Source organism: Microtus oregoni, unplaced genomic scaffold (assembly GCF_018167655.1).
Source record: "Microtus oregoni isolate MIOR12 unplaced genomic scaffold, Mior012 000073F_001, whole genome shotgun sequence".
NCBI lineage: Eukaryota > Metazoa > Chordata > Mammalia > Rodentia > Cricetidae > Microtus > Microtus oregoni.
This window is the reverse complement of record NW_024543981.1, coordinates 1,339,190-1,483,368: the sequence shown is the minus strand read 5'-3', so window position 1 is coordinate 1,483,368 and position 144,179 is coordinate 1,339,190. Positions and strand designations below refer to the sequence as shown.

At 36.4% G+C, this 144,179-nt stretch overlaps 2 protein-coding genes and 1 non-coding gene across 5 annotated transcripts in view; all 3 read left to right on the top strand.

The window, feature by feature from the left end:
• The window catches only part of LOC121441060 (melanoma antigen preferentially expressed in tumors-like), a 3,097-nt gene extending 2,657 nt beyond the window's left edge, over nucleotides 1–440 (top strand). The window contains exon 3 of the mRNA XM_041642192.1: nucleotides 1–440. This exon is cut by the window's left edge and continues 74 nt beyond it. Coding sequence (XP_041498126.1) covers nucleotides 1–440 — 440 coding nt within the window.
• A 46,041-nt stretch (nucleotides 441–46,481) lies between these two features.
• Nucleotides 46,482–138,377, top strand: LOC121441074 (leucine-rich repeat and calponin homology domain-containing protein 2). Of its 3 annotated transcripts, none has more exons than XM_041642212.1 (21): nucleotides 46,482–46,857; nucleotides 75,125–75,269; nucleotides 77,889–78,015; nucleotides 86,372–86,477; nucleotides 86,557–86,693; nucleotides 94,789–94,922; nucleotides 98,281–98,368; nucleotides 98,669–98,780; nucleotides 98,970–99,067; nucleotides 99,165–99,223; nucleotides 102,806–102,913; nucleotides 109,935–110,000; nucleotides 114,504–114,552; nucleotides 114,637–114,753; nucleotides 118,343–118,387; nucleotides 126,916–126,966; nucleotides 129,801–129,858; nucleotides 130,609–130,721; nucleotides 130,895–131,032; nucleotides 131,188–131,265; nucleotides 138,139–138,377. In XM_041642212.1, exons 1-21 carry the CDS (start codon nucleotides 46,482–46,484, stop codon nucleotides 138,256–138,258), a joined length of 2,325 nt encoding a protein of 774 aa, XP_041498146.1. In that variant the 3' UTR covers nucleotides 138,259–138,377. The 3 variants fall into 3 exon arrangements, with proteins under 3 accessions (XP_041498146.1, XP_041498145.1, XP_041498147.1); XM_041642211.1 differs by lacking the exon at nucleotides 126,916–126,966 and adding an exon at nucleotides 108,220–108,297; XM_041642213.1 differs by lacking the exon at nucleotides 126,916–126,966.
• Nucleotides 127,316–127,444, top strand: LOC121441082. Its single transcript, XR_005973427.1, has one exon. It is a non-coding gene; the product is annotated as a small nucleolar RNA SNORA35 (small nucleolar RNA).
• Nucleotides 138,378–144,179: the final 5,802 nt, after the last annotated feature.

The following is a 144,179-nucleotide window of genomic DNA, read 5'->3' as shown; positions in this document are numbered from 1 at the left end:
CTGAGTGCCCTCAAGCCAACCATTTAAAACTGCTGAATATCAGCAGTAATCCGATGTACTGGGAAGATTGTGAGCCCGTTCATAACCTCTTGCATAGAATCTCTGGCACCTTGCAGCATCTGGCAGTTACTCAGTGTGTTTTAACAGATTCTATGGTTGCTGGTGTCATCCCAGCACTAAGTCACTGTTCCCAACTCCAAGAGCTGAACCTCTCCGCAAATCCTGTTAGTATGCCCATGCTCATGAGACTCCTTGAGAACTTAACACCCTTGATGGAGCTTAAATACGTGATATATCCTATCCCTGTGCATTGCTATGGGAGATGGCCCATCCAAGAGAGTTTAGATCAGCAGAAAACGGCTTATGTGCAGGCACAATTGAAACGAATGCTACGAGAAGCAGGGAGGATCGACATGATTTGGTTTACTTATCCTAGATAAATTTATGATCCAACACAGCTTCTCCTGGATACATATCCATTAATTATAAAATGTTTTTAAAATAAATTACAATTCTAAAAGTTTCACCTTGATACATTCTCTTTATGTATTAAATGTTTTTTTTTCTTGATCTGGTAGAGTAAATATATAAGGTTCTTATGTTGTAGCAAAGTACAGGTAAAATTATAGGAATATGACTGATAGCTATAGCAAATATCTTGCAAGAGGATGGAAGGCTTGTAGAGAATCTGTGTGACTCTTGACTATTGTTTTTGATAATGCTTCATCTTACCTACTTTTAACATGTGGACCTGCTTGTCGGGATTTCTGTCCTGCCTGGTTCCCACAGCCATTCAGCCCCAAAGAAATCACACAGAGAGTCTGCATTACTTATAAACTGATTGGTCCATTAGCTCAGGCTTCTTATTAGCTCTTGTAGCTTATATTAACCCATTATTCTTATCTATGTTAGCCCCATGGTGCAGTACCTTTTTCAGTGGGGTATATCCCATCCTGCTTCTTCTGTGATCTGGGAAGGACTGGGGGGAATGGGCTTTCTCCTTCCTAGAAGTCTTCTGTTTTCATTGCCACACATCTACTTTTTGTCTCGTTGACCCACCTATACTTCCTGCCTGACCAATCAGCATTTATTTAAAACATGATTGACAGAATACAGACAATTCTCTTGCACAATTTCCCCCTCTTATTTTTTAAACAAAGGAAAATATCCATAGTCCATTTTTTGGGAGTGTGGATATAGTATTCTGGGCTACTTCTGGCTGGTTGGGGGCCCTGATAGTCTTATGGGGACCTAAAGAAAATTTAGAGTTATGATCAAGTCCTGACTGGAGTATCCTGTGAGCCTTGATCATCTCAGACAGCATCTTGAATCTGTTTTGGATGTAGAACGCAGACATCTGGGCCATCTGTTCCTACTGGAGATTTCTCAGGTGGTCTTCCTCGATCAAACCTTATTTTTCCTAACTCAGTATGAATCTATAGTCCCTCATTTCCTGTGGAAACAAAAGCAAAATCTCTTCTCCTAAGTAACATACCTTTTGACATCAGTTTTGATGTCAAAATATTTTCAAAATACCTATTTTGGATTAATTTAGCAGCAATCATAAGCAAATATCTTTTAGCAGCAGTTGCTCTTTCCTCGGCATTCAAACAATTCAAAGAGAGCATAATAACATACAGTATCAAGATTCTCTGTACTTTTCATCTTTACGTGGATTTATTTTATCCTCTATTTCTTTATTATTTTACTTTTAACTTTTGGCTTTTTGAGACAGTTTCTCTGTGTATCTTTGTCATGGAACTCCCTCTGTAAACCAGGATACCCTTAAACTCACAAAGTTCCACCTGTCTCTGCCTCCCCAGTGCTGGGATTAAAGATGTGTGCTACCACACCTTGAACTCACAGAGACTTGTCTGCCTCTGTCCCCCAGGTCTTAAATATTTGTTTACATTTAAAAGGGGATATGATATAGATATGAATAATTTGCATTGGTATGGATTTTGCTTTATTGATATAAATTTGAGGTCAATCTTGTTATATATATATATATATATATATATATATATATATATATATATATATATATATTTCTGACCTTCATTAAGGTAGTTCATTTAAAATTGTAATGTATAATTAGGAAATATAGGTTGTTAATGGATAATCATAGATAATAGTCAAACTTGTAGTCATGTTAGCTAGATTTATTTCAGTTAGATAGGCATTCTTCATATCTTTCAAAGATTACAGAATATGGCAATTAAAATGTTTTAATAACTTATGGCTTTTCATGACAATGAGACATGTTTGTTGCTGGCAGTTCCAATCTACTGAAAAAGGAAGATGGGCATCAAAGAGGCTCCTTACGGAGTTGGTTAGCCATTTGGGCAAGAAACTGCTCTTGCCTGGATTGATGCATAAACTAGACATGAAGAACCTGCAGAGAGATGACTGCTGAACTTGACTAAAGGTGAGATGATCCTTTGGGGTTCCTGTTTCATGAAAGAGTCTGTGAGACATTCTGCAGGACACAGAAAAAAAGTGACTTAATTGTCTTTAAAAGTTCCTGCTTCATGGAAAAGTCTGCTGGATACTATGGGCCTGTAGGCTGAATGTGGAAGCCCCAATGGTACAAAAAAACTTTGGGTGACTGTCCAGGCAGCTAGATGTCTATCATTTCTTGAGTTTTGGAAGTTGCTTACAATGCATTTCCTGTTTAATTAGGAAATATTATATCCTTCTGGAATCGTTGATGGAGTTCAAGAATAGATAGATAGTTATAGTTTTCCTTTGTTATGATAAAAGATAAAATAGATATAAATATTGTAACTGTAATCCTTGCTTGATAACTCTTTTGTTATATGAAATTTACTATGTTAAATTTAAAGCCTTCCTTTTTGTTTAAACAGAAAAAGGGGAAATGGTGTAGGAGGTCTTTCAGTAGTTGTGTTGCTTTCATTGGTTAATCTACAAAGAAACTGCTTGGCCTGATAGGACAGAACTTAGATAGGCAGAGAAGACAGAAGTGTATTCTGGGAGGAAGAAAGCAGCAGATAGAGTCAAGCAGCCATGAAGCTGCCAGGTCAGATATATGTAATCTTTCCTGGTAAGCCACGACCTCACAGTGACATACAGATTATTAGAAATGGGTTGAATCAAGATGTGAGAATTAGCCAATAAGAGGCTAGAGCTTATGGGCCATACCGTAATTTAATTAATACAATGTCTGCCTGGTTATTTCGGGGGTTAAGCTAGACATGCAGCAGAATACAGCCCACTCCACCTACTATGCCTACTGAAGTTTTAGTTAGAAGATGTGGAAAGTCTACATCATGAAATCTTCACTAAGATGTACCTGTGAGTACTTCACACCAGTCACAATATTCTAACGTTCCATGAATATGTTTTTGGAGGGCAGGTATTTGTTGAAACAAATGCTTTTATCCCTCAACTTGTATTAAGCTTCTCTATTCAAGGCTGCCTTCTGTCTCTTAAAGGAAACCATCCAAATTTAACAGTGAGAAAAAGAATCTACACTATTACCTCTTGAGTGGTTAAGCTTTTCTTCATTTCAAACTCTTTCACCAAAGTTTGGATTGGGATATTATTGTAGTCAACAAAATAAACAGACAAATAAAACAAGGTTTCTGCCACTCAGAGGCTGAATATTTCTGTGGCGTATCTGAGTCTCCACAGTTTATTAGTGCATAGAAGGAAGTTGTTTTACCCTCTTGGACCATATTTTATTTTCCTTGTACTTGGTACATGTTCTGTTCAAGGTAAAGTGGACTCTATGACGTTCAGTCTCTTCTCAGCAGAGTTCATGGGTTCCATGAAACCATCTTGGAGGCTTTCTCTCACATCTGTTTGATGTTTGCCTTCTGCCATTGTGCAAAATGTCTAACATAATAGACTAAGGTAAAAAATAATTTTATTTCCCTGCTTTAGAAGTTTCACCATGGTTGTTTAATTGCACTACTTTGGAACTTTTACAAGGCAGAACACGATAAAGAGCTTGTAACAGGAAGGATCCTTTCAATTCATGAAGCATGGAACCAAAGAGAGCAGGATCCTGAGTCCCTATACAGCCTTCAGTAGTGGGACTATACTGTTCTGCATCCTTGAGCTAACCTACTCTAAAGGTTTTCCTTCTGCCCTGAAGCCAATGTTGTACTAGCCTATTCAAAATTTCAACCACCTGCCACAAGCCATCAGCTTGGGTCTACCTTTAATTGTATTAGCTTAGGAAGATATTTAGGACATATGCATCATTCTTCCTTAATTATATACATGATTCTGTTTGAATATTCTGGTGCATCTTTTCTACTAAAATTGCCACAATTGCTATAACATTTTATAGCAAATATATACATGAAGTCCTTTATATGTCACACCAAAATATGATGACCATACAGAGAAAAGCACGTTTGTTCAAGATACACTGCAAAAGAGACATATAGAAACAATTAACTAGTAATGTACTCATGTTCTTAATGTATCAATGTGGGCAAACACCATGTTACAAGGTTGTGTCAAAAGTGTATAAAATTTAATTTGTTCCTGTCATATGCTGAAATGTGAACATCAATGCATTTTAATTAATTACTAAGTAAATAAAACAAAATTAAACACTTATGCCACTTTTTTAAAAATCCAAATGCTATTTTAAAGATCTAGTAAGAAAATAACAACAACAATAATGTGTCTATATTGTTTCAATTATAAATAATAATATACTGGAATTCAGATCAACCAAGTAAAAATACTGTTAAAAGTTGCAGAATATTTTTCATAGTTCTCACATTTGAGATGATATTGAACTTCATTTCAGTGATATAAATCATGAGAATTCCTCTATAAAAGTAAATTTTATATGATTACATGATATGGGAGTGTCATATACCAATCTGTTGATTTCATTGGTTAAGCAATAAAGAAACTGCTTGGCCCTCATAGGTTAAAGCATAGGTGGGAGGAGTAAACAGAACAGAAGGCTGGGAGAAAGAAGCTGAGTCAAGAGAGTCGCCATGATTCTCCCACTCCAGGCAGACGCAGGTTAAGATCATTCCTGGTAAGCCAGCTCGTGGGCTACAGCAGATTATTAGAAATGGGCTAGTCCAGGTGCGAGAGCTAGCCTAGAAGAGGCTAGATAGAAATGGGCCAAGCGGTGTTTAAAAGAATACAGTTTCCGTGTAATCATTTTGGGGCATAAGCTAGAGCTAGCCATGTGGGCGGCTGCGTGTCGGGGGACGCAGCCCCGCTGCTCCTATTTCAACAATTACATTTATATGATAAAAGATTATCAAAGTCAGGAAGATATCAGTAAAAACAATATGCACAATTTGGTATATTACTTCTATTTTTAACTCACATATATGTGATTTTATAAATAACATTGTTAAAAACATATAAAACATCTATGTTAAGGATTATTTATTCAAATTTGAAAGAAACAAAGCAAAACAGAATTCAATTCTGTTTGAATCAAGTATGGAAACACATGACTTTAGTCCCAGTACCTGATACTCAGAGGCAGATATCTGTGAGTTCAATGTCAGGCTGGTATACATAGTGCCAGCCATGGCAATATATTAAGACCTTGTCTCAAAAAAATTAAATAGAAATGCAAATATCTGAATAACTCCTAAATCTATGCTTTAATAAAGTTTTAAATTTATTTATTAAGTTATTAAGAACTATTTTTTTCTCATTTTACATAACAATCCCAGTTCCCACTCACTCCCCTCCTCTTCCTTTGCTTTCTAGCTACCACACAACCATGCACCATCCACATCGCAGAGAAGGTAAGGTTTTCCATTGGAAGTCACCAAAGTCTGGCAGGACAAAGACCCTCCACACTATATCTATGCTGAGCAAGGTATCCCTCCAAAGAGAATGGGTTCCAAAGAGCCAGTACACAATCAATATTGATAAATTTTGGTCTCACTGCCAGTGGTCCCAACAGTCTGCCCCAACCATACAACTGGCACCCACATTCAGAGGGCCTAGTTTGGTCCTATGCTGGTTACCTTGCTGTCAGAATGGGGTCAGTGAGTTCCCATTAGCTTAGGTAAGCTGTTTCAGTGGGTATCCCCATCATAGACTTGACCACTTTGAACATATTATCACATGTCCCTCCTCTAGGTTATCTTTTATCCTAACTAAGGAAAACTGTATCTGTAACTATCTATTCTTCAACCCTGTCAAAGACATCAGAAGGATATAATATTACCTAAGTAAGCAGGAAATGCATTGTAAGCAACTTCCAAAACTCTTGATTGACAAGACATCTTGCTGCCTGGACAGTCACCCGTAGTTCTTTGGTAACATTGGACTATCGATCTTCAGTCTACAGGCCCATAGTATCTGACAAACTTTTCAATAAATGAGGAAATTTCAAAGACAATTCTGCCTATATTGGCAGTTTTTCAGTTGCTTTCTCCTGTGTCCTGCAGAATGTCCGGCGGACTTTTTCATGACGCAGGAATGCTTAAGGAATGTCTTGCCTTCCTTGGGCAACTTCAGCAGTCATTTTTCTGTGGTCCCTGCATGTCCACTTCATACAACATACCATTAACTATCCAAGAAAGAATAGTTTCTTGCCCAAAAGGCTAAAAATCACCCATAAGGAGCCAATTTGTTGACCATCTTCCTCTTGAAGAAAATTGGCGCTGCCAGGAACAAATGTGTCTCATTTCACTTATAGGTATCTAACTGAAATCTGAAATATATCATTACGTATCTAGAAAACCTAACTAATATGATGACAATCTTGACTATTACAAAAGATTATCTATTAACTTATATTTCTTTATTATACATTATACATTACATTTTGAAATGAGCTACCCAAACCTTAATCAAGAACAGAATGTACATATAATAAAAATGATTTTTTTGTTTGTATCAATAGACCAAGATCTATACCAAGGCAAAGTATTCATCTCTATAATATATCCTTCTTTAAATGTAAACAAACATTTATAAAGAATATTTGGGAATTTGGACACAGTTCTCTATAAACTGTCTTCTAGAGCTTTTTGTGGGGCAAAGAAATTTAATGGGTTTACAGAGACCTTTCAGGGAATTTGTCACACCTATCCACATTAGTCCCAAAGCAATCCACAGGTTTTCATCATCTGTGGATACAAATGCAGAATCTCTTTTCCAAAGCAACACATCCTTAGACCCAAATTTTGAAGTCAAGATACCTTTAAGGAATATATTTTGGTTTCACTTAACAGACTGTACAATGAAATGTCTCTTTGTATTTGGCTCATTCATACTTAAAGAATTAAAAGAATACTCAATAATATACATATTCCTGACCCTCTCTGTGTTTTCTATCTTTATCTGGCTTATTTTTCTGTACTCCTTTCATCTATGACTGTCTGTACTCTGTTTCTTTAAAGACTATCTTTTCTATGTTCTTTTTCTGCTCTCTCTCTAGCCTATATACATTTTTTAAACACACTGTGACCTGTTCAGTGGTTTATTTCTCTGTGAGTCTGTCTTTATTGCACATCTGTCATTATTTTCAGACCAAGAGCACTTTTATTAAAATGATAAGTGGGTATGTCTATTACCAAATAAGTGGCACTGATTGTTGGCTTTGCCAAGTCCAATGTGGACGAGGCATGTTTGCTGCCTCTGAGAGACATGTACATTGCCCTGGCTCCAGGGTAACAGCAGGTCTGTATCACCATTAAGCAATGTGTAACAAGCTGCTCACACACCATTTAAGTACTCAGCCTCCTGAAAGAGTCAGAGTTCATGCTGCCATCAAAAACCAGGAAGCCACCATTTCTTATGCTTAGTCAGTAAGACTTGGATTTAAAAAAATAAAGTCTTGGCACCCCTGATTGTCCCCAGAAAGCAGAGCCTATCTGAAATAAAATGATGTTACCAAGAATCTGTGTTTGTCTCCTGTTTTTTGTGAGGCTGGAAGCCTTTTTCTTAAAGCTTTCTTAGACTATGTTTGGAAATTATTGCCCCATTCTGGCATGCCATTTTATAGGCAGAAGCTGCTTGCTCAATTTCCTTGATACTCAGACCCTAAATAACCCCAAAAAAGATGTTAATTAAATGACTGCTTGGCCAGTAACTTAAGCAAGTTAGCACTTACATCTTAAATTAACCTATTTCGATTAATCTTGGTGTTGCAGCATAACTGTGGCATACAGGGCAAAGTTCCTGTGGCTGTAATTTCTGGTGGCTACATGGCTTCTCTTTGACCCCACCTACTCTGACCTGCTCTATCTGCTTGGAATTCCCACCTTGTGCTTCTCTACACTGCAACATGCCCAAAGCAGCTTCTTTGTTAGCCAGTGGTATTCACAGAATATATAATGAAACACCACATCATCCCTGATTGAGTTCCTCTTCTGGGTTCCTTCAATGATGGTCTCCATTGATGAAGCATAAGCCAACTAAATCCTTTCTTTCTGGATGGTGTAAGTCACAAGTAATCCCACAAAGTTTGGAATTATGATTAATAAAATGGCTATTTATTTAAAGGGAAAAAACTTACAGATCACCGTCCCAGACAACAGCTGTCTGCACTATCAGGAAAGGAATCTAATAGCTGCAAGTGAAAGGAGAAGCTACTGCTGCTTTTTAAAACAAAAGAGACCATGCCCAAGTGGGCTGGTTACTTAAAGGCTATTTGGCTGAAGGAGGAGAAGTAGCTCCCACAGCACCTTCCCCTTTTGCTTAAGTAAGAGAGTTCCAAACCCAATACAAAACGATATACACTAGGAACAGATATCAAGCCTAAGATTAGAATTACAATCAGCATAAACAATATTATATGCTAAATGTTTTAATAAACTTTCTATCCGAAGGAGTCTAAGTCTTGTTTTGGAGATGGCTTGGCTAGATCATAAGAGGACGGTAACTATGACTCTCTAATCTTCAACCCCATCGAAGGCCTAAGAAGGGAGATAATATTACTTTAGTCAGGAAATACAATCAATTTTTACAATCAATAACTATAAGAGGCCATCCTTTTAGTAATTGAGAAGGCAAAGGAACTCCAGATTATAGAGGACTCATAGGTTGAATTTCCTTGTTGACAGCTCTTAGATCTGTCACAATTCTCCATTTATCAGATTTCTTTTTTACAACAAACACAGGAGAATTTCAAGGACTGGTTGATTCTTCAATATGGTGAGCATATAGATGCTCTTGTACCAGCTGTTTCAAAGTCTGTAACTTATCTTCAGCTGGAGGCCACTGCTTAACACATATTGGTTTCTCAATTAACCATTTTAAAGGTAGGGCTGTTGGTATCACTAAATGCTTGCTAATTTCCATATGTTCTTGTACAACCTGAATGGCTGGTGACCTTTTCCCATAATATCTCATTATACCCTTCCCAGAATTATGGGTTCCGAGTCCTACAGGAATGTTAATTTTGGTATCCCTTTGCTGTAGTAGGTCATGGCCTCATAAATTTATTGCAATATTGGAAATATATGATGGCCTTAGTCTTCCTATTTTCCCTTCAGGAACTATGAATTCAACCCATCTCATGCTCTGTTTTACATGAGATAAGGTTCCAATTCCCAGGAACTGAACATCTACCTCTTAAAGAGGCCAATTCAGATGCCAAGATTCTGGAGTAATGATACTAACATCCACACCTGTGTCTAATAAGCCTTTAATAAAAATGCCATTATACAGACTCTTAGCTTTGGTCTTTGATTGTTAATAGAAGTCTGCCAAAATATACTGGATTTTTTGACTCATCCTCCACATTTAACCCATCATTTAGACCAGTATTGCTTTTTACAGCAGGCATTGGATTTTTTTATTTCCTTGGTGAGACACGTTCTCCACTGGAACTGGGAGTGATAGGGCCACTTTTGGCTTGGGTGTCTGTGAGAGGTCCCTCAAGGGGTTTCCCAATGGTTTCAGGTTGCCTCATCTGTCTGTTGTTGACCTGCATTCATTGGTCCCATGTCAGCCTTTACTAGACCTCCTACATATACATGAAGGCCCAGGTCTCCTATTTTTGTCATTCCCAGAGGAGATATTATTCCTAGAAATTCCTTGCCTGCCATCACTTTTCAAATGTCCTACTTTACCAAATTAAATCATTTGGTAGTTTGATGTCTCCTCATTGCTTTGGAAATTGCTTCGCCTCCCCAAGATTCATCATTATAGACAAATGTCTCAATATAGATCGTATGCAGAATCCATTCATCAATAGATGCTGATCTAGACCTTAAAGGCCCAATTATCTTTTTATATTAAAAGTTTGCAACTTCAAAAGCCAGAGATTCAAGAATTATTTGTCTAGCTTCTGGGTCTGTAACTCCTATTTGCAGAGCCTTAATTAATCTTTGTAAAAAGTCAGTAAAGTTTTCTCTCTGTCCCTGCCTAACCCTGGTATATAATTCTATCCTTTTTCTTAGTTCTTGTATCCCATCCCAAACATTTGAGGCTGCTTTGTGGCATAGGGACAATACTTTTTTGTTGTAAAGAGCTTGGACCTGTGGATCAGCATGTGCTCCTATGCCAAGAATTTGATCTTGGGAAACCTCCACACCTTTTGCTCTTTCTTGACATTCCATATGTTTGGATTCTTCTAGGAAATAAATTCCAAACATCAAGGAAGTTCCATTATCCAATACTGTAGACACTAACTGAGAAAAATCATGGGGATAGCTCTGACATTAGCAGCCCAAGTCCTTATCATTTCCTTAACAAATACAGAGTGCAGGCCATAATTAACAACAGCTTGCTCAATTTCTTTTAGATCATTCATTCCTATTGGCGTCCATCTACCTTTTTCAGCTCCCTTTGAGCCTTTAGAAGCTGATGCTTTGTCAGAGTAAATTACAGGGTATGATGCTAAAACCCTGGGTAAACCAGTTCTGATAGCCAATGGTGATCATTATATCCTGTCCTTCTGCCTTCTTACTCTGTTCACCAGCTCCAATAATTTCCTCAATCATTTCAAATATTTTTATCATTGTCTCTCTTAAAGCCAGAATCTCCTGACCTGCATATGTTTCTAGAGATTTTACTAAGGTATCAATTTTTTGGTGCCCATTCTGCACTTATGATTCTAAGGTTTTAATACTTCCCTTCAAAGATAACATGTACTTTTTGAACTTTTCTTGGCTATCTATAGATTGCCATTCTGGAGGTACATTCTGTCTGTTACCTTATCAAAATTTTGTGATAACTTCTGAACATCAAATTCAACAATATGAACCCTTTCAGGTAACTTCCTAGTATCCTTGGATATGGAGTCAATTTTTCCTATCATAGTGTCCACTTGTTCAAATAACCTCTGATTTTCAATAATTTTAATCCTTTCAACTAGCCATTCATTATTATTCTATAAAGATCGTATCATTCTTAGGAGTGTCATATTCTTCCTTAATGATAGAATATGCAGAAGAAAACTGAAACCTAGTAATCAGTAATTTGAGGTATGCCCATAGTTATATAAACCTCACATGATATAATCCATTGTATTAGTAAAGAAAGCAGTAAAGTTCTAATAGAAATGAAAACTGCCATATTACCTATTATCCAGCAGGTGCCACTGTTGCAAAGTCATGACAAGAGCCAATGTAAAGGTGACAGAAACGGGATCCAGTTTCAATGTCAGCCTTAGTATTTGTTAAAAACTGGGCAATATGAGTTGCTCAACAAAGTAAATATAATTAAATCAATTCCATACATGGAACCAGAAACATAAAATCCAGGTGTAGAGAACAGCAATCCAGAAGCCTCATATGCCTCCACGTGACAAAGAGTCATGTTGCAGCTTTCAGCAAACACTTGGGCTCTGACTTGCACTGCCTAAGCTCTGTGCTGCAAGGGGGATTTAAAAACTGCTCAGAAAAGAGCAGACCAGGCAGGCAGAGACTCTCTGGGCCCGTGGAGCCAGGGAGGCTTGGAGTTTAAACCACATGGGGAAGCAAATAATAAGGTGCATGGAGACATGAAGCCAATCTGAGGCATGTAAAGAAAAAATATAAAGATTGCAGCAAGAAAAGCCACTGCACAATATTCTATATTGAGCTGCTCGCTCCATGCATAGGCTATGGCTGAGGGAGGGTTTGTGCCAATCCAAGCTAGCAGCAGACAGCTGAGTGGGGTGTGTGTGTGTTCTAAAACCAAATGTTGGGAGACAGATGAAGGTGTAAGTCACATATAATCCCACATCAGTTTAAAGTTATGATTAATAAAATGGTTTATTTAAAGGGGAAAAAAACTTACAGATCACCGTCCCAGACAACAGCCCTCTGCACAATCAGGAAAGGAATCTAGTAGCCAGAAGCAAAGCTGGAAGCAAGAGAGTGAGCACATGGCTATGACTGCTTTTTCAAACAAAAGATACCACACCCGATTGGGCTGGTTCCTTAAAGGCTATTCGCTGAAATAGTGGGAGTAGCTCCCACAGCAACTTCTTAACTTGCATTTTGGTCATTATATTTTGTTGCAGTAATACAAACACTACGTACAGAAAGGTATTCTTTAGTCTACCAAAAGAGAAATGCAAACACCAACCCTACCAAAAAATTTGACCTACATTCTGTCCTGCCTGCAAGCTATTTTAAGGGTTGTGATTGTACAGAACTAGAAGGAGTGCCAACAGGTAACTGATTCACCTAAGGACCAGTCCAAGAGATGGAATCCCTGCCTGACACTGCTTGAGTGACCACGAACCAGATTCTGGATATCTCAAGGACACAGGTTAAAAACAAATTGCACTCATCTTAAAAAGGAAAGAAATGTAGTGATGAAATGACTCCTCATGATATGCTGCTATCCTCCTACATCAGGGACTGACTTATTCGATCATCCTCAGAAAAGATCTTTTTTGCCACAAATGGGTATGTATTAACAGAGAGGGTGTCAGAGAGAATTTTCAAAACACACAGTTATAAGGGGGATGTCTCTATTATATCCCTCTCTTCAGAACACAGGGAACCCAGTGAAAGAGGAGAAAAAAAAGAGTGTAAGAACGAGCAGGGTTGGAGGACATCCAAAGAACAAGGCCCTCTAAATCAATTAAACAAGGCTTATATGAACTTCTAGAGACAGAAGCAGCAAGTACAAGGCTGCCTCTGGCCTGCAATAGGTCCTCGGTTTATACAGTATAGCATTTAGAATTATATTTTGATGAAACTCCTGAGTGTGTGAATGAGAGGGTCCCTGACTATTGTGCCTGCTGGTGGTGCTCTTTGTCTTCTGTTGGGTTGCCTGGTCCAGTGTCAATGTGATGATTTTTGTTCTTTTCTTATTATAGATTATTTTTTTCATATTTATTTGTTAATTCTTCGACATATATTCTTTTCAATAAGAGACAGAAATGGAGTGGAGCCCAAGGGGAGAGAAGTTGGAGGAAGAACTGGGAGAAATAAAGGGAGGGGAAATTTTGGTTATGATGTTTTATATTAGGAAAGAATCGATTTTAAACTTTGAAAGAAAAAATATTAGTTATTTTCTTAGGAAGAGGGGTTCCCAGGGCACCATAGTTTATCCCTGACCTAGTTGGCTTTCATGGACTCTGGGTGAGAGTAATCACATATAAATTAAGAGTTCACATTTAATGGGTAGCTGTAATAATAAGGATGATACAATGTGTACCTGGTAATAAGAGTTTATATAATCCTTTAAGAAAGATTTACAACACAGCATTGGGACTGGTTAGATAAGTAAGTGGTAATGGCAGCTATGCCAGATACCAGAAAATGAAAGGATCTCCCATGCTCTTGGACTGGTAGCATCAACATAGTAAAAATGGCAATTCTACCAAAGTCAATATATAGTTTCAATGCAATCCCCCTCAAAATCCCACCAAAATTCTTCACAGACCTTAAGAGAACAACAATCAACTTTATATGGAAAAACAAAAGGCCTAGTATAGCCAAAACAATACTGTACAATAAAGGAACTTTGTAGTGAGAGCAGCAGGCTGTGATCCTGCCCAGATCCCAGCTAGCTTACCCCCGAAATAATAACACAGAAGCCGTATTCATTTAAACACTGCCTGTCCCATTAGTTCTAGCCTATTATTGGCTAACTCTTACATCTTGAATAACCCATATCTAGTAATATGTTTGCCACCACGAGGTTGTGGCTTACCAGCATGAGTCTAGCCAGCGTCTGTCTCAGGAAGGGGAATCGTGGCATCTGCCTCATTGCCTTCTTACCAGCATTCTGTTTTGTCAACCCTAAAATGGCTCCCTTAATGTAGATATCTTCTTCCCTGTTCCTATATCTGCCCTTCCTCCATCTTCACCCTCCCACTCCCCCAAGCTCTCTCCAAGTAGCACAGACAACAAGAGCAACAATGAATAAATGGGACCACCTGAAACTGAGAAGCTCTGTAAAGCAAAGGACACTGTCATTAAGACAAAAAGGCAACCTACTGAATGGGAGAAGATCTTCACCCAATCCACATCAGACAAAGGTCTGATCTCCAAAATATATAAAATAACTCAAGAAACTAGACGCTAAAATTCTGAATAACCCAATTTAAAAATGTTGTACTGAGGTGAACAGAGAATTCTCAACAGAAGACTTTCAAATGGCCAAAAGATACTTAAGGTCATGTTCAACTTCCTTAGCAGTCAGGGAAATGCAAATCAAAACAACTTTGAGATACCATCTTACATCTGTCAGAATGGCTAAAATCAAAACCACCAATGATAACTTTTGCTGGAGACAATGTGGAGTAAGGGGAACACTAATCCCTTGCTGGTGGGAATGCAAACTGGTGCAACCACTTTGGAAATCAGTGTGGCATTTTCTCAGAATATTGGGTGTCAAGCGACCACAGGATCCAGCAATTCCACTCTTTGAAATATACCCAAGGGATGCCCAATCATACTACAAAACCAATTGTTCAGTTATGTTCATAGCAGCATTATTTGTAATAGTCAGAACCTCGAAACTACCTAAATGCCCCTCAGTGGAAGAATGGATAAAGAATGTGTGGCAATAGACACTTTAGAGTTCTACTCAGCGGTAATAAACAATGACATCCTGAATTTTGCATGCAAATGGATCGAAATAGAAAACAGTATCCTGAGTGAGATAACTGAGACCTAAAAAGATGAATATGTTCTCACTCATAAGTTAATTCTAGCCATAAACAAAGGACATTGAACCTATAGTTCATGATCCTAGAGAAGCTAAATAATACGGTGAAGCCAAAGAAAAAGATACATAGATTCTCCTGGAAATTGGAAGCAGACAAAATCACCACTCAAAAATTGGGATCATGGCGTTGAAGGTGGGGTGGAGGAAAGGAGAGAGAGGGAAAGAAAAGAAAAAAAAGGGGAGGTTTGGGAAGAGCTTGGGGTAGTGGGATGGTTGTGATGGAGGAAGGGTGGATATTGAAGCAGGGAAGAAGCTATCTTAATTAAGGGAGCCATTTTAGGGTTGGCAAGAGGCTTGGATCTAGAGGGGTTCCCAGGTGTCCACAGGGATGTCCTTGAACAGTAGAGGAGAGAGTGCCTGAACTGGCCTTGTCCCATAGTCACACTGATGACTACCTGGCATATCACCATAGAACCTTCATCTGGCGATAGATGGAGATAGAGACAGATACCCACATTGGAGCACTGGACTGAGCTCCCAAGGTCCTGTTGAAGAGCAGAAGGAGGGAGAATATGAGCAAGGAAGTCTGGACTGAGAGGGGATGATCCACCCACTGAGACGGCATACCTGATCTAATGATAGCTCAACAAAGCCAGCTGGACTGGTACTGAAAAAGCATGTGATCAAACTGGACTCTCTGAATGTGGTTGACAATGGGGGCTGACTGAGAAGCCAATGATAACGGCACTGAGATTTGTCTCTACTGCATGTACTAGCTTTTGGGGATCCTAGTCTGTTTGGATGCACAACTTCCTTGGCCTGGATGGAGGGGTAAGGCCTTGGATTTCCCACAGGGCAGGGCACCATGACTGCTCTTTGGACTGGAGAGGGAGAGGGAGGGGAAGTGGGGAAGGGGAGGGACAAGGGAGAATGGGAGGAGGCAAGAATTTTTAATAAATAAATAAATAAACAAACAGAAAGCAAACAATAAAAAGCAAAACAAAGAATTATAGATCAATAGTCATCTTTGTTTGTCATACTTATATTTAAATTAATCAGGTTCTTTCGATACATAGAGATTGTATTCTGCATAGATAGGTAATCTTCACCTACTTCAAAGAGCTGTAGAATAAGGCATTTAAATAATTTAGGGTTCTGTTGAAGTGAGACACAATTGCTCCTGGCAGCATTGATCTATTCCTGAGAGAATGTTGAGCACTGAAGACACTTCACATGTAGCTTGTTTTGTCTTGGCAAACCTGGGCTTTGGGCAAGGAACTGCCTATGTATTGACCACTAACAAAATGCACGATGTTCTTACAGGACAAACAGTATACAAAGAGAAAAACTGTCAAATCTTGACAAAACAGGCTAAGATGGTTTTGAAAACTTTCTTGCCTCTGAAAATGGTCTGTCAGTCACTCTAGGCTTTAGCCAAAGTTGGTTGCTCTGACATTGAAAATGAGACTTTGAATGATTGTCCAGGTAGTCAGTTGTCTCTGTCATTTGTTGTATAGTTTGGAAGTTGTTTGATTACACTTCCTTACCCTTCTTGGATCTTGGATGGGGTTGAAGACTAGACAGTTGTAGTTACTTTCTTCTCATGACCTGGCGAAGTTATTTATTATACAAGACTTAAACTCATTAGGATAGGATAATTATTGCAACATTTATCACATGTTTCCTGCTTTATATATTTGTTCTTATTGTATATAATTTTGTATTAGGCTTATACCTCTCTTATTTAAACAAAAGTGGAAGGTGATGTAGGAATTCCTATCACCAATAGCCTTTAAGTTAACTGCCCACTTGGGCATGGCCTCTTATACTATTTGTGCTAATGTAAAGTGCACGTCCTGCCTCTTTTTCTGCTGAGGGATTTTGTTGCTGTTCCCTGTTCTAGCAGAGAATTGTGATCTGTGAGTCTACCCCTAAATAAATAACCCTCTATTATTCCCAATTCTGAGCTAGTGTGTGATTACTTTTAAGTATCCCTCTTCATAAGTACTTCCTAAAAAGTGACATTCATCTTTTTCATGAAGTGAGTATGAACAGTTTCTGGAAAATTGCACTGTGTTTATACCTTCTGATACACAGCTGGCCAATTGTTCTCAGTTTGCAGCTTGGCATACATAACAACTAGACCTCATTTCTTCAAGACAGATTCTGTTGTAGCTGTGAAGAAAAAAATCACACAGCTCAATGTGGAGAGTGAGAAGGAAGCTAAAAATACTTTACTGTAACACATTTTAAGTTTCTAGGTTACCTTCCTTATTTGTGGGAAATATTACAATTACCTACTGAACTCCAAATTCTGTTTCATTAATCAATTAATGAATTAAATTAATCTAGTTGGAAGAGAATGTAAATCATTACAGTAAATTCATTTTTGGACTTTTTAAAAAAACTGTTGACAACAGCATCAAACACCAACATACCTTTTCGTCTTCTATAAAGATACTTCAGGAGGGTGATATTTTGTTGAACATGATAGTATAAGAAAGCACCACATGTTCCTATGTCAAAAAATCTTAAATTTTGGTGTATACTTTAATCCGACAAAGAAAAATAATATTCTTTAGGATAATTGTATTTAATAAAAACTTGAGCAAAAGTAATTTAGTACAGTCTAAATTTAATCAAAAAATCTATTTGGTTAAGCATTTTATTCCTTGAGGATTGGGAAATAATATTATTTATCCTCAAATTCCCATGAAACACAGCATTTAAACAATTCCATTTGTGTTAAACTAAAGAGAAAATTGTGAATAGTAAATATAATGTTTAGTTCCATCATATGTTTCTATTGTGATAGCAAATAGCCTGTGTCTAGTGGGCTGAAAATAAGCTCACATTCAGTTAGAGAGCAACAGCTGTCATTACTGTGGCCACTCCATTATCTGTATTAAATGCTGTATTTCTCAATAAACAGATATTCAAGTAAATTCATTTTATGAATATATGCACTCTAAACTTAAGACCTTTCTGCAAAAATCCTCTCTGTGTGATTTTCCTTGGGACTTAGTGAATGCAGGAATGGGGCAGGACAGAAATCCCAACAACCAGGCCCTCATGTTACAAAATGGTGGAAAAATATAATGCATAGTGGTAAACAGGAAGAATAATCTAAAAAGTGTTAGTTCCATAATATGTAGTAAATCCTTTAATTATACACGCACGTATACACATACAGCACATATATACACATATATGGAAGAGAGATTTCATATATATATGAAAAGAGAGAAACAGAGACAGAGATAGAGACAGAGACGGAAAATACTAAATACCATGTTATGTTTCTGAGCAGAAGCATCATCCCATGTGTCTCATTCACTCAGTCATTACATACTGAGTCAGGTTCTAGGTCATGTGGGTACTGTGATGACTAAAGAATGCAAAAATCTGTCCTCCTGAACTTTTCATTGTAGGCAGAAGAGACAAATTAGAAACAAAATACATAGTATATTAGTGATAAGTACTGTGTAGAAAAATAGCAATGAAGGGAGAAAAGAAGATGTGTGTTATAGAGAGGTGGTATAATTAAATAGGATGATCAGAAAAGGCCTTGATAAGGAGTCACATTTGACAAATACTGAAGGAGATCAGGACATCAACTGTGGAGAAATCTGGTAGAAAATATTACCAAGGGGGCATATAACCACTGCTGTGTGATGCTATTCCTGAGATGTGAATACGTGTCTAGTCACTCAGAAGGGAACCAAAAACAGGTGAAAGGAAGACCAACTCCAATGTCCAACTTAGTGACGCAATGAATTTTACTGGAATTCCTTGCAGGAATATTTGTGAGAATTACTCTTAGAAGCACAAATGACTCCAAGACAGACACTTCACCAAAAGCTATCCCAGCATGGATGGAGGCTCACTGCATGGCTTTCAGGTAGCTCACCATGTTAGGGGGTGCCTTTTTCATGGACCATAATGGGTCTGAGTGTGTTCTAGGCAACCAAGTTTGTCACAGAGTTTCTATAAGCTGTCCTTAGAACTTGTATATATTTGGTAAGTGAGGGGCCTAGTGAATTTGATCAGTTTCAAGGACTCTATGAATCTCTGGATTTGTTACTTCCTGAGATTAGGATTTTTCCATCAGAATGTAATCAATGTTCTACCTCCCTTTAGAATACTGTATGTTTTAATGAGTGCCCCTCATTGTAAGTTTCTTTTTTTATATCAGAGGAAACTGACATATAACAACCACATGCAATCCTTGAGATTGGGAGAATAGTCGGTATGCTAGAAGAATTAAGTGGCCCAAGTCAAGTTAGAGAGACAAAAAGAGGGGTATGAGGTCAGAGTTTTAAGTTGGAAAAGAAATATGTAGGGATTTTCATAAGGTTTAGAACATTTAAAAAATGTTATTTATTTGATTATTTAATTGTTGTGTAGAAAATGTGTGTGTGTGGCATAGCATGCCTGTAGAGGTTAGAGGATAACCTGTGGCAATCAGTTCTCTGTTTCCAACATGTGGGTCTTTCGGGATCAAACTGAAATTGTCAAGCTTAATGGCAGTATCATTACATGCTAAATCATCATGCCAGCCCCATCACGAAGGACAGAGAAGTGACATGATTTAACTTCTTTTATCCAATTAGACAGACATTTTTCTGACAAAGGATCTCACTACATTGCCCAGGCTGGAATGGACCCCTGATCTCAAGGCATGCATCTGCCTCAGTTACCTATGTAGTTGAGGATACAGATGTGTGGTAGCACACTTGGCTTAGACTTTTGTTGTATTTTATTATTTAATTTAGTTTTATCATGCTAAGGGGAGAATCTAGGCCTTTGTGCATACCAGGAAAATTTTTATCACTGAGCTACACACCCAGCCTATGTCTTAAGTGAATTATTCTGACAAAATTATTAAGAACAAAATGTAGCAGGCAAGAGTGGACATACAATGTTGGTCAATTATGCACCATTTTAATAATGCATGCAAGTGATAATGATAATTTGAAAACAATGAGAAGTGGTTTGATGTAGAATATTTTGATGAATCACAATAGTATATAGAACTTCACAAAAATACATCTAAATCATCAAATGTGTTTTATTTCTATCTATATCTTTTTAATTGTGTGTATATGTCTGCTATGTATTGCATGCATGTGATTGCAGGGGTTCTACAAGGTCAGAAGGGGACACCAGATTCCCTGGAGCTGAGTCACAGGTGAATTTAAGTTGCTCAATGAGTTAGTCCTGGGAGACAGACTTGGGTCCTTTGCAAGAAAATCACACACTCTTAACTGCCCAACCATGTCTCTAACTCATCCTGCTATAATTCTAAGGTTATTCTTTAGGGATTAGAATGGTTGTTCTTTAAGGATTAGAAACATTTTAAAAAGTGCTTCTTCCCTGCTCCCATATCCACCCTTCCTCCATCCCAACCATCCCATTCCCCCAAGCTCTACCCATCCTCTCCTTCTCACTTTTCTCTCCCCATCTACACTTACCCCCACCCCACCCCCACCCCCAAGTTCCCAGTTTTTGCCTGGCAATCTTGTCTACTTCCAATATCCAGGAGGATAAATATATGTTTGTCTTTGGGTCCACCTTCTTATTTAGCTTCTCTAGGATCAAGAGTTATAGGCTCAATGTCCTTTATTTATGGCTAGAATCCACTTATGAGTGAGTACATACCATATTCATCTTTTTGGGTCTGGGTTACCTCACTCAGGATACTGTTTTCTATTTCCATCCATTTGCATGCAAATTTCAAGGTATCATTGTTTTTTTATTTTTATTTTTTTATTGAGAAAAAAAATTTCCGCCTCCTCCCAGCCTCCCACTCCTCCCCCCTCCCCCCACTCCTCTCCCAGTCCCCCCTCCTCTCCCCCTCCCCCCCACTCCTCTCCCCCTCCCTCTCAAGTCTGAAGAGCAGTCAGGGTTCTCTGCCCTGTGGAAAGTCCAAAGTCCTCCCACCTCTGTCCTGGTCTAGGAAGGTGAACATCCAAACTGGCTAGGCTCCCACAAAGCCAGAACATGTAGTAGGATCAAAACCCAACAGAAGAAGTTCAAATGGCCAAAAGACACTTAAGGTCATGCTCAACCTCCTTTGCGATCAGGGAAATGCAAATCAAAACAACTTTGAGATATCATCTTATACTTGTCAGATTGGCTAAAATCAAAAACACCAATGATAGCCTCTGCTGGAGAGGTTGTGGAGGAAGGGGTTCCCTCATCCATTGCTGGTGGGAATGCAAATTTGTGCAACCACTTTGGAAAGCAGTGTTTCGGTTTCTCAGGAAATTCGGGACCAACCTACCCCTGGACCCAGCAATACTACTCTTGGGAATATACCCAAGTGATGCCCGATCATATGACAAGGGCATTTGTTCAACTTTGTTAATAGCAGCATTATTTGTAATAGCCAGAACCTGTAAACAAACTAGATGTCCTTCAATGGAAGAATGGATGAAGAAAGTATGGAATATATACGCATTAGAGTACTACTCAGCGGTAAAAAACAATGACTTCTCAAATTTTGCATGCAAATGGATGGAAATAGAAAATACTATCTTGAGTGAGGTAACCCAGACCCAAAAAGATGAACATGGGATGTACTCACTCATAATTGGTTTCTAGCCATAAATAAAGGTCAGTGAGTCTATAATTTGATATCCTAAAGAAGCTAAATAAGAAGGTGAACCCAAAGAAAAACATATAGCTATCCTCCTGGGTAGGGAAAGTAGACAAGATTGCCAGGCAAAAAATTGGGATCTTAAGGGTGGGGTGGGAGGGGGGTAAGGGGAGATGGGTAGAGAAAAGTGAGAAGGGTAGGATGGGGAGAACTTGGGGCAACGGGATGATTGGGATAAAGGAAGGTTGGATAGGGGAGCAGGGAAGCACATATCTTAATTAAGGGAGCCATCTTAGGGTTGGGAAGAGACTTGGACCTAGAGGGCTTTCCAGGTGCCCAAGGCGAGGTCCCCAGTTAGTTCCTGGGGCAGCTGAAGATAGGGAACCTGAAATGATCCTATCCTATAGCCATACTGATGAATATTTTGCATATCACCATAGAACCTTCATCTGGTGATGGATGGAGATAGAGACAGAGACCCACACTGGAGCACTGGACTGAGCTCCCAAAGTCCCAATGAGTAACAGAAGGAGGGAGAAGATAAGCAAGGAAGTCAGGACCAAGAGGGGTGCACCCACCGACGAAGACAGTGGGGCTGATCTATTGGGAGCTCACCAAGGCCAGCTGGACTGTGACTGAAAAAGCAGGGGATAAAACCAGACTCTCTGAATATGGCAGACAATGAGGGCTGCTGAGAAGCCAAGGACGATATCATTGTTTTTTACCACTGAGTAGTACTCTAATGCGTATATATTCCACATTTTCTTTATCCATTCTTCCATTGAGGGGCATCTAGGTTGTTTCCAGGTTCTGGCTATTACAAGTAGTGCTGCTATGAACATAGTCGAACAATTACTTTTGTAGTATGATAGGGCATCTTTTGGGTATATTCCCAAGAGTGGTATTGCTGGCTCCAGTAGTAGGTTGGAGCCATTTTAGGGTTGGCAAGAGACTTGACTCTAGAGGGGTTCCCAGGTGTCCAAGGAGATGTCCCCAGCTAGTTCCTTGGGCACCTGAGGGGAGGGAGCCTGAAATGGCCCTATCCTATAGCCATACTGATGAATATCTTGCATATCACCATAGAACCTTCATCTGGCGATGGATGTAGATAGAGACAGAGACCCACATTGGAGCACTGGACTGAGCTCCCAAGGTCCAAATGAGGAGCAGAAGGAGAGAGAACATGAGTAAGGAATTAAGGACTGCGAGGTGTGCACCCACCCATTGACAAGGTGGGGCTGATCTAATGGGAGCTCACCAAGACCAGCTGAACTGGGACTGATGGAGTATATGATCAAACTGGACTCTCTGAACGTGGCAGACAATGAGGTCTGACTGAGAGGCCAAGGACAATGCACTGGATTTTCATCCTACTGCATGTACTGGCTTTGTGGGAGGCTAGTCTGTTTGTATCCTCACCTTTCTAGACCTGGATGGACGGGGGAGGACCTTGGACTTCCCACAGGGCAGGGAAACCTGACTGCTCTTTGGACTGAAGAGGAAGGGGGAGGGGAGAGGGGAGAGGAAGAGAAATGGGAGGAGAGGAGGAGGTGGAAATATTTAATAATAATAATAAAAATAAAAAGTGCTTCTAAGTGGTTCACACTTAAAATTTATCAAAGTATGAATAATTGATGGAGGAAGGTCATTGGTTAAATAAAAAGAAACTGCTTAGCCCTCATTGGTTAGAAGATAGGTGGGAGGAGTAAACAGAACAGAACGCTGGGAGGAAGAGGAAGTGAGCTCAGACTCCACAGCTCTCCTCTCGGGAGCAGACGCCTCAGAGAGATGCCATGCTCTGCTCTCCCGGGCAAACGCACGAGATGAAGCAAGCCGCCAGGTTAGACATGCTGAATCTTTCCCGGTAAGACCGGTGCTCACAGATTATTAGAGATGAGTTGATCGGGATGTGAGAATTAGCCTGTAAGGGCTAGAGCTAAAGGGCCAAGCACTGTTTAAATGAATACAGTTTGTGTGCTGTTATTTCGGAGCATAAGCTAGCCATGTGGGCAGCCGGGGTGCTGGGGACGCATCCCCGCTGCCCATATTACTACAAATAATGTTGCTTATTATAGTCAGAACATGGAAACAACCTAGATGCCCCTCAACCAAAGAATAGATAAAGAAATATTTTACACAATGGAGTATTACTCAGTGGTAAAAATCAATAACAGAATAAAATTTGTAATCAAATAAACAGAACTAGAAAAAAATCATTCAGAGTGGGGTAACACAGATCCAGAAAGACAAACATGGTATGTACTAACTTGCATGTGGATATTAGATGTAAAGCAAAGGATAAACAGACTGCAATCCACAGTCTTAAAGAAGCTAGGTAACAAGGAGGACATTAAAAGTGATGCATGAATCTCTCTGGAAAGAGGAAATAGATGAGATCTCCTAGGTAAACTGGGGACTGTGTGGGGGTATGGGGAGGAGATGCGGGATGGGAACATGAGGGAAGGATGATCGAATTGGGGGCAAGACAGAGGGGGAGCATATGAAAGAGAAAGGGAATGAAAAAAGAAGGGAAAGGGAACTGGAATTAATATATAAAATAAGATTGTTTTAAAAGTAAAAATTAATAGATAAAGAAAGAAATCATAATAGAGAGGATCATTAGGGGTTAGTGAGAAATCTGGTCCCAGGAAAACTCTCAGGGACCCACAAGAATGACTCCAACAATAGTGGAGAAAGGTGCCTGAACTGGTCTTCCCCTGTAATCTAATTGGTGATTATCATAATTTTCATCATAGAGCCTTCTTCCAGTAACAGATGGAAGCAGATGCAGAGATTCACAGCCAAGCACTGGGCTGAACTCCAGGAGGTCAGTTGAAGAGAGGGAAGAGGGATTATATGACAAAGAGGCATCAAGATCATAATGGAGAAACCCGCAGAGACAGTTGACCTGTGCTACTGGGTTCACAGGCTCTGGACTGACAGCTATGGAGCCTGTATGGAGCTGACCTTGGCCTCTACATCTTGGTGGCAGTTGTGTAACTTGGTCTGTTTATGGAGCCCCTATCAGTGGAACCAGGGCCTGTCCCTAACACATGAGCTGCCTCTTTGGAACCTTTTACCTGCGGAGGAATGTCATGCCCAGCCTTTATGCAAGGGGGAGGAGCTTGATCCTGCCTCAACTTGTTGTGCCATGCTTTGTTGACTTCTGTGGGAGGCCTTACCCCTTGTGAACAAAGGAGGAGGAGTGGGTGGGGGTGGGGTAGAAGGGAGGTAGAGGGAGAGAATGGGAGGAGAGAAGGGTGGGAAAACTGTGATTGGTATGTAAAATAATTTAAATTAATTAATAAATAATTAAAAACCAAACTAATTTGTTATTTAAGAGAAACATAGTGAATCCATCCATATAAAGGCTTAAAAATGTGTCTACTCTCTAATTCTATCATTCTCTGTCATTATGCATATCAAAGAGTTTTCTAAAGCAGAATATGTCTTTTTTGCATAAAATCCTCTTGATTTTGCGATAATTTTTGTCAAGCAGAAAGTCTCTCTCTCTTTTTTTTTTTATGAGAGAGACTCTCACTGTTGACATCTGTGTGAGATTGGCAATGAATTCAAGGTTCTCCTGCTTCAGGCTCTTGAGTATTTGGTATTATAGGCTTACACAGCACTGTGATACCAGTCTAGGAACATTTTTGAGAATGGAATTATGGGAGTCTATAATTGGTGTTAGAGTGGCACTTTAATATATTTATATTTTATGTAAAATGGCAAGCAAAGAGCTTGACTGGCCACTTATACTGAAACTTATGGGAAGTTAGTCACAAAATGCACAGAGTGTATTCATCAGTCAATTTGGTATCAATGCTCACAGTGAAAAATATTACTGGAAGGAAAAACATCTCCTTTACTATAGAGACAGGAAAATGAACTGCATGATCTTAATGGACTGGTGCAATTTAACTATAATTAGTTGCATCCACTGCCTCTGATGGAATCCTTTCTCTTGCATGTCAGTGAAGTAAATGGGCAAATTGTTACTCTCAGTCCCTTTTAAATAGCTCTTAATTAGTCATCAAAACATTTTTTTTCATTTTGATTCCCTATAACTTATGTTGATTATAGAGCATTGTTATAGTTAAGTTTGATACATTCATTTTAAAACAGTGTTTCTGACCAAAGAAATCCATAGTGCAGTGACAGCGTACTTGGGAATCATGCCTACATTGACTCTTTTCCTGGGAATATTTGGCCAGTGGATTATTTTTCTTTGTCTTGTGTTTCCTTTTGTACAGAGTCTCATGTATCTCAGTCTGGCCTCCAGCTTGCTTTAATGCTTGCTGAGGATGATCTTGTATTTCAGACCACCCTACCTCTACCTTCTGGTGCAGGTTCCATGCAAGCTAGGCAAGTACTCTATCGATGGCGCTGTTATACACTCCCAGCCCTTCATTTGCGTTTGGTTCTTTTTATTTTCAAGTTCAGACTGTGATATTTTCTGAGCCCATTTAAACCATTGTGAAGATGTATTTTGAAGCTATGGTTCTGTTGACTGAGTAGCGTTTACATGGAGACATCTATGCTTTCCAAAATATATGTAAAATTCATTTGAAACCACTAAAGGATTACGAATTTCACATTCTCAGTTTGAGTTAAATGCATTCTGAATTTCTGCCAGGTCTCAGCCATGCGAAGGTATATTCAAAAGCAGTTCCTCTGGGATTAGTCTCATCTCACTGACTTCACTTACTAATTATCAAATGTGTAAGGGCCAGTTGATTTTAGGCAACCAATTAGGCCTTTCCATGCATTTAACCCATTTCTCAAATTGTTAATAGAAAATCTGCCAAAGAGGGATCATAAACAGAAACCAAGATAGATTTCTTTGGTTTCAAGACACAAAATTAAATCTTGTCCTACCTCAGTCTAGCCATTTTCCTAATGCTGAAAGGATAACCAAAAAAAGTTAGCAAATTCATGTGAAAAATACAGCAATCCTGTTACTCAAAGATATTAGGAAATCATTCTCTCTTTTCTTTACTCATATTTTTATGATTACAATATGGGAAATATTATTATGTTTATTAGCATTTTGCAAATGATTCTATGTACATTATTTTATTCCATAATTACTTTGTAGTACCTGAAAAATTATATAGCTGTATATTAACTAATTTTGGCTATCTTATATGTATAAAAGTTCTCTGACAATATGTTGCTAAACTGTAAATTGGTTTAAATTTGTTTTGCAGTTCAGAAACATAGCATTGACTAAATACTGTGGCTCGTCTCCCATTATGTTTTAATGCACCAACCTTTTTTTTTTTTTTTTTTTTTTTTTTTTTGGTTTTTCGAGACAGGGTTTCTCTGTGGCTTTGGAGCCTGTCCTGGAACTAGCTCTTGTAGACCAGGCTGGCCTCGAACTCACAGAGATCCGCCTGCCTCTGCCTCCCGAGTGCTGGGATTAAAGGCGTGCGCCACCACCGCCCTGCTTGCACCAACCTTTTAATGGTGAATCTCCTAACCATTCTATGGGGGTTATCATGGACACTAAGAGGCACTCTACAGCTAAATCAGGTGGAGAAAAAAAATATCCCTCTTTTCATATATGTCAGGTATCTGCAGACTTTCAGAACTGGTTCCATCACTAAATACATGGCATTTAGCTTTAATTTATCAGAGATTTTTCTGACTGCATTTCAGCTACAGGTTTTTGTTTTGTTCTCTTCTGTACTCGACTGCATTTCATCTCTGTTAAAGACCTTACAGGGCAGACATGACAATTTCCTAGATGTTAGTTAGCTTTGGCGGTAAAGCCTGTATTGGACTGATTGACCTAGCAGTTAAGGAGAGCTTTGAGTAGACTATCTCTCCCTCAGCAAGATCCATTAAGTCTAGAGGAAAAAGATTTATTTGTGTCTACACCCTTCCATTTGGTAAGTATAATCTTGCTTGTGTTTTCCTTGCATTTTGTGGTTGTAGTTACACATATGTAAAACCAGTTTTTTGGGGGCATCTTCATTTGCAGGGATTTATTGTATTCCTGTTGATAGACTTTTGAGGGCTGTTTTTCTATGGGAGATTTAATGTACTCGGGGGATATGATTATGTGTTTACTATAACATATATTTTTGATCATTTAAATATTTTAATTAGCCGGGCAGTGGTGGCGCACACCTTTAATCCCAGCACTCGGGAGGGAGAGGCAGGTGGATCTCTGTGAGTTCGAGACCAGCCTGGTCTACAAGAGCTAGTTCCAGGACAGGCTCCAAAACCACAGAGAAACCCTGTCTAGAAAAACCACAAAAAAATAAAATAATAATAAATATTTTAATTAAAGGGTATTGTGAGTCCAGTTTTAAGAAGAGGGCAAAATTAGGGCTAGTGCTTTATTATTGTACAATAATTTCATAATTTCCTGTGTTTCTCAAACACCTATGTAAATTTGTCTTCATGTGTTGCAATTTTGCATATTTAATAGAGATACAGTTGCTCTATGGCATTGACTAATCAACATAGTATAAAAATGGAAAAACTTAAAATGCATCTTTTCCTAATTCTAGTCATATATATTGTTACCTTGGAGGAAATTAAAAATTTTGTCACTAGAAGGCTTAACAAATTTGAACCTGTTTTACACAATATTCCCTATGTCTTTTTATAGTTTATCATTAAATATCCATAACCAGCTACATGTTGTATGATGTTATCCTTTTCTTACTATATTAATTACCTTTATTCAAGCCACTTATTCATAATTCCACCGACATTGGTGAGACTATTATTTGTTTTCATCTCTAGAGCAAATGCCGAACAGGTACATTAGGAAAATAGGTACACAGCTGGTAAACAGACTGATTCTCTGCCTCGGGGCTTGTGAAACAGTTAACCAAATCCATCATTCCCTCGCTCATTTCCTTCCACGTGAATTAGAAAATTGTCTGCCTTTGCCTTCAAGTGCTTGAATGTCTCTGGTGTTGAAAGATGAAACCAACTTACTCTTCATCCGTTTTCACATTAGTTAACAAGTCTTCTTTTACTGCATTATTGAGCATAAATTCTTTTTAAATAGTTGAATTGGAAATTTTCTAACTGACAAGAGTTTCAAGTGTGTGGAGTATAATATATTTTTCATATATGCACATATGGAGCATATTTTCATATATGCATATTTTTGGAATGCCTGCAACAGGTTAATCATAGTATCTATTACCTCATTCTTACATTTGTTGTGAGATCACTTTAAAACCGCAAAACTTTGGTTTGCCTTTTATGTTTAACTTTAATGACATAATATTCAAAGACTATTGTATTTGCTAGTATACTGAATTGCATTTTCAACATTCAATTTCAGTATAATTTTGAAATTTTATCAATGGCTTTTCTGGGTATTCCTCCTCTGCATCCCCTCCCACATTTGGGAGTTCACTATTATTTTTCCATGATAAATCTCTATTTATTCCTCTAAAATGGCATTTCTATTATTATTACTATTACTATTATTATTATCATTTGTTTTTGATAGAACATAATGTTATAGAAACACAAGTAGTGTTCAAACTATTTTCAAGCACCGAGTCAAGGAATGATTTCTTTATGTAAAGGAGAAAGCCAGCCAGGGCCGGCAGTGTCCATTCAGGACTGTAAACTAGAAAACTATTCATATTTGGTGATAAGGTGATATTTGTGAACCAAAAGCTATAAAGTGCCATGATGATCAGGATGGCTGCTGTTTGGGGGCCTTTGTTGTTTTCCGGGCATTATATATATGGGGAGTGAGCAGGATTCCAATGCACTGCTGGAAGTTGGAGCAAATGACTGTTCTACACACTAGGGAAATTACAAAAAAAAATATTTTTCTTAATATAGGATCCTTCACTACATAAAAAGCTTTTGTTAGTTTAATAAGTTTGAAAGCCAGTTTTGATTCTGGCCTCTCATTGTGGCATGCAATCTATTACTAAGCCCTAAGCCCGACTGATGCTAGCTATTCAATACTTTCCATATGACTTACTTCTCCCAATCTTTAATCCTTTCATGCATAGATTTTAGAATTTGAAAATTTGATCATTATATTTTCTTTCTTATAAAACTTCAATGACAGGCAGACATGGTGGTGCATGCATGCCATACTAGCACATTGAAGGTTTAGGCAGAAGGATCAGAGTTTAATATTGGCCTTTGTACATAATAATTTGGAGGTTGACCTAGAGTAAATGAAACTCTGTCTGAAAAGAAATCCAACAAAACACCCCCAAAACATTTAGTGGGACAAAATGTGGAGACATACACATGTAATGCCAGTACATGGAAGGCTAAGGCAGGAAGATATTGAGTTCCAGAGCAGCCTAAATAATTTCCTCTCTTCTCTCTTCTCTCTCTCTCTCTCTCTCTCTCTCTCTCTCTCTCTCTCACACACACACACACACACACACACACACACACACAAATAAATAAACAAACCCAAACCACTTATCAATGTCTAGACATTTCCCTTGATATCAAGTCCATAGTCTTTATTTTGGTCTCTGTGGCTAAGAGAGATTTTTTTATACACTTTTCACCATTTTGGCATCATTTTGTGCCTCCAAGCACTTTTGTTCTGGCCACTTATTTATTAATATTATTTTATGACTTATTTATTTATTTATTTAGAGACAGGATTTCTCTGTGAAACAATTCTGGCTGTCCTGGAGCTCACTCTGTAGACCATGTTGGCCAGGAACTCACCAAGATCCACCTGCCTCAGCCTCCCAAGTGCTGAGATTTAAGGCATGTGCCACCACTGCCTGGCTTTCTTCCGGCTATTTATTTTGAGTTTCCCTCATTTATACGAATAAGTGTGCTTGTCTAAAGCCTTTGCTCAAGCACATCTTTCTTTTTGTCTTGCTGGCACTAGCTAATTCTTTAGTTCTCTGTGTAGATAATTCCTTTCTCAAGAGCTTTTTCTGACTCCAAGTCTAGTTAGGTTAGCCCCTCTCTGTATACATTTTCTCAACAGTTCCTAGCATTCTACAGTTGTACTGAGTCCATTTCCTTCACTACAGTGTGAATCCTCTGATGACAAGAACACTGTTTCTGTCTGCTGGTCATCGCTTCTTGCTCACTCATCAGAGTTCAGCACACTATAGTTGCTTACAAATACGTGCTCATTAAAGGAAAGATTGAAGAAACAAGGATCAAAGTTTTGCAAGTTATGGAAGGATTTATCAATCTAAATCTAGGAAATAAATTAGTCAGATATGTATGCTAGGAAGACTTCAGGAAGCCAGTTGGATAAACCTCCCAGATTATGTTAGAATCCCTATCCTAACCCTCCCATAAAGCCCTCTATGTTCTCTTTATGGAAACTCTCACGGTGCATTTTAAAGACCTTTTGGATGCCTCAGTATAAATACTTTTTAATTTTGGTACTATAGTTAATTTTTGGCTCTTGTGTTTGTTGAATCTATGTTAACTACTGGAATTTATCTAAAGCTGATTATATATATATATATATATATATATATAGTTATATCCAGTAGTTAACATATATATATATATATATATATATATATATATATGAAAGAGAGAGAGAATGTGTGTGTGTGTGTGTGTAGATTTCTCCCTTAAATTTGAACCAGTTACTGTTATAACTTTCATCTTCTCTTTAACTTCTCTTTCATCCAAGCTTGGCCATCTTGAGCAAAAACTAATGTTTATCCTTTTCTGTAAAAGTGTACTCCCAAACTGGAAGGGTATTGTCAAATACTCCCTAAACAATGAGTTCTGAAGTTTTAATATGCAACAGAAGTTTTAAAGAAATATGTTCATTCAGAGTTCTGTTCTCATCCCCCAAGACTCTGTTTCCATAGTTGCAGGGTTGATTAAGTGGATCAGAAATATTAGCAGGAACTCCAGAGAATTTTGATGCAGTAATTCATAGACTGCTTGTTAGAAGAAATGCCAGGCAAAAATAGTTTTATGTCACTCAATTAAGAGTGGCTATAAAATCTGATTCTCAGAGTATGCAGCTGTCTGTGTTTAGAGTAGTCTTTGAAATGGAGTGCAATATCCAGGGTTTTGTTGTTCCTGTAGCTTATATCATTTAGCCTTATTTATGTTCCACTGAAATTTTACACAATTGTTTCTCCAGGTTTTAGGAGACATCAAACATTAACTCTCTCTCTCTCTCTTTCTCTCTCTCTCTCTCTCTCTCTCTCTCTCTCTCTCTCTCTCTCTCTCTCTCTCTGTGTGTGTGTGTGTGTGTGTGTGTGTATTTGACATTCAGGATTTAACCCAAGACTTCAGACAGCTGTAACACCAAACCTTGTGATTTTGTTGTTAAGTAAAACCTGATAGAGCAAGAATAAATGATGGGAAAGTCATGACCCCAAGCTTACAGATAAGCAAGCAAGAACAAATGGGGATAAAATAATACTCTGTGAAGGCATATCATCAAAAGTAGTGACAATGTGTTCCAGACCTACCATGCAACCTTTTCAATATCTAATTTTCCTTGTCTCACAACCAAAGACAGTTTCCCCACTATTATTCCTTTGTGAGAAATGCTGCTCACTGTCACCTATTGAACTCCCTGAAGTAGAAAAATGATCTGTTTCATCCCTTATTAGGAAGTTGAAAGAACTGTTGTCTGTCCCCTTAACTCACAATAACAATTTACATTCTGTAACCAGCCTTTCCTACTTCAGCTTCTGGAATCCTGACATCCTACTTTGAAAATGTTTTTGTTCTTCAACAGATGATTGAGGGTAATCTCAACTCTGAAAATAGTTACTAGTACAATTCTTCCACATGCATACAATTTGACTAAGTCTGGCAAGATGTATTTAAGCTCATAAAAGTGTCACTGAGGGTTATGAATTGGCTTTACATGCCTCAGTACAGCCATTGTACAGATTAGCAGTTTCTATTATGACATCCGGACTCTGACCTTGACTACAAACATCAGGAAAAATTTATGAAACAGAAAATGTTTCTTAGATTTTGCCGTAGGGAAGAAAAGAATGAAATTAATTTGCTCATAGAATGGGAGTATGATTCTATGAGGAGTCGGGGGTGGAGGATAGAGCAGTTACACTGAGTGAAAGTTCAGTTGATGAAATTAGTTCTTAGTATCTTTAGATGGAATTGCCAGTCAGAGTCAAGGTTGTAAATAAAACTTTGAAGCATAGCAGCTTTATATTCAATTAAAGGATGGGGAGATAGTCTCAGCTACGATGTGGACATGGGATAGTTTAGAATGTGGTACTGAGAAGAAAGAGATCATACTTTAGTGCCCTGCAGTATTAAATGAGTTTACTTCTTATACGTACATGTGTGTTACTTAAACGTGGTCTTTATAAGCAAAATCTAGAAGGAAGCATCCCTCTGAAGCCTAAATAACAGTCACCATTACATTTGTTTTAACAAATTTGTATTTTTCTCGGTATCCTATATGTACCAGAACATAAAACTAAATTTTGTGTTGTCTCTGCCTTTCATATTTCCCACTGAAGTGAGAACAAACAAGACAAAAAGTAGGTGTGTGGTGGTACTTACTATAAACCTAGCACTTTGGAGGAAAAAAATCAATAGAATTACAAACTTATGGGCATTGATACTACACAGGGTGACCATGTCTCAACAAAACTAAAAGGGATAGTGTTAGAGATGAGCACAGAGTATTTTTAAGAACTCCCTGAATTTGAGGGGAGCCAACTGAAGAGAATTTCATGAAAGGCTTTTTTGGAGGGGTAATGACATATAACTTAAACCCTGAAGGACCCTAATGGGAAGAATACAGGGAGGTCAGTTGGACTGAGATAATAGTAGGCCTTGTAATTAGTGTGCTATGGAGTTGCATGGAAGGAGGTACAAAGCAGATGTGCAGGAGATGAGAATCGAGAAATAGGCCTCAGCCGTATAGTGGGAGGCCCATATATCTTTCTAAAGTGTCCAGACGTTTGAAGCAGTATGAGAGAGAATAAGCCCCCACTTGTGGTATGTCACTTGGCAGTAGCATGCAGAATGGAAGCAGGTACTACCAAAGAAGGGGGACTAGTTAAACGCTATTTAATAACTCAGGAGAGAGATGGAAATGTTCTCAACAAAGGTAGTAGAAGGAAGATGGCAGCACAGGATATAGTTGAGAATGCAGAGGAACTCAATTCTTTTTGTCATTATTTTTGCATTGCTTTAACTCAAAGTTTATTTTCCCAGGAACTTTAAATGGTTGATAAGATAGCATCTGAAATAGGGAAATGAAAATCACTTGAAATGGTTGTATGTGCCCCTAATCCTACCTCTTCGGAGGCTAAAGAAAGAAACTTACTATAAGAGTGAAGTCAGATTGGGCTTCATAGTGAATTTTAGGCAAGACTGGGTACACTGTGAGTTTATTTTTTTAAAACATACACAGTGGAATTTTATTCAGTCATAACGAGCAAGGAAATTTGAAGAAAAATGGATGGGTCTAGAAATGCCAATATTACATGAGGTAAACCAGACTCAGAAGGACAGTACTTCAGGCTCTCACTCATACATCCTAGTATGTGTGTGAGAGAGACAGACAAGAGGGAAAGAAAGAATATACATTTGTATGTGTGCTAGATATCATTCCAGATGTTATGCTTATATTAACTAATTTAGATCTTCCCAATACTCCTCTAAGAAGTAACATTATTTATGTGTTTATTTGTTTGTTTATGTGAGTATATGTGTGCATGCATGTCTCTGTGTGTGTTACATTAGTGGTGTGTGTGTGTGTGTGTGTGTGTGTGTGTGTGTGTGTGCGCGCGCGCGCGCGCATGCGAGCAAAGCCCAGGAGAGATCATGAGATGTCTTCTTTTGTCACAAACAGATTATTCCTTGGAGGCCAAGCCTCTCCCTGAACCTGTAGTTCTTGTTTATTTTTTTTTCCTGGTTGCTTCACCAAAGAAAACAAATGATTCTTAGCAAAGTTATGGTAAGAAGTATCTGAGCCATGTGACATATTATATACTACATATGGTTTTGATATCAGTAAAGTAGATATAACAATTAAGATGTGTGTCTATAGAATGCTATTGTGAAGCAAGTATGAATATTTTAAATAAAATTAATGATAAGACAAAACTTCATATCACTGGGAAAACATGAAAGAAAATATACAAAATATTACAGGCAAGTACTTGCCTTTGATTGTAGTTGAGAAAAGATTGTAGTGAAGTCATCAAAAGAAAAGAACCTTTATTTCTCAACAGTTAACTGTTGCTAGGTGTGAAGAGGCCATGCGTCCTCAGTCTGCTCTTAGCATCTACAGGTAGTTAATGGTTCCTGAAGGAGAGAGACATTTTCTACAGAGGTGTATTCAGTGTTAAGTTTACCCATGTTCTTTTTAATATTAATATTAATATATATATATATATATATATATGTGTGTGTGTGTGTGTGTGTGTGTGTGTGTGTGTGTGTGTGTAAACCACATATCATGTTGCAAGTTGCCATCACATTATTTGGGCATAGCTTAGAAAGAGTTAGATGAAGAACTAAGGGAACCTGAATGGAGAAAAAACAGTGATATAGATAGGTTATGCTAGGAGTTCCAGTGTTTAGAGATTGGGTTTCAGAGTCAGCTATGCTTCTAGCCAAACTTTCCCATTGCCATTTCCCAGCTGAGACCTTAAACATGTTCCCTAACTTAGCTGAATGCTAGGTTTTTTGACTTTTAAAACCGTCTTAACAATAATGACCTCCTTATATGTCTTTTATAAAATTATAAGAGATAATTTATCTTTCTATGTAACCTATTTTGAGCAAGTAAAGTATGATAATGATAGCAATGCTAGATGTTCTCACAGATATTCTTAAACTAACTTGAATATTCCTTGTGATATCACCCATATTTTACAGATAAGGAAATACAGGCACGGGCAAGATAGATAACTTGGTCACGGCCACATAGTTACTAAATGGTAGAAGAATAAAGCAAAGTGGCCTAAGTTGGCAGGGTACTGAGGAATTCCTAAGAAAACAGTAACTTGAACAAAGGTTATGGTAGTAGAGGAGTTTGTATAGATCATTTATTTACATCACCAGTTTCACAAACGAATGACAAGACTATCACTTTTGATGAGTAGTCAGAATCAGCTATTGACAGAAAATAACTTCTTTGTAACTTTGTGTACATGTCACTGGATAATCTTTTTAGCATCAAGTAATAGATTTAAGTTGACAACTCCATTAAGGGACATGTAAGATAAACAGAAGATAAGTGGATGTGTGAGTGGAGACTTTTGTTGGCCTGAAAACGTGGCTCAACAGCAAAGTCCGTGTAAAACCCTAGGTTTAAGCTAAGCATGCATGCAATGTGGGTAGGGGGTGTCTAGTGATACACTTAGTACTTAATTCTGAAATACTAATAATTCTTAACTATCTATTCCATTATTTAGCCAGCATCAGTTCTTCATAGAGTCTAAACAAAATAACCACAGCAGAGAGGGAATTCTGAAAGCCTTTTGTTTTCTACATTAATTATACCTATGAGAGTCTGGTAGTGTAAAACATGAGGTCATCACAACCCATCCATATTCCCTTGGTTTGTGGATTCATGCCATGATTGTAGACAAGGTACTAAAGCTTAAATGAATGTCCTTGTGATGTTTATCTTTGTCCAACCTATGGTGTATTTGAGGGTTGAGATTTCCTACTGACTCAGCAAAACAAACACTTCTAGAGTATTACAAAACACTGGCTTCCAAACATTCCTGCTTAAGAGACAGACCTTTGACACTTCCTTCTGATATCCTATTAATAGGCTTACTTGTGTCATCGTAAATTCCATGATTAGAAAACAGAAGACTTGGAGCTATAAGAGAAACTGTATTTTAAGGTCCTGTGGCCATTTAGGTTTAAAACATTTAAGTTTACTTACTCCATCTTTAAAAGAATTTTAAGCACACGCTGCTCGGGAGGCTGAGACAGAAAAATTATAGTTTCACAGTGGGACTGGGTGACTTAGTCCAGGTCTAAAAATGAAAAGTTAAAAGAGTTAGGAATATAACTTACTTTAGAGTGTGAATCTAGTATACATAAGGCCTTGGGTTCAATCTTTGGCAGCATTACACACACACATACACACACACACACCACAGACACACACACACACACACCACACAGAGAGATGCACACACAAACACGCACACACACATACACACACATACTCAAAGATTATTATAATTCTTCAAAAGAAACAGCAACAAAATAAAGGCACTTCTAATTAGGGTACATTGCTAACATGGATACCTTGGTCATGTTTCCATTGAGATCCACATCTTTATTTGTTTGATGAAGTTAAACTACAAACTATAAACTTTTTTTGTTTTGTTTTGTTTTTTCGAGACAGGGTTTCTCTGTGGCTTTGGAGCCTGTCCTGGAACTAGCTCTCTAGACCAGGCTGGTCTCGAACTCACAGAGATCCGCCTACCTCTGCCTCCCGAGTGCTGGGATTAAAGGCGTGCGCCTATTTTGGTATTTAAGATGTTTCTAAAATATAGATTCTTTTTTTAATGATTTTATTGAGCTATGCATTTTTCTTTGCTCTCCCCTTTCTCTCCCCTCCCCTAAACCCTCTCCCATGATCCCCATGCTCCCAATATACTCAGATCTTGTCTTTTTCTACTTTGCCTGTAGATTAGATCCTCTCTAATGTCTCTCTTAGGATCCTCATTGTTGCCTAGGTTCTCTGGACTGTGAACTGTAGGCTGGTTTTTCTTTCTTTATGTCTAAAAGCCACTTATGAGTGAGTACATATGATATTTGTCTTTCTGGTCTGGCTTACCTCACTCAATATGATATTTTTTAGATCCATCCATTTGCCTGCAAATTTCAAGATATCATTATTTTTTCTGCTGTGTCGTACTCCATTGTGTAAATGTACCACATTTTCCTTATCCATTCTTCGGTCAAGGGTCATTTCGATTTTTCCAGGTTCTGGCTATGACAAACAATGTTGCAATGAACATAGTTGAGCAAATGTCCTTGTGGTACAATTAAGATCCTTTGGGTATATACCCAAAAGTGGTATTGCAAACCAGCTACATTTTATGTGAATCAAGTGCTATGTGAAACTGTCATGGCCTCAAGCAAGTTTTAAAGTAAAAATTGTTTAAGTAGGTTTTAGTGATATGTCAATTGAATTCTTCATTGTTTAATATCAGCATTCATTTCATATACTACTTTTGTCTCAAATGTTTATATATCTTGCTTTAGTTACTAAAATATAGACTTTAAACTTTTCTGGAACATGTATTTCTCCTAAAGTTTTAATATATTTTGATATTATAATTCCTTTTATATGCTTTATTGAAATTCTAGTAGCCTATTTTTTCTGTCTCACAGATATAACTTGCTTAGAGGTAACAATTTTCTCTTTCCTCTGTACTACTAGGAATTAAGACTTTGCTTACAAATACTCTATTTCATCATTCAGTCTGTTATAAAAGAAAAAAATAAGAGATAAACTTGTCCTAAAAGGCATTGTGTAAAGATGAAGCATTCTAAAGGAATACTAAAGAACACCCAAAATCTTCCTTGTTCATATACTTCCTAATCAAACCAGCAGGTTTTAAATGGTTTTTCACAATATCTTTCCTCGTTTTCTTTGTTTTGTTTTATTGCTTTGCATTTTGCAAAATCTAAATTGACAAAAATCAATGTAAGCTTGGGTGTATAACTCAATTTAGGAGTGCTTGCCCAGCATATTCAAAGCCCTGCCTTAGAGGACCACCACCGCCTTATACATAATACAATAAAATAATCTTTCAGCAGTTGTAATTTCTCTCTCTCTCTTTTGTTCTTTTTATATGGTCTCTTATATCCCAAGTTGCCCTCAAAGTCCCCATGACTACAAGATAACCTTAATTTCCTGATCCTCCTGCCCCCACCTCCAGTATGCTGGGACTACAGGCAAGTATTACTGTGTCCAATTTAATAACTTGCATGTTTTACTTACTACTTTGCTAAGAAACAGAATTTGTAACAGACTTATGTTGCTTACAGAAAAACAGACATTTCATATATATATATATATATATATATATATATATATATATATAGTGTGTGTGTGTGTGTGTGTGTGTTTCATATGTTATTCTCTATACAGTTGTAGAGACACACTGTGTGTGAGGGATAGACTCGGAATCAAATCTAGAGTATAAAAGAAGTGCTCTATCACTAAACTACATCTATAGCCCAAAGCATATATGTATATTTATGTATATGATTGCTGTATCTGCATGTATAATTTTATGCCAGAAGAGGGCATCAGATCCAATGATAGATGGTTGTATGACACAATGAGACTGCTGGGAATTGAACTCATTTCCTCTAGAAGAGCGCCCAGTGCTCTTATCTGCTGAGCCTTCTCTCCAGTCATGTTCTTTTTTGTTTAAAAAAAAAAAACCTAAAGAATTTATAACTATTTTAAAAAACAAGAAATTCATACATAAGTATTTGAAACATGTCACCTAGAATCTGATTATCATTTAAAATACTTCTATCCTGCTTTTTAAAAGGTGAATTTGGAACAGATTTTTAAATGATTTCTTTTTAAAATTTAATCAATTAATTAATTTTACATTATCTCCTCCCATTCCCTCTCCCCACCTCCCCTCTGTCTCCCCCTCAGTCTATTCCTCCTCCATTTCTGTTCAGAAAGAAGAAGGCCTCCTATAAGTATCAACAAAGCGTGGTTTATCAAGTTGCAATAAGACTATGTATTTAAATGTTTTTTATATCAAATTAACATATTAGAAAGTCAGAGATCAATATTTGGGATTACACCGGAGGGAGAAAGTAGAAATTTGAGTCATGTTACCTATTGGTATAGAAAGCATATTGAGAAAAAAATATGAGGAAAAACAACAGATATGCCACTTTGCCAATGAGATGCAGAGAGATATTCTCTATGAGAACTGGAACAGAAAAGCTCCTTCTCTTTGTTCAGGGTTCCTTCTGGCAAAAGGTACCTAGAACAAATGATACAAATAATCATAACATTATCTTTACTACCATCATATACAATATCTAATTGTGTTATGATCTCCAGTTTATAGGTGATAAATGTGACATTTTGAGAGTTTAAAAGATACATCTAACTTAGGACATTCGGTAAGAGGCCGAAGACAGATTTTACTCTGATGGAACATAATAGCGCTGACTGACAGGAACAATAAAGATAAGACATATAAAAGTTTTCTTCCTGTGCTCTCTATTGACTGATTTTTCCAAATCTCATTCAAGTCCATCAATGTTTATACTTCAGAATGAATGCCATTGCTGTTCAAAGCAGTGTAAAGGGCTTCAGCAAGGGCAGAACCTAACAGGTGAAGGGCAATCTGCGATAGTGTGTTTAACATACTATCAACCAACTAAAATAAATTACAACAATACTGTGAGATCCCCATGCAGGAAAAGGGTGCCTATTAATCTTCATCTATAAATATTTTTCTATGTATATTTGTTAAACTAAAGAACCCTTAAAGACTGTGGATATACCGCAGCAGTCAAGTGCTTGCTTAGCAATATGCAAGGCCCAGTTTTCAAATCTTGCATTGCAAGAAATAAAAATCCCAGCTCCAAATTCACCCTTTCCTTCAGCCTGGTAGTTTGTCTTTGTAATCCTCATACTCAGAAGGTAAAAGCAGGGGTACTATCACAATTTACAATCAATCTGTACTACATAGCGAGATGCTGTCTCAAAATTAAACACACACACACACACACACACACACACACACACACACAGAGAGAGAGAGAGAACAGCATCAAGTCAAACAAAAAAAATCTCTTAGGACCTATGATAAATTCTATCTGATTGTTCATGCCTGTAATCCTAGTATGTTGGAGACTGGCACAGTTGGATGATAATTTTGATACCAGCCCTTTCTCAGTCAGTCCTTCCCCCAACAAAAGGAAAACAAGGGCTGGTAAGATGACTCAGGGAATAAAGCTCTTGATATGCAGGCCTGACAATTTGAGTTTAATCCCTGGAACCCAAGAGATGGTGGAAGGAGAGCAGACTTGACAAAGTTGTCCCCGATCTACGCATGCATAATGTGCCATGCATATGGCCAATGCACACCTCTGTCTCTGCTTCTCTCTCTCTCTCTCTCTCTCTCTCTCTCTCTCTCTCTCTCTCTCACACACACACACACACACACACACACAGACACACACACACACAAAACACACTTGAAATTAAAGCAAAACAAACAAGAATGGAAAAAAGTAGAAACACCAAAAACCCAAACCAAATCTATCTCAACACACCTATGATACTATTAACTCATCTGAAAAGCTGCTGATTAATAATATCAAATCCAATGTTCATGTTTTCTCAATTGTCTTAATTTCTGTGCCTGCTTAGATCGTTACCCTTGAGTTAAAATATCAAGGATAGAACATCTAAATATCATATATTTCATATTGCTATTTTAAAGTACACTGCTAGGAATGTATACTCTCATACTCTTCCTTTGTCATCTTTAAATAACACCTTTAATATAATCTATAACTTCTTGGTCACTCCTTAGGAACAGGGCTTTTTAAAGTAGCCTTACATTCAGATTATCATATGTAGGAGGACCACATGTGTCTCTTCCTCTCCTAAGTCTCCAATCATGCACTTCTCAGGGATTTTTTTTTTAAGAGCATTTACTTTTTTTTAAGTTTTTTTTTTTTTGAGAAAAGGAGAAAAAAAAAACAAGTTTCCACCTCCTCCCAGCCTCCCATTTCCCTCCCCCTCCTCCCACCCTTCTCCCCCTCCCCCCACTCCTTTCCCCCTCCCTCTCCAGTCCAAAGAGCAGTCAGGGTTTTCTGCCCTGTGGTAAGTCCTAGGTCCTCCCCCCTCCGTCCATATCTAGGAAGGTGAACATCCTGACTGGCTATGCTCCCACAAAGCCAGCACATTAAGCAGGATCAAAACCCCGTGCCATTGTCCTTTGCGTCTCATCAGCCCTCATTGTTCGCCATGTTCAGAGAGTCCAGTTTTATCCCATGCTTTTTCAGTCACAGTCCAGCTGGCCTTGGGATCTTGGGGGTGGGGTGGGATGGGGGTAAGGGGAGATGGGGAGAGAAAAGTTAGAAGGGAAGGTGAGGGGGCCTTGGGGAAACAGGAGGATTGGGATAAAGTAAGGTTGGACAGGGGAGCACGGAACCACAATTCTTAGTTAAGGGAGCCACTTTAGGGTTGGCAAGAGACCTGACCCTAGAGGGGCTCCCAGGTGCCCAAGCCAAGGTCCCCAGTTAGTTCCTTGGGCAGCTGAGGATAGGGAACCTGAAATGACCCTATCCTAGAGCAATAATGACGAATATCTTGCATATCATCATAGAACCTTCATCTGGTGATGGATGGAGATAGAGACAGAGACCCACACTGGAGCACTGGACTGAGCTTCCAAGGTCCCAATGAGGAGCAGAAGGAGGGAGAACATGAGCAAAGAAGTCGGGACCACGAGGGGTGCACCCACCCACTGAGACAGTGGAGCTGATCGATTGGGAGCTCACCAAGGCCAGCTGGACTGTGACTCAGGGATTTTTCTAATTCTGGATTGATACTGATGCTGGAGTGGTCAGAAGTGCTCATAATATTTCAGTTGTAGGTGCAAAATATTTCAGTACAGGTTATTTCATATGCTCTTTTGGGGTCCTAAAACATATCCTAATGACACTCGGCATCTCATAGGCTCAAAGCCAGGGTCTCATCCATTTTAGGCAAGCCCTCAACTACTGAGTTATATACCCTTAGAGTTTCTCTCTGAATTTAGAAATTATGCTGATGTTTTTGAGAAATAAATTAGAGATTTCTGTTTCATTCCTCAAATCAGATCAATGTTTTTAAAATTTTTATATTATGCTTTGAACATTAAGTTCATTGTTTTTTCTAGATCCTATGAGAAAAGTTATCTTTTTTTAAATTTACACATTCATAAGAACATTCTTATTCTAACTCACTTAGCTTCATATTTAATAGAAAATTTCTAGTTTTGGAAAAAATGTTCATTTTCTCCTCTGTATTATTTCTAACTACCGAGAGCTACTAATTTGAAATGGTGGTGACTATAAAGTATCCTGGTATTGCAAATGTCTTTTGAACAGAAATTGCATTTGCATTCATCCAGTGCTTAAAGGGTATAAGTTTTCTTCAAAATCTCCCTCCTTGTTTTCCTTGCATTATCTTTGACATATGTCATTCAGTCTTAGTGATTTATCATCATTTATTTCATATGTCTGTCTTGAATAACTTTGAGTATTGGCATTAATTATCCAGTTACCAATGTGTCCTCTCAGGGATAATATCAAAGTGTTAAACACGATAATATATCCTGTTATAAACTTGAAGTAAAAAATCATGCTATGTATTATTTCTTTACTCACAATTATCTACGAATTAACTAAAATTTCCTTTAGATGCCCAAATTTTGTATATTCTTGTTCATTTCATCTCTTTTGAAAGTCCAGGATGTAGTGAAGACAGTAATATTTGTTACATACCTTATACCTTAGAATGTTTATTGCACAGAATAATTGCTCAATATTACTTATTAAGTGATTGAATGAATTCTTGGTACTGTGCTTGTACATTTTACATAGTGACTGGATCTATTCTAATACTAAACTAAGCAAAACACACTGCTTTCCATAATGTGTAAAATATGAATCATATTACCAGTTTTCTGGGAATGCTAGAAATATCAAATGATAATTTAAGCAGTTCCTGGATGTTGTGTGCGTATTTCTTGGGAGAAATGTAAACCAGCACCTCATTTCAGAAAGAACACCAATGACAGACCAAAGTAAGGATTCTTCCTATCTCTACCTAGGTGAACCAATGAGTTTATTGGACTTCCTTCCAGATCATGAATGGGATCTACTTGCAGGATTGTGGGGCATACCCCCATATAGCCACATCACTAAATATCTCACCACAGAATAGTTGATGCCTTTCCGACAACTATAGAGATGGTGTCCCCTCTTCAATTAACCTTTGGTTTTCTATGCTTCTCCCTGAGACCACAAGCAGCTTGAGCAGAATTACAATATAACTAGGAGTGGGACACAGAAAAGAGTGGTAGCAATTCTTGTGAGGATCTGATGACCTTTCTTATCCCTTCCTTTTATATTAGAGAATATCGACAGGCTGAGTCTTGGGGGTTTCTTCTGTGCAATTCTAGCTACTTTGATAAGATATTCATGGTTAGTATGATCAGAGAACAATATTCTATCACGGTGATAAATGCTATTTAATTCTCGTTATTAGGTATTATTTTTATCTATTGTTATATCGAGACATTGAAGCACAAAGATTTTATTTTCCAAGTATAGAGGAAGTTATATTGGAAGAATTTTCTGAACTTCATAGCTGTTCTATGTCTATTAACTTCTTTTGAAACTCAATGTTCTTGCCAAAACCTTTATAAGCATTATTGTGCCTAACATTCATGTATATTTAGAGAACTTTGTATGCTTCACATGTTTATTACTTCGAATGTCTTTCAATTCTTTGGAAGATTATTTCACTTCTTAAACTTGGTCATTTATGGTCCATTACACTTAACAAGTATCCATGTCCTCAGGACATCTTTATACTGGAGCCTATGCACTGTTTTAAATAACTTCAAAAATTTTTATTGTCTTAGTATCATTTATTTATTTTGTAGTGCTAGGAATTAAACCCGAGGTCTCCCATATGCCAGGGAAGCACTCCACCACTGAGTCAGCCCCTGGGTAATTCTTAAAATATTTCCTTTTCTAATTTTTTTCTTAGTAAGGAATTTAGAGTATCTTTCTCCATCCTTCTTAATTATAGAGTCTCAATTAATATTTGGTTTGATTTGAAATATAAGGGATAAGAAAAATACAGTATTTCTTTGTGATAGAGTTCAGTTTATTTATTTGGACCAAAACAGGTTTACTGAATACACTCTTTTTTTTATATAAATTTTTTATTTATTAAAGATTTCTGTCTCTTCCCTGCCACCCAATTCCCTCCCTCTCCCCCAATCAAGTCCCCCTCCCTCGTCAGCCCAAAGAGCAATCAGGGTTCCCTGCCCTGTGGGAAGTCCAAGGAACCCCCACCTCCATCCAGGTTTAGTAAGGTGAGCATCCAAACTGCCTAGGCTCCCACAAAACCAGTACGTGCAGTAGGATCAGAAACCCATTGCCATTGTTCTTGAGTTCTCAGTAGTCCTCATTGTCCTCTATGTTCAGCGAGTCCAGTTTTATCCCAGGCTTTTTCAGACCCAGGCCTGCTGGCCTTGGTGAGTTCCCAATAGAACATCCCCATTGTCTGAATACACTCTTGGGATGGCAGTCTTGGCAGTGACAAAATACAACCTTCAGTTAAAAAAAAAAAAAAAGAGGTGACTGTTTTGGAATCTTTTTGTCCAGTATTGGTGACCAAACCCAGGACCTTAAACTTGCTAGGCAAATGCTCTATTTTGACCTAAATCCCCACCTCTTACCATTGGGTTTAATAAATCATTTTACTTACTAATTCCCAGTACAAAGTTCGGTTTAAGGTTTAAGTCCTGTTCTTTCTGTGTTTCATCTACAAGGCAAGTGCGATTTCTCTTAGCACAAACATTTAAATTAACCCTCTATGAACACAAAGCCATCCAGAGGAATTTCTTCTCTTCCCTGTATTGTTTGTCAAAGTATAGCCCATGACAGATCGATTTTCTTGTGGCAGAGATTTCTCTGAGACTGCATGGTGCCTTGTTCACAAGATGTGACTAACACGCACAAAATGTTGAAGTTGAAGATAAGGGGACATGCCAAAGCATTCTGGTTCTTTTCCCCAGACTTCATTGAGTATTAGTGAAAGGACTTGAACGACTCTTTGGGAGTGGAACAGATAGTGGAAACCAGAGCAGCAGCTTAAAGGGCTCACTACTTATCTGCCTAAATAGATTGGGTCAGATTATGGAGGCCCCAAGCTACCTCATAAATGACTTTCATCTTTCCTTGGCCTCTACATTAAACATCTAAGTTGTAAGAAGGAACTCCTAAACCCCAAGATTGATTGGCTTCCAATTCCCAGCATTACATCGTCAGAATTCCATTTAAACCAAAACCTGTATTTCAAAAAATACTTTCTAAGATTGCTTGGTGATCAAAGCATTTTTATCATCCAATACTGACGTGATGAGAAGAAACTGGAGATATTTTGGAGTTCTTGGAACAACTTCAAAGAGTAAGAGAGCAGAATGTAGAAAGCTCTTCTTCCATGTTTGGAAGGCAGCACATTGACTGAGACTCGCAGTAAGGAGAAGCTCCCTTGAAAACATTTAAGCTCTTTTCCTACTTTGGGCTTCTAAAGGATAGCAGAATTCACGTACGCCTCATTCTCACTACTGAACTCATTTTTTCTCCCCAATGACTCTATTAACGTATTAGCATGGAAAGATGATTCCTGAGGCATTTGTTTCTTAGTCAGTTGCCCCCTAATCCTCCCAAGAGCTGTTTCTATACATCTTGAAAAGAGTTCTTTCATCCCCACTTCACATTTGTTTGTTTTTGTTTTGCAGAACAAGAAGAGGAAGCAATCTGAGAGATTTGGGGTCTGGGAAGGAGACACAGAGTCCAAGCGACCTCTACTTAGCCTGGTACCTCTTCGCTAAGATTTTGGTACCCAAAACAGCGGACCCTGGATTTAGCATCCTTTCTTGGATCCTCGGTTTTCTTTAAACAAACAGTGGGCACATTTCAGCGTCTTCTCTGTGTGCACGACACCTTCTAGCCACTGGCCCTGGGTTTCTTCCCACCATCTCCCTGGCCCCCCCCTCCCACCCCCAGCCTGCGCATGCGTCCTAAGAACCCCCTCCACTCGCGGCCCAGAGTATTGTCGGGGGCTATTCTCTCTCCCAGGAACATGGCGGCGAGTCAGGGAGGCGGTGGGAACAGTGGGGGCGGCGGCTGCGGTGGAGGTGGAAGTGGCGGTGGCGGTGGCGCGGCTGGAGGAGGAGGAGGTGGTGGTGGAGGAGGAGGAGGTGGCGGGGCCGGGGCGGGAGGAGGTGGTGGCTGTGGCGGGACCGTGGCGGTGCCCATCCCGGTACCGACTCTTTTCGGTCAGCCGTTCCCCAATGGGCCGCAGTGGCACCCGGGGAGCTTGCAGCCTCAGCACACGGTGAGGAGCCTGGACCGGGCCCTGGAGGAGGCGGGGAACTCTGGCATCCTGAGCCTCAGTGGCAGGAAACTCAGAGACTTCCCAGGCAGCGGCTACGACCTGACGGACACCACCCAAGCAGGTGACAGGCTGGGGGGAGGGGAAGCAGGGCCTGGAAGGAGGATGGGAGTGGGTGACTGCGTGGCTGCCTTGTTGGATTCTGCTGGGCCGGCGCGCAGGGGCAGCGGGAGTCCCGGAATCCTAGCAGCCTCCTCTGACTGTGAGGGGCAATGCAGGCAGCGGGAAAGAGGGGCGCCAGCAGCCCTGGGATGATGGAGAAGCTGGCTGGGATATTAGGGGCATTATTGTTAAAGAGTGTTGTACCCAGAGTCTTGCACCCAGACAGAAAGGATTTATTGACAGCTTCCTTAATGCACTTCCTTCAACTCTTGGTCCTATCTTCCTCCACCTTAACCGTGAGTAGGTGGGAGGAGGTGAGGGGAGTTGGGAGCAGACAATGCCGAAAAATCATAATCTCTACATATTCCTTGAAAGGCATTGGATAGTCCTTTTCAGAGTAAGGCTTGTTGTTTGTCTGTGTTCTTCTGGTCGATTTGTTTAATCATTTTAGGATATTTTTGTTTCCTTTTTATCTCATCTATGCCTTATAGAGTGACTTTTATTTTCATTTTCTTGGTGCTGAGAGGTGATGGTGGTTAGATTAGTGTTTGTTGCACTAGCAAATTAAATCATCAATCACTTAAGTGTTGATTACCGGGTGAAAGGTAGTCTATTTTTGAGTGTTGTTGGTTTGGATTTTTATAGCAGAAAGCTAAAAAATGTCTGGGTATTTTTGAGAAAACAATTCCATTTCTTATGGGGTTGATGGTTAATGGATTGCCCTATACTCTGTGTTAGTCTTTGTTGTGGCTGGCATCTTGGTGGTGGTGCTGTGAATTCACTCTCCTTCTAAACCAGTGCTGCTTATTTTTATATTTGTTTAGGTTTGCTGAAAGTTTTTTCTCTTCATAATATTTATTTTTATTTTTTGCTTTATGTGTCCCATCTACTCTGCTGAAATAAATTGTGCACCAAGATATTTGCATGGATGTAGTGATTTTGAAGCACCATAGTGAGAAGCAGTAAATATCCATATTTACAAACAAGACAATTTAAGTGCATTTGGTTTCTAGACATCAAATCAAGATATGTGTGCAGGCAGAAGACAGCAAAAGAAGGAAAAAAAATCTAAAATTGAAGCTTCCTATGCAGTAATTCCCTCAAGCAGCATTTAAGGAACTATGAATGCAGAATCAATACTGGATTATGTATTATGGTAAACTGGTTTGAATGTTTACACCTTTACTCAGAACAGATTGCCCAAACACTACTCACAGACTCATGGATAGATATTGGCAAGATATGCTCCTTGGTGTGTGCCTCAAAAGCCACACAAAAAAATGGCTCCAGAATGTATCATTATAGTTTTTTTTTCTTACTCCTCTTTATAACCCGTAAAGATTTTTTCTACCTGTGGGGCAAAGTTTAAACATTTCCAGCTGTCACTGTCTGGCCCCAGGTTAATTTTTGCAACTGTATCTCACAAATGTTCCTACCTTCTTTTCTTCCAACTAGGTCAGCTTGCTGCCCCTCAAATAAATATTTTGTGTAATTCTGTCTCATCATTATATGAGGCTGTCTGCATGCATGAGATTTTCCCAAAAGCTGTTTCCATGATCGATACCAGTCTTCTGCTTCTTTGAATTCCTAGGGTGCTTATTGTCTCTACTACTTATTTGACAGTGCTGGCTTTATTTTCCTTTTCTATTGTGCCTTGCTCTCTCTGTGGATATGGAGTATACCTGTTCAGTGTTCCCATTCTATATTGCTTTTATTGTATCATGACGTTTTCACAAACATGACCATCATTTCATTCAGTTATAACCTGATGGGGAACTTTGTTAGCCAATCATCTTTCAGAGGTGGGTCTTAGTTAAGACATGGCTTCGCTGGGACCCAAGGTAAAATGTGTACACCTCCAGGTGCTCTCTCTCTGCACCTTTTCCCGCGGGACATTGCTGTACTTAGATTTCTTGTTTCCTGTTTCATGAGTTTTTTCCTTATAATAAATATTTATAATAAATAAAATATAATTGTTTTATCCTTAACTAGCCTGGTTATTTTAACAATAATCATTTGCTTTCCAAAGTTTTCCTTCAGTTGGTTTTCGAGGCAAGCTTCCGCACAACCCAGAACCATATTTGTTCTTGGTAAACAGTTACTCACCACAATCTTTTTGTGGTGGTGGTGTAGTGTTTTGCACACGCTATTCCAGAAATCTGCACACCCAGATCGTTCCCATTTTAATCTTTACTGGTGTCTGTATGGTATATCTTTTGGAGTGTGTACTTGTGCTTGTGGGTGCCAGTGCACATGTTTGTGAGGGTGCATAGGTAAATGTATATGTGAATGTGGAAGCCAGAGGTCAAACTAAGGTGCAGTTCACTTTTTCTTGACAGGGCCTATTGTTGCTCTGAGGTTGTCAAGTAGGCTAGGCTGGCTGGTTTGAGAACACTGAGAATCCATCTATCTTCCTCTTTCTAGGACTGAGGTTACAAATAAACAACCATGCCCACCTATTTTCTTTCTTATGTAGATTCTGGGGCTTGAATTTAGATATTCGTGCTTGCCTGACAAACATACTACCTACTGAGCAAGGTGTATTTTGCTCCTTTTCTTTTTCATTCTTTCTCCGTGGAATTCCTCTTTTGTGTGTGATACCCATTGCACAAACATGCACATATGAAGGCAAGCATATGGGTTATCACGTGGTCATCTGAGGAGTACCTTGTGTATCAGTTCTTACCTTCCACCTTAAGGTAGGGTTTCCTGGCCTCTGATTTTTCTAGGCTAGCTGGCCATGAGCTCCCAGGGACTCTGCTGTCTCTTTCTCCATCTCTCTAAAGGAGTGCTGGGATTACAGATACCAGAGCTACTGTGTCTGTCCTTTACAGAGGTTCTGGAGATCTGGACTCCAGTTGTCATGCTGTTGACAAGACTTTACTAACTGTCATTTCCTCTGTTCTCCCCACCTACCTCTTTGATTCAGAGACTGTATTTCCACTAGCACGCCATTCACTTTGTGGCCTTGAACTTGAGATAATCCTTTTGACTCAAACTCACCTGATTATAGGCACTGTAGGATTTGTCAAAATAACTCAGCTTTATTATAAACTATGAGGCACACATGAGGGAGAATATGCATATTTTCTCTCTCTGAGTTTGGGTCCCTGCTTAATATTATGCTTTCTATGCCCATCTATTTTCCTGCAAATTTCCCTTTTCTGAACAGCTGATAACACCCTATTGTGTCTGTGCCGTATTTTCATTATCTATTCATTTGTAATTGGACATCTAGGTTGGTTCAATTTTATTGCTATTGTAACTACAGCAGCAATAGACATGAATGTGCACCTCCCTCCATGGTACAGAGTCCTGTGAGTATATGCCGAGGAGTGGTATAGCTGGATCATGTGGTTAGCTTTTTGTTTGTTTTGTTTTAATTCTTGAGAAAATTGTAAGCTAATCTCCATAATTGCTGTATTTATTTGATTTCTACCAGCAGTAAATAAGGATTGCTCCCCCCCCCCCCTGTACTACCTACCTTGTTCTCTCCGACATTTGCCTTTAGATTTCTGGATGTTAGTCATTCTGACTGGTGTAAGGTAAAGTCTTAAAGTAGTTTTAATTTGCAATGGCTACAGATGTTAAGCACTTTTTAAAATTACATGCTATTTATGTTTCTTTTTTGAAAAAGTGTCTGTTGATTTACTTAGCCTATTTGTTGATTCACAATTTTATTTCCTAGCCTATAGTGTGTATGTGTATATATGTTAACTGCTTAAGTATTGGTAGAGTTGTAACATTTAGAAAGGCAAGAAAGAGGCTAAAATTAAGTGATGAGAAAGGATGGAATTCAGGTAAAAGGACACATGAGTCATGAAAGAGGATATAAATACATTTTTCTTTCCTGGTTTCAAGTCAGTCATAGTTTTGTATTTTTTTTGTGGTTAACAAGTGAATAAAAAATGTAATTGATAGCAAAAGTATAAAAGCCTAAGTGAAGCTCCATCGCTTCAGAATTGCCATTCCAACTTTATGGCAGCCTGTTCACTGAGATGGACAGGCTTTGGGACTGGGCAAGTGTTTGAGTGGCTTCCTTAAACAAGCTGTGTTTTATCAAAAAATTCTTTTTATTTCTGAGTTAATTAGAACAAAACGATTTATTTAAAGATAGAATAAAATGACAAAAAGAAAAGGAAAGCCAATCGTTTAATATTTTTGCCATTCGAATATATGTTCTTATTGAGACCATGTCAAGATCAGGTAGAGTAAATAGATCTTGTGGTATTCTCTTTTTCATTTAGATGAGTATGTGTGTCACTTGTCCTTTTTTATCACAAAAGATATCCATGAAGTATTTAGGAGCAATAGTTTTGAAACAGATATCATGTTTATTTTATGTAGATGAAAGTACACACCTCAGAAATGAAAACTGAGCATGTTTGAGGTTATACATGTACTCATACACAAGTATCTACGTACGAATACACACTATCTTCTTCAGAATAATTCTCTTTGGTGGCATTGTTACTATGTATTTACAATGACTCTTAGTGAGTTAATGTTTCAGAACCAAACTGATTATTTAGACAAGCATGAGATGGTTTATTGTATGGAGAAGAGACTTGAAGAAGAGAAAATAGCATAGATGTTATTCTCCTAATTAAGAGGGGGTTGGAAAATGAGCTAAAAATAGCTGAGATGATATTCTGCTAATTAAGTGGTGCTTGGAAAATGAGCTAAAACAATATTGACTTAAGGGAAATCTACAAGTTTCAAAAGAAGAAGGGGGGAGGGTTTTTTCTGTCATTTTACTGTCCCTTTTACATGTTAAGATGAAATAGACCAGTGTTTCCTGCCTTGACTAGACATTAAAATCCTAAGGGAGGATTTTTTTTCAATTTTTTTTTTATGTCAAGACTTTACCCCAGACCAATTAAATCAGGGTCTCAGTGGCCAAGATACTTAAACAAAATCTTCTCAGGTGATTCCAGTGTACAATCAAGGTCATATAAATACTTTCTGTTTGAATGAATGAGAATGCAGGCAGAAATTTAGTGATTAAGGTTCAAAACCAAAACTAGGAAGTGTTTAAGTTCTAGTGCAGTGCTATTTTGTATCTGTTTATCATAGTGTATGATATGAGTTCACTGGGAACCTATAATTTTCTTGGAGATCCCTGGCTTAGAACTCATCCCATTTGTAATTTTGCACATGTTCCTAAACTTTGCAGCCACAAAGCTTTGCTGTCTATAACAGGTTTGCCAAGATTGGAGAGAAGAGAGCTGTTGGCAGAGTGTATCTTTGGTGTCTTTTTACAATTTCTCTGCATATATGGTGTCTGTTTTTTAGTTACCTCTCCGGTCCCTTGTCTCAGTTCTCTTTTCAACTTCAAGTAAACATTCCTCCTTTACTAGGATGGAGCACAAAGCTCCATGGTTATGGCCAGCTCATGGTAAGACTACCATCTAAGAGGAGTCTGCACCCTTAATTGAAATCAGTTGGCAGCTTGTCCTCATGACCTCTTTCAGTATATCCTCTTTCTCATCTTTCCTTCATAAAACGACAAATCACAATCCTAGAGAACCTAGACAACAATGAGGACCCTAAGAGAGACATACATGGATCTAATCTACATGGGAAATAGAAAAAGACAAGATCTCCTGAGTGAATTGGGAGCATGGAGACCTTGGGAGAGAGTTAAAGGGGAGGAGGGAGGAAGGGAGAAGAGCAGAGAAAAATGTAGAGCTAAATAAAAAAATCAATAAAAAAAAAACTTTACACCCACGAACAGATCTATAAAGAGGGATTCAAAAGTCATCATCCTCTTCTAGGAAAATCCAGTTATTCTCTGTGTAATGTCTTCTTTCCAGTGCCCTGCTAATAGACATGGTATGAGCTTTTTGGATACTATGATAATGTGTCACCTTAAAATGAATTTTTTGAGCCAGGCAGTGGTGGCACATGCCTTTAAACCCTGTACTGGGGAGACAGAGACAGGCAGATTTCTGAGTTTGAGGCCAACCTGGTCTACAGAGTGAGTTCCAGGATAGTCAGGGCTACACAAAGAAACCCTGTCTTGGAAAACAAAACAAACAAAAAAAAATTTATTGGTTGCTGAAACAAATCTCAATCATTTTCACAGATCCTCTGTCACCAGTGATACAACTAAGGGGATGTGTTTGAGCCTACTTGCAGCTACTCTTTGTGATGCATTATACAGTAAATGTTATGTCCATGAGCAGTAGGTCTGTAAAACAGATTGAGGAATTCTTTTGCCAGATTGTGCTGTGTCCTGGATAATCACATGTTTTCCTGTAAACCAGGAATTGACTCTAGGATTTCCTACATGTGTTGGCTCACCTTTTCAACTGTAGGGTCTTTGATTGTAAAATGGGGCCAGATAAACACAACATCTGACTTGGTCTCATGGTTGAAGGTTCTGTTAGTACATTTACTGGAACAAGTTTGTGGTTTAATTTTTTGACCTGAATCAAATATCTTCCTTTCTTATGGAATGTCTTCTTGAAAAATGGAATTTGAAGCACATATTTAAGAGTTGGCTCATATTTTATGAGCTGTAGATTATATTTTTGAGCTGCAGAATCTTGAACTGATTTATTCTGGAACCAGTCTTACAGTGATCCTTTAATTGCTTTCTTTTGCAAATTTGCAATGTAAAATAAAATTTTAGCTTAAATTAAAAGGCACAGTAGTTGTTAAACTAATTCCCTTCGTGTAGCCCTTCATATGTAATTAATTACTCTATTTTATCCTAGCAAATAATCTTTTGATATTGGTAGAATACATTGTAGTCTTTTTTCTCTTTACTCTCTGGGGAACCCGCCTCCCAGCTCCCAAATAAATTCACATGCAGAGACTTATTCTTTCTTATGAATGCCCTGCCTTAGTTTGGCTTGTTTCTTGCCAGCTTTTCTTATCCCATCTATCTTTTGCCTCTGGAATTTTACCTTTCTCTATTTCTATATATCTTCTTTTTTTCTTCTGACCCTGTGTTTGGCTGTTTTGCTGGGTAGCTGGGCCCCGATGTGCTCCTCCTTTCCTTGTTCCTCAATCTCCTCCCAGTTTTCTCCTCCTTTTGATACTCCCTGCCTGCCAGCCCCTACTATCTTTTCTCCTGCCTTGCTACTGGCCATTTAACTCTTTTTTAGACCATCAGGTCTTTTAGACAGGCAAAGTAAGGCAGTTTCGCAGAGTTAAACAAATGCAGCATAAAAGAATGCACCACAACTTTGCATGCTTAAACAAACGTTCCACAGCATAAACAAATGCAACACATTTTAAAATAGTATTCTACAACAATACATAGTACTCCTTGTGTTTGACAGAGGTTCAGTGATTGCCAGGAGTGAATAGCAGAGCATTGGTTAGGATACATCATTAGCCCAGTGTTGTATGCACTATGATTGTTTTCTTCTTTTTATGGAATTGGTAATGCAAACATTAAAAAAATTACTTCTTGTGACAGTCAGTACTTAACTTCATGGATATCATCATTGTCTGTGTCATGCCATGTTTCATTTGCTTGCATAACCTTTCTTGCCTTTATATTTGAAAACTTTAGAACAGAATAAAAATCATTCTTAGAGCTTTAACTCTGGAAATATGCCCAGTAGACTAGAAAGAGACAAGTCTAGTGTGTATGTAGATGTAAATCTGTAATCCTAGTGTTCTGAAGGCTAAGAGATTAATGTATTCTTTCTTCTTTTTTAAGATTATACTATAACTACATGTCTCTCTTTCATTTCTTCCCTCTAAACCCTTCTCTCCTCTAAATTCACGGCCTCTTTTTTCACTTTTATTATTGCATGTATCTATGTATACGAATATATATATATATATATATATATATATATATATTTGCAAATATAAGATATTCAATCCATATAATGTTACTTGTATGTGCAAGTGTCTCTGTGGGCACTTATATATGTGAATTAAGTTGTACCAAAGTCCATAAGAGCATGTCAAGCCTCTTGGGATTAGATCTGAACTAGAAAGCACAGGTGCTGGGAAGCAAACTTTGTCCCCTTCTGTAAGCACAGCAATCACCCTTAACTACTGATCCATCTCTCTACCCCAGGAAGTAATATTTTGAGCATATGGCTAACCTGGACTAAATAAGGGAACAATGTTAAAAGCAAAAAAAAAAGGAACATCTAGGGATCTAGGGATGTAGTTTAGTGTTAGACTGTTTGCTTAGGATGCATGAAGCCCTGTGTATGATTCTGGTACCACAAAACAAAAGTAGGCTATGTATTTGTAGTACAACATAAACACAGAAATCGATGATTGGTATATTGGGTGGAATGTATTGCTTAAGGTTTAAGTTTTTACATTTCAATTTAGATTATAATTAGGGTTATCTAGAGGAAAAGAGCTGATAGAACCAATGAATATATCAATATACTTATATATAACATATTATATATAATAATCACATATATATTATTTATTGGAGTGGATTAAAGGATATTCTACATCTAGATGAACAATGACTGTCTACCAACTGAAAGCCCAAGAATCTAGTACATGATGTGTGTGTTTCGACACACATGCCATAGCATATGTGTGAAGTTCACAGAACAACTTTGTGGAGTAGGTTCTATCCTTCCACCTTTTCATGGGTTAAGGGAATCAAACAAAAGTCTCTAGACATGAGCACCTTACTCATGGAGCTACTTCATTCGTCCCATGTATTTATTTTTAAATCAATTAATTCAGGCAATTTGAGCATATTATCAGACATCTAAAGTGATGAGAAATTCAATTAAATAATTATGATATAAATTTTTATTTGAATGCTATAGAGAGTATACAATTCTAGGATATTTATGACTCTGGATTTCAGTTAAAAATGACTCTATTGATGATTTTGCATGTGGAGTCTAGACTTTTCCCATTTTTTTAAAAACAAAATACAGCAATCCTTAAGAAAACTGGACTCTCTGGGCATGGCGAACAATGAGGGCTGATGAGAAGCCAAGGACAATGGCTCGGGGTTTTGATCCTACTTCATGTTCTGGCTTTGTGGGAGCCTAGCCAGTCTGGATGTTCACCTTCCTAGACCTGGATGGAGGGGGGAGGACCTTGGACTTTCCACAGGGCAGGGAACACTGACTGCTCTTTGGACTGGAGAGGGAGGGGGAGAGGAGTGGGGGGAGGGAGAGAAGGGTGGGAGGAGGGGGAGGGAAATGGGAGGCTGGGGGGAGGCGGAAACTTTTTTTCTTTTTCTTTTCCTTTTCTCAATAATATATATATATATATATATATATATATATATATATATATATATATCAGGAAGAAAGAAAATATGAGGAGTTACATGGTTGGGTGTATTTATGCTTGTCTGTAATAAATTACATTTGCAGATGTTTGTGAAATAAAAAAAATGGTAAATTAGGGGTCGGAGAGATGGCTCAGCAGGCAAAAGAGCACTTGCTCCTCTTCCAGAGGATCTCTTTTCTGTTTCCACAACCTAAGTCTAGTAGCTCACAATCATCTATAACTCCAGAGGTATCTGTTGTTCTCCATTTGCGCTGACGTGCACGAGCATGCACACATGCAGATACACACCCACGCACACACACACACACACACACACCACTACAAATTAAAAGTAGTAATTTAAGTTTAGCAACTTTTTTTCATCTATAGTGAGAATGCAAGAAAGGATTTGTAAAGGTTGTGAAGTTGCAGCTTTCAAAGACTTAATTGAATAGTCCCACAGAATAAGAATTCATACATATTACACAGGCTAGATTCTCAGTATTGTTCTAAGTTTGTGTGTCGGGGGGGGTGCTAATTTACCTTCATGGCATATTTTGATGTGCCTGGAAACAGTTTTGATTGTAATAATTTGGGGGTATTGTGGGGTAGTGATAATATTAATTAGTGACTAGGGATGAGGGATAATGCCAAGCAGCTTTTGGTGAAAAGAACAAGCCCCCAATGAAGATTTTTCTATCCTAATACATCAGGGGTAACTATCATTTCAGAACTTTAAATTTGAAGAAGGTAAGTGCTGCAAATGAAACAATGTATATTACACGCTTAGAGGTTGGAATGACATTTGATTGGACTATTGGAACATCAAAGGGAGCTTTAGAAAGAATATGCAAGCTTGGCTTAGAAAGGGAATCACATTGCCCTGTGAAATGGGAGGGCACTCACTGAGTATTGTCATCCCAGAATTTCCTCAAACTCAGCTTATCAGACTCTTCTTCCTGACTCTGAAACAACTCTTCACTCACATCAGGAAGGCAGGGCTTATTCCTGTCTCTTCCCTTCCTCTCACCCTCTCTGCCAGTTGGAACCTGGTGACTGTTCACCAGCACTTTCTGAATAGCTTTCAGATGTGTTTCCTTCCTGGCTGTTCTTACTGCCATTGTTGTTCTGGTTCCTCTCTTCCTCACCTTGAACTAGCTCTTCAACAGTTACTCACTGCTTCTTATCTGTCTGCCTTAGCTTTGCTTCTGTTTCAGTTTTTCCTTCTCCCTAGTTAGACTATGCTTTGCATTGTGCAACTATGACTGTCAGTTGTTGCCAAAACACACTCAGCCTGTAGGTAGGCTGTTTTCTAACAAAACATTTTCTTATTTTTGTTTCAAAGCTTAAAAATATGAAACCCAATATTACATTATGTTTTCTTTAACTGTAGTACTTTTTATATTTTCTTGCCCAGTATTAAGTTGCTAAGATTTATTCAGTTTGCGTGTGTATCTGTAATTCATTCTTTTGTGTAGCTACACTATTATCTTTATTTTCTTTCTATCTGATGACTACTTTCATGCTTTCCCATTTTGTTCTGGCAAACAATCTACCTGTAAATATTAAACATTTCTCTTGTATATGTGTAAACCTTTTTTTAATGAAATTGCCAGGTTGTATGTTAATGTCCAATTGGTTTACAGTTTATATTTCCAAGAACATCGTATGTGTCTGTGTGTCCCCAGTGTTTGGGGACATAAAGCTAGATGGATTCCAGGAGCTCACTGTGCAGTTGGCCAAGCCGAAATTTTAAGTTTCGTGTCCAGCCCCACCATAAAAATAAAAGTTAGAGAGTGACAGGTGAAAATATTTGATAGGTGGTAGCCTCCTTATTGTGGCCCCTTTCTGGACACTCATGGGTGTACATCTGTGCATGTGTGGACCTCATGTGGAAGTTGGATGACAACTTTCAGAAGTTAATTTTCTCCTTTCATCATTTGGGTTCCATGTACTGAACTCAGGTCATTTGGTTCAGTGGCAAGCAACTTTATATTCTTTTTTTTGTGTGTGTGTGTGTACACATTGGTTTTATTGTAACAAAGCAACTTGTACACTTCAACATTTAAAATGAGCATCTTTTCCTTCCAGTGAAAATGTACAAACATACACACATGCCTACAATATAAAAACAAAACAAAACAAAAAAGACAAAAAAGTTCTAGAAAAACCCAGTAGTAGTGGTGCACATCTTTAATCCCTGAACCCAGGAAGTTGAGGGAGGTGGTTATCTGAGGTCAGCCTGGTTTACAGAATGACTTCTAAGACAGCCAAGGCTACAAAGAAACCCTGTCTTGAAACCCCCAAAAAAGCACTAGAAAGAAATGGGAACATTTTATTGTTTCATAAGCAGAAATACCATCACACTTTAATAGGTTGTAAATAGAGTAGTTTTTTTTTTACATTTTCTTGTTTGGTTTTTACATATTGTAATATAATAGGATTTTTAAAAAGGAATTAGGTAATTTAAAATATTTAGGTTAATTATTTAACATAATTGATTTAAAATTTTCATGATATGAAATAATAAGGATGGCATTTAAACTAGTATAGAGCATTTTAAAGAATAATATTAATATACTTGTAAGAAATTTAATCTTTATTTTTTATGAGTCAGCATTTTTTTATGACCCAGAATGCTCTGATACTCAGGTTGTGGTACTGGCTTGCCTCAAATGCATATTCATTCTTCTGCCTCAATCTCACAAATGCAAGGATTACAAGTATGAGCCAACAAGACTGGCTGGGCCACAGACTCAGCCTTGAACGTCGTAATTACATAGAGAGGATGACCAGGAAAAACTGAGAGACAAATGTACATTTGTGGTTTGGTTTGGAATGAATTATTTCCCATTTTGCTGTAGTATGATGTGTTCTATCACTTAACTGTCTCTTGCTGTGGTTTGCTGTCTTCCTTTTGCCATAAACTCAGTTAAGCTATGAAGAGTTATTATGTATAGGTAGATCAGAGAGTTTAGGCTCTCACAAACAACAGTTCTCCATGTTCATTGCTTTTTCTCTTCCAGCTTCATCAAAACCTAATTACTGAGGTTTTCTTACGTTTACTTATTTAATTTTGGTCTCATGAATTTCTTACCCTGGGTTCTTTTACTCTTATTCACATACGAATCAAGGCAAAAGCAGCACAAAAGTTTCCTTAATATTGGCAGCCGTGAGTTACAGAGGTTTATTGTCTAGACTTTCAAACTTTATATGTCATATTTAGTCTAGCATTGAGAGTTAGAAACATATGGCTTAAAAGTATGAAAGCTTGAAGCTTATTGGTGTTGGTGTTGGAAGCATAGGCTTATTGCCCAGGGGATAGAGAACCAAAACCAAGGGTGGAAGTTCCATATTTTGAGTTTGGATATCAGAAATCTTGGGCCTTCACTCCTCATTCGCTTTCTCAAAGTCTTCTAGCAACCAGCGCTTTCAGTTCTTGAAATTCTGCTCCTGTCTTTGGTTTTCCACAGCTTTTTATGTTTTACACACTCAACTTTTCTTTGTAATCTCTTACCTTCTCAATACTTCCATTATTCTTTTTAGTTTTTTTACAGTTTGAACTTTAAAACATCCAGCTCAATCTGCTTTGCCCCTGATAAGGACCATTGTGGGAAAAAATAACATTTTGGAGAAACATTTTTTTATGGTCTTAACTGAGGCTTGAATGTAGTATGCCATAGGAAAAGCCTTAAGCCTAACCCAGCAAGACTGGAAAACAGCCTGCTTTTATAGCTAGGATGTGGATGTGGCATGCTTGTTCGTTTTTAATTCCATAGGCAACAGCATGGTTTTCAGCTTATAAATCTTAAGCTACGTAAAGACCAATCATAAGTCCCATATAGGGAGTAATCCTTTTGCTGATTCACCAGGTAGGCATCACTGGTAGAGTTCAAGTAAAAGTAACAGCAGTACAAGCAGTTGTAGCACGACTAATAACAACCCAGAGACAGATATTGGGGTTCATCCTGAAGGTCAGAAAAGTAAAACAGTCAGTCACTGGCTCTTACCTCTACCTCAGTCTGAAATGGCGATCCTGCCTCCAGGAATCTCAGAATGAGACTGTGTGTGAGACCTATCTCCTCTTGTTTTATATTCCTCTCTAGTGCTGGGATTAAAGGCATGCACCACTACCGCCCAGTTTTTATGACAAACTAGTGTGGCTACTGGCATGAAAGATGTGTGTCACCACTGCCTTATGTCTAAGGTTGATCAGTGCAGCTGTTTTACTCTCTTACCTCCAGGCAAGCTTTATTTATTAAAATACAAATGAAATATCACTCCAAGCGGGCTCATCTGGAGTGTAACCAGTTTTGTCCTGTGTGGAGTCTTCCAAGGTTTGTGCGAGTTTCCTAGAGTGGTTATGGCTATAGTAGAGCCTTCTGAAGCAGGAGTTGTGAGTTGCTAATGCTCTTTGCAGTGGTAGTTTAGTTTCTTGAAAATATTAACGGAATGTTCAGATTAGTTGTTATGTCATGATGACACTTTTGCTAGTTTCCATAAGAGACCCTGCTTGTTTGACAGTTCAATGATCAGTCTTTAAGCACAAGGGAACAGCTCTTTCAGTTTTCAGTCCTACAGATGGCTTACAGATGACTGTCTGCTTTTGCTCATTTGAATTAACTAAGTAACAGATTATTGGCTGGCTTCAGCCTCAGTTGGAGAACCTCTGCGTCCCTTTTGCCTAGAAAATTTAGGAGGGTGATGGTATCCTGGAGTGATGTTTGACAGGAAAACTACAAATGAATATGTGATTCACATATTAGCGACAGATACTAATGAAAGGAAGGAAGAACTATCTTAAGCAAGTGCTTGCCCAAATAAGTTTAGACGTTTTAGAATCCATGGAAAAGAAAAAAAAAATGAGTTGTTGGTAACAATGGCTGTCAGGGTTATTCTAGGTGAAAGCAAAAATTTCTTGAGACTCAGGTGGAAATGGGGTGTTGAAAAACATCATTAATATCTAAAATAGCGAAATTTTGATGGAGTGTTAGGGATAATATTACTGAAGAGAGTGTGAGTTGGTGATAAGATGTAAGGAAACAGCAAACTCTTCAATAACCCTATGATCTTAACTTATATGTTAAGAGCCATCTGGGATTGAGATAGGGATAATGGTAATTTAATATGGAAAGTGAATGGGGTTACCATTCAGGAACTTGTAATAATGTGTAGAGTGCTTTCAAAGCTTTGAAACTTTCTTGAGGAATAGAATATATCTTTAAGTGTGATGAAAATGGTAGGAATAAGAGAGACTCTGCTGTGTTTGATGTGACCCAAACAGAGAGGAAACCTGACTGGTTATTAAATGGAAGATATTGGAGAGCAGAAAAGATGAATGTTCCTGGTGAACTTCCATTGGTTAGAGAACTGTGTTTGAGGTTAAATAGGGGAAAGATGTAGTCTGGTCCCCAGCTTTTACATAACATTTCTTCCTAATAAAAGAATTGGTAGATTTTTTTATGGCTATTAATCTAATTTTTATTTAAAATTAAGGTCAAAATATCTAAAAATCTCAGAGCTTCCTTATGTCCTTATGACACAATACAATATGAAAAAGGCAATAAGTTAGTTGGTTCTCTTGTCTAATGCTTCCAAGTGTTTAATTTAATACTTGGGATGTTTGAAGCTATGCTGTTTAACAAGAAAACAGATAACTTTGTGTAGGAGCTGATAAAATATGACACAAGCTTGGTATTTTCTTTTCCTATTGATTGACTGGATATATAAATGAACCCTGAATTTTGGAAACAGAGAGCATTTGTGAGCCATTAAGGGCAAGCCAACCATGTTGCTTTTTTATGACACAGCTTGGTGTACAGGAATGGCCATGTCCACATCCTTTAGATGAACAAGTTTTCTGAATGCTATCAACTTCAGTCTTTAGTCACAGGCATTACTGAGGTTTTGCCAAGTATGAAGAGAAGGGCAGATATTTTCTGTTGTCATTGAACGCATGAAGCTTGTGCTGATGCCTGATCCGCATCTAGGAGAAAGTGTTAGCATACTATTGTGAAATCAAGAGACCCTGACTTGTTCAAATGTAGAATGGTGTCAGGTATAGTGTGATTCCTGAAATTAGGGACTATGCTTTCCCTAATTTTTAAATACAAGTATGGACTTGGTGTTTAAAAATAGCTAGGTATTTATTCTGATGACATAGACGGTTACCTTCAACAGATCAATATAGAGATGATGGTATGTCTTGGAAAGCATATGTATTGATTGTCAGTCTATAGCTTTGACTATAACTGAGTTAAAATTACTCCAAATATTGGATGTGACTGTCTTCATGTGTCTTTCAGCATATATTTATATGTGAAATGGCTGTGAGATTTGATTAGTGGGTAGAATAATTCAGTGGGTCCTTCAGAGAGCTAGAATATATCCCGAACACTTTTTGCATAATTAATATTCATTTACTTCTTAGTTTTCCTCCACTATATATTTTAAAACATTTTTTAAAAAATATAGTGGTAACTATTATAAAATCTAAGACCTGAAATAGGAACAATGATAATAACACAATGGTACAATCTAACTTTGAAAACTGTTTAACCTTTGTTTTAAGCTTTCTTTCCATTATTTTCAGCAAAAGTGTTTTGCTTCCTAATAAAAAAGAAATTGGGACAAAATAAGGAAGTCATGGCTGGAAAACCAGTCTCTAAGTACACAGAACAGGCCCGGCAGCATGACAGAGTGGGGCAAAAAAAAAAAAAAAACCCACAAAAGGCCTAGTGCAGACTGTCCTGGGTTCCAAGAAAGAAGCATGTTCCTTCCCAGAGTCATGACGGATTGAGTGGGCAAAGAGATCTACACACAGTGGGCAGTTGGGGCACTGAAATGGAGTGAGAGGGAGGAAAGAAGGGAGAGAGGGAATGGGGTTTCTTTTCTTGTGGACAGAGGCATATTTGAAGAAGTGTAACCAGTGAGGAGCAGCTGAGCTGAGTGACTTGATTGTTGCTTGGTGACATGGTGATATCTGGACCTGGACTGCTGCTGGAACCTATGCCTAGTTTAATGACTTCTTCCTTGAACACTAAGCCTATGTCCCTGATGGTTAATTGAAAGATTGGGTAAAACTAGTTCTAGAACTTTTGCTTCATGTGAAATGAAAGGCAACTGTCCATCAGAAACAGTATGAAGTCTTTTCTTTCTTTCCAAAAAAGTCTGTTTTATCATCTGTAGCCAGCTTTCTTATGGGCTATCAACCAGCTCCCAAATCATGGCACAGAGACATATCATTAGTTAGGTATGCTTAACCTTATCTTATGCTTTTTTCTTGCTAGCTCTAACAACTTAACCTGTTTCTCTTCACTTATGTTTTGCCTTGGGGTTTTCTTTCCTTCTGTATGTACTATTGTGTAGTTGGCTGGCTGGCCTTGGGTGTCTCCTTCTATTTCTCCCTCATTCTCTTTTCTTGTTCTCTCTCTCTTTTTTCTTCCTACTTAGTCTCTCTGCCTGCCAGCCCCAACTATTTATCCCTCTACTGGCTAGGTACTAGCCAATCAGCTTTTTATTAGACCAAACAGATGACTTAGGCAGGCAAGGTGAAATAGCAGCACATCTTTACATAATTAAACAGATGCAGCATAAACAAGTGTAACACATCTTTGTCTAGTTAAAGTAATATTCTACAGCATAAAAAAAGTAACACACCTTTGTATTGTTAAAGTAGTATTCCACAACAGTCCTCCCCCATTTTTTCCCAATACTTTATTAATGTTGACCACAGTAGACATAAGCTTCTGTCAAATACTAATCAATGGATAGAAATTTTACACCATGTACATTCAACAAAACAGCAGAAGAAGGTTCCACCCTAGGGCCTATGACACAGTCAGCCATAGACTTTTGACTCGGTTTATAGTATTAGGCATGGATTCCCCTTCAGTGGATTGGGCATCAGCCCCAATCAGAAAGTAATTAATTACCCAATAATAGACTTGTCATTATTGTACAAGGGAAAACAACTTGCTTGGCATAATGATACTGTGGCTTGCAGGACTCACAGTTGACTAAGACCATTAGTGACTTTTCTTTCCTCAACAACCTACATAGAACCTTCCCATACTATAGAATCTAACCCCCAAGGAGCAAAGTTCCAGATCAGATCTAGTTTAATTTTTCTATGTTGTGCAACCAAAAATGTGCCGTCTAGTTATGGTGGATTATCAAAGAGCAATTGCAATCATTTGTGGTACTTTTGTGGGGAGGCAAGTGGGTCTTTTGGGTTCTCCTGGTCCAACAGCTCTTAAGTGAGGCATCCCATACATATGTCTTCTGGGAGCAACATTTATCCACCCATGTAGTTTTAACTCTTTAAAAGTTATTTGAATACGTTGTTATGTGAATGTTGGTTATTGATAAATCTTAGTTTTGAATTTGGAATATAATCAATGGAGCCATGGTGTTATTTTCATTAGTGTACATTAGTTATTGTTTCTTAATAGACTGATACTTTTCTTCAGACGGTCTAAACGTAATAATCATTTGTTAGTGATTGACTTCTTTATGTAACACTTTGAAAGCCTTAACCCATTCTAAAAGTGAAGGACGCTTAAATTGTTTTTCATTTTTATCTTTTCTTTTCATGTGGATTTTAGAAGTTATGTGATGATGTTATATCATTTGTCTTTTAAAAAAGTTAATTCAACAGCCTCTTCATAAATAACACCATTCCATTTCAAAATGCCAGATTTGCCATCTCTATAGTTTATATGGGTTTAAGGGTAGTGCCACTCTTAAACGTCACTTTGATGCTTGTTGTCATTACTCTGAATCATTGGGTGTTACTTCTTGTGAAACTGAAGAACGTTGTTGATATTCTTAAAGAAAGCTCTGCAAAGAGCCCCCTCACCACTTTTAATAAAGTCTTGTCCTTTCATGTGACTTAACTGATGCATGACTCACAGTCTTTCCCTCACAGAGCATGCATGTAATTTGCCTCTCTGGTTAGCAGCTGTGGTTTCTTCTTGCAGCATCTGCTTTTGTTTGCGCCCTTGCTTCCCAACATGCCTGTGGCAGAATGAGTCTTCCATCGCTGTACCTTCTTGTTCCGTGGATCTAGCTGCTTCATATTGATTCTAGTAATTGTTGGCTTTAAAGTAGTTTGTCTTCATTTTCTTTGTTACTGCTTTCCCTCCACTATACTATGGTTTACATTTTATTTATTCATGGAGTAGATTGGAAGTTCTCTGACTCATGCTTCCTGCTCATTTAACAAAGCTTAGGCCTTGTAGACTGTTTATTGTCTTGTTCCGAATGGCATGCTGACACCCTTCTTGAGAATACTGAATCAAGAAATCACCTGCCTTTGGAGAGGGCATGTGTTGAAAACAGATGTCAGAGCCATAGAGTTGTCATTTCCCATCAGGCTCCAGCATCAGTCTCTATACTTCAAAGGCACTTTCCAGTCTTGTAGCGATGGGCAGCTGTGCTACCTCCTGTGTTTTCATTGGGCTTTGTTTCTAGTTTTGATAGTTCTTTTAGATGGAAAAATAGATGAAGGAGTGCATATTGTATAGATAAAGTATGAGAGCATATTGACCAGATTTTACACAATACATGTCATTAATGGCAGTTTTTGAAACGTAGTAAAAAATATAATTTTTTAAATTTCTTGTTAGAAAACAAAAAACTTCTTTATTTTTATGTACTCTCCTATAGCTTAATTTTGTTATATATATTCTACTTCACAAAAACAAACATAATAGTCCAACTTCTATTTTCTTTTGTATCGATATAAACCTTATTTTTCATTTATTATGTGCAAATTGATGAATTGCATTTTATTTATTTTGTTTATATCTTCTAGGGATTTTAGGTTGTCATAGAATGTCTACTCATTTTCAGTAGCACCAAAATAATGAGGTATTAAATAATATTGGCAGTCTCTTACAAAACCAAAAATATTGCTCCTATTTTGTCTGTTGCTTTTTTCTAAGTAGATTACTGAAACATGATTAATACAAATTCAGAGAGAGAAATTGTAGTTCAACCTGAAGATCAGAAAAGCAAAACAGGCAGACACTGGTTCTTACCTTGACCTCAGTCCAAAATTATGATCCTGCCTCCGGGAATCTCAGAATGAGACTGAGCCTGAGAACTGTTTCCTCTCATATTATAATCCTCTCTAGGGCTGGAATTAAAAACATGCACCACTGGGATTAAAGGCATGTACTACCTGGTTTGTATGGCAAACTATTTGGCTACTGGAATTAAACATGTGTGTTACCATTACCTGGTCTGCAAGGCTGAATCGTGGGGCTGTTTTAATCTCTGATTCTCAAGCAAGCTTTATTTATTACAATACAAGTGAAATGCCACTATAGGTTACCTTTCCATTTTGGTTCCCAAGGCTTTTGTGAGATTTAAAATGCATCCCCAAAAGCACACCCTAAGAATGGTAGCATATAGTTCAGTCAGAAGACCTTTATAAAAGTTAACAATATTAGTTGAAATAAATGAAGGTGATTCTTTTTGTATTACTCCATTCATTGCAATGGTACTAATACTATCTAAGTGGACATTATTTGATGCTCAAGGTGAACAAGAATTACTATTGTCTGTAGTTGGGGTCTGAGATTTGTATTAACATAAACACTTAGTTCCACATTCCTTGTTAATGTTTATTTAAATCAGTTACATGAATAACAGTGAATCAATTCAAAATGTTAACTGAAAAATAGAGAATAAATCTTGGAAGGTGATTATCTGAATATTCTTATATGGCTACAGATGACTTGATGTTTACACTATTTAGATATTTCTTTGCAAAATTTTTGTGGTTAGGCTGCAACGATTTTCCCCTTTGGTACTGGGGACAGAACCCAAGGGTTCATGCATGTCAGATAATTGTTCTGCCCTCAACCTACATTTCCAGTTTATAGGCTGGAAATAGCAGTGTAGGAGGGATGTCATATGTGTCTTGTAAGACCTCACACATGGTGTAAGTGAAAAAGTTATGGAAACCTTGGATGGTTAGCTTGTCTGACATATTGCCCTTTTAAAATTCAAAATAATAAATCTTACCTGTGGTTCAATCAGCTGGAATAGGTGCAATAACCGTTACCTGCCAATAGGTGTCAGGGTGTACCTGAATCCACATGCTTGGTTTTAGATGGCTGAATGTAAACAAAATAATGAAAAATATACTAAAATCAAGAAGTTAAAAATCACAGACCGTGTGCTCTGTGAATGTGTTCAGCTGTTCAATAGTTTTCCCTTCTGGCAGAGTGCAGCTGTGGCTGGATCCAAAGCCTACAGTGCGTCTCCGGGTGGAGGAGTGCATGCGCCTGGAAGTGCTCAGGGTCCAGCTTGTGGTGGCTGCCAGGAGTGGGGCGCTGGGTGCAGGGCGCAGAGCCGAGGGAAGCCGAGGGGGCACGGGGACCCCGGAGCACACGAGCAGCTGGTGGAGGGGGTGTTTTGTGTCTGCAGCTGCAGTGCATGCAAATGGCGCTGAGCATATGGAACTGTAGTGACCCCATGTTGGGCGCCAAGTGTTGACGAATTAGGTCGGTATGGTAAATAACCAGACCAGCTCAAGAATAACAGTTATTTATTTTTTTTTTTAGTAGTTGATAAGGGAAAACTCATGCTACAAGAGTGGGAGGTCGGAAATTCAATTGGTCCTGCTGGCACTGTGCAGAGAGAGAGCATGCCTGTGTCCTACCAGTTTTGCTACCTAGGCTACAGGTAGCCACATCCTAACTAGATATGATTGATTGATAGTTTCCACATCAGTTTCCTTCAGTAGCAAAGGTCAGACTGGCTGCATCCTTCAAAGAAGAATGCTATTGTGTCTTTAGAGTAATGCAGAGCTACATTTATTGTCCAGTAAAGTAAGGATATATTCCTTAACACATAGGACAGTTATGCTGACTGCTATAATTGGTGTACCTACTCTCCACTCAGGTTCCTCTCATGATGTACCCAAATACACACATCTACATTGACCCAGTAGGATTTTAGGAGCAAGTAGAACAAATACAAATAATCTGTTCATTCCATGATGTGGGATGTGAGTTCTAAAGTCTTATTTTTTACACACGAATCTTGTGCCTTGTGCTAGCATCCATACAACAACTTTAAGCTAATACATAGACTTACAAGTAGGGTAAAATTTCAGACCCCTTGGAGTCCTGTACATAAACTCAGTGGTTTTGTCTATTGTGCTATCCTTCGTTAGGATAAATTGCTTTACTTAGTTTTCTTTAATCCTTGTTTAGTGAATTGATTAAAAATATTGAAACATTAATAAGGGCTCATTCTTCTAAGAGCTAAGTAGGATCTATCTTATCTCAAAGCAAACAATTGTGTATTGGTAAATTCAGGAACAGCTGACGACTTTATAATACATTTGATTAATTTTTGAGCCTGAGTTTGGGACTTAGCTTCTATATGTTTGGTTTTCTGTTACAAGAATCAGTCTTTGGTATGTATATGGTTAGAAGAGTTATCATTTCTCTGACCTTGGTTTGTGATTGGAACAGGACAGAATATTTAAAATGTGAGACAGTAGGCTGTATTACTGAAGGAGAGGAAAATTACATACAGATTATGGGATTTGAAGTCACATTTGAATTCAGAACCCCATTGTTTTCAGTTTTTATCTATATTGGACATGTCATTCAATCAGTCTTTGCTTCATATGTATAATAAGGAATGCTAGCTAGCACAGAAAATTGACATAGGGATTAGAAATACTCTATGGCAAGTGAATGGATCCTGATCAATGTATGGTGTGTGTATGCACCTCTGTCCCACTGATAGGAATTTTGAGTTCTGACTTCAAATGGCTTATATATTAATCTATGTTCTTTAAGCAGAAAATTATTTCCTTTCTTTCCTCTGCCCTCCTCCTCTTCCTGTGCGTCTCATGCCATTGTTTTCTTTGGGTTTATCTTAAACACCGTATAAGCTGAAAATATATGATGATGTGGTTATATCTATTAATGAGGGAGATATGTTCCAAAAGTTCGCATAAACTTTAGAAATTTTACTAGAGATAAAAATTATCAGGGCTGAATATATTAGTAGATTTTTTTTAAAATAAGGGACTATATTATAAAAGCAGTAGACTAAAAGATGACTCCTTTCTTAGTTTACACTTTGACAACTTGAACAACTCTTCCACCAGGAACACCACACTCTTTTGTATACTGAATAAGATCAGAATATAAGTAGTATAATTAGTATAATTTCTGAAGATCTTTTCCTGTACTTTGGCAAAACTGCTACTGATCGGCCAGGCATTACAGTGGGCAGCAGATGGCCCCATCTGTGGTGCTTGTGGCTGCAGCTTGGAAGGCAGCTAACAAACTTCCATTCCATCTGACTTACTCCTCTTTCCCCAATTTCCTTGCTCTTTGAAGCTCAACAGTGATACAGAATAGTATTATGATCAGATTATATCACAGGCTCTATTAACATCTCTAAAAGGCCACCAGTGTTTTATAAGGAGTGTCTCCTAGGAAAGGAAGGAAACAGTAAACTGCAATCTGTCTGCTGCTGACTCACAGCCAATAATGGTTGATATGATTTATGTTTAGAAACGAGACAAAGGGAAAACTGTTTAGTTGTTGTAAATGGGATTGTCCCTAAGGATATTAATTAAATAAAGTGTCACCTTGATGCACAAGAAAAAAATGCACAGCTATTTCTTAGTATATGTTCTGCCAAAGATGACAGTACACAGCTATTAAAAAAATGTAAAGGCATTCACCCAAAAGTAAGAGTAAAAGATTAATGTGGACTCTGTTAGTTTCCTGTTGTTTCTATAAAAAGTTATCATAAACTTAATGGTCCACAGTAGTATAATCCGAGTCTGATATAGTTTGTGAGATCACAAAATTCTGAAGTGAATTTTATGGGATGAAAATCTAGGTTTCAGCAAGGTCTTTCTCCCTTTGGAGGCTGTAAGGGACACCCCATGTCTTGTCTTTTCTAACTTCAGGTGGCTGCTGAGCCTACTTGCACATGTTACTCAAATATTGACCTCTCTTCTTGTGGATTTCCCTCCCATATATCTGTATATTTTCCCATTTTCCAGTTCTGTGAGATGTAGTATCAATATCTAGTTCAGGCTTGTCTCAAACATGATATCCTCCTGCCTCAGGTTTTAGAATGTTCGGGTTACAGATTTGTATCATTGATCTAAGCATGCTCTGCCTTTTTTCTTTCAAAGACACATGTAATTACATATAGGGCTCACCTAGATGATCCACAATATGTCCATATGGCAAGATTATTAATTACATTTGCAAAATATTTATCTTACAAGGTAACACAGGTTCTGTAATTGGACTAGGTTTGAGATCCCACCATTCAGTTCATAATTGAAAGATGATGAATTTTAATCTTGAAAAGATGAACATTTTTATAATTGTTTTTTCCCAAGCCCTTATTGTTCCTGAGGAGGTACATTTTGAAAGTGCTATAAAATGAATCTCAGTAAGGAACATATTAATAGCTTGTTTTCCTGGTCTTCTTGAAATCTTTACTTATTTATCTGTTTATTTATTTTACTGAAACTCTCTTTGTAGCACTAAGTTTATGTATATTTCTTGAGAATCATATGTTCATTATTGTGTTGTACCACTTTCCTGAATATAAATAGTGATTAAATAATTTTTTAATATTATAAAGCTCTTTTATTAGGTTTTCTATCACAAGATAAAAATTTTATCTCAATTTAGTTTTATGTATTACATCTCTGTAAGTTTATTTTTACTCTTTTCAAGCTAAGCATGACATGTGGGTAGTGTGAAATAGTTCACAATTTTTTTTATTTTTTATTTTTTTATCTTCATAAATTCATTTTATTTTTTAATGTGACATATGAAAAACAACTAAAGATTCCACATTCAAAAATGGCTGTATGTATAAATATTTATCTTAATATATGATAATGAGATTCTTGAACGTTAGATCACAGATTTTCTTCCAGTAGGCAGTATAGTCTTTGCACTCTGCAGACTTGATTCATCCCTAAACTGATGATACTTACAAGTAGTAAAATCTGAGGCTAGAGAAATGCCTCAGCCATTAAAAGTGCCGATGTAATTGCAAAGGACCAAACTTGGTTCCTGGATGCCATACTTGAGAGATGCTAAAACACCAGATCTAGGGGATACAATGACCCTGCCGAGCTTTATAAAGTACCCATGTACTACAGTACATATAAAATCACAAAGTCATAAAGGCACACACATGCACAAAAATTAATAATAAAAATGAGGGGTTTTTATATAAGAAAAAGAAATTCTGGTGATTTATTAATAGTTCACAAAATTAAGAGGTAAATTCCTTAATGTTACTTCCTCTGCTTCTTTCTGTAGTTGTTGAATTCTTTTGGCAATGTTATTCTGCCCCCCCAGCTCTTAAAAAGTATGTTTATTTATACTAATTTACAATCAGAAACACCCTAGAAGTAGATTTCCTTAATTAGGGTTTATGTCATAGTTGAAGTTCTAATTTTGACTTTGTTATGCTTTGTTTTAGTTCCATTCAGTTAGAATAATAATTCCTGTAATTTTACTGTCTTTTAGTAAACAAACAGGAATAGATTCAGATAATAGTTTATGAATATAAATTTAACTAAAATTCAATGGGAGATTATTCTGTTTGTAATTTACCATATTTGAAAGCAAGAACATATGTTATTAAAATAGTATATTAAGATTATCTCAATAAAATCATTGTTATTAATTATTAGTAGTAATATTTTTCCTTGTTACATTTGAGATATTTTGTGGTTTTTACCTTTTCCATTGAGAATTTTCATAGATGCTTGGTTTTTTCCTTTTTTTTTTCTGGATAAGTTTTCTCTGTGTAGCCTTGGCTGTCTTGGAACTCACTTTGTAGACCAGGGTGGCCTTAAAGATTGAACTGCCTCCACCTCCTAGGTTCTGAGATTAAAGCTGTGTGCCACCACTGCTGGGCTTTTCTAGAACGTTTTTTGTCCGTTTTTATTTTATTTTTCTGTTTTTATATTGTGAGCATGTGTGTGTATGTACATTTTCATGTGATTGCAGGCACACGTGTCACAGTGTATGTGTATGTCTGTCACAGGATAACCTCAGGTGTTGAATCACACTTTTCCCCGTACTTGAGACAAGATTACTTATAGTTCCTGTGGCTTACTCCAGGGTATCTGGCCTGCAAGTGCCTGGGGCTCTCTTGTTTCTGTCTCCACCTCACCTAAGATTTCTAGAACTGAAGATATACACTAGACCAGCCAGCCTTATGGGCTCAAAGAGGTGGAAGGTGGCTGGAGAGATGGCTCAGAGGTTAAGAGCCTTGCCCGCTCTTCCAAAGGTCCTGAGTTCAATTCCCAGCAACCACATGGTGGCTCACAACCATCTGTAATGGGATCTGGTGCCCTCTTCTGACCATCAGGCATCCACACAGACAGAATATTGTATACATAATAAATAAATAAATATATTTTTTAAAAAAAAAAGAGATGAAAGAAGCAGTCACAGAGCCTGCATGGATCTACACTAGGTCCTCTCCATAGATGCTGTAGTTGTTTAGCTTGGGGTGCTTGTGAGACTCCTAACAGTGGGAGTTGTTACAATGAGGAGGGCACACTTGTGCCTCTGAGCTGCTTGGAAGTCTGTTGGTTTGTCCCAGCTGCCCAGCTAGCTTAGCCCCAAAATAACCACACAGAAATTGTATTAATTAAATCACTGCTTGGTTCATTATCTCAGCACCCTATTGGCTAATTCTCACATATGATTTAATCCATTTCTATTAATCTGTATATCATCATGTGGCAGTGGCTTACTGGGAAAGATTCTAATAGGTGTCTGTCTCAGGCGGAGGATCCATGGCTTCTCTCTGACACTGCTTTCTTCCTCCCAGAATTCAGTTCTGTCTTCTCCACCTACCTAAGATCCACTCTATCAACTAGGCCACAGCAGTTTCTTTATTCATTAACCAATAGAAGCAAAGCACAGATGGGACTCCCACATCAGGGAGTGGGGCTGTCTCTAACTCCTGTTCTTACTCTGTGGACCCCTTTCCTCCTATTGTGTTTTCTTTTCCAGCTTTAATAGGAGGATTTGTGCCTAGTTTTATTGCATCTTGTCATGCCATGTAATGCTATACTGTGATTAAATATGTGCACACCCCCACTAGCTGATGGCCATTCTTGATCTCTCTTAATATTCTGGTTAAGTGACATTTTCTGTTTCTATGATTTTGTAGCAGTAATGTTATTTCTATAACTTCTAATTTTATTTATTCATTTGAGACATCATGTTTGAGATTAATAATCATCAGATAAATTTAATTATATCTTTTCTTCAAAAAGAAAAATATCCCATCTTTAGCAGTAGTAACAAAAATCTGGTTCCACTCCCATTGATTTTAGGTAACATCAATAAAAGGCTAGGCTAGAGTCCTCTGGCTATCTTTGATTCTTACTTCTTACATAGTCCATATAGCCCATCCCTTATTCTTCTCTATTATGTGACAGTGTTAAATATATTTTAAATTCTATCCATTTTCTTTTTTTCTAGTTTTGTTATCTTGTTTCAAAATATCTATACTTCTCTCTGGGACCATTGAATTATTTATTAGTAATTCACACATGAATCTGTCTAGAAGAGTGTACTAAGCATAATACTATTATTAAAATTTAAAATTAATTGTAAGGAGTAACTTTAACTTCTAATATTCTGAAAGTAGAAGAATAAGAAAAGATGTGTGTGCTAGCACACACCTTTAATTTAAGCAATAGGGAGGCAGGGACAAGAGGATTTCTGTGAGTTTGAGGCCAGTCTGGTCTACAAAATAAGTTCCAGAACTGTTTCACAGAGAATCCCTGCCTTGAACAAAAGAGAAAAGAATAAGAGGGAAACCATAAATATAGAAAAATGATGACTTCATATTCTCTCTTCACGTCACACTTGGGTATTCTGATAGTGTTCAGATTTTGTTTTCTAGTAATTCCATAATTTCATTAAGTTATCAATAATATTCGTGAAATTAACTTAAATAAATTTTTGTATTATAGAGTTAGAGATTTATAGTTTATGTTTCCTTTGCTAATTACAAAATTTTATATTAGATGAGAATGTGAATCAGCTCTTTACCTCTCCCTCCATTTTCTGTATTCATTTGTATTAACACATACATATTGATGTTCTAAAGAGGGAATTCACTCTCTTGATGAATAAATAGCTTTCTTTTTTAGCAGTGAGGATGTTGAACACTATTAATAGGAGATTGTTTTCCTACTGAGAACAGAACAGATGGTGGGCCAGGCTAGACTGTAGATGTTCTCCCTGATACAGATAATCCTTTTCTGAAGATTATTATCTTTTAAGTCAATTAAGTATAATAAACTAGTATAAACAATGATAGTTCCATAAGGTAATTAATTTGATAATTATTTAGGTAGTTGAGAACCACTTGTATTTTACGGTTTTTTGTTTATTTGTTTTGTTTGTTTGGCAGTCATGGCTAGAGAGTGGATAGCTACTATCTTAATGCTCAACATAATCTCCATAAACAGATTCTTATCCAAAAGGGTCTATACTATTGATATGGAGAAAGAAACTCTTTCTGGTTATTATTTTTTTTTAGTCCATCATGTGATGTACTAATTTTTTTCAAAACTTTCTTTTTTTTTTCTTTTTGTATGTTGTGTGTATATCGTTATGTACCCATGTTATGTATCCATGGCCTTTTAAATACTAGCCAAGTAAAATGCCACTAAATTATGCCTCCCACTATTGATATATTTAAAGATAAATAGCATATTTGCATTTTCAATACATTTAGTAGCTTATTTTGTTAAAATGATTTTAAAATAAATTAATTAGTAAACATTTTATAACACTATATTAAAATAGTTTTTCAAGATGCTGGTAAATAATATTTTACAATATATGCAGTAGTTACTTAGATTCTGAGTGAAAGTCGTTCTGTTAATTACTGTATAAACAGGTGTATACTTGCTACTCAAAATTGTTTTTATTTTTCAGATCTTTCCAGAAATCGCTTTACAGAAATTCCTTCAGATGTATGGTTATTTGCACCTCTTGAAATTTTAAACCTATATCATAATTGTATCAAAACAATTCCTGAAGCCATTAAGAATTTGCAGATGTTAACATACCTTAACATTAGGTAAGCAAACAATTTTTAAAAAATACAATTTTTCAGGGTCTAGAAAGATGGCTCAGCCGTTACTAGAACAGGCTATTGGTTTTGGAGGACCAGGGTTTGATGCCCAGCACCCTCTTGTTGGCTCATAACCACCTTTAGCAACAGTTTCCCAGGATCCAAAGACCTTTTCTAACCTCCTCAAGCACTAGGAATACACATAATACATACATACATGCAGTAAAACACTCAATACCAATTAGTAATAATTAATAATATTAGTAATAATAATATAAATCTTTATTAAAACTTTTTTGCATTTTCTTAAATCTTTAATCACTTTTAATAATAAAAGATTGTATTTTGTTTATGTTCTCATTGTTCTATAAGCTTTTGGTCTTGTTATTTAAGGCAATGTTTCTCAAAGTTTCATACACAGGAATTATCTGGGGATCTTGTTAGGTCTGCTGAGGGACCTGCATTTTCTAAAAGGTCCCCTGGTAATTTACCTGCATGTGTGTTGATCATTAGATCTCACTTTGAGAGGAAGGATATAGAACATAAATATTTTTCTTATTTGTTGCCCAGTTTTCTGAATTCATTTATATGGCAGTCTAGTTACACTAGTCAAACATTATAATGAAACATCAAGTAAAGTTTTATCGTGTGATGTGATGTGTTGCCAGTTCAAAAATGGGCAAATTGGAATGGAAGGTTCGAATGTTTGGAGGTGACAGAGCATCTTTTAACTTAACGTAGTTTTTTCTTTCTTTCAATGATGGGGATCAATCCAGGGTGTTGTCCATGCTAGGCAAGCATTTTATCACTGGATGGCATCCCTAGCCATTTTATGCTTAATATGGCTTTACTATGTACTAGGCAATATTACAAGTGTTTGACCCATATTACTTCTTTTAATATTCCAACATCATTTTGACATAGATCATATTATTCTTTTATTCCATATGAAAAAACTGGATTAATCTGTTTCCAGAAAAAAAAAACATGTATTCATACAGTTGTTCTTTGATGGCTGTGAGAGAATGACATTCCCCAAAATACTAATGTTTGTCAATATTCAATTCCCTTACATAAAAAAGCAGAGTGTATGGAGGATTGTGACTGGGACATAGGAAATTAGACATTTCAGAAGTTCTTTGAGGTTTACTAATTGAAGAATAGTGTCCTTCTCTTTTGTTACACACACACACACAGATGCACAGACACACACAAGGACGGACACACACACACAGACACACACACACACACACACACACACACATAGTACTTTAAACCCAGCCTAGTATTTATGGAAATTCTCTGCAAAGATAAGATGGGATGGAAGATCTTATGTTATTCTTGCTTGAGTAACATAGATCTTTTGTTCCTGTATACATTACATAAAACGCTAGGTACATGTCTCTAAATGCTAAATTGAAAAAATAGGAAAACAATGATATCTTATTCCTTGTCAGTGCTTACTAGTATGTAATTGGAATGTTTTCTTCTCTATATTTTTGATTTTGAGATATTTTGGGTCAATCCATCTAAATTTGACATTTGAGTATAGAATGTGAAGTGTAAGGATACCAAATCTAGATTAACCAGATTTCAATACAGGCTTTCCTGCTTACCAACTTTGTAACATTAGAACATTTTACTTACTGTCATTGTGATTTATTTTCCTTTTTAAAATGGGGTTCACGATGAGTGTTTACCTAAAGTAGGTTGCTGTGATGAACAGTTGATTTTATTCTGAACTTTTACTGGCAGATTGTAATTAATCAATAAAATGTTATTTGTTACTGTATTTAAATGGACTCTAAGGAATATTTCATTAATGTTAGACTGAAATAGAAGTGCTCGACCCTGTTGTTCTGATGCAAACTATCTAAAAACTCCTACTATTGTTAAGGATTTATTTTATCTTTAATTGTATGTATGAGTGGGTCACACATGTGTATGTGAGTGTGCATATGAGTGCAGTACTTGTGGAGGCCAGAAGATGGTGTCAGATTCCCTGGAGCTGGAGTTACAGGAGATGGTGAACTGCCCCCATGCAGGTGCTGGGAACAAAATTTGGGTGGGTTTCAACAGCAGTCCATGTCCATAACTGCTGAGCTATCTCTCCATGCTTCAAGTTACTGATATTTTAAAAGATAGATTTTTTACATCATTTTAAGCACAATGTCCGCAAATTTCAGCCAAGGTCCTCTCCATGGTTAGACTTATAAAGGTATCAGGTGTGCTAAAATATGCCCCAGAAAATTCTGGAATTCTCTAGCTCAGAAAAAACCTGAGTTATTATTGCATGGGCTACTTATGAGCATTACCATATGTAATAGCAGAATTTTTGCTATCAGATTTGTGTGTGCGTGTCTGTTACAATAGACAAGCCACTTAGGGAGCTTTAGCCTTCATTTTCATATTTGTATATTGAAGCTAATACTCCTATCTTAGGTTAATGTGAATATTAGCCAGTGTATGAACGTAAGTTACATGTTCTTGTTTGAAGTGAAATACTCAATAAATGGTACTTTTTAGTGAATGCTTATTATTTACTGTTGATGTGCTATGTACTTTTTTAGCCTAACATAAAGATTCAGACATTTTTCATAATGAGATTTTCTTAATTTCTTTCAGTCGAAATCTTTTATCAACATTGCCAAAATACTTATTTGACCTTCCACTTAAAGTTTTGGTTGTCAGCAATAATAAGCTGGTATCCATCCCAGAAGAAATTGGAAAGTTAAAAGATTTGATGGAGCTGGTGAGTATAATAATAATTATAAGTTTATATGCCACATTTAATATATACATTTTATTTTAGAGTTATAGTCATTCCTTTGTAGAATTTCACTGTATTTTTTTAAAAGAGAATAACTTGGTATATGTCTAAATTCAGTTGGATAACAATTTCAGCTACATTTATTTATGGCTGAATTTAGCTCCTAGCACACACAGGAAAAGTTCGGTAATTCCTCAGACAAGGATGCTTTAGGAGACTTGGTTACAAGCTTTCAGAATATGTATCAAGTGAAGAGCTATTTATCCCTTGACTTTGAAGCCAGAGAAGTTCTTAAGAAAATGATGTTTTTTCCTAATGTTTTATGGAGCTGATGCGGAGAGTTAGAACAGAATGGTAAAAGTGGAGAACGCAGCTTTGTGTGCTGGTGGTTCATGCCATTATTCTCAGCTACTCTGGGGGAAGGTAAGACAATCATTTGAACTTAGTAGTGGTTACATTATTGAGACCTCATTTCATCAAAACAAACAAACAAATGAACAAATAATCAGTTTTTAAAAGGCAAAATGTAGGAGGATCACAAACAGAAGTAGTATTTTTTTAAAGATATTCAAAACACCTATTTTCATTTTTTTTTATTGAGAAAAGGAGAAAAAAAAACAAGTTTCCACCTCCTCCCAGCCTCCCATTTCCCTCCCCCTCCTCCCACCCTTCTCCCCCTCCCCCACTCCTTCCCCCCTCCCTCTCCAGTCCAAAGAGAAGTCAGGGTTTTCTGCCCTGTGGTAAGTCCTAGGTCCTCCCCCCTCCATCCATATCTAGGAAGGTGAACATCCAAACTGGTTATGCTCCCACAAAGCCAGCACATTAAGCAGGATCAAAACCCCGTGCCATTGTCTTTTGCACCTCATCAGCCCTCATTGTTCGCCATGTTCAGAGAGTCCAGTTTTGTCCCATGCTTTTTCAGTCATAGTCCAGCTGGCCTTGGTGAGCTCCCAATAGATCAGCTCCACTGTCTCAGTGGGTGGGTGCACCCCTCGTGGTCCCGACTTCTTTGCTCATGTTCTCCCTCCTTCTGCTCCTCATTGGGACCTCGGGAACTCAGTCCAGTGCTCCAGTGTGGGTCTCTGTCTCTATCTCCATCCATCACCAGATGAAGGTTCTATGATGATATGCAAGATATTCGTCATTATTGCTCTAGGATAGGGTCATTTCAGGTTCCCTATCCTCAGCTGCCCAAGGAACTAACTGGGGACTTCGCCTTGGGCACCTGGGAGCCCCTCTAGGGTCAGGTCTCAACCACTGTGGAAGTCAGTGTTTCGGTTTCTCAGGAAATTCGGGATCAACCTATCCCTGGACCCAGCAATACCACTCTTGGGAATATACCCAAGAGATGCCCTATCATATGACAAAAGCATTTGTTCAACTATGTTCATAGCAGTATTATTTGTAATAGCCAGAACCTGGAAACAACCTAGATACCCTTCAATGGAAGAATGGATGAAGAAAGTATGGAATATATACACATTAGAGTACTACGCTGCGGTAAAAAACAATGACTTCTCGAATTTTGCATGCAAATGGATGGAAATAGAAAACACTATCCTGAGTGAGGTATCCCAGACCCAAAAAGATGAACATGGGATGTACTCACTCATAATTGGTTTCTAGCCATAAACAGAAGTAGTATTAACAAGATAACATAATTATAAGTCAATTAATATGCTCACATGACTTTATAACCCTTTTAGGGCCAAAGTAAATGTAAATAGGCAATTATATACAATTGATTGTGGAAATTGATATAATGCCTCTGAATAATAACATTTTAGATTTTTAAAGGACATTGAATGTCTAGAGGAAAACAGAGTGCTTAAGCATTGAAATGTTTTCATATATTTGTATCACTTCAGTTTTACACTGTGACATGCTATTTATTTTTATATCCTGTTTTGTATTAAGGTAAAGCTTTTCAAAAAATGGTGCTTTATGAATTTTCTTAAGGAGGATTTTATTATCTCTAAAGGACCAGAAGTTTTATTTTTAAGCTTATTTATGATTTTATAATGGGAACATATTCTAGCAATGTACAATATCAGAAATGTCAAGATTGTGTCTATTTGCTAAGAAATCACTTCATGTTCAGTTTCTCTTTGTGCTTTAGAGCCATAGAAGTTTGGGGTTAGAAAAGATCTTAGAAATGATCAAGGACAGTCACTTCTGAATGTAGGAAACTAATATATCTACCTGTGTATTTCCAAAATAGACAGCTCTCTGGGTATATTTGAGCCTTCCCTATTCTCCTTTTTTTTTGAATTCTATTGGTTAATAATTTCTATTATTTTCAATCAAAATAATGCCCCTGCTGGCTTTATCTATTGACCTTGACCATTCCGTGAAAAAAAATGCACAACTTCTCATCCCTCAAATCCTTGTTACCTACTGAAATTTTAAGGTCTGTTTTTGTAAGATGAAACATTCTTATTACCTTTATTTATTTCAATGACTTTCTTTTTTGTGTATTCCAGTTATTTAAATCAAACTATGTTGATTTATTAATGTGATTAAGCATTAGAATTTGAGAACCAAATATTAACAGGTGCTTAGTTCCACAGTTTGTATAATTTTCTTTTAAATCATATTTTTCAGTTCTTGGAAAATATTTTATAATATATTTTAGTAATATTCATCACTTCTCCCATCTTCCCCCTGACACCCACAAATATACCTGGATTCCCTACCTAATGAGCATTGTTTCATCTTAAAAAAATATTAAAAACCTATCCAGTTCAATTGATGGTGCATATATTCTTAGATGAGTGGTCTTCCCCTGGCGCACAGTTGAGCAAACACACTCTTTAAAATAAACAACAAAGACCCCCAAAAGCATTTAGTAAATATACTAAAATAAGTAAGTTTCAGTGTAAAAGAAATGAAAAACTTCAGAAATTTATATACAATAAGTGACTGACTATAATTAGCTAACTCTAGGGAAATTTTCAGTTAAACATTAATATAAATGCATTAATTTTTAATGTTAGAATAACACATAGATATACAACATGAAAGGTCTAGAAAAATAGTGGATGCTAAAAATTTCTCAACTTTAATAAAATAGTATAGAGCATGTTTCAATAATAACATTCTGCATTAATGTATACTCGTGATTTAATTCCATGATGTTTATAATGCCAGAAGCTTGGTTTCCTTTAACTTTTCACATTGGCTCATCAATAGTTAAGGCATTTTAAATATAGTATCTGTCTGAAAAAATTTAATATTGGTAATACATTATGATGCTTAAATTTCTGTCTTTCCAGTCTAAGAAAAAATGGCATATATATGATGTGGGAGTCCCCTCTGTGTGCTGTGATTACCATTAATGAATAAAGAAACTGCTTTGGACCTATAGTAAGGCAGAACTTGGGTAGGCAGGGAAAGCTGGACAGAATGCTAGGAGAAGGAAGGGTGGAGTCAGAGAGACACCATGGAGAGGATGGAAATAGACATGCTGAAACTTTGCTGGTAGGTCACGACCTCGTGATGATACATAGATTAATAGAAATAGAATAAATTGATGTAAGAGTTAGCCAATAAGAAGCTACAGCTAATGGGCCAAGCAGTGTGTTAATTAATATAGTATCTGTGTGATTATTACAACACACATATGTTTCTTTATAAAAAAGTAAGTGGTGTTTGTGGTTTCTACTAATAATTTTTGTCTCATTTGTTGTATAATATAAATGATGAAATTATGAAGGATTTCATTAATAACCAGTAGTCCATAAACAATGTTATGAAACAGCCATATAAATTTGTCATGCAACAAGATGAACAGAATTCATAGTACACTTTCTTTTTATTGTATTTTTTAAAAAGAGAAAATAAACTATTTTTTTTTCCTATTACAACCAATACCAGTTCCCTCTTATTCCCCTCCTATTTCCTCCACCTATTCCCCAATCCTGCCACCCATACACTCCTCAGAGAGGGTAAGGCACATTGCTTTGGGGATGGTACAAGGCACTCCCTTACTATATCTAGGCTGAGCAAGGTATCTATCCAAAGAGAATAAGATCCCAAAAAGCCAATATAAGCAGTAGGGATAAGTCCTGGTGCCACTGCCAGTGGCCCCAAAGTCTTCTCTAGCTATGCAACTGTCACCCACATTCAGAGGGACTAGTTTGATCATGCTGGTTCCTTCCCTGACCAGCTAGAGTTGGTGAGCTCCCATTAACTCAAGTGAACTGTTTCACTGGATGTCCCCATCATGGTCTTGATCTCTTTGCTCATTTTCTCATTCCTCCTACTTTTTGGGACTTTGGGAGCTCAGCCCAGTCCTCCACTGTCGGTCTCTGCCTCTGTTTTCATCAGTTTCTGGATGAAGGTTCTGTTGTGAGATTTAAGATATTTATTAATCTAACAACAGGGCAAGGCTAGTTCAGGTACTCTCTCCTCAATTGTTTAGGGTCTTAGGTAGGTTCATCCTTGTGGATTACTGGGAATTTCTCTAGTGCCAGGTTTCTTGCTAGGCCCATAATGGCTCTCTTAATCAAGACATCTCTTTCCTTGATCACATATCTGTCCTTTCTACATCTAAACTATTCCATTCCCTCAAGTTCACTCCCCCTCCCCTTCTCCTATCCTCTTTCCCTTTCACCCTCCCTTCTGCTCCCAGACCATTCTCCCAATTTTGTCAGGTGTTCTTGTCTGTTTTCAGTTTCCAGGTGGATGTATATATGTTTTTCTTTGGTTTACCTCATTACTTAGCTTCTTGAGGATCATGAACTATAGGCTCAATGTCCTTGTTTAGAGCTAGTATCCTCTTATGAATGAGTACATACCATACTCATCCTTTTGGGTCTGGGTTACCTCACTCAGGATACTGTTTTCTAGTTGCATCCATTTTTATACAAAATTAATGTCATTGTTTTTCACCACTGAGTATTATTCTAATGTGTAGATATGCCACATTTTCTTTACCCATTCTTTAGTTGAGGGGCATCTAGGTTGTTTCCAGGTTCTGACTATTACAAATAATGCTGCTATGAACTTAGTTGAACAAATGCCTTTGTAGTATGATTATCTTTTGGATATATGTGCAAAAGTGGTATTGCTGGATCTTGGGGTAGATTGATTCCCAATTTTCTGAGAAACCACTATACTGATTTCCAAAGTGGTTGTACAAGTTTGCATTCTCACCAGCAATCGATGAGTGATCCCCTTACTCCTCATCCTCTCCAGCTTAAGGTATCATTGATATCATTGATTTTAGCTATTCTGACAGGTGTAAGATGTTATCTCAGAGTTCTTTTGATTTGCATTCCCCTGATGGCTAAGAATGTTGAACATTTCCTTAAGTATCTTTTTGGTCATTTGAACTTCTTCTGTTGAGAATTCTCTGTTTTGTTCTATACCTGATTTTTTAATTGGGTTATTTATTATTTTAATGTCTAATTTCTTGAGCTCTTCATATATTTTAGAGATCAGTCCTTTGTCTGATGTGGGATTGGTGAAGATCTTTTCCCATTCAATAAGCTGCCTTTTTGTCTTATTGACTGTGTCCTTTGCTTTATAGAAGCTTATCAGTTTCAGGAGATCCCATTTATTTGTTGTTTCTCTCAGTGTCGATGCTACTGGTGTTATATTTAGGAAGTGGTCTCCTATGCTCATGCATTGAAGAAAACCTTCCACTTTCTCTTCTATCAGGTTCAGTGTGGTTGAATTTTTATTGAGGTCTTTAATTCATTTGGACTTGAGTTTTTTTGCATGACAATAGATATGGATCTATTTTCATTTTTCTACATGCTGACATCCAGTTACACCAGCACCATTTGTTGAAGATGCTTTCTTTTTTCCACTGTATAATTTTAGCTTCTTTGTCAAAATCAGGTGTTCATAGGTTTGTGGATTTATATCTGGATCTTTGATTTGATTCCATATGTCAACCTATTTGTTTTTATGCTAATACCAAGCTGTTTTCATTAATTTAGTTCGATAATGGAGCTTGATATCAGGTATTGTGATCCCTCTGGATGTTTCTTTATCGTACAGGATAGTTTTGGCTATCCTTGGTTTTTTATTTTTCCACATGAAGATGATTATTTTTCTTTCAAGGTCCATGAAGTATTGTGTTGGGATTTTGATGGGGATTGCATTGAATCTATAGATTGCTTTTGATAAGATTGCCATTTTTATTCTCTTGATTCTACCTATCCAAGAGCATGGGAGATGTTTTCATTTTATAGTATTTTCTTCAGTTTTTTTCTTCTAAGACCATGTTCTTGTCGAACAGGTCTTTCATAGTACACTTTCACTCATTAAAGTTGAAGCAGTTCTTTTTGATATTTTCCTATTGTTAGAATTTCTTTAAGTGGTTTTATTATATTGCTTTTTGAGACATGTTTTTCTTTCTATCTTTGGAGCCTATTACGGAACAAGCTCTTGTAGACCAGGCTGAGCTCAAATGCACAGAGATTTGTCTGCTTCTGCCTCCTAAGTTCTGGTTTTTAAAAGCGTGCACCTCCATTGCCTGGTTTATTAAAAGTCTTTTAAAAATTGACTACAATGGCTTAATTTCTTTCACAGTTCATAGTTCTCTGCAGAAAGCTACTTTTGGACATCATGTAATCCAGGGATATTTTGAACAGTTCAATTATCTTTAGAAGTTAAAATCTCTCAGTGCCACTTAAATAAATCAGCACCTACACTCATATGTTCTCGAGGATACAATTAAAGTAAACTAGCATCATTTTCAATCACACCTTAACTAAGGGTGGGACTTCCTGTTCATTTCTCCTCTCCATGCAGTCATTTATCTTGCTTGAGTTTACACAGGTCTAGTGGACAGTGCCACATTTGCTGTGGATTCATATGTGCAACTTCCCTTCTATATTGGAAAACACTGTTTTCTTGTGGTCATCCTTAATTATCCTATACCATCTTCCACAATGTTCTCTCAGCCTTGGAAGGAGAGGGTGTAGTATACATGTTCCCTTTAGTACTAATCATTACACAACTACATATTCTCTAAACCCTTGATAGTTATAGGGATTTTGGTTTTTACTCCACTGTCAACAGAAGCTTCTCTGATGAGGGTTAAAAGATGTACTAATCTATGTTTATAATAATAAATTATAAGAAATCAATTTAATGCTGTGTCCATCTAGCAGAATACTAGTAGTTGGCTTTTCTCCTAGGGGCTATGGCCTGCCTAGCCACAAGTTACTGGTCTGATAATAGTGCCAGGTATGAGTTTCATCTTATGGAGGAAACATTAAATTCTACCATAAATTCATAGTTTATTCCGATGGTGTTCGTGCCACTATTGCACAACGGCAGGCCAGTTATTATGGTAGTCCACAGGGTTTGTAGCTGGATACTATTTATGCCTACTTTTCTCTTCTGGTAGCAAGCATAGTACCTTTTAGAACTATGAAAGCTAGCCAGTAGGAAGGAAGCTTCCAGGGGAGTACCAGCTTGATTCCTCCTTGTCCTGTGTCTCAAGTAGGTGCCATCTTCAGTAAAAGGTCTTACTGTCAGTGTTTGAGGGTAGTTAACAGCAATAGCTGTTAACATTTGTGGGTCTTTAGGCCCTCATTGTTCAAAAATTCTCAAAGACATGGCCCATTCCTTGCACTAGACATTTTATTTAATAATGTATTACATCTAATAGCGTTTTTGACCTATTATTGGGTGACTCCATTTTAACTCATTTTATATATGCATGTGATTTTATCTATATTTTAAAAAGTTTCTGTAGTAGTAGTTTTCTATATGATCTCTTTACCAAAAGGTCTTTAGACAAGTGGCCTTTAAATCAGGGTTATATTTTTTTATAACCTTGAGAGACTTCAGATTCTTATTCCTTTAGATATCTTTGAGTGGAATTCGGACTACATGCATATGTGCTTGTAACTGTTTTATATTCTTACTCTTTTGTAGAGAGTAATTTATTTAAACTTACCATGAATATGGATCCTGGTTCTCTAATTCACATCTTGATGTTCCTGATTTTCTTTAGGTTTTATTCTCCTAAATAATGTGAAATGATCTATGGTAGATGGTAGATTAAGTTGGCTGTTGTTATCTACAGTGTTTTATCTATGCTTGAACATTTGGCTCCTTTTAATTCCAATGGACAAAGTTGTTCTTTTGTTGAGAGTTTTGCTCATGTACTTACTAAATCTAATATCAATTTTTTTCATGGAATTATTTATTGACTGTGGTATATTGGCCTATGATATAATTCAAATAAAAATCTGCCAGAAAAAAACATTATAATTAACTTTGCTAACAATTTATCCATATTCTTAAATTTTAAAATTGAAAGTATATTTGTATTTCTTAATTTGATATTGTTTCACTTTCTTGTTTTCATTAGGATATTAGCTGCAATGAAATTCAGGTCCTTCCCCAACAAATGGGAAAATTACATTCACTTAAAGAGCTAAATATAAGAAGAAATAATCTCCATGTTTTGCCAGATGGTAAGATATTCACTATTTCTACTTACTTGAGTAAAAGAGTAACCATACAATCTTTAACTTTAGTCTCATTTTTGAACAGAATTAGGAGATCTTCCCTTAGTGAAGTTGGATTTCTCCTGTAATAAAGTGACTGAAATTCCTGTTTGCTATAGGAAGCTACACCATTTACAAGTAATAATTTTGGATAACAATCCATTGCAAGTACCGCCAGCACAGGTTTGTAATAAGAATATGATGTTTCTTTCTTTTCAGTTTTATCATGATTTTATTTTTATTAAATTTAAATACAGTATCTTATGAGTCAATTTTATCTTTTACATAGGAGTATCTAGACTTTTTCTATGAACTGACATTTGATGTTTTTGTTTTGTTTTACGATGGTCTCATATTTTTATGCTGGTCTCAAACTTTCTTTGTGGTGGATGGATATGAATTTTATTTTATTTTTTATTTTTTGAGACAGGGTTTCTCTGCGTTGTTCTGGATATTCTTGAACTCATTCTGTAGATAGGACTGTCCTACAACTCAGAGATCCACCTGCCTCTGCCTCCCAAATACTGGGATTAAATCTGTGTGTTACCACTGCCCAACAAGATGGCTATGAATTTTGATCCTACTCCTGTCTCTACCTATCAAATAATGAACTTGGAAAACTGTGGCACCATGGCCTGCTAGAAACTTTTTTATTTTATTTTGATAATAGTTTCAGTGTAAGTTATAGACAAGCATTTGGAAAACCTAGAATCTCCCTTTCTCTGTGTGTATTTACAATTCTGACTGTGTTATTTTAAAAAGAAAGATTCTGAACTCTCTCAGGTATACATTTGCTTGGTACTTATTGAACTATTGGTATAATGGGTATTGAGATGTGGGTTGGAATTAGAGTTCCTCTAGGAAAATTTCATGCATTAAGATGGCCTGTCTGCAGGACCAAGAGTGCTTTGCCTGAGGAAAGATAGTTCACATAAAGAAGACTAGCTACATATCCTCTCCAGTATATTTTTGCTGCTGAGATAGAATTATAACATATAAAAAGATACAAGTGGAAAACATTAATTTTGTATTTTAATATAATGAGTAATAAAGCCCCAAGGAATCTTCCACTGAAACAATAAAGAATAATCCAAGATATAAATTCAACAGATCACAGAGAATCATGAAATGCAAACAGCAGGATTTTGAAAATTGTACTAACTCCAAGCTTTGGTCCCTGGCATGTGAAGAAGTGCCTTTTTTCTTTCAACAATGATATATTACATTCATTACAAAGGGAATAAATATTTTACTTTTATATATTTATTGAGATTTAGAGAATTTTATATAATGTGTCTTGGTTATATTCACATTCACCCTCCACTCTTCCTCTTCATCCTCCATGATCCACTTACTCCCTATCATGTCTTCCTTTTTCCTTGCTTTTTATCAGAAGAAACTTTCTTCCAGCAGCTGTCTGGGTCATCTGTCACTTACAACCTCTTATTACCTTCTTCTGTGATGTTTCTGAGCCTTAAACATACCATCTATGCTGCACATGTGTCTGTTAGGGCTAGACATCCAATGTTCAGATGATCTCTGCATTTTGACTAGTTGTGGCTTTCTTTTTTCCTTCTTTTTTATTGTAACTATTTTTATACAATATATTCTAGTGGTTCTTTTGCCCTCAACTCCCAAATCCTCCCCACCCCTTCACACACTCAAATCCACATCCTTTCTTGCTCTTCATTATTAAAAAACAAACAGGCATCTAAAGAAATAATGAAATGTTAAAATAAAAATAAACAAACATGAACAGGTCCAAACAAGCAAGCAAACGGAAAAGAGTCAAAGAAAAAGCACAAGAAACACACATATATGTAGAGACTTGCATACACATACAGAAATATCCTATAAACACAAAATCAGAAACCATAATATGTAAGCAAAGGACAACTTCTGGGTTATTGATCAGGGCTTGTGTCCACTTCCCTCTCAATGCTAAGACATCTGGCTTAGACATGTGCAGGGCCTGTGCATGCCGCCATATTCTCTGTGAGTTCATATGTGTACTGGTCCTGTCGTGTTTAGAAAGCCTTCTTTCCTTGGTGTCCTCCATCACCTCCGGCTTTTATAATATTCTCCTCTCTTTCACAGGATTCCTTGCAGTTGTGGCTTTTTTTCTAAATGATCTCTATCAACTGCAAAAGGAAGCTCTCTAATGAGGGTGGGAGCTACATTTATTTGTGGGTATAAGGACAAATGTTGATTTGTAATGCAGTAGACATTATACTGATTTAGGTAACTTCTCCTCTACCTTCCATGGGCTCCTCAGTCATGGGCAATTGGCTAAGTTTACAGTGCCAAGCAAGGATTCCCTGCTATTGAGTGAGTCTTAAGCCATGTGAAGTGACTGCTGATTACTCCAAAGATATTAGTGCCATTATTGCACTTTTAAGAGTATTCTGCCATACTGTTCAATGTTATTGTTCATAGTGTTACAACTGTATAGGGCTATTGTTTGTTCTGATCTGTTGGTAGCTTGCATGTATGATTCCTTCTGAAACTACAATTGCTAGAGGTCACTGAGGAGGCTTCCAGTTCAGTTCTAGATGTATTCCTTCAAATCCTGTGTATAAAGTATGTTCTGTCTTCAGCAATTGAATCTTACTTTCTTTTTCTGTAAGGCACTAAGAGCACTAACTATAGTATATATTGTTTGGGGGGTCCTTTTGATAGCCCTAATCAGAAATTTAAAAGGAAGTTTACCATGCCTGGCACCGGATTTTTGTTAAATAGTCAAGACTTTGGGGGTGACCATTGTCTCCCCTATTTGTGTAACTTTAATTAACCCCCCACACTCTTAAATATACTCCATAGTCCATGTAATATAAAAAAAAAGTTTATTCACAAGAATCTGAGGAACTTGTTAAAATCTTACATTCTTTTCTAATGATGTATCTGTATGAAGCCAGATATTCTTTATATATTTCTACCAAAAAAACAGTGACAGCCTGAAAAAAAAATAGTGAGTGTCGTGGTCATCCCAGCACCTGATGGGGTGAGGCAGGAGGATCAGCAGTTCAAACATAGGGAGTTTGAGGCCAGCTTCAGTTATATGGAACTGTCTCAAGGATTTTCTTGAATAAGTCGTTTAATTCTGTGCATTGTTTTCTTTTTTGGTGGGGGGTTGAGGTGCCTGACTCCAGAATCTATGCTCTTTAATTGCTATATGTACTGTGTTTTGAAAAGACAGGGAAATAAGGTTAAATGAATTGATGGGGAATTCAACAAATAATGTTAGTCAAACTAGATAGCAACACATAAAAGAAAAAAAAATAGATTCTCATCTCTTATCTTGCACAAAATTTAACTACAAATGGACCAATGATTTCAACGTCGGACCTTATACCCTGAAGTGCATAGGGGAAAAGGTAAGGAACATCCTTGGGCACATTTGTCACCATAAAGGTCTTTAGGAATGGGACTCCAATAATGCATGACACTAAAACTGATAATATATGGGACCTCATGAAATGAAATTTTTTTCTGTGTGGGAAAGGGCACCCATCACTTGAGTAGAGAGCTGTCATACAGAATGGGAAGAAAATCTTTCCAAGCCTTACCTCTATGAGAAGACCATCCTCTTAAAAACCAAACTTTAAAAGGAACCGAACTTCATGAAAACAGCCAAATGAAATTGAGGCATGAAAGTAAACACAGAATTTTCAAAAGAAGAAATACATATAGCTGACAAATAATTTAAGAAAGTTCAACATCCTCAACTATCACGGAAATGGAAAATTAAAACTACTTGAGATTTTATCTTATTGAAGTCAGAATGACTAAAGTAAAACAAAAGAAAACAAAGCCTCAACAACAAATGACCACGAATGCCGGTAAGGATGTGGACAAAGGAAAACATACATCCACTGTAGTGCGAGTACACAATGATGCAACCACTATGAAAATTGGTGTGGTGCTTCCTCACAAAAGCTAAATATAGATCTGCTATATGACTCAGCTATACCACTCCTGAACATATTCCCAAAGGACTTTGCATCCTACTATGGATACTTGGTGACCCATGTTCACCATTGCTTTAGTCAGGAAAGGAAAGCGGTCTAAATGTCCATCAAGCAATGAATGGACAATTCAAGTGTGATATATATACATAATGAAAATTCACCTATATTCTCATAAAAATTGTTGGAGCTGGAAATAATTATCCTTGCTGAGGTAGTCCAGATGCAGAAAAAGAAATGCCATGCATTTTCACTCACATGTGAATGCTAGCATTGCATTTTTAATGTGCATGTTCTAATTGTAGTTCCCAAAAAAGTCAGGAAACTAGTAAGTGACCATAGGAAGATATTTTAAAGGGACGGGGATAGAAGATGGGCGGGATGAAAGAGCAAAGAAGAATCGTAGAATAAAGGTTAAATGGGGGTAAGGAATGGAAGGGTAGGTCTTTTCTCTAGTGTGTGTGTGTGTGTGTGTGTGTGTGTGTGTGTGTGTGTGTGTTGTCTTCTTTGTAAAACATCTGTTAGTTGTAGGAGTGTAGATTTATACGTGGGTCTTTTGTTGATCAACATGTCTGTTTCTATGCAAGTACAATGCTATTTTATTATTATAACTCTATGCTGTAATTTGAAATCGGGGATGGTGATTGCCAGCACTGTTTTCATTGTTTTGGCCATCCTTGCTTTTTTGTTTTTGACATGACTACTTTTTAATAGTGCTTTATCTCATTTTAAGAATTCTCTCTGTGTGTTTTTTATGTGTGTGTATTGTGTGTGCAGCCATTTGTGCATGCATGTGTGGGGCTGTGCTCATACCACAGTACATGTGTGGAGCTCAGAGGACAATCTCACGAGTTAGTCCTTCCACCTTGTTTGTAAAAGGCTCACTTCTTCTGTCTCTGCATATACTAGGCTAGCTCCTTGCCAGGTTTAAGGGATTTTTCTGTCTCTGCATATACTAGGCTAGCTCCTTGCCAGGTTTAAGGGATTTTCTTGTCTCCATATTCTACCATGCTGTATGAGTGTTGGGATTAGAGACTTGTGCTACTCTATTTGGCTTTTTATGTGGATTTTAGGGATTCAGACTTAGGCCCTCATGTTTTTGTGGCAAGTGCTTTACTCAGCAAATCATCTCTTCAGCCAGCATCCCTTCTTTTGTGTGGTGTTTACCTCTTAACATTGGTTTTCTCTATGACCAGTAGAAATATTTTTTTCAGGGTGTTTTCCTGGTTGAACTTCATTCTTGCTGGCTTGTGATTGTTATGGTTTTATTTTAGTTTTTTATTCACATTTTACATCATTTTTTTCTGGTCTTGGTGAAATTACATATATTATTTTTTCTTTTCTCATTAATCCACTGAATGGTGTATTTGTTTTCTAATGTAGGTATCAATTATGACATATTTGTGAAGGATTATCAATATTTTATAGTATTCAGAAGTTTGTACATTTTACTTTTAATAAGAAAATGTGAGTGAACTATAAAAAATAGGGGCTAGAGATCTGATGGCTCACCAGTTAAGGGTAGTTTCTGCTCTTCCAGAGGACTCAGAAAAAATTTCAGTTTCCAGTATGTGAATACTGACTCTAGTTGTAGCATCTCCCAAAGTCTCTTCTGGATTCTATGGTCATCAGGCACACATGTGGGACATTTACATGCACACAGGCAAACACACATATACATAAAGCAAAAATAAAGAAATCCTTTAAAAATTAAATGGTTTATAGGGGGATGAGGAATGTCTGTGCGACTGAGCTCCCAAGGCCCAAAAGAGGAGCAGAAGGAGAGAGAACATGAGCAAGAATGCCAGGACCGCGATTGATGCACCCATCCACTGAGACAGTGGGGCTGATCTATTGTGAGCTCAACAAGGCCAGCGTGACTGGGACTGAAAAAGTATGGGATAAAACCGAACTCTCTGAACATGGCAGACAATGAGGGCTGATGAGAAGCCAAAGACAATGGCACTGGGTTTTGATCCTACTGCATGCACTGCCTTTGTGGGAGCCTAGCCTGTTTGGATGCTCACCTTCCTGGACCTAGATGGAGAGGGGAGGACCTTGGACTTCCCACAGGGCAGAGAACCCTGACTGCTCTTGGGACTGGAGAGGGATGGGGAGAGAAGTGGGGAGAGGGGAAGGGAAGTGCGAGGTGGGGAGGAGGCGGAAATTTTTTCAAAAAAAAAGAAAGAAAAAAAAACACATCAAAGGGGTTGGGTTATATAGAACAAGAAAAGAATTATTAGCTGTAAAAGCAAAGAATATTGGATTAATGTTTGGAATAAATTTATTGATCAAACAGTCAAAAAATAAATGGTTTATTTAAAGAGAAATATACAGAGGGATTGCACAGTTCTAAGCCAGATGGGGTCCCAGCACTGAGAGGGGAAGTGGATACAAGCCCTCATCCCTAACCCAAATAATATCTCCAATTTACAGCTGCTAGTAAAGGGTGAATTAGTTTTCTCCCTGAGTATACCAACCAGACTTAAGGACAGGCCACATGCCCAACAGTGGATGACCAGAAACAAAATGAACTTAATGCTATTTTTGAAGATCACTGTGGGAGGGGGGCTTGTTTTGTTCATGATGCTTTGCCTGGGCCCTATTTATTATCTTACAGATCTTTTGTTAATATATAATGCTGTCCAATTTTGTTTTTATGGCTTTTCTGTGTGTGTGAATGAATGTGTGTATCTCAGTGTCTGTATGTGTTTTTGAGTATTTTCTTTGGCTCTTTTTTGCTTATTTCTTTTGTTCTATTTAGGTTTGTTATTATTTTATTTTGTCTTATAATAAATAATTAATAATAATGATTAGATAGATAAATAGATAGATAGATAGATAGATAGATAGATAGATAGATAGATAGATAGATAGATAGGGTGTAATTTGGGTGGGTGTGGAAGTGAGGAGAATCTGGGAGAGTTAGCAGAGGGGAAAGCGTAATCAGAAGATATTGTGCAAAAAAATCCATCTTCAGTTAAAAAAAAGAAAATACCCTTATTCTTAACAAAGAAAAATAAAACATATACAGAATATTTTCTGATAAAATGATCATAGATTTTTGTTGTAATATGAGCGGCGAGGCTGCGTCCCCGGCACCCCGGCCGCCTGGCTGGCTTATGCCCCGAAATAATTACACGGAAACTGTATTCATTTAAACACTGCTTGGTCCATTAGTTCCAGCCTCTTATTGGCTAGCTCTTACATATCGATCTAACCCATTTCTAATATCCCTGTAACACCGCGATGTGTCTTACCAGGGAAGATCTTAACCTGCGTCTGTGTCCGGTAGGAGAATCATGGCGACTCCTTGACTCAGCTTCTTTCTCCCAGCATTCTGTTCTGTTTACTCCTCCCACCTATGTTTTAACCTATCAGGGCCAAGCAGTTTCTTTATTGCTTAACCAATGAAATCAACAGATTGATATATGACACTCCCACATCAAATTTTCTTAATTTTTACATACTAATTCCAATTCCCCCTCCTTCCCCCACTCCCCCATTTTCCCTCCTCCTCCACCATCTGTTCCTCAGAGAGGGTAAGGGAGTAAATGAATTCTGTTGTATCGCCACATTGAGGCAGGACCAAAGGCCCTCCCTCTCAAGTCTAGACTGAGCAAGGTTTCTCTTCATAGGAAGTGCGTTCCAAAAAGTCAGATCATTCATTAGGGATTGCTACTGATTCTGCTGCCAGAGGCCCCACAAACTGCCTATACCACCAGCTTTCAGGGGGACTAGATTGGTTTTATGTAGGTTTCCTGGTTGTCTGTCTGGAGTCAGTGAGTTCCCACAACTAACCACTCTGCATCTGCATCTCTGCATCTTCTTCCACTTGTGACTGAATGGAGAGATGGCTCAGCTGTTAAAGCCTTGGCTCACAACCATAAATGATAAAAGATTTTTATTTGTTATCATTATTGTCACATTTTCCTTCCTTTCACCACACATATAATTCAGTAAAATATACAAACTACCAAGGTTGTGATATCTCAGCCTACTTTGAGATCATTTCAACATACAAATAACTTGACAGTGTTCTTTTATATTTGCAATTAAAAAGCAGAGAGATGGCTCAGCAGTTAAGTGCACTCTCTATTCTTGAAGGGGATCTGAGTTTGTTTCCCAGCACTCACATTGTGGTTTATAATCACCTGGAACTTCGATTCTAGGGAATCACATATCTTTTTCTGGCCTCTGCCATATGGCAAGCACGAGGTGCACATACATACAAGCAAAACACTCATACACACAAATAAATAAATATTTCTATTTGGAGTTATTACTAAATCTACTTCATTTTTTGGTTACAGATATGCTTAAAGGGTAAAGTACATATATTTAAGTACTTGAATATACAAGCATGTTGTAGAATGGATAAGAAACCAGATTCCCTGGATCTTCCATCACTGAGTAAAAGAATGCCTTCTCAGCCCCTCACAGACAGGTAACATAAACAGTCTTATTTCACCTGATGTTTTTCCTCTGTTAGAACTCTCTGGGGTATGCAGAATGAATCTAGTCTGATTACACTAGTGTTTAAAAAATGTATTTGGCTGATCATCATTGCTTATTGAATAACTTCTGGGATACAGAACTAAATGTGAAATTTTTCCCCAGATAGCATTATTTTAGCACAGAAAATGTATATGTTTGACAGTAAAGGTAAAAGTATTGATTTCCTTACTGTGACAACTGGTAGCTTAATCACTGCTTTAATACTTGTAACTAGCAGGTAGAATTTGACTTTGAGCTGAAGTTGATGCAAGCAGAAGATATTTTGGAGGTGCATCTCTTTCTTTTTCAATGTTCTTTTCTTTTTCTGATGTTGAGTATTCAATCTAAACAAACACTCTATCACTGACCTACAACCTCAGCCCTTTGTGTGTGTATGTTCTTTTTCTTTTTGCAGTGCCGGGAGTTGAATGCAGAGCCTGTTGTATATTAGACCAGTGTTCCACCATTAAACTATAACTCTATCTCCAGGGCAAAAGTAACATATCATTGATATTCTTTGATTGTGCTGTCCTCTATAACATTTTGATATGGCAGATATGTTATTCTTTTTAATTCATAACTTCAAGATGTAAATTGGTCTGAAAGACTTTTGAAAATATAATTTTATCCAGAAATATGAAAAAAAAACTTGGAATGGGGTAAGACTACAGAAAGGGAATCTCTGACCACCTAAATATTTAAAGGTTTGTCATTGATTTATATGATAAATTTTACATTGTTTTGGATGTGATTGTAGTAATATTGTTAAGAGTGAAGTCATAAGTTCCCAAATAGGACATTCTCACAATTATTTCTTCTCCTTTCATAAAATATTTGCATATTGTATTTATTTCCTAAGGTATATTTTGTTTGATAGTAGTAGCAGAATATCATTAAAATTCTATTAAAGTTAGAATTAATATCTAGGGTAATATCTACTAGTATGTTTTATTTTTTTTTGAAAGTGAGGTTAGTAATGGTGTTCATTTTTTTCTCCAATCATTTTTGTTATACATAGCTGTTGAATGCCTACTGTTAGATTCAGGGCATATTTTGTTGAAAGCAGTACATGTTTTTTTTGGCAACTATTTGAACTCATAGTCTAGGTGGAACAAGGAACCATATAAATAAGTGTTCAGTCCACTTTGTATTGCTATAAAGAATACCTGAAACCATATAATTTTAAATAATGAAAATTTTTATGGCTCATAGTTTTGGAAACTGATTAAGTCCAAAATAGGCAGGGTACATTAAGTGAGGGCCCGATTATTGCACCACAGCATGTCAAAAGGTGACAGATTAAAAAAAAAAGAAAGTAAGAGATGTGAACAGGATGTCAGATTACTGCCGTAACAACTCTATTTCTCAGACAAAACTAACTCCTACAATAGAGGTTAATCTCTTCAAAGACTAAATTTTTTTTGAACCAAATTCCTACCACACTTCACATGACAATGTATTTGTATTGGGAATTAAGTTTACAACACATTTAGATCATAACATTCACACCCCCCCCACACACACACTCGCACACAGATGTATGCTCATGTACACACACACAGAGAGTCACACATGATGGCTGGCATATGATGGTACATTTTACCATTTTTTTTTAATTTTTCATGGTGCTTAAGCTACATGCAATCAGCAGAAACCATGCTTCATTTTTGAATTTTCATCATTTCCAGGGATTTCAATATATAGTATGAGTATACCCTTGTGATGATGGGCAGTGACAATGAGCTGAGGGTAAACACATAATACTCTACAGTGGACTGTGTGTTGCTAAAGCATGATGTTCAAAATTCATGGTAAATGAATTTTTATTTGAAATATTTTTTAACTTACAATTAGTTTATTGGAACATTTTAACATGTATTAAAATTTGAAATTATGACACACACTTTGACAGACAAATATTTCTCATCATATTCCAAGACTTTGATTAAGGAATATCTATTTGGGACGTTGAAGACTTTTAGCATTTTGTTTTTCTATTTTTGAGAAAAATTCTCGCTGTGGAGTTCTGTCTGGCCTGGAATTCGTTATATAGACCAGTACAGTCTGACACCTCTGAGGAGCCTCCCTGTCTATGTTTTCAGGTACAGGCTTGTGCCATCAGGCCTGCAACCAAGTATTATGGGGAAGTGGAGTTTTAAATAAACTAAGAGAATCCAGTTGTATGAACAGTGGGGATGGGGTAGGGAGAATGTCAGGAAGAATGTCAAGTGCTGGAGGCACATGCCTGTAACTCAAGAACTAAGGAGGTTGAAGCAGGAGGATGGAAACTTTCAGGTAAGCTTGGGCTACATCATAGCAAGTTTCAGGCAGCTATGGTTAAGGTGATGACAACCTGTCTTACAAAAAAGAAAGAGGAAAATGACCCAGGTCCAGGAAGCTCTTGAGGAATTTTAACATAGTGCTAAAATCAAGGACTGTTCAGGCTTATGTGAAATCTAGGGACCATATTTACATTAACATTTGCAAACTATATAGGTAAATTGCTCTTGTTTGCCTGCCTATAAAATAGAAAAACACCAACCATTTTTGTTAGAACTTTACATAAAATTTAATTTACGTTGTCTTTAAAACACTTAGCTCAGTATTTGCTACATACTAGGTAGTTATTGCACAGTGTGCAATAAATTCTTTGCTATCTGGGTGGCATAACTTGCAAGTTAAAAATTTATAAGGACAGCTCTAGTCTCACACAAAACAGTTCTATATTCAGCACTTTGCAGATAGTGTGTATGTGTGTGTTCCCTTTTCTTAATTATGAAGTAAACTAGTGTTTGTTAGTCTTCACCCTGGAAGTGATAATGGAAAGAAGCAATTGTCTACAACAGAAGTGAATCTTTTCTCTTGTTGGGTGGTTTCCCACTTCATGGAGCTTTGAAATGGAGGCACTTGTACACATTCAACATTATACACATTATTTATAAAACTAACACATTTTAACAGTCAACAAGAGAGAAATTGTGTGACGTTATAAAATGCCAAAAGTACTGAATAAATGTCTTTATCAAAATGATTTTCTGGCAGGGCAGTCCATTTTCCTCTCTTTCTGTTTTCAGTCTCTTGGGAGAAATAATCTTACCAACTACTAAGTTATGGAGGACATAAAATAAAAAATACTACTTAAATGTCATGAGTGAAATACATTGTAGAAAAATTTATGTTATTTCCTCCTTTAAGAATTTTGGAGATCAAAAGTATGCATTTTGTGTAGCCTAGGGTGTTTTAACTCAAGTGTGAATTGTGGATTTAAGAGAAAATTCTAACTGCTTTGAGAATTTCTCTTTCTGTAGTATGGAAGATTTTTATCCAAATAAAAATCATGGCCCTGACTCTGGAATTGGAAGTGATAATGGAGAGAAGCGATTGTCTACAACGGAAGTGAGTCTCTTCTCTTGCTGATCCATGCTGCTCTGCTATTTCTTAGAGCGTTGAAAAAGAGGCACTTGACAATGTTGGCTTCTAAATATACATGAAACTTTAATTTTTGTTATATTTTCTGATTTCGAAAGGAGTGCCTATTAATTTTTAAAAGCAGTACATTCATCATAACATCGATTTTTGGTTGGAAATATAGAGATGGAAATCAGATGTTTTGTAATTCCTGTTTAATTAAAGTAGCACAAACATTCGAAATGTGTTTCGAATGTCTCATTTATACAGTATGCTTGTTCCTTTCAGCCATCAGATGATGATACAATCAGTCTTCACTCTCAAGTCTCAGAATCGAACAGAGAGCAAACGTCAAGAAATGACAGTCATCTAATAGGAAGCAAGCCTGATTCACAGAAAGGTACTTCATGTGATATCTGCTAGTTTTATTTCATGTATGCATGGAATATTAAAAGTGAGATTTTTATTAAAATAGACTTTGAAAGTGTGCAGTATTTTATGATATATTTTATATTCACAGCTAAGCTTTTATCATGAGTATAAAGTATTAGAGCATTTATAATATTTCATAATATTAATCTGAACCTAGACCAGGAAGCATATGATTTTATTGATCCCAACACAGAAGATGTAGCAGTTCCTGAACAAGGAGATACACATATTGGATCATTTGTCTCTTTCCTAAAGGTAAACAAAACTGAACAAAGATTAATAACATTCACTTCTTGCTGATCATACAGAAGTATATCATGCAATTTAAAATGATAACTTTGCTTTTTATAAGGGGAAAGAAAAGTGCTCTGAAAAATCTCAGAAAATTGAAGAACTGGGAAATGAAAAAAAGTAAGTATGCAAAAATTTTCAAAATGTTTCTTATGAATTCTTGGACCTGTCATTATGTATTCCTACTTGAGAACACTTGAAAGAATTTGTTTCATATGCCATGTTTTCCCCCATGTCATGTGGAGATAGTTAACTTTCTAGTACTTCGAATTCCTTAATTAAATTCATAATTCTAATAGACATTTGGTCCCCTCTGCAGTAGAATATTAATCGTGTGCATTATTTGGTTACCAAAGAGGACTATGTCTTCATGAATATTATTTCATTTAAGTTCTTTAACAACCCTTTCATATAAATGTCATCAGCATCATTTTATCAATAAGGAAGCTGAGACTTAGAGTTCTGAATCTCTGCAAGTTGGGCTTTGTGACTCTTGATTTAACATACTTTGCATTTTGTAGCCTGGTTATGGAAATGGTGAGCTAGATATTTCCATATTTTATTACAGTAATTGAGATTTTTATCTTTTATTTATATTTCATTTCACAAAATGATGGAGTCAGTTATCCCTTTAGGTTCTTTATAGCTTTACTAATCAGGACCAGCACTGTGTGATTTTCCAAGTTTCTCATTTAATCTTGGCTAAAGTCCTGCTTTGGGCAAAATTGACTCTATATCTATCCATATGGGAGGTGCAATTCAGTGATTTTATATTACCTACTAAAAGGTTTTATATTATGTATATAAAGGCACATAGGTAATGCCTATTAGCATCTGAACTGAACTTTCTCCCAGTTCCCTTAGTTTTCTCTGCACATTGTGCTTCCTTCAAGTGACTTTATTGATAATTATGTTTAGTGCTAGGGATTGACTCAAGGTTTTATGCCTGCTAAATGCATATTTTCTAAACTACACACTTGAAACTTCATTTGGTAATTTATAAGCAATTTTTAATTTATACTTCTACTACCCAATGAGGTAGTACATTGCTTTCACTTGTAGTCTTTTTTTTTAATGTGGAGGATTGACTGTAGAGCCTTCACCATGCTAGACAAGTGCTCTATCACTGAGCTATAGCCTAAGTCCTACTTTTTAAATTAATGAGTTTTTAGACAATTTCACAAATGTAAACAAGGCATAGTTGTCATTCTCATCCCCCTTCTCACTACAATCCCTGTTATCCCCACTTCCCACAGATCTTTCCTTCATGTTGTTCATGTCGTTTTATTTTGTTTTGGGGCCCACTGAGATTAACCAGGCCTGTCTGTGTCAACCATTGGTTTAAAAATAGTTGTTGGAGTTTCCTGGCTCAGCAGTGAATACACACCTCAACACAGTGGTTCACCCTCTCCCAATATTTTAGAAGAAATGGGTAGAACTCCATGAGTTCCCCCTTTCCTTGACTTATTGTTAGTAGGTCCTGTCTTGTGTTGGCAAAAATGAAGCTAACAATGTGTTTTACAAAGTAACTTTTGGAGTTTTACATTGTCTAGAGAAGTTGTTCCCAAATTGTGTGTCATGACCCCTTGGACAAATCTCTATCTCCAAAATTAGTCACATTTTGATACATAACAATAGCAAAATTATAATTTTGAAGTAGCAACAAAAATAATTTTATGAATGAAGGGGTCACAACAACATGATAAACTGTATTAAAATGTCACAGCATTAAGACGGCTGACAACCAATGATCCAGAGAGTGACATTTCACAGCCCTTCACCCAACATTTTGGCTCTTATTTTCCTCTGCATCTTCTATGATATTCTATTTTTTTGTTTTTGTTTTCAGTTCTAATTTCTTTTTTTTTCCTTTTTTATTACTTAAAAAATACCAATCCAAATTCCCACTCCCTCCGCTCCTCCCAGTCTCCTCCCTCTTCCTCCACAGACCCTCCACCTCCAACACTAAGGGAGTGCCATGCACCCCACCCTGTGGAAAGTCCAAGGCCATCCCTACTATGTCTAAGTTGAACAAGGTTTATATCCAATGAGAATAGGATCCCATGAAGCCTGTATATGCAAGTAGAGATACATCCCAGTGTCACTAACAGTGGCCCCTCAGTCTGCCCCAGCTGTCCCCCTTCAGAGGGGTTTGGTTGTTCCCATGCAAGTTCACACCCAGTCCAGTTGGAGTTGGTGATCTACTGTTAGCTCAAGCAAACTGTCTCAGTGGATGACCCCTTCATGGTCTTGAATTCCTTGCTCACACTTTCACTCCCTCCACTCTTCAACTGGATCTTGAGAGTTCAGTTCAGTGCTCTGATGTGGTTCATTGCCTCTGTTCCCCATCTGTTGTTGAACGAAGGTTCTATGGTGATATTTAAGATAATCATCAGTCTGACTACAGGGTAAGGTCAGTTCAGACACCCTATCCTCTATTGCTTAGTGTCTCAGCTGGGTTTATCCCTGTGGGTTCTTGGGCATTTTTCTAGAGCCAGGTTTCTTGCTAACTCCATAATGACTCCCTCAATCAAGATATCTCTTTCCTTGCTCTCATATCTGTCCTTCCTTCTCTCGACCATCCCATTCCCTCAAATTCTCCTCAACCGCCCTTTTCCCCCCACCCTCCACCCCTGCTCCCAAATAGAGCCTTAGAAGTGGTGATAAAAATGCCTTGTTTTTACCTACAGCCCTCTTTTTTACTTTGTATTTTGGATACGGTTTGCCATATTGCCAAGGTTAGCCTTGAACTCATTTTGTAGCCTGGAGCTGCCTTGAATTTGTGGTTGTCTAGCCTTAGGCTCCAGTGTAGCTGAGATTACAGGCCTGTGCCACCATTTTGCTGTACTCTTCAGATTCCATTTTTCTATTAATTTCTTACTTCATCAAATGAGAATGCAATATTGTTATTGCCATTATTGTTATTTTGGTTCTTGTTATTGAATGAACTGCTTTTAATACCAAATAGTTACAATTTCAAGAATAACTTACTTTTAATTGAGTTTTTAATGTTAAAATGATTTATTATAGCAATTTCTGGAAAATTTTAAACTCTCATTTGAACCTGCTTAACATTCCCCCTATTTAAACTATTTTATTTGTTTTATATAGAGATCTTAAAAACCAAAACAAGTAATCTTTAGAAACAGTGTTGCAAAATGAAAATTTTTGATATTGTTTTTTCTTTATTTCTAAAAATTGGCTATCTGGAATTTTTCAGTCCTTTATATACCCAAAGCTACCTTTATCTTTAACTTGTGACCATTATATGTTTCAAAAAAATTTAAAATGATCTATACTTGGGGCTGGAGAGATGGCTCAGTGGTTAAGAGCATTGCCTGCTCTTCCAAAGGTCCTGAGTTCAATTCCCAGCAACCACATGGTGGCTCACAACCATCTGCAATGAGATCTGGTGCCCTCTTCTGGCCTGTAGGCATGCACACAGACAGAATATTGTATACATAATAAATAAATATTTAAAAAAATGATCTATACTTCAATATCACTTGTTAGCTGTTGTTATATTGAGTTGAGAATGAGGTTGTATTTTCCTAATTATTTCTTATTTTCTACGTTAGTATTTTAAATATAAAGGCTTAAAAATTTTTGCTCACATGGAATTAAAACTAACAATAGTTTCCATATCTAGATGTTGACAAAGAATAGTTCGCTTTACTTTTGGAATCACTGTGTCTGTTTCAGACTTGACAAAGAACAGTTACTTCAGGAGGAAGACGATGATGATTTGAAAGAAGTAACTGATTTGAGGAAGATAGCTGCTCAGTTATTGAAGCAAGAACAGAAGAACAGGTATTCTTTTTAGTAATAAGATTTGAACAGGCAAATATTATTATCAGTGAAAGATTATCAACTTAAGGAAATGAAGCTGCAAGTAACGAATAGGGATCTTTAAATATAGAAATATATGTAGCCAAGAGGTTGACTGCTGAAAGCCAGTGGGAAATACTTAGAAAAGAAATATGAGGTTGAATATATAACTAATAGAATGTTCACAATTTGGCTATATCTAATTTTATGGTATTGGTGATCAAACTCTGGGCTTCATCCATTCTAGACAAAGCTTCTGCTCTTGCACTGTACGCTAGCCTTAGTTAATGTACTTACAATTTTTATGTCTGTGATAAATTACAGTAATTGATTTGCTCGACTATATTCATTTTTAGCTCACAGTAGCATTATTTGCAGTATAAGTACTTCTTTATGAGTATGTAGTATACTGGTAAAGTTTATTAGATTTTTATCAGATTACAAATTATTTGGGATATGCAGTTTCTCCAGAATTGATGTGAATTATATAATTGGTTCTTAAATCAGGTTGACAATTTTAGTATCCCTTTACAATTGGTTAATTCTTGGGTGAACAACTTTTCCCCTCTCTGGTTCAGCTTTTTCCAAGTGCATGTCTTTGTCAACAAGCAAGGCATTGCATGAGCATGAACATAGAATCTAGTTAAGTCCATTTAAACATTTTTTGTGTGTAGTGTAAAAATGTGTTCACAGACATGTGTGCACCCATGGAGGTTAGAGGGACACATCAGGTATCTTCCTCAGTTGCTTTCCACATAGCATTTTGAGACACAGTCTCCCACTAAACCTAGAACTCACTGATTGACTAGAGTCGTTGATTGTTGAGTCTTGAGGAACCACCACCCTCACCAGGTTGGACTTACAGATGCATGCAGCCATCCCTGGATTGTTTACAGGTGCTGAAAATCTAAATATATAGCAGGCACTTTGCCTACTGAGCTCAAAGCCCATTTTTAGTAGATGAAATGGACCATGTGCTACTCTTACTGCTATCAATATTTACTGAGAATCTTGCATTTGTAGTTTTGAAATAGACTGAAGTTTTTGTTTCTTTTTCATGAGAAAATTAGTAGGATAATTTTGGTATATTTGGCATGAGTAATTAGTATTTCATTTTACTTATTCAAAATAAATATTTGTGGTTAACATGGTTACTATGTCTTGAGAAGATTTGATATTGGAATTTGTTTTAAAAATATCATTAAAACCTAGCATCTGGCAACTGGATTGATGGACGGTTCAGGGGTTAGGACCACATTTTGCTTTTCTAGAAGACTGGTTTTTTTTTTTTCCAGGACCCAAGGTGGGTGGCTCCTGTAATTCTACCTCCAGGGGATCCAACACCCTTTTCTGGCTTCCACATAACCCACAAATATGTGGCATACACTCACATATACACATATGTATTCTTTAAAAAATGCGTTGTATCTGGATATGGTGGTGCATGCCCATAATCCCGGATCTTAGGAGGCTGAGGGTCACAAGAAGGTAGTCAGTCTGGGCTATATAAAACTGTGTCTCATAATACAAAAACAACCCTGAAAAGTACTCACAAGCGAGTGCTGACTGCATAACTCAGTAATGGAACTCTTGCCCATCCTATATGGGGTCAGGGTTACATTTCCAATACCACAAAACAAACAAAATGCAGACAGTGCTGGTGAGATGACTCAGTGCATAAAGGTGCTTGCAGACAAGCCTGACAGCTTCGGTTTGATCCCTGGAACCCATGTGGTAGAAGAAGAGAACCAGCTTCCACAGGTTGTCTTCTGAATTTCACACGAAAGCTGAGGCATGCAAGTGTATAAACAGAGACATGCATGAAATAAATTCATAAATGAAACCAAAAGACAAAATAAGCAAACATATCAAATGAGGAGTATAGGATCTGCTTTTATGAAAAAAACTGGCAAATAGATAATATGATAAGTAACCATCTAATATTTACACAGGTACTACAATTTCTCTTAAAATTGTCACACTATCAAATAATCGCTTATCTGTCTATCATTTCTTTATCTGATGAATTCCCATTCTGTTTCCTTTTTTTTCTCATATCACTTATTTATGTAAATGTTTCCTTGGTTTTTACAGTTTAATATTTTCTTATAATTCATTTCTACTATGCCATTTTATAATAACTTTTAATTTTTGAGGTTATATTGTGTTACATAATTTTTGCCTTCCTCTTTCTCCCTCCATATTATCCCATATAACTCTCTACTTTACTCTGTTTCAAGTTCATGAACCTTTAAAAAATTGTTATATGTCTATATGTATACATAGGTATATGTGTTTTACATATGTATTATATATGTATATATGTAGCTACACACATACATTCCCATATGCATATACATAACCTACTCAGTCTATATAACTTGTATGTATGTTTTCAGGGCTGATCATTTGATATTGGATAATCAATTGGTGTGCTCCAATATGCCTTTTTCAAACTGGTTGCAGTAAGGTTATATGTAGCCTAAGTGTTCCTAACCTGTGTGGTTTGACTTAATGATGCATACTACCACCAGATCTTGGAAGTTAAAAATGCTTGAGTTTATGCTTCCTTTACTTAGTAAAGTTTTATTTATTTTTCACTATGAGAAGAGAATAGTGATATTTTTAAGATTCTACAATAATATCCATTTTCTGTTTGGGAGTTTAATTTTAAACTCAACCTTGCCATACAGTTTTTCCTTATTTTCATCTCTACTATTATTATATTCATTTTTATCTATCTATGTTTCTTAGATTATCCTTCATTGTTTAGGTTAAGGGTTATCTAAGTAGTTCATCTTTTGTGGGGTTTGCTTTGGCAATACCTTTATAACTAGTACAAAGCGAGACCTAGATTTGCTTTCTAACACAGAGGACCCAGTGTTTCACTATTGTTTGCTAATTGAGTTCTTGAAACTTGTCAAATTTTAACTTAATGGAAGTCATCAGTTCAGCTGAAATTTTTATATTCTACATAAAACTTCTTTTATTTTTCAAGATATATACAAAGCTAATTTTGTCTCCATCTGATTTTCTTCTTTTTTATCTTTTTACCTGTTACCAGATTATATAAGAACTATTTAGGTTAAGTATTTTTATGTACTGATGTGTCTAACTTTTGAAGGCATTAAGTATGTTTGAGGCACTCATTCTTTTATACTTCAGTATAAGAGAAATATTCAGCATTGTAGTCTTTACAAATATGGAATTCTTTGCCATAATGCTAAATGTAACTCTTACCTGCTAGTTAAATGAGAAACAAATTTGTTTTTTAAAAGTTCTATAGAGAATATGTAGAATCTACGTATCAGTTTTTAATACAATTATTATATTTTGGGATTTCTTTTGTTTATTGTTATTTTCATTTAAAAGTAATTTATGTAGTATGAGATTAACTCCAAGTACCAGAAAATGTCCTCCAAGACTCCTACCTTGACTGTATACTGTACTGTTCTATTACTTATTATTGTTTCAAAATGAACATATGTTTAGGTCTAGGCTAAAAGAAGCGATGGTTATACTCTCAAAGTAAGGTTGACTGGAGCAATAATGATATTGAGTTCCATAATGATTTTGTTATGGCTGTTTTGCTGCTTGCTTAGTTTATACTAGTTAGTACAAATCGTTACTTTGTAACAGAAGTGTGTGCTTTTATTTGTTGAATGATACTGTCCTAAGAAAGTAACAGAAGTATCCAGAAGACAAAGTTATTGACCAAAAACAGTGGGGAAAGTGCTCAGTGAATAGAGTACTGTGTAGCTAGCCCACAAGGCTTCAGATTATGAAGACAAGTTGCCTATAAGGTAGCCATACTTTCTCTGATGTACAGGGTAGGCTTCTGTGAAGCTACTGCGGTGCTGTGTGTCTGTTGTCTAACTCCTTGGGAACAAAGACTAGTGCATTTCTTGAGCCCAGTGTTTGTGAAACATATCCTTCTGGAGAATGCAGCTGAAAGGATAAAACCCGGCACTCCCCAAGGAAGAATTTCAAATGAAAAGAATATGCTTTAAAATTAGTATCTTAAAATAATTTTATGAGATTAACAGATTGTAGATGTCTGCTTATAACATTGTGCTTATAGTTAACAATGCACTTCACATTTAAAAATGTTTTCAGGGGAGATCTCATGTTAATTTTTTTTTTAATTTAAATTTTCTGGGCTGGAGAGAGGGCTCAGAGGTTAAGAGCATTGCCTGCTCTTCTAGAGGTCCTGAGTTCAATTCCCAGCAACCACATGGTGGCTCACAACCATCTGTATTGAGATCTGGTGCCCTCTTCTGGCCTGAGGGCATACATGGAGGCTTAACACTGTGTACATAATAAATAAACAAATCTTTAAAAAAAATAAATGAATAAATTTTCTATTATATTCCTAGGGTCAATCTCAGACCACATGCATACTAGATAATTAAACATTTTTGCCACAATTAAATTAAATTTAGAAAATAGTATGCTTCTCTGAATTAGGAAGAGAATTGAAAAAGGGGCTGTGAATAAAATGTCAGTATTAGTATTTTGCATGTGAATGTGTGACTTATCGTAAAAAGAATATTTGTAATATTGACTTGGGAATAAAATGAAGGAAATTCTGATAAAAACACTTTAATGATACTCTATAACTACTGATCCATTTCCCTACATTTTAACCAGTCCTACTTATGTATGTTAGCAGTAGAAAAATGATTCTATACTTTGCCATATAGTGCTTTCATTGTCATGATAAGTGAGTCCTTAGCTAGCTTCTTAATATTTGGTTATTATCCTAAAGTAAAGATTATTGTATATGTGCACTTTACAACAGTTTCAGTTAACTGATTCTCATTGTATATTTCTCTGATAATGTATTCTATACTATTTTGATATGTCATACATCTTCATAAATGTTTTATTTGATTTTAGTTATGGCCTGAGAACTTTTTTTTATTGTGAATGAATGTACTTCTGAATACCTTGTGATGTAGCTAGACAACAAAAGAACAATTTTTAAAGGTTAAATAACTGAAGAAATTAAAAGCAGGTTTTGAGAAGATTATGGCATGAGTTTAGAATTATAAAATGCATTATGATATGTGTCTTTTGATTATTATCTGATTAATCAGCATTTCAGGTTAAGGAGCATTGTATTAACCTCTAGTTTGTTATAACTACTTCTATAGTTCTCTTAACTCTTGAAACCTAGCCATTCTTTCTTTTCTGTTTTCTTTACTAATGACTTCCTTGTCTTCTCCAAAAATATCTCCCTTCTCCCATCTTTTGATTTGGTTGATATATGTGAAATGTGAATATAGATGGAGGACTTTAAGTTATAGAACATCATTCAGTGACAAACTCTTCCAGAGGACCAGAGCAGCAGGCCGGAAATCAAGGTATCTAGAGTTGGTGGAAGCCATAAGTATTAAGGGGCCAGGATTATGTAACATTTTTCTTAAAATAAGTACTGGGAACTGTGTTAGGGAAGCATATTAATAATAGCAAATAGAAAATTAGATAAAATAGATGTTTACTTTTTCTTTATCACAGAGTAAAAAATGAAATATCAGGGTATATTCCAGAGTGCTATATAGTTGAATTTTCAAATACATAATCCATATTTTTTATATGTAAGTTGGTTTCAACTATTTTTCTTTTTGCTACAGTATGATACATATATCATACTAGTAAGCGGTGTGGAACAGCATTATTTTATCATGATGAAGGTCATAATAGCTTGACCAGTTCCCTCTAACAATGATTCTGACTTTCCTTCCTAAGTAGTATTTATTGTTATTTCTCTATTTTTTTAAATCTTCTTTTTAAGTATATTTTCCTTTGATACTTCAATACCATAATTTTACATTTTTGGATCTAAAGAAATTTTATGTACATAGGAAAATATATTTAAATGTGCTTAATTCTGTGATTTTTGGCCCAGAAAGACAGGTTTATGTCAATACTTGACCTTTTGACGTCATTGTATTTACTCAGTGAGGCTATGCTTAGAGTCAAGCTAGTAAGAAAGAGAGCCCGGCATCAACTGACTGCTCTATCTTCACCATAGAGCAGTAATTACCAGTGTGTATTTTTTTTTTTTTTTTTTGGTATTTCGAGACAGGGTTTCTCTGTGGTTTTGGAGCCTGTCCTGGAACTAGCTCTTGTAGACCAGGCTGGTCTCGAACTCACAGAGATCCGCCTGCCTCTGCCTCCCGAGTGCTGGGATTAAAGGCATGCGCCACCACCACCCAGCAACCAGTGTGTATTTAATTAATATTAAACTCACTAAATTATTTTTTATAGTTTTTAGATTGTTGATGTCTAAAGTATTCCTTAAAAAGTAGATATTTTATTCATTGTAGCACTATTTGTAGAATTAAGTTACATTTATTTGTATATTAATAAGAATGTTATAATATGTACAATTACTTTTTTAATGAAAGACAGTTACTAATTTACCACATTTGATATTGAGGTTAATACTTCGTATTAGATAAAGCCTTAAACAAATAGTTTTCTTTTATAGGAAATTATTATATTTTTGTTTATTTTTGTTATAATACTCTTTCCTATTGAAGCTTTAAGAATTTTTTGATTTTTTTAAAAAAGGAGTTGACCTTTAAAATTGATTTTTGCATTTACAATTAAAGTTTGCTATTTGGCTTCTGTTAAAGTGATTATGAAGTACCACATATCTCTTGTCATTTTCTGTCCTGGAAACAAGGAAATGACTCAAAATGATACCTAAAATATTTCATTATGTTCTGTGTAAATTAGAATTAGTTATACACAGAGTAATCATGCATTGGCTAGGAAATATCCAGACTTAATGAGTGGTTTCTAAAACAAGATGCAATACACCTTTTGTGAACATCATTCATAAATGATGTGCTGATGGGCACTTAAGTCCAAACGGGACTGAAATATTATTTTCTAGCAAGATCTTCATGACATAGATGCAGTTTATTTAGGACATAAGTGTGCAATGTTATCTTCAGTATAGCTTGTAATTAATGTGTTGATTTACTTCTAGGATTCTTAATCATTCAACTTCTGTCATGAGAAATAAGCTGAAACAAACTGTGGAATGTGAAAAGAGGTATAAACATATCATAGTCATTTTAATATTTGGTATCTTAAATGAGACTTGATATTCTTATAGCAATTTTCCTCAAACGATGTTATGTGGATATATGATGCAGATGTCATATAGGTAGATAATTTAAAGATCAAATATGTCAAAACTTGTGTCCAATTGGGTTTTCTATAAACAAACGCCCCGATTCTGATTCTTTTTGTTTATACTTGTGGTTTGTCTTGATTCATTCACAAATGTTTATCCAATTGATATAACCACCATTAATAATGTATTTCTTTATCACTGGTTATGTTTATTCTTTGTTATTGTTTGCATTTTAATTTCTTTTAATTGAGTTTTACTAAGCTGTTTGTTAAATAACATAGGTTTACATATATGGATTTCAAACAACTAGATCTGAAAATTTCTATTTATTGTTCTTCATTGGTTTTACCCAAGTCCTGGGTATAAATTTTCAAAGATAGGAGTACAGAGGCACACACTGAAGGATAATTTATTGGATGCTGGGTGTATGTGTACTCTTTTAACTCTGTAAATGATCTGTCTTATTCAGTCATCACAATAAAATTGTGAAGTTGTTACTTTTGCTATACTCATGTACACATGAGCAAACTGAAACTAAGAATTTTCATAACTAGCTCACATTGTAAGTGGGAGAGTCATGATTCATACTTAGGTGTGTCTTATTGCAGAACCTGAAGACTTCATATATAGTAACAGTAAATTTACTTCAGATCCATGCATATCACTCGATATATTTCTGCAGAGTGTGCAGATTTGTGTCTCCAAACCTCTTTTCCTGTGTCATCTACCCTAGTGAATATGCAGGTACTATGTAGTCCCCTAAGCCAGCAACTTTGGAAACTTCTCACTCTTATGTCTTCCTCCTGCGACATGAATATCCCGTTAATCCTTTTTCCATCCTCTCCATTACTATTTTAGTTGTATTGCTTCAGCTCCCATTGTTTTCCATCTGAGTTTCTGTGACAGCCTCCACACATAACTCCTTTCTTTTCTGTATTATTAAAGAACAGAGGCTTTTAAAACTTAATCAGCCAATACAACCCCTATTTCTTATTTTCTAACCTTTTATGATAAAGGACAAAATGTTGAGATTAACCATAGAGTTGAAATGGGCTTCTACTTGTCTTCAATCTCAGCTCAGAGCCTCATCTTTGCACTCTATAGAGTAATAGCCTTTAAGTTTAGAAGCATAACTCTTTTATTTACTTCCGTTTGCTTCCCTATTTTTACATTCTATATCTTGGTCTCCTTTTCATAGTGCCCATGTTTCTTCCTTCCTTTGCATCGTCTCTTAGAAGTCAGTTCAATTCTGCATAGTTGTGTGAGAGCTTCATAGTAGACAGCAGCACAGTGTTGGGAACATGTATAGAAGAGGCCACACAGTAAGACAGGAAGAAGAAGGATTTAATAATCAAGTTCACTTTTAGGTTTTATATAATGCAACTTATTCTTATAGAAGCCACTGGAGCTCCTAGAAAACTACATTAATCTCTTCCAAAGCCAGGCTTTTTAATAACCATATTGTATTGTACTGAGCACTACTCCTATGGATTTCACCACTTCTTTACCACCACGCAGAGCTTCAAGCTATTTTTTAAATATATACCTTGTGGGAAACACACTGTATGGAAGTACATATGAGTATTTGCATTTGTTTATATATCTAGGTGTGTGCATCAGTATATACAACAGTGTTTATATATAGGAATGTGCACTGATACATACCACAGCGTTTATATACCAGTGTGCATAAATATATTACAATGTTTATATATAAGTTGTACATATATATTACACTGTTTATATGTATGTTGTGCATTGATATTTACCACAGTATGGTGGAATTTCTATTTTACTTTCCACTTAGATGCATAGTAGGAATGTCTGATTTCCAGACATCATACTTCTACTCAGTATTGTTGCACATTCAAGCATGATTTTTCTGGATTTTTCCCCATTTCAGAAAATGCTAACTCCATTCTTATTGTACAACACCTGAAAAAGTTTCATCCTTAGTTTGTCACTTTCTCTCAAACCCCATAGCTAACCCATTACCAAATCATGTTGACTAGTGAGACCTGATCACATCTTACCAACTCCACTTCTGTCAGTCTTGCTCTCTACACACCCAACTGTGCACAGGCATAAGGTGGCAAACATGGATTTCCCCCAAGAGTTTACGTGGGGAATACAGTTTTGCTTTATTGTACAGACACTAAAAATTTCTTTAGGTCAGATCAGCGTATACTCCTTTGTTCCTGAAAAAACTGACAGTATGTTTGTATAGAAATTGTCAAAGTGTTGATCGTCAGTAGAAGAGTAGAATGCTATCCCATTGTTCCGAGAGGGCTCTATGTGTAGTCTAATGCAGGTGGGGTTATAGACTATTATTAGGTGGTTTGTCCAGGGAGGTGTGTGTGCATAGTATGGTATGGGAAAGTGAAAGAGCTGGACTGATAATTATTAGAAGTGTTGTGCACGTTTCCACTCTCCCTCTCTCCTCTCTTTCTCCTCTCTTCTCTCTCTCTCTCTCTCTCTCTCTCTCTCTCTCTCTCTCTCTCTCTCTCTCTCTCTCTCTCTCTCCCTCCCTCCCTCCCTTCCTCCCTCTCTCCCCCCCTCTCTCTCTCCCTTTCCCCTCCCTCCTTGCCTCCCTCCCTCCATCTGTGTGTGTATGTGTGTGGCTGTGTGTGGTTATATGGTTGTGTGCATTACCAAACCATATAGAGTCCCAGGATGCTATTCTATGTGCTAACTTGCTTCTTTATTATACTATCCTGTGGACTATGTATGCCACTTTTTCTCTTACTTCTAAATGTAGGAACCGTCTGGACTCTGCCTTGAATTTTTTCTCTCTGGTCTGTGACATGGAAATGCTCTCCATGTTGCAACATGGGACAAGCATGACATTCTTCTTTCATTATCCATTTCTATGATTCTTTATTTACATTTAAAATAAATTGATTTAATAGATTTCTGTATATTGATAAGAGGTTAGGATGCAGGCTTTTTGTCTTCCTTTTTACTCTTCCTTCTTTTACTTACCCATCCCTTTTTGCTGTTTCTTTCTTTTTGTATTTTATAAGTACTCATTATATTGTTTATATTTTACTTGCTACATAATCTCCAGTTTCTATGCATTTGTACCATAAGTTTTTGTACAAAAAAAATTGTACTCTATCTTCCACTGAAAAAAAAATCTATAAATTCTGGAATTGTTGTTACTATATTTTCATGTTTGTACATTTTTAATTACTTCCCGAGGATAGGGATATTCCCTGTACTTATAAATTTTTATTATTTTCTCTCTTGTTATTCTTCCTTTTCTTGTTCCTCCTCTCCATCCTTTCTGTCTGTTTGAAACAAGTTCTTACTCTGTGGCCTGGGCTTACCTTTACCTTATCTATGGATACCAATCAGGACTCCAGCTCATGGTGATGGCTCCACCTTGTGAGTGCTAAGATGTCCAGTATGAGCCACGACACTCATCTTTACTCCCTCCTTCTTCCCCCTCTCTCATTTAATCTTTAAACTTTTTAGTGTGTTTCTGTTTGTGTATGTGTTTGTCTGTCTGTGTAAGTGTATGCCACATGTTTCTGTGTGTGAATGGTTGCCAGAAGAGGATGTTGGATCCCTTGGAGTTAGAAGAAGCATTGTCAATGTTGAACTCAGTCCTTTGTAGGCCCTCTTACATCACAACTGAAGTTTATGATCGTAATTCAACAGGAAATAATGTATTTGTCTTCTGAACTCTGGCATTTAGATGAAAGAAATTATGTGTTTGCTTATTTATTTGTTTGTTTGTTTATTATGTTTGTGCATGCATATGCATGTTACCATGGCACAGGTGTGGATGTCAGAGGACAACTGTCAACAATTCAGGGGTTTGGTTTTTCCCTTCTACTATGTGAATCCCAGGGATCTAACTCAGATTGTCAGGCTTGTTGCAAGCTAGTACCTTTACATGCTCACTCATCTCACTGATACCATTGTGATATTTGAAAGAAAGAGTAACTTGTTTTTTATAATATTATGTTTATTTTACTATATATTTATACATACGATATGCCTTTTGGCCTCTACAAAATAGGGTTGGGTTATGCATATGATGAATATAAAATAAACTCATTTTGTTATTTCTTGTGGTGCAATAGTTAGTAGGCACTCGCTATTGGTTGTTTTTTATCAACTTTAATTTATATAATATTAGTCAACCATGTGGTGGTTAATATCTGCCATTGCAGTTTTTGGGAGGCTGGCTATGGTAGTGAGTACCAGGCCATCCAGAACTACATAGCAAACCCAGTCTCAATAGAATACAACACAATATAACACAAAACAACACAACAAAATGAAACATATAGGTATGAATGTCTTTACATTGCTGTCTTAAAACAATGAAAAGACAAAATTGCCACTTTTAAAGTATGCAAAATGATTAATATTATCTTAAGTAATATTAAAGCATCTCTAATGTTTTAGTGTCTCAGCAGATGAAGGGAATTCACCATTATCACCCCTTGCATGGCAGGTAAGAGCAAACAACATTAATAATACCTGTACTGTTTTGTTGTTGTCATTTGCTTAGTTTAAAAAAGAACTTTTGTCATTAAAGCCATTAGAAAATCAGAAGGACCAAATAGTTGAACAACAGTGGCCAGAATCTCAGCCTATAATCTGGCAAAACGAAGAAAGGAGACGGAGTAAGCAGATCAGAAAAGAATATTTCAAGGTACCTTAACAAATTTTTAATTTTGTTTTGTTTTTACTTTTATTCTTAAGTTTGTTTTAAATAAATGACATATAACTCTCCAGTTAAATTCAACGACTCTGTTCATGTTGATTGCCCTGGTGTATAGGATAATGATATGCTTTGTAAGTATAGTCACAAAATTTCAGTAGTTTAAATTAAGAGTACATCAATATACATCATAATTTTTCGAATGGTTCAAAGGAGGATGGATGTTTGTGTGTGTTACACCGCCGATTGAGGCAATTAATTCTGTGGGTCTTTTGGTTTTGAGGTAGGGTTTCACTATATAGCCCAGGTTAGCCTCAAATCCCTACCCCCTGTCTCTGTCTCCTATAAGCTAGGATTCCAGAAGTGAACAACCAGGACTGGTTTAGAAAAAGATTTTCATTGGATTTGTTTCAATAAATAGTTCAGAACTATTTTTAGTTAGTGTCTCACTATATAGGTCTGGCTGTCCTGTAACTCTCTATGTAGACCAGGCTGACCACCAACTCACAGAGATTTGCCCAACTCTAAGTTGTGCCTCACTACACATGATTCAGTAGATTTCTTAAAATGAAAGCTAAATTAAAATACTAGAGGTGGCGCATGCCTTTAATTACAACACCCGAGAGTTCGAGGCCAGCCTAGATTACAAGAGCTAGTTCCAGGACAGGCTCAAAAGGCACAAAGAAACCCTGTCTTGAAAAACCAAAACATAAATAAAAAATAAATAAATAATAAAATAATAGAGCTTGCAAATTATCATAACTTTCTATTACATAATTATTTATTTGTACTTCAAGTTTGTTACATTTGAAGGGGACTGTGATCAAAATTTAGAATAAATTTTAATCATCATTTACTCTTGGGATTGACTCAGATGAGTAGTACAAATCTTGTCCTCCACCATGAATAGCAAATTCTGTTGTCTCATACCTCCCACAAACCTCATCAGAAAATCATTTTCTCTAAATATGTAATACTCACCTAAGTTACACATTATTTCAAGTTTATGCCACTAATAAATAGAATTTATTTTTTACCTTTGTGTTTGGCAGTTTTTCTTTCAATCTGCATATTTCTCTATCCATATATTGGAAATCAATATGTGTTTGAAAGTGGCATATGGTCAAAATAAGAATGGTATATGCCTTAGCAAATATGTAATCACCTTAAACTTTGAATAAATGATTACTGATTATTTTTGGCCAGTGGATTTTGAGTTAATTGGGTAATAAGAAAAAACACATAGGAAGGAAAATGGCAGGGCATTCCAATGATCAGAACCCTTTGCAACTCTGCAGTTAGGTTTACATCTGGCCTTCATCTTAGTTTCCCTTTTTAAGTCATGAAAACATAAAGAAAAGTACTGATTGAAAATATTTTTATAAGTGAACCTTGGTGAATTACTTATGATGTGTTATTTCTAAGCAACAGGAGGTACTTTATATTTCTTTGATTTCCTTTATCCTAATATAATAATATCATACTGATTATATTTATCAAAACACTTGTATTGGAATTATTAACTGACAGAAACCTTTCCAAATATTTTTAGTCCATTTGTCCTTCAGGAAACTTCAGTAGCATAAAATGCAGTTATCATTTGTATTTTACATATGAGAATATTAAGGCCCAGAAAGTCAATAGTGTGCTAATCATAAAATTGAGATTAGAATTCAGAGCGTTTTTAATGCTGTGTCTTTGTCCTGTGGACAGCATGATATGAAAGGGATAAACATTAGCATTAACAGAGTTTCATTTTTTTTCAAAATATTTTGCAATACTTCAAGTGAACTTAATAGAGGTGTTTGTGAATCTTTATCATAGTCAACTATTACTCGGTTTAAAACCATCGTTTGTTCATTCAAAAATTTAGTCTTCATGGCATATATGTTCCTTCTACTGTATCAATTATATTATTTAGTTGCTAAAAGATAAAATAGAATAATATATAAAATGACTATTATGTAACCATCAGTCAGTAAATGTTCATTTCTTTCATACATGATAAAGTGGGTGTAAATATAATCTTCAGTCCCTGGGAAATAGGTTAAGGACATGTGTAATTCTTCTCAATTGTCAGAAGATGTCACTGTTAGGACATTGCATGAAAAATCGGTATCAAATTATTCCTTTAAAGTTAGGAAAATATAAAATTGTATAGGGCTTCAGTGTAGCTCATCATTAGCAGCACTTGCTTAGTATACTAAAGGCTCTTGAACATCAACACAAAAAGATATGCAATGGAACTAATAGTACATTAGTCACAGCTATAAACTATAGTAGGGGAACATATGTGACTTATCTGCAGTTCCTAATACAGCCTACTTTGTGACTGAGACACTAGGTAAGTTATTTCCTCAAGATATGGAAGACAGAGTTACATAAAGGGGGCAATTAAATTTAACCCTGGACATCAGGAAAATTAGTTTGTGACATGATCTGAAAATTAGTAGTTTTTTTTTTTTTTTTTAAAAAAAGAACTTCTGTGAACACCTGTTTGGTTCTATCGTTGATTTGCAAAATAATTCAAGCAGTTTTGGGCAAGGAATAAGAAAATAAGACTTCTACTTATTGTCACAGTATATTCTCCTTGATCCTAAAAATCACTTTGTCACATATTCAAATTCTTTAGGTTGAACACATTTTCTCAATATTTCACTATAAACTGGGACAAAAGTACTTATTCTGTTGTTATAAAGATTAAATTTCTCAATCCATGCAATGCACTTCAATCATTACTACTGTAATGTAAATGATAGTTCTAAATGTTAGCTCTCAGCACTATTCCTATTATTGTGTAGTTGCCATATGCATTTAACATAGCCTGAAATTAGAAGACTACTTCTTTGTGGTGGAGAGGATTGAACCCAGGGGTTCATAGGTGGTAAGAAAGCATGCTACCACTGAAACACATCTCCAGCCCAGTTTTTAAAACAATTGCTATGGTCTTAGTATAGTGAAATTACAAACCATGTGAGAAATGATAAGAACCCTGGATAGGATGGTGGTTGTAAGAATTCAGATGAAGCAAGTCTAGGAGAGATTGCCAAAAAGTTGACTTGATGACTTGTTGAATGCAGTGAACTAAGTAAAAGAAAGACTCTAAGACAGTGGTTCTCAACCTTTCTAATGCCGAGACTCTTTAACACAGTTCCTCATGTTGTGTGAACTACAACCAGAAAATTATTTTCATTGCCTCTTCATAACTATAATTTTGCTAATGTTAGGAGTTACAATATAAATATCTGATATGCATGATATCTGTATACACGGTCTCTGTTAACGTTCCGTTTGACACCAAACGTGTTGCAACCCACAGGTTTAGAGCCGCTGTTCTCAGACAATCTACAGATTGCAAACCTGAAAGAATGAGAAGTGGGTCTGGCTTAGGAAGGAATAGTGTTACTCACAGCATTGTACGTGTGAATAGCAGGACTGTTTAAACTGACTGTGTACTTCAGTTTAATATCAGATAATTTAATAAAAGTACCAACATAGTAATAAGCCTCGGGTGTCATTTTGAACAAAATATTCACATGTTTATGGAAGAATAAAGTATTCTTTTAAAATGTTTTTTCAGTACAAATCAGCAAGGAAGAATTCAAGTGGCAATGAAAATGAGGAGGTGAGACCAAGGGTAATATTGATTTGAATTCTTTACTTTCATATTGAGTTGGCTTGGTGAGAGTTAATGCATACCTGCTGTTGTTTTCTTTGCTACTGAGCACCAGTTTTCTACAATAATGAAAACTTCTGAGCATTGTCATATAGTTATTAATTTAACCCTTTGTTTTCTAGAACACAATTTTTAAGAGTTTTAGAGGTTTATCATTTGTTTTGGACCTGTAACCCATCAGTTTACATCTGAAAACAATTTTTTTTTCTTGGAAATAAAATTACACTTGGCAAAATATGTAATCTATGTGAATTACCTTTGCCTAACCCAAATGCTGTTATCTTTTCATGTCTATCAGATAGTTTTTATGGAGACCCCCTCCAAAAAAATTAAGACGGTTGTTTCCAAAACGTTCCATTATTTCTATTATTTCCATTAGTATCTGTGGTAAATGATGAAAGCAGTTTTTGTGTAGGAATGTTTTCTAGGTTGCTGTTCATGACTGCAGTCAATTCCTGTGTACCTGCTGCTGGCTTTCCATTGCACTTTGTTATATCTGTTTGACCCTTACATTTTATTCCTTCTTATGTCATAACCCATTGGATGGACTCTACAGTGCTGGTTTCAGTGTGCAGAGTTTTGATGACTAATCCCAGTGGATCTAGTAATAGCTCCTAGTTTATGACTCTAGTCTGTACTTTACCATCTAGCCTAAGGCTTTTGTAGTAATGTATCCTCTTTCTTAGGTGTTTGGAACCTTCTGCTCACCTAGGATTCAACACATTCATCTTTTTTCCATGCCTCAAACATATTAACATTTTAAATTGATGTAGTAGCTTTTTCAACCTAGGTTGCACAATGAAAACTCATGATATCTGGATTTTACTCACAGATATTCAGATTTAATTGGTGTGTGTGTGTGTGTGTGTGTGTGTGTGTTTAAAAGTTTTCCATTTGAGTTTATTGTGCAGGCAAAGGTGGTAACTACTTTGTGAAATTACCAACTCCTTTTTAGACAAAGCAGAAGGATGAAACCTGGCCCACTTGCTATATTTCTAAGTAACTTTTAAATACAAGAGAGTTACAGCCACTTGCCTACAGATGCTTTTGCATTCTAATGACAGAGTTGTGAAGTTAGTACCGAGACCATGTTGTCCACAAAATCTGAAGTGTTTAAGAGACAGCATTCTTTGAACTCCAAGTTAGAGGTTCGCCTTGGCTGTCGTCCCTGCCCTCATAGTCACTTTTCTCCCACCTGTTTCAATGTCTAATCCATTATGAAAACCTACTAATTCACTTGTTTATTTTTTGGGCACTGAAATAGTTTATCTACTCAACCTTCTTTTCCATCTTTGCTACCTTTGCATAGATTTTCAGTCTTTCTTGCTTGGATTGGTATAACAGCTTCCTTGCTTTTCAGTATTTATATTGTCTGTCTGTTTGTCTGTCTATCTGCTTATATTTATCTATAATCAATCTATCAATCAATCTATCTATCTGTCTATCTATCTATCTATCTATCTATCTATCTATCTATCTATCTATCTACCCACCTATCTGAGTGTGACACAATGCATGCATGTGTGTGCACCATTTGTCAACTTCCAGTGTCTTCCTCAGTCCTTTTCAACATTGTATTTTGAAACAGGGTCTCTTATTGTATCTGATGCTCACAGATTCAGCTGGGCTTGCTTATCTGTGAGCTCAAAGGATTCACCCCTCTGCTTTCTCATTGCTAGGAACACAGAGACATATCATCAAGTTTGTCATTGTATATGGGTACTGGGTATCCCAATTCGGATCCCGATGCCTGTACTCCAAGCACTTTACCATCTGAAATGTCTCCCCACACCTCTTCTCTCTTTGGTACACTCTCCTTACTGCTTTCATAATACAAGTAAAATAAGGCCATTTCTTTGTTTAAAAACCTTAAGTTTCACCCCATGCCTTACAGGGTAAATTCCTAGTCTTTACTGATCAAGTCCCTGGTAACCATATCAGCATAAACTCACAACTTGCCATCCTTTCACTTTTTGCCCTGTGGAATTCAGAGTTGTTTTGCAGTCATTTTTTTTAATTTATTGATTCTGTGTCTGTTCTTATCTTTTCAATTTACCTGACTTTTACTGAACTTTACTTTCTCAAGAAACTTATATTTTTCACCTTCCTTTTCTCTACAGTTTCTGTGTAATCCATATATAGACTGGAAATGTTATCTTAACTTTGTCTACTCTCTAGACTGAGATATTCTTTAAGCATGATATTTTACAAAATTTCCTAATATCTTTCTCTTTTTATAACTTTTGTTTTGTTTGTTTGTTTGTTTGTTTTTGTTTTTTCAAGACAGAGTTTCTCTGTAGCTTTGGAGCCTATCCTGGAACTAGCTCTTGTAGACCAGGTTGGTCTCGAATTCACAGAGATCTGCCTGCCTCTGCGTCTTGAGTACTGGGATTAAAGGCGTGCACCACCACTCCCCAGCCAACGTTTTTTTATTTTTAACACAATCTTATTATACATAGCAATCCCAGTTCCCTCTTTCTCCTATCCTCCACTCCCACTACCTTCTCGTAACCCTACCCCCATCCACTTCTCAGAGGGAAGCCTCCTATGAATAGTCAACAAAGTCTATCACATCACTTGAGGCAGTACCAAGACCCTCCTCCCTGTATGTAGGCTGAACAAGATATACCTCCATAGAGAATGAGCTCCAAAGAGCTAGTTCAAGCACTAGAGATAAATACTGGTTCTACTGCTAATGGCCCCACAAACTGCCCATGCCACACAACTGTCACCTACATTCAGTAGACCTAGTTCAGTCTTATTCTGGGTTCCTAGCTGTCAGTCTTGAGTCAATGAGCTTCTTTTAGGTCATGTCAGCTGTTTCTGAGGGTATTCCCATCATATTCTTGAGCTTTTGCTCATAATATTGCTCCTCCCTCTCTATGACTAGACTCCAGGAATTTGGTCCAGTGCTTATCTGTGGGTCTATGCATGTGCATCCATCAGTTCCTCTATAATGGTTCTATGATGACAATTAAAGTAGACATCAACATGATTACAGGGGAAGGGCAGTTTAGGTATCCTATCCACTATTGATTAGATTCTTAACTGGTGTCATCCTTGTGGTTTTCTTGGTTTTCCTAATGTTTCCCTAATGAGGTTCCTTAGTTTCCCTAATGCCTGGTTTCTTGCTAACTGCACAATGGCTCCGTCTTTCAAGGTATCGCTTTCCTTGCTCTCTATCTCTGTCTTTTACCCAACTTGATCTTCCTGATCCCTCATGTTCTCCTCCCTACTCCCCCTTCTCCGCTCCACCATGCCCCTGCCACCCTACTGCTACGCTGCCAATTGACTATGCAGAACTTGACTACTTCACCTTCCTTGGGGGATCCTTGTATGTTTCTCTTAGGGTTTTCCTTATTTCTTGGCTTTGCTGGGGTTGTGGACTGTAGGCTGGTTATCCATTGCTTTATGTCTAATATCTACTTAGGAGTGAGTACAAACCATGTTTGTTTTTCTGTGTCTGGGTTACCTCACTGAGGATGTTTTTTTTTCTAGATCCATTCATTTGCCTGAAGATTTCTAGATGTTGTTTTTCACTACTGAGTAGTACTCCATTGTGTAAATGTACCACATTTTCATTATCTCTTCTTCAGTTGAGGGGCATCGCAGTTGATTCCAGGTTCTGACTATTACAAATAATGTTGCTGTGAACATAGTTGAACAAATGTCTTTGTGGTATGGGTATGCATCCTATGGGTATATACCCAAGAGTGGTATTACTCCCTCTTGAAGTAAATTGATTCTCAATTCTTTAAGAAAAGATCACACTGATTTCCAAAGTACATGTTTGTGGTTGTACATGTTTGCACTTCCACCAGCAATGGAGGAATGTTCCTCTTACTCTGCGTCCTCTCCAGCATAAGCTGTCATTAGTGTTTTTGATCTTAGCCATTTTGACTGCTGTAAGATGGTATCTCAGAGTCATTTTGCTTTGCATTTCCCTGATGACTAAGGATGTTGAGCAATTCCTTAAGTGCCTTCTGGCCATTAGAGATTTCTCTATTGAGAATTCTCTGTTTAGATCTGTACCCCATTTTTAATTGGGTTAGTTGATATTTTGATATCTAGTTTCTTGAGTTCTTTGTATATTTTGGAGTTCAGTCCTCTATCTCAAGTGGGGTTGGTGAAGATTTTTTTACAATTCTGTAAGTTGCTGTTTGGTCTTGTTGACTGTGTCCTTTGCCTTACAGAAGCTTCTCAGTTTCAGGAAGTCGTATTTATTAATTGTCCATCTCAGTGTCTGTGCTACTGGTGTTATATTCAGGAAGTGGTCTCTTGTGCCAATGCGTTCAAGGCTACTTCCTAATTTCTCTTCTGTTAGGTTCAGTGTTGCTGGATTTATATTAAGATATTTGATCCATTTGAACTTGAGATTTATGCATGGAATAGATGTGGATCTTTGCATTCTTTATTTTTTATTGTTTTTGTTGAGCTATATGTTATTCTTCAATCCCTTCCCTTCTCTCCCCTCTCCTTCTACCCTTTCCCATCGTTCCCATGCTCCCAATTTACTCAGGAGATCTTGTTTTTTTTGTACTTCCCATGTCAATTACATCTATGTATGCCTCTCTTAGGGTCCTCACTGTTGTCCAGGTTCTCTAGGATTGTAAATCGTAGGCTGCTTTTTCTTTGTTTTATATCTAAAAGCCACTTATGAGTGAGTGCTTATGATATTTGTCTTTCTGGTTCTGGATTACCTCACTCAATATGATGTTTTCTAGATCTATATATATACCCTCAAATTTCAAGATGACATTATTTTTCCTGCTGTTTGTGTAAATATACCACATTTTCCTTATCCATTCTTTGATAGAGGGGCATTTAGGTTCTTCCCAGGTTCTGGCTATGACAAACAATGCTGCTACAAACATAGTTGAGCACATGTCATTATGGTACAATTGAGCATCCTTTGGGTATATACCCAAAAGTGGTATTGCTGGGTCTTGAGGTAGGTTGTTTCCTAATTTTTTGAGAAAATACCATACTTATATCCAAAGTCCCTGTACCAGTTTGCATTACTGCCATCAATGGAGGAGTTTTCCCTTAACCCCACATTCTCACTAGCATAAGTTCTCATCAATGTTTTTGATCTTGGCCATTTTTACAGGTGAAGATGGAATCTCAGAATTGTTTTGATTTGCATTTATCTGATGGCTAATGATTCTGAGCATTTCCTTATGTGTCTTTCAGTCATTTTAGATTCCTCTATTGAGAGTTCTCTGTTTAGTGTTCTGTAATCCATTTTTATTGGATTATTTGTTCTTTTGATAACCAATTCCTTGAGTTCTTTGTATATGTTGGAGGTCAGCTCTCTGCCTGATGTGGGGTTGGTGAAGATCTCTTCTCATTTTGTAGGCTGCAGTTTTGTCTTGGTGACCATGTCCTTTGCTTTACAGAAGCTTCTCAGTTTCAGGAGGTCCCATTTATTAATTGTTTCTCTTAGTGTCTGTGCTACTGAAGTTATATTTAGGAAGTGGTCTCCTGTGCCAATGTGTTCAAGTATACTTCCCACTTTCTCTTCTATCTGAATCATCAATGGGTCAAGGAAGAAATAAAGGAAAATTAAAGACTTATTTGCATTCTTCTATATGTTGAAATCCATTCATGCCAACACCATTTGTTGAAAATGCTTTCTTTTTTTCCATTGAATAATTTTAGCTTCTTTGTCAGAAATTCATAGATATGTGGATTGATATCTGCATCTTTGATTCGATTCTATTCCATTGGTCCACCTTTCTGTTTTTGTGCCAGTACCAAGCTGTTTTCATTGATAGAGCTTTACAGTAAAGCTTGAAGTCAGGGATAAGGGTATCTTTGGAAGTTCCTTTCTTGTACATTTCTCACCCCGCTTTCACCACTGGACAGGACAACCAGACAGAAACTTAACAGAAATAAAGGAACTAACAGAAGTTATGACTCAAATGATTTTAACAGATATATATAGAACAACCCACCCACCACAAAAGAATATACCGTCTTTTCAGCACCTCGTGGAACCTTCTCAAAAATTGATCACATACTTGGTAACAAAGCAAACTTCAATAGATATTTTTAAAAAAGGAATAACCCCTTGTATATTATCAGATCACCATGGATTAAAGTTAGAATTCGACAACAACTCTAATTGCAGAAAACCCATAAACTCATAGAAATTGAATAATGCTTAACTGAATCACACCTTGGTCAAGGAAGAAATAAAGAAAGAAATTAAATACTTCTTAGACTTTAATGAAAATGAGTACACAGAATACCCAGACTTATACAGCACTTTGAAAGCAGTGCTAGGAGGAAATTTCATAGCACTAAGTGCCTACATAAAGAACTTGGAGAAATCTCACATTAATGACTTAACAGCACACCTAAAAACTCTTGAACAAAAAGAACCATACTCACCCAGGTGGAGTAGATGCCAGAAAACAATCAAATTGAGGGCTGAAATCAGTAAATTAGAAACAAAGAATCAATGAGCCAACTCAACATGATAGACAAACACTTATGAAAACTAACCAAAAGGCAGAGAGAATATGCAAATCAACAAAATCAGAAATGAAAAAGGGGACATAACAACAGGCACTGAGAAAATTCAGAGAATCATTAGGTCATACTTGGAAAATCTATACTCCACAAAATTGGAAAATTTAAAGAAAATGGAAAAATTTCTCTGTGCTATATACCAAAATTAAAACAAGAATAGATAAACACTTTAAAATAGACCTATAACACCTAGGGAAAAAGAAGTAGTCATCAAAAGTCTCCCAACCAAATAACCCAAGGGCCAGAGGGTTTCAGTGCAGAATTCTACCAGAATTTGAAAGAATAACTAATACCAATACTCTTCAAGTTGTTCCATGCAATAGAAACAGAAGGAACATTGTCAAACTCTTTTTTTGAGGTGATAGTTACCCTGGTACCCAAACCACACAAAGATGCAACTGAAAAAGAAGTACAGACCAATGTCCCTCATGAACATTAATGTAAAAATTCTCAGTAAAATACTGGCAAACCCAATCCAAGAAAACATCAGAAAAAAATCATCTACCATAATCAAGTTATCTTCATCCCAGAAATGCAGGAATGATTCAAATGTGAAAATCCACAATATAAACAAACTGAAAGAAAAAAGCCACATGGTCATCTCATTGGATATGTAAAAAGCCTTTGACAAAATACAACATCCCTTCTTGATAAAGGTGAGGGATACAAGGAACATACCTAAGCATAATAGAGGCAATATACAGCAAGCCAACAGTCAACATTAAACTAAATGGAGAGAAACTCAAAGTGATTCCACTAAAATCAGGAACAAGACAGGCTGTCTACTGTATATCTATTCAATATAGTACTTGAAGTTCTAGCTAGAGCCATAAGACAACAAAATGAGATCGTGGGGATACAAATTGGAAAGTAAGAAGTCAAATTTTCACTATTTGCAGAAGTTATGGTAGTTTACATAAGTGACCCAAAAATTATACTAGGGAACTTTTACAACTGATAACCACCTTCAGTAATGTAGCAGGATACAAGATTAACTAAAATAAATTAGTACCCCACCTATATACAGATGATAAATGGATTGAGAAAGAAAGTGGTAAAACATCACCCTTCACAATAGCCACAAATAACATAAAATATCTTGGTGCAACTCTAACAAAACAAGTGGAAGACATGTATGACAAAAACTTTAAGTCTCTAAAGAAAGAAATTGAAGAAGATATCAGAAAGTGGAAAGAACTTCCATGATCTTGGATAGGTAGGATCAACAATAAAAATAGCAGTCTTACCCAAAGCAGTCTACAGATTCAATGCAATGCCCAGCACAATTCTATATAGACCTTGAAAGAATAATACTCAATTTCATATGGAAAAACAAACAAAAAAACAGGATAACAAAAATTTCCTCGTTCTTAGTCTCTAGAATAGTATCTGAGAAATAATCACTTGTCAGTTGAATGCATGCTTAATGTGGTATTCATTTTTCGGGTTAAATGTCAAGAAATTTTCATTTGATTGTCATTAATTCATTCCTAAACCATAAACCATTTATTGATATTATTCCATTAAATTCATAAATATTTCTCTACTTACACTATATGCGTAATCTTCTAGTTAGTTTCTTACTTACCGTGATGATCTCTTGCCAGGCTTCATTGCTGTGTCTGAAGGGGAAATACATCTTACCTATTATGTCTTGATTATATTTTTGAGTCTTTAAAATTCTTATATATCATTAGAGGCTCTTACATAGAATCTGATTCATTGTTACTTGCAGCCAGGGATCATTTATGTCTAAAATTTCCCAGCAATGTCTGTACTGTGGTTCATCAAGAACATTTAAGTAGCAAGATGCCATACTGTACATTGTCAAATCCTCTTTTGACAGTTGATCAAAACAATTTTCCATTGTCTTTTTGTATGTTTAAATCATCATTGTGTATTTTAATTTCATCTTTCATGTTTTTATTTTTATATTTTAGCAAGAGAGTGATAATGCTCATATGTCACCACAGTCTCCAGTATCATCCGAGGTACAAGTTGTTTTAATGCTTTGTATCTTTTCTGTGTTTTATAAAGAGTTTTTTTCTTACCTCCTTTCTAAAACTTCATCTTTTTTATACAAAGTCATTTATTTACTTCTTTTTGAAATCAGTAGTTGATTACTATGTACAAGTTTCATCTGTAAAAAATTTTGAATACTATTCCTGTGTATGAATATCCCTAGTAAATTTCACTAAGTTGTGGTTTTCTGTGGAACATATTTCTACATCACTGAATATAAGTCAATTTATGATATGTATGCCTTCTTATTCCTCTATATTTAAAAATAAGTGTTGGATTTTAACAATAGCTTTGGAATTTTAATTTTAAAAATGCATTAAGCATTGTGCAATGGCCTTTGGTTTTCCTTGTAACTAATAAGGTCTGAAAGCAATGCAAGAGAAATGTCCTTTTTCCACGAGAAACAATCCTGTAGTGGATTGTTCCTATCGACAGAAGGTCACACGTTTCCTGGCATCTTAGATCTAAAGAATAATGGGAGAGCTGTTATATGAAAGTCATAATTTCTAAAATTTTGTTTAAATACTATGGTTGTTTGAATGATGAGTTCATGTAACTTAATCTTATTGCTTTACCACAAGAACTTTAAATATTTTAAATATTATCTCATTTAGTATTGATCACTTTATTTAGTATTCTAAAGTCTATTTTTATTAGTAGGAAAACAATAATTCGTTTGGAGAATTCACATCTTAAAATTTTTGATTGATCTGAATTTATTGTATAAACTTGATTATATAGATTTTTTCATTATATGTACATAGATTTGTTTTTTAGAAAACTGAGATTTTTTCTGTATTACTTTGTGTGATTTGTATTATAAAACTTTTCTATGACCATGAGCATGAGTTTAATGAAAATATTACTAAATTATATGGAAAACAAAGTAATATATATTGTGTTAGAAAACAATTTTAATTATGGTATCCTGAAATTAGTCATAGTTGCATGCTTTTTAAATCCTTTCTTTGTAAGTTATAACAACTGTAAGAATAGACATGACTACCACTTGGTTTGCATTGCTGCTTTGTGTGATGTTATGGCCTATGTATATATACCAGGAAGTGTACTAATGTCTATTTTTCTCAGGTAAGTTCTACTGCTTTTATGAGTTTTGTTTTTATTTGGATAAGTAGAACTTTGTTCAGTAATTTATAACAATTTCAACAAAATAAAGAAGACCAAACATAGGATGTATATGGGTGGGATGCTGAACGTGTTTTCCTAGCTCCACTCACGTTCACATTGAGCTGTCTAGCACATCTAGAGAACATTTAGACACTGTACAGAATTCTTACTGCCACAGTTTCATGTGAGAAGAAAATGGTAAAACCTGTTAGTGTACCACATTAACAGAGTCTCTCTGTTTTGTTTCAGCATAAATAGAGTCCCATTTTAATGTGCCTTTATTGTTTTGTAGCTGAAAAATCCAGTAGTTTTCCCCAAAAGCCTAGACAGTAAGTGGCAGAGAAATAACTAAAACTTTTGCCCTAACAGTTTTGGGCAGTTGTTACCCAGAGTCAAAAGGTGCTGCCATAACTGCATTTTATTTATATGTTTTTATAAATTATAAAATTTATAAAACACTTTTAGTTACTTCATTTAAATCCATTTGAAGTATATGGACTTAATCACATTAAATGAAATGTTTACTCAAATATACTTTTGTAGGAGGAGGAGGGCCCTCTTGTTCATCCCAGCTGCCCAGCTAGCTTAGCCCCGAAATAACCACACAGAAACTGTATTAATGAAATCACTGTTTGGCCCATTAGTTCTAACTTCTTATTGGCTAACTCTTACATATTAATTTAACCCATTTCTATTAATCTGTATATCATCATGAGGTTGTGGCCTATCAACAAATTTTCAGCATGTCTACCTCTAACAGTGGATCCATGGCATCTCCCTGACTCCATCTTCTTCCTGCATCCCCTTTAGTTTTTCAATACCTATCTCTCTTCTCGTACATCTCTGCTATACACCCACAGCAGTTTCTTTATTAACCATTGAAAGCAACACATAGACAGAAGGACCTCCTACACCATACTTTAGGCTTTTTGCACCAATCGGGAATTTCTTTAATGTTATGTGTATCTTTCCATAGCTCACCATGACTTGCAGAAACACTTTAAAATAATGTGTGTTCAGATGGAAGAGATAATGATTTGCTCTCATCTATTATTCTAAAACTCCTGTAATTGTGGATTGGCCTCAAATTTTCCACTAAGTATCAAGTCAGTAGTACATACAGAGTCCATGTTGATCTATCTTTTAATTGATTTGTTCTTCATTATTTTAAAAACCTTCACTTAATTCTTCTTTTTAAAAAATCTGTCATACCTTGTTAATTATTTTCCTTTTTTTCCATAGTATCCGAAAATATGTGCTGGTAAGATACTTCTCTTGGTAAAGGCTTTTGCCACCAAGCCTTACCAACTCAGTTTGATCGCAAGGACCGATATTATTGAAGAAGTAACTCCCCCAAATTGTTCTCTTACTTCCATCTCCCCCCCCCGGCTCTTTCTCATACACACACACACAAACACACACATACACACACACATGTGAACATACATAATTACTTTTTAAAAGTGAAATAAAGATTTAAAGTTGTATTCCCAGGTAAATCAGGAATATTTATTGACTTCTAAACCGAGAAATATATAAACTTGAATTGAAATCTAGGTTGAGTTTCACTATTTAAGAAAACATTGGAAATAAAGATTTCTCAAAATTGAAACAGGTATGAAAAGGTGCCTGGATAATTTTGGAACAGCAAGGGTTTTGCTTTTTTTCCTTTTAGGAATACGACAGGACTGATGGCTTTTCACATGGTCCCTTTGGCTTGAAGCCTAGATCAGGTAAATATATAGTATAGTCTTCAAATATAATTTGGTGTCTTCTTTGTTCATTATAGAGTTTCCCAGCTTAAATGACTTAGAATCCATAATTTTATGTATACAATGATCCTTTCCCCTCTTCTAGAAGCAATTTTCTCTTGATCATATTTATCTTTGCAATTCCCAACACCATTTCTGTCTTTCCCGTTACCTTCAAGCTCCTGTAACCTCAGCTTTTTGCCTTAGGTATCCTGCAGTTTTATTTCTCCCCTGCTGTGATTGCGATTAGAATGAGCCCTCTGCCAGCACACAAATGTTTGAAATTATAGCATTCCATTGTATTGTGGTTCAAAACAGGGATCTTTTTGCATTTGGCATGCCCCAAAGAAAATGGATCCATTTTACTTGGCAAGGTATTGAATTATAGTCTTAGTAGTGAATAACCACCTTGACCTTCCAGAATAATTTCCTTTTTTCTTTAAAGCTAGAAAACTATCATATGTTGTATCATCACTTTTAACCTGGGTCATAAGTTTGTCACAATATATAATTAAATAAGAACATACGTAAGTGCTGGAAATCATTGCACTTGAATTGCCTGTTGCTTTTCATCCATGCAACTAACGATCATTTACATGTAATTAAAATATTTGTAATGAATTATTAAAAATATCTTCCATAATTATCTACTGATATTTTTATCATACATATTTCTCCATGGATGGCTGTTCCCTTTTTACAAAAAGTTAGGGAATTTCTCTTTCTATACAGCCTTTAGTCGTGCATCTCGGCAAGAATATGGGGCAGCAGATCCAGGGTTTACAATGAGAAGAAAGATGGAGCATTTACGGGAAGAGCGTGAACAGATACGGCAGCTTCGCAATGTAAGTCACGATGACCTTGCACAGCTGCTTTACAGATATAGATTTCATTTCACAAATTCATATAGTAATTTTGTTTCCTAATGCTCTTTCAAATTTTGATCATATAATTGGTAATATGAATGCATGCCATACGTTTTGATATGACCTGAAAATTTATCCTCATGTCTTTATAGAACCTTGAGTCCAGATTAAAAGTAATTCTGCCTGATGACATAGGAGCTGCACTGATGGATGGGGTTGTTCTTTGCCACTTGGCCAATCACATAAGGCCACGCTCTGTAGCTAGTATTCATGTACCATCACCAGCAGTGGTAAGTAGTGTCAAAAGATTACTCTTTCTCCCAAGGAGAGCACAAGGTTTAAAAAAATGTCCTTAACTATTGCAATTAAGCAATACAGTTTTCATTATCAAATTGTTCGGCATATACATACTAGAAACGTTTGTCTTTCTTTTCTTTCTTTATAGCCCAAGCTGAGCATGGCGAAATGTCGAAGAAATGTAGAAAATTTTCTTGATGCTTGCAAAAAGTTGGGTGTTTCCCAGGTAATTATCTAACAACATCATCACTTAGTTATTAATCTATTGTGTGGAAAGTAGAATGAGTAGAAGCATCTTCATAGTGAGGGATGAGTCATGCTTTGTGAGCACAAATTTGAGTTTCTTCTCTCTGTTCCTCTCCTATGCTCCTTCATGTAACTGTAGCATTTATCTAGTAAGTGCTTTTTAAACACTTCAAAAAGTCCTTTATAAAGCCTTTGTGAACAAAGTCTGTGGATTGTAGATACCACTGAGTAAACAGAATGTAATAATGAGAACTGAAATTTGATGGTGTCACCATTGTGTTGTTGTTTATTTCTTTCTTTGACACCTTTGTTGTTGTTTATTTTCATGCTGGAGATTGAACCCAAAGCCTCGTACATGCTAGGCACACATTCTACCACTTAACTAATTATAATTACTCTAGTTCTCTCTTGTAACTTCATGAGTCGATTCTGAATTGAATGTGGTTGACAGTTGGGACAAACTGAGGGGCCAATGACAATGGCACTGGGATTTATCTCTAGTGCATGTACTGGCTTTTTGGGATCCTATTCTTTTTGGATGTATACCTTGCTCAACATTGATGTAGTGGGGAAGGCCTTGGACTTTCTGCTGGGCAGGGTGCCTTGGCCTCTCTCAGGATTTGAGGGGTTGCGTGAAGCATGTGTGGAGGGTGTGGGAGAGAGTGGGAGGAGAGGAGGAAGTGGGATTTTGAATTGATACTTTTTTAAAGTAATAAAATTTAAAAAAAAGAAAGTTTACATTAGTATAACTATATTAGAACAATGAGACTGCCAAATTGAAAAAATCTTGGTTCAGGGCTGGAGAGATGGCTCGGTGCTTAAGAGCAGTAGCTATTCTTCCAGTAGACACAGGTTTAATTCCCAGCAGACAACTGGACCTCCAGCTCCAGAGATGCTGACACCCTCACATATACACACATGAAGGGAATACAAAAATGCACATAAAATAACAATAAGTAAATCACTAAAAAATAAAAATATATAACAAATATAAATCTTAGTTGTAGCGTGAATCCACAGGAGTCTGTTAATGGTTCTCAAGAATTTAGGTATAAAGTAGGGGTAGGCACTCACTGATACAGAACTGGTTAGATGTCATTGCTAATCCTTTTTCCTTCATCCAGTCATTTATTTGCCCAGGGGCTGCCTGCTTTGCTTCTACCACCCAAGTGAGTGAGAGAGCAAGAGACCATTTCCCTCAGCTTATAATTTTTCATGTTATATAGGCAGACAAGACCATGGACTTGCTGCAACAAAAGTCATTGGCTAAATGGATTGAAATCCCACAACACTTGTATTATATATGATAATATCTTGTAATAAACAAACTTTCAAATGAGTATAAATTGGATTGCATTTTACATAATAATTGCAGTATTACAAAATCAAATCAGTACTGTCAATAGATTAATATGTATCATAAATGTTGCCTATTTTGAAGACTTCAGGAACCTAATCTTAATGTGGCTACTAAGAAAAATAATATTTTAGACGACAATTACTTTGTGTTAAACTCTCTTTTAAAAGGTGACATTATTAACTGACCCTCAAATCCGACTTTAGCCCATGTCCTCAACTGAATAGACACCATTTATGTTGTTTAAAAGAAGCAGTGAATTCATGTGTACTTTGTTAACTACTCGCTGTCCTTTTATTATCTGTGATTTATATATGGTGCCTTAAAATTTTACTTCTTAAAGTTTATTTTTGTGTGCTTATAATTTCTTATGGAATTGAAAATTGAGGATTTTTTTTATCCCAGCTGTTATTATATGATATTACATGTTCTTATTTTTACCATTTTTTGGGTTTTTTTGTTTATTTTTATTTTTTTTTTTTAGTTGTTGAAAAAAAAATTCCGCCTCCTCCCCGTTTCCCATTTCCCTCCCCCTCCTCCTACACATCATTTTTACCATTTTTGTTTTGGGGAGTTTTATATTTATGTTTGATGTGTATTATCCTGAACTTGGCACCAATGGTGTGTTATTGTTTTATTATTTGCTTGCTCTAGAACATTTTCTGATTTTTAAAATCTCTATTGGGATAATACCAATCTATAATAAGATACACATAAATAAAAGTATAAAATTTGATGCTTTATACTTTAAAAAATATTCTGTCCAGTTCGTGATGGTCCACACTTTGAATCCCAGCACTCAGGAGGCAGAAGTAGGAGAATCTCTGTTAGTTTGAGACTGAATACATTCTATACAGTGAAATCCAGAAGTCAGAGCTGTTACACAGAGAAACCCTGTCTTGAAAAATCAAAAAAAGGGGGGGGTGATGAAGTATAGTCCCCAACCACACTTTTTGTTCCCTATAGCTTTCATGTTATATCTAAAAAAAGGACTGCCTAATACAAGGGCGTAAGTATTTATTTATATCTATATGTTTTCAGAAAAGTTCTTCAGTGTTATTTAGGTGTATACTTCATTTTGAATGTCAGTTTTGTGTTTGATGTGTGATAGGGTTACAAATTTATTCTCCTGGGTATTAGTATCTACTTTTCCCAGCACAAGTTATTGCTAAGGCTGATATTTCTCCACTGAATTGTCTTGACTCTCTTGTCACAAATCTGTCATTCATAAATGGAAGGCTTTAGTTTTATGCTTCACGTTTTCCACACTGATTTCTTTATGGCAGCAGCACCCTGTGTGACTATAGCCTGTTGGGACATTTGAAAGACAGTGTGGATGCTCTTGTTTTATTGGATTTTAAGGTTATTTTGGCTGTAGTGATTCTTTTGCATTTCTGTACCAGTATATCAATGTTAGCATTAGTTTGCCAAGTTCTACAAAATGGCCACCTTAAATTTTTTTTTGTAGATTATGCTGTTTTCTCTAAAATTTTTATTGGTCCAGGAACCTGAGATGTCTTTTCATTAATTGATACCTTCTAAAATGAATATATACAATGCATTATAGTTTTCATCATGTGAGGACAATGCCTCTTTGGTTAAATTAAGTCTGGCATTATATTCTGCTATAATGCAATTATTATCTTAATTTGAAAACTTTTCAGATTGTTATTACTATTATGTGGAGATACACCTGACCTTTTTCACGTCAGTCTTGCAAAACTCACTTCTGTTGGCAAGTAGGATATAGTTTTATAACCTAAGTGTTTTTTTTTTAGTTTGAACATTTTTCATTTCTTCTTGTCTAAGTGTTTTGTCTGGATTCCCTCATATGAGGAACACTGGTTGTGCCATCAGAAGTCTTTTCTTTCTTTATTTCAGAGAAAGTATTAGGTCCTTTATCATCTATTATGATATCATTAGGTACTAAGATATCTTTATTAAACCCTGATTCTGATTTATTAAAAAAATCACACTGGGTGATCTATGGGTCTTCCATAGCTGTCCATCCAGTGACTTAATGCATTTTCCTAAGTTACTTTCTAATAGTTGTACAGTCTCTTGCATGAAATCCCATTTTCTCTGTACTTTTCTTCTGTATCACGGGCTCTGTGTGTGTGTCTGTAAATCCATTTTTTTTTGTTTAATTGTTTAGTTTCATTAATCATTTTTGCTCCATAATTGCCTTAGTAAATCACTGTTTCTCTTTATAGATTTTTGAAATCATTCAGTATTAGCTATTCTGAGTTGTTTGCATTTCCATATACTTTTAGAGTGATTTATCAACTTATATAGAAAAAGAAGAAAACCTAATTAAATTACTATAGAAATTTTGTTAAATTAATGGAACAAAATAAAATTATATTTAATAAAACAATATTTTTCTTAACTTCTGTGTATAATGTATGTCCTTAGTGGAGTCTTCTTGAATTTCATTCACAGTTAATGTGGATATTAATTTAACATCTGGTCCTTTGTTGCTAACATATATTTATCAATGAATTTACAATCTTACTATGTAATTTTCCTACTCCCTTTCCTCTAATCATATTTTTTATGAATAGAAATAAACTCTTCTAGTTTTATTCACCTCCCCAACAGTAATGCATTCCCCGCCTCAATGGTGATACTAATTTTCCATGTTTATTAGATTTAAAGCCTGGAATTTATTAACTTAGCAGACCACTAGCTTCTACCAACCCCAAACCAAGCACTGCCCTAAGATAGCACTAAGGCCTCTTGGAGAGACTTTCCCACCTTGTTTCACTGCCTCTCTGATGCACCCACCACTGCATTTGAAAGTTACCCATATTGATGACTTTCTTCGTTCCATTACTGTAAGACTACACTAAACTGATTCCATGTGGAATATTCGATTTTGGAACCTAAATGTATGTCTCTGGGCTCTGTTTAAGCCTATATGTTCCAGAATAAACCATATTTCTCTTTTGAGGACAAAAAAAATAATGAACCTCTTCTTTCATTGTGATCTGGTTGTTTTTGTTTTAGTTTCTTGTTGTTTGTTTTTTGATTTATTTCTAGACAGGGTTTCTCTGTGTAACCATGCCTGTCCTGGACCTCACTTTATAGACCATACTGATCTCAGTTTCACAGAAATCTGCCTGCCTCTGCTTCCCAAGTGCTGGGATTAAAGGTGTACATCACCCACCACTTGGTGAGACTAGGCATATCCCCTCATATTAAGACTGGGCAAGGCATTCCAGCATGAGGAGTAGGGTCCCAAAAAACAGGAAAAGAGTTGGAGACAGTCCCTTTTTCCTACTGTTAGGAGTCCCACAAGAGGACCAACCTATACAACTGTAACATATATGCAGAATACCTAAGTTGTTCCACATTGGTTTAATATGTTCTTTTTGTAGTTTCTGATGAATGTTGGTATTGTCTTTACTTTGAAACTTTTTATAATAATATTGATTATTTGAATTTTTGAGTAAAATAGTAGAACACCAATTGTAACAATGAAACTTCAGATACAAATATCATTTTGAGCCTGCTTTAGCTATCTTTAGTAGTATTTGGTGAATACTAATTTAATTATAGAAGTAATGAAGGAGGAGTCTTTTACACTTCGTATTTTTGTATCAGTGTATTTTGAAAAATGCCTGAGATACAAATTCCAAAAGATAATTTTATTTCTTGAAGCAGTTCTTTCATGGATATGTTGATTTAGATGTATTTGTAGGACATATATTTGGTCATGGCTCACTAGCATTGCTTGATGTACCTTTAGTAGAAATCAAGATTTGGAATTCAGGGTGGAAGTGGGAGTTAAAATTATTAGACACAATACTAAGGGGTGGTATAGTGAAAAAAGAGAAGTGTGAGTGTAAAATTCTTGAAAATATGTAGGACTTTAGAAGAAAATGGGTAAAGACTACTGTCATTCAAAGCTCAATTGCATAGGCAAGTTGAAGAACTAAACAGATCGGTATCACAGAGAAGAAAGCAGGGATGAGGTTTCAAGGAAAGCACTGGTTGAAGATTAATGTAACAAAGTAGTCGAATATGTATGGGTACTTTGTGATCTTTATGAAGGTGGTGGTGATTTTTAACAGAGCATCTTTAGTGAGCAAATCCATCAGAAGCAGGAGTAAGATAGTAGAGACTGAGTAATAGTGACATGTTCCTCAACAACCTGCTTCTGAGTAGAGTACATTGATTGCGTTAGAAACAAAGCTAATCTCTAGAATCCCTTCCTTAGGCTAAATTGGGAACCTAAGCACATTTTATGTTATATAAAATATTATATATATTTATTAAAGATTTCTGCCTCCTCCCCGCCACCACCTCCCATTTCCCTCCTCCTCCCCCAATCAAGCCCCCTCCCTCATCAGCCCAAAGAGCAATCAGGGTTCCCTGCCCTGTGGGAAGTCCAAGGACCACCCACCTCCTTCCAGGTCTAGTAAGGTGAGCATCTATAGTGCCTAGGCTCCCACAAAGCCAGTATGTGCAGTAGGATCAAAACCCAGTGCCATTGTTCTTGAGTTCTCAGTAGTCCTCATTGTCCGCTATGTTCAACGAGTCCAGTTTTATCCCATACTTTTTCAGACCCAGGCCAGCTGGCCTTGGTGAGTTCCCGATAGAACATCCCCCCCATTGTCTCAGTGTGTGGGTGCATCTCTCACGGTCCTGAGTTCCTTGCTCGTGCTCTCTCTCCTTCTGCTCCTGATTTGGACCTTGGGATTTCAGTCCGGTGCTCCAGTGTGCCAAAAAAAGAAAGAAAGAAAGAAAGAAAGAAAGAAAGAAAGAAAGAAAGAAAGAAAGAAAGAAAGAAAGAAAGAAAGAAAGAAAGAAAGAAAGAAAGAAAGAAAGAAAGAAAGAAAGAAAGAAAGAAAGAAAGAAAGAAAGAAAGAAAGAAAGAAACCTTGTCTCAACAAGCAAACACAAACACACAAATGGAAGGAAGAAAAGAATATTTATAGGGGGCTGGAGAGATGGCTCAGAGGTTAAGAGCATTGCCTGCTCTTCCAAAGGTCCTGAGTTCAAGTCCCAGCAACCACATGGTGACTCACATTTTATATTATAATTAAGAAGAAAAATGTTGAATTATTATATAATTTCCTTTCATTTGAATAGAAAAATATTATAAAAATCTGCTTGTTGGGACTGGAGAAATGGCTCAGCACTTAAGAGCACCAGCTACTTTTACAGAGGTCCTAAGTTCAATTTCTAGTACCCACATGGCAGTTCACAACTGCCTATAACTGTATTCCCATGAAATCCATTGACTTCTTCTGGTGCACAGCTGAGAAAACATTTCTCCATATAAAATTCATAAATTAATAAACCATTTTGAATAACCAGACTCTTTTTATTGGGTTGAAGAGAAGGGAGATGTAGATTGGCTTGAAGGAAGGGAAAAGAAGGGGAAAATGAAATGGTGCAATTGCAATCTCAAAAATAAAATAAATAATTTAATAAGCAAAATTTTAAAATCTGTTCCAGACTTAAAATATTGTTGTTCTCTTTCCCCAGGAGAGACTCTGCTTGCCTCACCATATTTTGGAAGAACGAGGGCTTGTGAAAGTTGGTGTTACGGTTCAGGCACTCCTTGAATTGCCTACTACCAAGGCATCTCAGCTTTTTATGGCTTGATGTGACAATTAAAAAAAAAACATATGTGTATAATTTCATGTATTTGAAATGATTTCAGATATCTCAAAATCATGAAGAATGTCCAGTAAAAAAAATAGTTTGCCTTAGTTTTTTTTTTTCAGAATTACGTTAAGATCTCAGATTTAAACTGAGTTGTCCAAATAACTTTTGGAGGAAAATTGGATTAATTTATAGGAGTTTTTGATAAATTGAAATTCTCCTTTTATTATGTCATTCAAGAACCTTGACTGATTTTCAAAATGCAAATTGATACAAAATTTAAAACATGCTTTGAATTTAATAATCACATTAAGTTGAATATTTTTACATCACTGTATACAAGTAATCATCTGGGTAAAAGTAATATTTTAGGAAAACAATTATATATTTGAGTTATTTCATATACTCCTACTTTGTACACAATTTCTTCAATATTTTGTTTTGTTTCCCAGGAAAAATTGAAACGAACAAAACCTTGGCATTATTCAATTCTTTTAGTATTATCAGTTGGTGCCAAAATCTTTTCATTTATATTGTAGGTTGTTTACATGTGAAGTGCCTGTGTAATTGATGAATCTCAAATAGTCTTAAGAATTTTGCAATTTCTTTTTATGTATTAATAGAATCAATGGGATTTTAAAATATTTTGGTAGGTTTTGTACGGTCAATAATATGTGAGGGTTTAAATTACCTCACATTAGTGGTTTCTTAGTCAACCCATTGCAATTTTTTCTTAAATTGGTTCTTTCATGTTGTCAAAAATGTTAATATGCTTAATTTATGCTATTTAATTTTGCAAAAGCATAAACATCTTTTAATTGTTTAATCTGAAGAGTATTTTATTTCAGTGTTGAAAACGTTACACAAAGCAGTAAGACTTTGGAGGGCTAGGGAAGTACTAATTGTCAAGGACATTTTGATGCAACTGTCAGTGTTCCTGTTTATATCTTGACTTATGAGAACATTAAGTACATAAGCGCTGCCTTCCATATTAAAAGAGCGGCCTTTGAGAAGCAAGTTTTGATTCAAAATTTGGCCATTTCTGAATCATGCATTTCTTATGATCCTCAAGTAAATTGATGTTGAATTAAACACATTTTGTTTCATGAAATAGTATTTTCAGTAACGTCCTTGCTTGATTTGAAGATGGATAAACTTATGGTGATAGTAGTGCAGGAATGTTTCCAAAACATTACTGTGATGAATAACTCAGTTTCCTATAGAAGATCCTTCATATTCACTTTTGCAGTAGCCAAACAAGTATCATTTCTTAACTGTGTGATTATTTGCACTTGTTACCTCTTAATATGGATGCAACTTAATAAAAACATTGGCCTGGGTATTTCAAAGGAAATTTATAAAATGTAAAATGTCATGTGCCAAATACTATGGTAAGGATTGATTTTAGGAATAATTCTACATTATTCTGGCCAGTTGTCATGGAGCCCTATTTTTTAATCTTGGCTTCAGAATATAGCTATTTTCTTTTTAGTCCCCATGAGTCAAGTTGGAACTATTGAAGAGTGAAAGGCTTTTATTACTGTAAGTTTTAAGAAATAAAGTATTGATAATTTATTATTTAAATATTTGATCTATTTAGATAAGATTAAGTCATTGGATCTGAAAAATATCCCCATTGACATAATGAATCTCATTATCGGAAATTTGGATAATATAGGTAATTCAGAAAGTACTTTAGCTGATGAATTTTTAATTTAGACAGTTGACAGCATTACAAATTTCAGAAAGTTTAACAACCAAAACAATCACTCATACTTCTCTCATGATTATTGTGGTATAAAATTCCTCTTATTAATCAATCTTGTGTTATTTTCCCAGTATTTTGTGCTTTGTTATTATTGAAATAGTTGTGAAACTTTAGGTAATTCTTCTTACTACATTTCACTTGTCAGTTACCTATTACCTTATAGAGAAAACACACCCGAACTTCAGTGCTCATACTTGATAGCAAATAAAAATGCTTTTCAAGATGGGTCCCCTTGGGGCCTGTAACACAGCAGTTCAATTATTATTGTGCCAAAAGGCAATACCAATATCACTTATAATGCAGTTTCAGCATAGTCCACAATGACAACCTTATACCAAGATCCTGCCATATTTCTGTTAGTAACTTTTTAGTGTAAATTTTATCCTAAATGTTTTCTATGGCATTTTATATATTTACTTCATCAGTTATTGAATTAAGAATGGATATCATTATTTGAATGGTTTTGTGATTTGAGGAGGATTGAATGATCTAAGAATATCTAATCGGGCCCAAAACATCACGAGATAGCTACTTCTGTTAAACGTTATGACCACATTGGCACAAGGAAGAAGTGATGTTGGATATGTTTGAATTGAAATGAGTAAAAATGCGTAACCATTTGTTTAATACTTATCTTTATAGAATGCTAGTTTAATGACTTTTCTAACTGAATTTTTTGAAGAATTCAGAAATGTTTGTATTAGTCACAGATTTATCATAATTGATTTTCTGATGCATTTAAAAAAATGGAACACTAAATGTATATTACCGATGCAAACTGTGGATAAAATTGAATGAAAACAATCCAAGCTGGAGCTCCTTTTCTTCCTTTTTAGCGTCGCTTTGACTATCAATATCTTTGGTCAGTCGTCGATAGTTAGTGTCTGTGGTCCCTACTGTTGGTGGATATTCAAACCTTGAGTGTTGGTAGTGGTGCTCAGTGAGTGAAGTCTGACAACCTGAGTTTGACTCCCAGGCCCCACATGGTGGCAGAAGAGAACTGAAAGCTGCAAATTGTCCTTTCATTGTGGCTTCCCATGTTCTTACGCTCCATAAGTGCACCTCAGCACACTGTTGACTAAACAAACAATGCTTTGATAAGCTATATAGTCACCATAGGCTGTTTTAGTTGGGCATGGTGGTACACCTAGAATCTTGCTTCCTAGGGCGTCTAAAGTGAGAGCATCTTTTGAAGGCAGCAGTGTGTAAGGCTAGCCTAACAAATAAGTGAGACTCTGTCTCAGAAAGTAAAGCACAGCAGCAACAAATATATCAAAAGCTGAAGTAGATTGTTGTAAGGCTCATGATTGTTTTTACACTATGTTAATTTCAAGACAATTTTGTTTAAGAAATATTAAGTTATTTAGCTATTTTTTCAATCTAATGTTATCAATGTATGACATAAGCTCTCTGACAAAAGAAAACTTATTTAAAACAACATATAGAGAAGACCATTATGTGATGGTTTTATTGCACATTTTACTGCTTCATATACAACAGAATTATAAGAAATGTATTCTTTTACTGTCAATTGTAATTTTTCTAAACATGCTCATATATAATTGGGCATTGTGGCTCACCATTTTAATTCACTCAGGATAGGAGGATTACAATGAGTTGGACTACAATCTTCTTTATATAATGAGACATCTTCTCGAAAAATAAATCCAAAACCACATATTTTATGAAGTAACTATTATTTGCTTATAATTCTGTTTACCCTAATTGTAGAGCATTTATATATTGCCAGATGCTGTTGAAGAGAATATTGCTATAGTTACCTTAAAGTTACACATTTAGATGAGTTCTTGAGCACATAGCTATTGGATAAAGGAGGTTTAAAGTATTCCACGTGTCTTGCGGAATTTTGGGTGATCTTTACAAAGCACTAGGCTTACTTTCTCCTTTATTAAATCTATAATATTTTATTTGTTTCTCAAATATATAAATTTTATTGCTTTGCAACTTAATGGCAGGAAAAAATTAATTTATTTTCACTGTATTCTATTGACACACATTAATTACATGGCTACAAAAGTAGGTGAGAAATAGATAAGATTTTACATATGTAAATACATAAAAACATATTTTCAAAAACAAATAATATTTGCTAAAATTTTTACTCAGATTCTTCACTAATTTCTAATGTAAACAAATGTAAAATAATGCATTATGACTTATGATATAGTAATTAAAATTATACATTGCAGATGTGTTGTGTAAGCCTGAATATGTATATGGGGTTTTTATTTGTTGGCCCATGTTGTCTAGTAGGGGCAATGCGACCCTGTTGTAGGGTAGTTCCATTTATATTCTTTTTGCAATATGTGTATGTCTGTATTTTAGGAACATTATTAGCTCACTATGAGTTTTATTCAAACCCTTTAATGCTGTTTATGCCCCCACTTCCTCATCTATCCTGTTCTCATCATATTATCTATTCAGTTTACCCACTTCGTGATCCATTTTTCCAGAGCAACCCTTTATACCACTGTGATATCTCTACTGTCAGTTTAAAGTACTCCTGTGGTGCCTTTACTAATTAATTGACCTCTGTGAGTATTTGAAAATGAAACAGCTATCTGAAGATTAAAAGCTAACATTTATGAATGAGAGAAATGTGACAATTGTCTTTCTGGGTTAAGGCTAATTCTCTAACAATGACTTTTGAACTCCATCTATTTACCTTCAGTTTCATGATTAAACCCACACTTCAAGAGCCACATGATTGACAAAGAGGTAAACAACACACATTGGAGAAAAGATAACACCTTCAAATGGTGCTAGCTTAACTGGCTGGAATGTAGAATACATGTAGAATACAACTATATCCCTATCTCTCATGCTGCACAAAGCATAACCCCAAATGTGTCAGAAATATTAATAAAAAGATCCAATAACCTGAAAAACTAACAGAAGAGAAAGCCGGGAATATGATTGAATTCACTGGTACAGAAAGGGACTCTGAACAAGACCCCAGTCATGCAGACATTAAGACATTGAGGAGAGCAGAGAAAAATGTAGAGATCAATAAATATCAATTTGAAAAAAGGAAAAAAAAGAGCAACAATTAGCCTGGTGGTTGTGGTAAATGTCTTTAATCCCAGTACTTAGGAAGCAGACATAAGCAGATCTCTATGAGTTTGAGGCCAGTCTGGTCTACAGTGCAAGTTCCAGGTCAGGCACCAAAGCTACAGAGAAACCCTGTCTCAAATAAACCAAACCAAATAAGAAAAAAAAGAGCAACAATTAATCAATAAGACCTCATAAAACTAAGCCTCTTTATTCATCAAGACACCATAGTTCTAGTCAGTTGACTGCCTAGAATGGGAAGCAAACTTTACCAGTTACACATCTGACAGGGTTTTACTTTCTAGAACATACAAAAAATTTCAAAAAACTTAGAAAACAACCTAATTGAAAGCACATACAGTTCTTGAAGAGTACACAGCTTCAGTTGCCAGCATCCTGTTCAGGCACTTCACAACTGTCTTTAACTCTCTTTCCAGGAGAATTTGATGTCTCTAATCTCAGAGGGCTTCTTTAATCACATGCAATGCTCCCCCACACAAGTATATATAATTAAAAATAAATAAATATTTAAAAGTCTTAAAGAAACTCAAAATAGAAAGAGTATGTCTCGACATAAAGACTACATGACAAACCTCTGGTCAACATGATATTAAATGTGTAAGAATTCTTGGGACTGATAAACACTCTTACCAAAGTAACCAAAATTAATATATATATATATATATATATATATATGGAGAGAGAGGGGGATTTTTTAAAAAGAAAACAGACTATCTTTTTTCATTATACATACCAATCCAAGTTCTCATTCCCTACCCTCCTCCCATTCCCTCCACATACCCACCCACCCTACCCTCATTCACTCCTCAGAGAGGGTAAGGCACATTGCTTTGTGGAAGGTCCAAGGTCCTCCCTACTATATCTAGGCTCAGCAAGGTATCCATCCAAAGTGAATAGGTTCCCAAAAAGCCAGAACATGCAGTAGGGATAAATCCTGGTGCCCACTGCCAGTGGCCCCTCAGTCTACCCCAGCCATACAACAGACAACCACTTTTAGAGAGACTAGTTTGGTCCTATGCTTGTTCCTTCCCAGTCTGGCTGGAGTTGGTGAGTTCCTATT

Coding starts and splice junctions, on each gene's coding strand:
- LOC121441074 (XM_041642211.1), top strand. CDS start 46,482: ATGGCGGCGAGTCAGGGAGGCGGTGGGAACAGTGGGGGCGGCGGCTGC. Junction 131,033..131,187: donor ATGTACCATCACCAGCAGTG/GTAAGTAGTGTC, acceptor CTTTCTTTATAG/CCCAAGCTGAGCATGGCGAA. Junction 131,266..138,138: donor AAAAGTTGGGTGTTTCCCAG/GTAATTATCTAA, acceptor CTCTTTCCCCAG/GAGAGACTCTGCTTGCCTCA.